General features: G+C 44.4%; 2 protein-coding genes across 2 annotated transcripts; one reads left to right on the forward strand and one right to left on the reverse strand.

Moving 5' to 3' along the window:
- Positions 1 to 17,045: 17,045 nt before the first annotated feature.
- Positions 17,046 to 87,637, forward strand: LOC140458023 (serine/threonine-protein kinase 38-like). The gene is made up of 14 exons (XM_072551985.1): positions 17,046 to 17,290; positions 45,752 to 45,891; positions 57,177 to 57,228; positions 58,354 to 58,476; positions 61,719 to 61,802; positions 63,991 to 64,114; positions 66,943 to 67,097; positions 68,998 to 69,100; positions 69,207 to 69,268; positions 70,508 to 70,625; positions 72,915 to 73,038; positions 75,237 to 75,332; positions 82,161 to 82,252; positions 85,827 to 87,637. Exons 2-14 carry the CDS (start codon positions 45,758 to 45,760, stop codon positions 85,952 to 85,954), a joined length of 1,395 nt encoding a protein of 464 aa, XP_072408086.1. The 5' UTR covers positions 17,046 to 17,290; positions 45,752 to 45,757; the 3' UTR covers positions 85,955 to 87,637.
- Positions 87,638 to 102,658: 15,021 nt separating this feature from the next.
- Positions 102,659 to 123,000, reverse strand: arl1 (ADP-ribosylation factor-like 1). Its single transcript, XM_072551989.1, has 6 exons — positions 122,872 to 123,000; positions 116,772 to 116,909; positions 112,868 to 112,949; positions 111,467 to 111,578; positions 109,711 to 109,889; positions 102,659 to 105,608 (listed from the first exon to the last, which is right to left on the reverse strand). Exons 1-6 carry the CDS (start codon positions 122,873 to 122,875, stop codon positions 105,578 to 105,580), a joined length of 546 nt encoding a protein of 181 aa, XP_072408090.1. The 5' UTR covers positions 122,876 to 123,000; the 3' UTR covers positions 102,659 to 105,577.
- Between the last annotated feature and the right edge of the window lie 21,179 nt (positions 123,001 to 144,179).

The following is a 144,179-nucleotide window of genomic DNA, read 5'->3' on the forward strand; positions in this document are numbered from 1 at the left end:
GATCCCAGATCCAAGGTTAATTAGTTTAATGATACAATATATGCCAGAGTTTGACAGATTGGACATCATTGAGAAGAATGTATAACTGAAAAAGATCAATCACAGACATTTTACTTGACATTTAGGAAAGAGCTATAAACTCTGAAGGTAAGCTGAAATCCACGGCAATTACATTTAACGATAAACCTCAATTTTTTCCCCAAATATTCTGCTGCTTGTTGATTGTGAAAAAATGATTTGATGTTTTTCTAAAATTGTGACATCAGTACCTTTCTGAGACCTACTGCTTCTAATTTTTATTTAGCTATATAAATAAATCTAACCAAGAAATTTAAACTTCTTACCATAACATCACAAGATGTAATTGGCCCATTGAGTCTGCTCCACTATTCGATCATGGCTAATATATTTCTGAACCGCATTCTCCTGCCTTCTCCCCATAATCCTTGATCTGCTTACTAATCAAGAACCTCTTCACCATTGTCTTAAATATACTCTATGACTTGGCCCCCAGAGCCCTCTGCAGCAATGAGTTCCACAGATTCACCACCCTCTGGCTGAAGAAATTCCTCCTCATCTCAATTCAAAAGGAATGTCCCTTTACTGAGGCTGTGCCCTCGATTCCTACTCTCTCCTGTTAGTGGAAACATTTTTACCACGTCCACTCTATCCAGGCTTCTCAAATTCAGTATTTCAATCAGATCCCCATCATCCTTCTAAACTCCATCAAGTACAAACCCAGAGTCCTCAACTGCTCCTCATATGACAAGCCCTTCAATCCTGGGATTATTCTTGTAAACCTTCTCTGGACCCCCTTCAATGGCAGCACACCTTCCCTTGGATACAAGCCTCTTTTTTTTTAGATTAGATTCCCTACAGTGGCTTAGTGACCAGTAACGTTTTTAAAAAGCTCAAACTTTCAGTCACTTGGAATATCAGACAAGTAAATTTGAAGTTCTAAGCATTTTAGTGTAACAAAGGAACTAAAAGTAACATTGAGTAAACACAGTTTAGTTAGTCACTAATACACCAAATTACAAAGAAGATATCCCTCTCCTTTGACTTCTAACTAACAAGTCTGGTAAACCCATGTCACAGTTCTTGATTACATTCTACAATTTCTCAGAATAACAGATTGCACAAGAAAGTCCAGTATCGCTCCCAGGCATTATGGAGGGGTGGCTACAAGGACATAATAGCTGGGAACTAAATATTCAGGGATATGTAGCTTTTTGAAAGGACAGGCAGGAAAGGTTGGGAAGGGTGGAGGGTAGTATTGTTAGTTTGGTGTGAAATAGGTTCAATAGCAAGAAATGGTCTTGGATCAGATTATTTCATAATTTCATAGTAATAAAAGCAGGAGAAGGCCATTTGGCCTGTTGAGCCTGCTCCGCTATTCATTAAGATCATGACTGATCTATCCATCATCTCAGCTCCTCCTACCTGCTTTATCCCTATAACCCTTAATTCCCCATACCATGCAAAAACCATATGCATGAAGAGAAGAAATAACCATGTGAAATCCATATGCATGAAGAGAAAAAAAAACAAGGGGAAGGCGGTGCTAGAGGGAGTAATCTGTAGGCCTAACAGTAGCTGTTCTGTAGGACAGAGGAAAAATATCATGTGAAAATGAGGGCATGTTGTATGTTAAACATGAGTGACTCTTTAATTTTCATTTGGATTGGAAATATCAAATTGGCAAACTAGTCATGATTTGGGATGTTTCCCTAGAAATATATGTTGTGTATGTAACAAAGGGTCAGGCTATTTTAGATCTGGTGATGTGAAATGAGGCAGTTTTTATACATGATCTCAGAGATGGTGATCCCTAGGGAACAGTGACCATAATGTGCTAGAATTTACTATTCAGTTTGCAAGTGAGAAAGTTGGATTGGAAACAACTGTGCCAAACAAATAATAGCGATTACAAAGTGATGAGGCAGAGTAGGCTGTTGTCAGCTGTGAAAGGAGTTTAGCAGAAGAGACAGTTGAGGATCAATGACAGACATTTAAAGCAAAGGGGCAAATTTTTTCACACAGAGGGTGGTGTGAGAATGGAATGAGCTGTCAGAGGAAGTGTTGGAGGTTGGTACAATTAGAGCGTTTAAAAGGCATTTGGATGGGTTTATATATAGGAAAGGTTTAGAGGGGCATGGGCCAAATGCTGGCAAATTGGATTAGGATATCTGCTCGGCGTGAGTGAGATGAACCAAAGGCTCTGTTTCCGTGTTGCACAACCCTCTGACTCTGTGATTCACAGCAAAGGTATGTCCCAGCAAGGAAGCAAGATTTTAGGAAGGGGTTGAACCGACCATGGTTAACCAAGGAACTTTAAGAAAGTATCATATTAAAAGAAGAAGCATACAATGTAGCAAAGATTAGTGGTAAACCAAAGAATTGGCAAAGTTTAAAAGTTAACAAAAGAAAACCAAAAATATTGAGGTAGTATATTAGCCTACTGGAAGGTTGGGATGAGGGGGCTCTTTTCCATGATGGAAACCTGTGGAGTGCCGCAGTGTTCAGTGCTGGAGCAACAATGATTTAAATATGTATTAATGACTTGAATAACCAACATGAATGGGCTATCGCTAAGTTGGTGGATGACAGATATATAAGTGAGAAGGCAAGTGGTAAGGATGATACAGGTTAAGCAGCTGGGCAAAAACTTGATTGATGAAATATAATGTGGGAAAATGTGACATTATGCACTTAGGCAGGAAGAATAGAGGAGTTGACTATTATTTAAATGGAGAAAGACTGCAGAAAACTGCAGCACAGAGGGATTCTGGAGTCCATGTGCATGAATCACAAAAAGATTGCATTGTTTCAATGAGTAATAGGGAAATCAAATGGAACGCAGGCCTTTATTTCAAAGGGAGTGGAGTAGGTAAGTAGGGAGGTCTTGCTCAAACTAAATAAGGCAGTTGTCAGAACACAGCAGTAGTGTTAACAATTTTAGGTCCCTTACCTGTGGAAAGATACACTGGGCATTGGAGGCAGTCCACAGAAGGTCCAGGAATGGAGGGACTGTCTTCTAAGGAGATATCAAATAAGTTGGGCCTGTACTCTTGAGTTTAGAAGAATGAGAGGTGACCTTATTGAAACATACAAGATTCTCAGGATACTTAATAGGGTAGATGCAGAGAGGTTGTTACACTTTGTGGGTGAGTCTAAGATCAAAAGGCATAATCTCAGAATAAGGGGTCACCCATTTAAGACAGAGATAAGGAGGAATTTTGTTTTCCCTTGGAAGATAGTGAATCCGTGGAATTCTTTACTACAGAAGGCTGTCAAGGCTGGGTAATTAAGTATTCATAGCTGAGATAGATTGATCTTTGATTAGTAAGGAATCTAGAGTTATATGGATAAGGCAGAAAAGTGGAGTTGAAGATTAGCATGATCTCATTGATGAGCAGATCAAACTCAGAGGGCTGAATGGCCTTCTGCTGCTTATAGTTTTATGGTCTATTCATTCAAATGCAGTATATGATTAGGATAGTGACCAGAGAACATGATCCATTGCTGAAGGAGTGCTATACTGTCAGAGGTGCCATCCAGGTGAGAGGTCACATCAAACCAGTCCATTGCCTCAGGTGGTTACCGTTTAAAAGAAAAATGGGAAGATTTTCTTGACCAAACATGCTTCTCCCAGGCAGCATCACTAAAATAGGCAATCTGGTTATTTTGACATTGCTGTTTGTCAGAGCTTGCTGTGTTCAAATTGACTGCTGCATTTTGCATGTTTCAGGAATGCTTGCACTTCAGGAAAGCTGGGAAGCACTTTTTGGATATTGTGTGGTTGTGAAAGATTACATTTAAATGCAAATTATGTCTCTTTCTATTATTTCCATGCCAAACCTTCCTCTGGTCCTTATCGCAGCAATCAGACCAAAACTGCGATTCATGGACCATACAGTGAGCATCTTCTGTAGGAGTGGTGAGAGGATTCTCCAACACCAGTGAACCGTATGAAACCATTGTCAGCTTCCAGGATGATCTCTACTCCTGCTGCTTCTTGTACTTATTCTTGGAAAGGTCACTTGACCTGAAACGTAAAATCATATTTATCCCCACAGATGCTGCCAGACCTGCTGAGCTTTTCCAGCAGTTTCTGTTTTTGTTTCTGATTTACAGCACCTTTCAGGGTTTTGTTTGGAGCTATTCTTGCCAGGATTTCTGTTGTCATGGGGTGCTATTCCCATCCATCTTGTGTCATCTACTATAGCTCACCCTCAGCCCTTCAGTGACATCGTCATTCAGCTATGCTGTGGTCAACCTCTCTTTTCACTGCCTCCGCTTTCCCTCCAGAAGAAATCTCCATTGATATTACAACGCTAATCAAATGGCTGAATTACTGACATTTTCTTTTCTGATATCACTTTTTAGAATTATGTTTGTTGTTGCATTTTCAAACACCTCATAATTTGTTCTTATGGCTTGGACATGGAATTTTTAGCATACATTTAAGTGTCCACATCTTAAAGGCCCCTATTTTCTTCCATGGATCTTTAATTAGCATCTAGGTTTTTGGGGCAGGCAGGAAACTGGATGAACATAGCATCTTGATTTTTTTTTTCTTGATACAACCTTGAGGTAACACATCCTCCATCTTCACAATATTACTTCTGGCAGTCTCTATCCTTTGAAGGTCACATCTGCCATCATCTGCTATCATATCTCCTCACCCACTGTTTATTTGTTCATTGAATTTATTGTAGTCACATGTACCTAACTACAGTGAAGAGTTTTATTTTGCTAGCAGCACAGGTAGGTCATAGCAAAAAAGGACATACAAATCATAAGGTGCTTAGACAGAGCGGGGCATACAAGGTTACGCCGGCACACGAGGTGCACAGAGCAAGATCAACATTATTTGAAGATAGAGAGATCAATTTGTCAGTCCAATAATGGCAGTGAAGAAGCTGTTCTTGAACCTGTCGGTGCGTATCTTCTATCTGATGGAAGAGAGCACTATCGGGTCGGAACTGGTCTTTGATGGTGTTGGCAGTCTTTCCGCAGCAACAAGAGTTGTAAATGGAGTCCATGGATGGAAGACTGGCGAGTCCATGGATGGAAGGCTGGCTTCCATGATGGTCTGGGCTCTGCACACGGCTCTCTATAGTTTCTTAGCCCATGTGTTTATCCGAGGGGGTTTTGCAAAAGGCCTGTGTATAATGGATCTAACTTCCGTTTCTAGATAACTCAGTGTGTAATGGTAATCTGTCACCTGAAGGCACTTCTCTTTCCCTATCTCGTCACGAATCTTGCCAAAGTTGATAGAAAATGGGAGCAAGCTTTTGAGGGCTGAATGGCCTTCTCCTGTTCCTTGCATTGCATGCTGAGGGAAATTGAAAGCGGGAAGTAAAATAATTCAGAAGTATCTTCCACACTGCAGGTGAGGGAGATTACCACAACAAATGAAGGATGAAATTGGGGACCCAAATTGTTCCTCATCCAATCCTGAAGGTTTGACTTCAGCCTGAACTGAATGTGGTGTTTTGTCAATAGTCACACCCAATATTGCCTAGGGAGCTGTTGCAATTGTAAGAGCACTTTACTACATAGTTGAGGAACTGCCTTCGTTGTATGTCAAAGAAAAACAAATACTGTTGGAAAGAAAGGGAGAACTTGCATTTATATAGCATTTTTCACTAATGTCATTTAGGGAAGGAAACTGCTGTCCTTATCTAATCTGGCCTACATGTGACTCCAGACCTGTAGCAATGTGGTTGGCTCTTAACTGCCCTCTGAAATAGCCTAGCAAGTCATTCAGCTCAAGGGCAGCTACAGACATCCAGTAAATGCTGAACAGCCAGTGACACCCATGTCACACAAGTGAATAAGAAAAAATCCATGATTGTAGGTCATTCCTCAGCCAATGGAGTGTATTTAAGGCATTATCACAGTTGTAATGCAGGTAACAGTACCTGAATACCCGTACTAATGGTCCTGTTGGATGTTTGATAGGTGAATTATGCACTAACAGTATTTGCAACATATTGCTTTCTTTGATAATCTGTTCTGATGCTTGGGAAATGAACTTACTTCTTAGTGGCAGTTCTTTCTGGTCTTTTCCTTTGAGAAGAGACAAAAGAAAAATAAAGCAGAGAGTAACCACAATTCTTAACATACAGAAGCAAAGGCAGCGTTGGCATTGGTTCATTCACAAAAGTTAGATTGCAGAGCAACTGTTTATCTGCAGAACTAAGTTGCTTGAAGGGATTGGTTCAAAATCTCATGAGACAAGCATCTGATGAAGAAGTGATTTTCCTGTTCTGCCTTACATCATTATGACTCATGAGAAAACTTGGCAAAGGAGCAACGAAATGTTCTATCTGTAATCTGCTACTGGGTTTGTCCAAATTTGTCAAATTTTCAGCTTCTCACAGCAGTGAATCATCTATTCAACGTGATACACCTCACAACATGTTTCCATTGGAACATAGGCAGTGCTAAATTCAAAACCAGCCAAGCTCCCTTTAGGAAAAGGCGATGGCCTGGGTTCGAATCCTGCCATGGCAGATGGTGAAATCTGAATTCAATTAAAAAATCAGGAATTAAGAATCTAAAGATAACCATGAATCCATTGCTGATTGTCGGGAAAATCCCATCTTGCTCACTAATACCCTGTACCATAACCATTCTGGCCGACATGTGACTCCAGACCGTCAGCAATGTGGTTGACTCTTAGCTGCCGTCTGGGCAATAAATGATACCTCATCCCCATGAACAAATAAAGGAAAATAAATAACTCACCACTGACCATCCTGTTGATCCCATGATTCAACAAGTGTGCAGTAACTGGCCAGTTATGATGGTCAGTCTTTATTAGAGAGTCTGTAGCAGACCTAGATATGAGGTGAAGAAAGCCCCCAGTGTTGAACTGCTTTGGGAGAATCACGTATTCTTCTCAAACATACTGCACTCACTACATGCTGTGTTGCAAACTACTGATAGACTGGATCCCATGGTGATATCTTTTCAGAAGAAATCTCTCCGAGCTGTGTCTGAATGAAACAGTAGTAATTGCTTCCATCCTCTCAGTTTCTCTGTTGCCTAGATTTGCCGTTCACTCATTAGAAATATCATCTCCACAGATTAGTTTTGAAACGTGTTAAGGAATGACTGGAAATACTGACAGTCACTCTGGAGAAAGAAACAGAACTACCAATTTTCAGCTCAATGATCTTTCAGCAGAACTCTTAGTGGAGAATTTCTTTTCCAGGCAGTATTTGGGCCAGCACAACATCGAGGGCTGAAGGGTTTGTACCATGCTATACTGTTCTATATTCTATGTTCTGGGTTTGCAGTTCTAAACAAAATGAAACAGCTTAATCTAACCAACATTATTCAGTCCTTTCACTGCTCAGCAATCACAAACCTCGCTTTTTAAAATGAAACACCATCCAATTGATCCCCTTTTGTTTATTCATTCACGACATGTGGACTAGCATTTACTGCCCATCCCTAATTGCCCTTGAGAAAATCAGAGTGAACTACTGAAGTCCTTGGGTGCAGATATATTCATAATGCTGATATGGAGAGAGTTCTATGATTTTGACTTAGTGACACTGAAGGAACAGCAATATATTTCCAAGTTAGGATGGTGGGTGACTTGGAGGAGAACTTGCAGAGGGTGGTGTTTCCATGTATCTGCTTTCTTTGTCCTTTAGATGAAAGTGGTCATGGGTTTGGAAGGTGCAGTCTGAGGATCCTTGATGAAGTTCTGAATGCATCTTTTAGATAGTACACACTGCTGCTACTGAGTGCTTGGGGTGAAGTACCTCACAGGAGTGTTCACACACCTCGAGGATCTCATGTGAATCAAGTACAGATTATTTGGATAGTTGTTCAAAACAATATGTTAGGGAATGATGCTGTAGCTACTCACTGAGAGGAACCTGATCTTTGACCCCTTTCAGAACCACAGATGAGGCTGAAAGAAATTCAAATTTACTTGGATGCGACTCAGTCCTGAAATGTGTTTTCTCCTGTCACTTTCCTCAACATTCAGAAAATCATAAGGTCATAAGACACAGGAGCAGAAGCCTGCCATTCAACCTGAAGAGTCTTGAAGAAGGGTTACAGCTGAAACGTCGACGTCTCCACCTCCTGATGCTGCCTGGCTTGCTGGGTTCTTCCAGCCTCCTGCCTGTCGACTTTGGATTCCAGCATCTGGAGTTTTTCTGTCTCTAATTCAGCCCATCAACCTGCTCCAGCATTCAACGTCAGCTGATCCCCGATTTGATTATTCTCAACTCCAGTTTCCTGCCTTTTCCTCATAATCCTTAACTCCCTTACTGATTAAAAATGTGTCTGTCTCAACCTTGAGTATAGTAATGATCCAGCCTCGACAGCACTCCGTGGTAAAGAATTCCACAGAATCACCACCCTCTGGCTGAACAAATTCCTGCTCATCCCTGTGCCAACTGGGCGACTCCTTATACTGAGATTATTCCCTCTGGTTCTGGTCTCTCTAACAAATGGAAACAATGTCCTCACAGCCACCCTGTCAAATCCCCTAAGCATCTTGTATGTTTCAATAAGGTCTCCTTCTATGTTCCAATAAGTACAGATTCAAACTCTGTACCTCTGGAGTACTTTGGCTCAGAGTATTGCTTTTTTGAATAAAATTGAGGTTGGTTTGTGGGAATGGATCACTATTACAGTGTCTAACTCTGCTGTTCACCTATATCAGGTGATTCCTTTACTGCAGCTTTTTAAAAATTTTTGCTCTTTTGATTTCTTTTCATTCTCCCTGGCCTTTCTTATGTCTTTCTGATGAGATGCTAAACGAAGCCCAATCTATCATATAAGGTGGGCACTTACTTCAAAGAAGAGCAAGGAAGTTCCTGCCTGGTCCCTTGAGCGATATTTCCCACTCGGCCAATCTAGATAAGAAACAAATGATCCAGTCAACATGTGGGAGCTTCTTGACTGATGTGCATCCGAGGAGAAGGTGAGGACTGCAGATGCTGGAGAGTCAGAGTCAAAAACGGTCGCGCTGGAAAAGCACAGTAGGTCAGGCAGCATCCGAGGAGCAGGAGAGTCAACATGCTCCTGACATTACAACAAATAGTTTCGCTTCATAAATGCTCCATTCACTGTGAACTGTATTTGGGACACCTGAAAATAATGAAAGATGCTTTAATAATGCAAGTTCCTAATATTCCCTGTTAGTGTTCCCTGCCCAACATCCCCATCTCAGGCTTGCTGCAGTGCTCCAGTGAAGCTCAGTGCAAGCTGGAGGAACAGCAGCTCATTTTCCACTTGGGGACCCTGCAGCCTTCCGACTCAATATAGAGTTCAATAGCCTGGGACTTGGGCTCTCCCATGTTCTTAACCCAAGCTCCACACACCAGGCCTTGTTATCACATCAAAACCCTAAGAACTATGGATGCTGGGGTTCTCAGGAAGGTTAACTTTGATTTCTCGTGAGAGATGCTACCAGACTTGCTGAGCCTTTCCAGCAACTTGTGTTTGCTTGTTATCACACAGTCTGCTATTACACAGCACTCATTGTCAGCCACTGACAGTCCTCATTAACTGATATTCAATCTCCTAGCCAGATCGTTAACCACTCCTTTCTCTGTTCAACTGCTTTTCTCTCTCTTGGGGCTCTAACCCCACCTATCATTTACTTCTTACGCCCGGTCCCCATCCTATTTTCTGCATATAAACCGACATTTTCCTAGCTTCCATCATTTCTGAGGAAGGGTCACTCAACCCAAAATGTTAACTCTGATTTCTCTCCACAGAGGCTGCTGGACCTGCTTTGCCAGCAGTTTCTAATTTTGTTCTTAATATTGTTTAGAGATGATTAGTCTTGACAAAGCAGAAATGGCCAACATTATTCTTACAAATCTTCCTGATGTTGCTAAACAGGATGTTTCAACAGCTTTGAATGGGTAATTGTTTTGGTCAGCTTACAAGCTGACAAGGAAATCAATTTTCACTCAGCAAAGTGGGAAAATCAGCGAGGGATCATTTCTGATCACCAAGATGGTTAGAGGGAAACCTGCGACAAAGTGGGTAATGTCCCTGCCTCTGGGTCAGAAGTACCAGGTTCAAGTGCCACACCAGGATTTGTTGGCCCAAGAAAGACCATTCACAACAGTTAACAGGCTGATAATCAGCCAGAGAGTCTTTCCACCACATCCGCCCCCTCCCCCAATCCCTATTCCGCTTCTCAAAAAGTGGAAAAAGTATCCAATTGTTGTGAATGGTCCTTCTGTGGCCAACAAATCCTGGTGTGGCACTTGTACCTGGAGCTTCTGGCCCAGAGACAGGGGCACTACCCATTTTGTCACAGGTCCCGTAACCATCTTGGTCATCAAAAATGACTTCTTGCTGCCCTACATCAAAGACATGTCAGAAATGATAGCCAGACTACTCGAATCCCTCGGCATCATGGGAGCCCACAAACCCACCAATGCACTAAAACAGCAGCTAACGAACTTGAAAGACCCTATACAGACAACAAGCAAATATAATGCCATCTACAAAATATCTTGCAAGAACTGTAACAAACACTGCATTGGACCAACAAGCAGAAAACTAGCCGCCAGGATACATGAACATCAATTAGCCACAGAACGACATGACCCACTCTTACTAGTATCTTTACATATGAATGAGGAAGGACACCACTTCGACTGGGACAACACATCCATCCTAGAACAAGCCAAATGAAGACATGCACAAGAATTCCTAGAAGCATGACATTCCTACCGGAACTCTATCAACAAACACATTGACTTGGATCCCATTTACCACCCCCTGAGAATAAGAACAGGAAATGACATCACCAATCCACAGTAACTCAAACATATATTAGAAAGCGGGGTACACAACCAGTGCTTCATTCGGAGGTTCACTGAAGATGTTACCTAGTATGGTGACAAAACATCTGAAAACAAACCTTCCAGCTCAGCGTGCAAACCTACATCCAGAACTGGACTAGTCACCCAGCTCCTGACGATGTAGGTTCGAATCTCACCCTGGTAGGTGGTGAAATTTGAATTCAATTCTGAAAAAAAATGCCATTGGAAAAACAATTGTTGTAAAAATCCATCTGGTTCATTAATTTCCTTTAGGGAAGGAAATCAGCTGTCCTTTCCTGGTCTAGTCTACATGTTACACAGGATCTACAACGGTGTGGTTGACACTCAGCTGCCCTCTGAAATGTCAGAGCTAAGCACTCAGTTCAAGGGCACTTAGGGATGGGCAATAAATGTCGGTCTTATCAGTTCCCATGAGCAAATTTTTTAAAAACCTGAAACAGAAAAGACTGATGCAGTGATAAAGATAAAGAATCATCTAACACTGAACCATTAGCTTGCTCTCTCCATGGATGCTGCCTGACCTGTTGTGATCTCCAGTATTTCTTGTTTTTTTTAGACTGATGCCAATGATGCTTTTAATCAGCGCTGGAAGGGTTAAATGATGAGTACAAAACAAAAGTAGTAGAAGATTCCAGAAACATCCAGAATTCCCTGCAGCATCAGTGGAATGAGAAGCAGGGATTAGTGTTTTGGGTTGATAATGTTTCATCCAAACTGGAAAATTAGCTGTGAATTTTAAACCTGGGATTGATGAATTTTTGTTAGTCAAAGGGGTCAAAGGATATTTGGTTAAAAAAAAGGGAGTAGGTCACATCAGCTGTGATCTACTCAAACAGATGAACAGGTTCAGTGGGTTCAATGGACTCCACCTGTTCTGCTTTGTTGTAGAAATTATGTCTCTGAATGCTAAATAAAATTCTTAATCTCAGGAGAGGGGCAGAATTTTTGAAAAAACATCTAAATTGGTTTCTATTTCCCTGCTTGTGACATGATTTCACACCAGAGTTGGTTAAATATGCTAAACAAACAGCTTGCCCCTTCTGTGCCACTCATACAAGTGTTTTTAATAGTTCGTTCTTTTCACCACAGCTGATGATTTTTGAACTTGAATTATAATGTGTTCCTGCTCCAATCCCTAAACACAGATTGCAGTAATCAATGTTCGATATTTGGAGATTTGTCATATTCATTCATGGCTTGTGGGTCTCCATGGCAAGGCTAGCATTTGCTATCTATCCCAAATGCAACTGAGGTTGCATTTAGTATTTCAATACTGCCTTAGTATTTGAATAGAGCAGTGCTGGAAAAGCACAGCAGGTCAGGCAGCATCCGAGGAGCGGGAAAATCAACGTTTTGGGCAAAAGCTCTTCATCAGGAATAGGCTGTATTCCTGATGAAGGGCTTTTGCTCGAAACGTTGATTTTCCTGCTCCTCGGATGCGGCCTGACGTGCTGTGCTTTTCCAGCAACACTAGTCTAAACTCTGGTTTCGAGCATCTGCAGTCCTCACTTTTGCTTAGTACTTGAATAGACCACTTCAAAGTCAACATTCTTGATGCAGGGCTTACTCCCGAAACGTTAACTCTGCTGCTCCTCGGATGCTGCCTGACCTGCTCTGCTTTTCCAGCACCATACTTTCTGAATCTGACTCTCCAGCATCTGCAAACCTCACTTTCTCAGAGTATAGGCAGACATTCTTTGCGATTAGAAATAACTTTAATCAATCAGATGGGTTTTTACAACAATCCAGTCATTTCATGTCACCATTACTGAGCTTAGCTTTCTTTTCTTATTGACTTTTATTCTTATTTCTTGACTTATTCAATAAATTAAATGCAAATCCCACACTTGCTGTTTTGGCATTTGAACTAATCCCTTAGATCATTCGTTAAACCTGCTGGATTATCAGTCATACTTTTAAAGTGCCGTTCAAAAAATACAGTTCTTCAGAAGGGTGAAGATGTAAACAAGAATTTGCATTTGTATATAACTTAAGGATATCCCAAAGTGCTTGCCAGCCACTCAAGCACTGCTTAGTAGTGTAAATCTGCCTGGAATGGAGAAAAGCAGTAACCAAGCAATCTCCAACAGCCAAATGATAACAACCAGATAATCTGCTTTTATGATATTAGTCAAGACCACAGGAAACCTCCCTTGCTCTTCTTCACCATGGTGGCATGAATCTGTCTCAAGCTGCTGAAGGGACCGCAGTTTTATGCAGACAGACCTGTGACATTGCAGCACTCCCGTAGTACTGCACTAAGTGTGTCAGCTTGGAGTTTGTACTCAGGTTTCTCTAATGGGACTTGAATTGAGAACCTTTGGCACAGAGGTCAGAGTGCAGCACAGTCCCCATTGTTCCATGTGCTCTTCTCTCCTTGCTATCCGACAAGAATCATAAGATATAGCGGGAGGAGGCCATTTGGCCCATTGATCATGCTCTGCTACAAGTCCAATTCCTGTCTGTTCTTTTGTCCATCAAAATCTCTCTCACTCAACTCTGACTACAGTCAATGACCCAGCCAACACTGATCTCTGTGAAAGGGACCAACAATTCTTTGGGGGCTTGATAGGATAGATGTGGGAGAGTCTCTTGTGGGAGAGTCCAGCAAAGAGCATAATCTCAGAATGTGGGTTTGCCCATTTAAGACAGAGATGAGGAGGAATTTCCTCTTTCAGGATAGCGAATCAGTGCAATTCTTTAGCACAGAAGGCTGTACAAGGCAAATCATTATGTATAATATACAGATTTTTAATCAGAACAGGAATTGAGGATTATGGGGACAAGTCAGGAAAGTGGAGTTGAAGATTATCAGATCAGCCATGATCTCGTTGAATGGTGGAGCCATCTTGATGAGCTGAATGGCTTACTACGTCAAGCACCCTGAAAGAAGAAATTCCTAATCTTTTTAATAGAAGATGCTTAGTTTGAACAGTGCTCTTATTCTAGATGCATCCACAAGGTAGAAGTACCTCACAGCATCCACCCATGTCAAGTCCTACCAGGATCTTATGAGTTTTACTAGGTTAACCTCTCATTCTTCTAAACTCCAAATTGTATTGAGCCAACCTGTCGATTTTTCCGCACAAACCAACCTGTTCATCTGAGGAATCAACCAAGTGAGCCTTCTCTGACCTGCCTCCAATGGAAGTCTATCTCTTCTCACATAGAGAGTCCAAAACTGTAACTCAGGTGCAGTCTCACCAATAAACTGGAAAGCTGTCACAAGCCCTCCCTAATGTTATGTTCTATGTCCCATGCAATAAAAGCCAACATGACATTAGGCATCCAAACTGCATGCTAGCCCTTTAAGATTCATGTATATGTTCACATTTGGAGGTCAGTTCAGTTGACTGGATGGCTGGTTTGTCATATGGAGTGATGCCAACAATGTGGGTTTAATTCCAACTGTTTCTAAACTCATTCTGAAGGAAGGCCTCTGGACCTGAAATATTGATTCTATTTCTCTCACCACAGATGTTGTCAGACTTGCTGAGTTTCCCTAGTAATTTCTGTTTTGATTTATTCTGACTATTTTAAGCTATAACCAATTCACAAAATTAAAACAAAAAAAAACAGAATTTACAGCTCCTGAAGTTTAGTGCAACAAGAGGCCAAAGCACAAATGAAACTTACAAAATTAAATCAAAATGTCATTTAGTAGTCCAGACTTGATGGGCTGAAGGGCCTACTTTGTACTGTATGATACGATGATTTTGAGAAGTGCTGTATAAATAAGAAGTTCAAAATTGCACATAGTAATCAGGGTGCTCCTCACCAATACCCTGTAGAGATGTCACAAGACTGTCCTGCTGTTACAGAAATTGCTGGAGAAACTCAGCAGGTCTGGCGCTATATTGGAGAGAAAACAGAGTAACTGTTTGAGGTCCAGTGACCCTTCTTCAGAACAGATGCCAGACAGCATCCTGCTCACATACCCACGTGTCTGTCCTCGGCTTGCTGCAGTGTTTCAGCAAGTCCCAGACTTGAAACGTTAGCTTGCTCTCTCTCCATGGATGTTGCCTGACCTGCTATGATCTCCAGCATTTGTTACTTTCAGTACAGCTGCCTGTTGAGTTTCTTTAGCAATTTCCACTTCTGTTTCAGATTTTCAGTGTCTGCGATTCTTTGGTCCATTTTACCCTACTTTTAAATGTCATTCCCTCGCAGCAAAAGCCAACATAGAACAGTGACAAAAGTGAGGACTCTAGAGATCAGAGTCAAGATTAGAGTGGTGCTGGAAAAGCACAGCAGTCAGGCAGCATCCGAGGAGCAGGAGAATCAATGTTTCGGGCAGGAGCCCTTCATCGGGAATGAGTCATAGAACAGTGCAGGCCATTCAGCCCTCGATGTTGTGCTGACCTTTTATCCTACTCTCAGAATAGACTAACCTATATACCTTCATTGTACTATCTTCTATGTGCCTATCCAAGAGTCGCTTAAATGTCCCTAATGTATCTGACCCGACGATCACTGCTGGCACTGCATTCCATGCACCTTCCACTCTCTGTGTAAAAGCTGGGACCGCAGCTTTTTACAATATATATTAATGATATAGAAGATGGTATTAATAGTAACATTAGCAAATTTGTTAATGATACAAAGCTGGGTGGCAGGGTGAAATGTGAGGAGGATGTTAGGAGATTACAGGGTGACCTGGACAGGTTAGGTGAGTGGACAGATGCATGGCAGATGCAGTTTAATGTGGATAAATGTATGGTTATCCACTTTGGTGGCAAGAACAGGAAGGCAGATTACTACCTAAATGGAGTCAGGTTCGGTAAAGGGACAGTACAAAGAGATCTGGGTGTTTTTGTACACCAGTCAATGAAGGCAAGCATGCAGGTACAACAGGCAGTGAAGACGGCTAATAGCATGCTGGCCTTCATAACAAGAGGGATTGAGTATAGAAGCAAAGAGGTTCTTCTGCAGCTGTACAGGGCCCTGGTGAGACCGCACCTGGAATTTTGTGTGCAGTTCTGGTCTCCAAATTTGTGGAAAGACATTCTAGCTATTGAGGGAGTGCAGCGTAGGATCACAAGGTCAATTCCTGGAATGGCAGGACTATCTTGTGTTGAAAGACTGGAGCGACTGGGCTTGTATACCCTTGAGTTTAGAAGACTGAGAGGGGCTCTGATTGAGACGTATAAGATTATTAAAGGATTGGACACTCTGGAAGCAGGAAACATGTTCCCGCTGATAGGTGAGTCCTGAACCAGAGGACACAGCTTAAAAATAAGGGGTAGGCCATTTAGGACAGAGTTGAGGAGAAACTTCTTCACCCAGAGAGTGGTGGCTGTGTGGAATACTCTGCCCCAGAAGGCAGTGGCGGCCCAGTCTCTGGATTCGTTTAAGAAAGAGTTGGATAGAGCTCTCAAGGATAGTGGAATCAAGGGTTATGGAGATAAGGCAGGAACAGGATACTGATTGAGGATGATCAGCCATGATCATAATGAATGGTGGTGCAGGTTCGAAGGGCAGAATGGCCTACTCCTGCACCTATTATCGATTGTCTATTGTCTATAAAGAACCTACCGCTGACATCTCCCTGAAACCTTCCTCCAATCACCTTAAAATTGTGCCACCTCCATGGTAGACATTTCTGCCATAGAACATTATATTAGTAGTCCTATTAACAGGTTGTTTCTACATGTTAACAATTCATGTTTGGGATGATCATGGTCACTTTGTAACTCTACTCAGATTTGCCTCTTGAAAAACTGGCCGCAAAACTGGGAGATTAAATCCTGTCCCTTCTCACCAACGGCATTTCTATTGGCTGATAGGACTTAGACTTTAGCCAGGGAAGGGAAGCTGGATTAGTGGTGCTGGAAGAGCACTGCAGTTCAGGCAGCATCCGAGGAGTAGTAAAATCGACATTTCGGGCAAAAGCCCTTCATCAGGAATAAAGGTAGACTCCACGCTTCAGTCTCTCTACCTTTATTCCTGATGAAGGTCTTTTGCCTGAAATGTCGATTTTCCTGCTCCTTGGATGCTGCCTGAACTGCTGTACTCTTCCAGCACCACTAATCCAGAATCTGGTTTCCAGCATCTGTAGTCATTGTTTTTACCCAGTGAAGGGAAGCACCAATTCCCTGTGTTAGTTATGCTCTCACGGCTCGGATTGGCTGCGCTGTTGCTAAGTGGGCGGTCCTGTTGCTGATTGGCTATCTCTCCAGGTTTGGTTGAGCCCGGAAGAGTGAGATAATGTTGTCTTGATGTGAAGCGGTAAAGCTAACTGCAAAGTGGGAGCGCTGTGTCTTCCTAACGGCACACTTGACATTGATGTGGAAGTGGTACCTCCAAGGGGGGAGCAGAGTATTGCTCTGTGGCTGAGGTGCCACCCGGAACTTGAGTTTGTCTCAAAGAAGAAGAAGATTGAAACGACGCAACAATAAGCGATCTCATTTGGGGGGTTTAAAGACGAAAGGAAGACTCAACAGGTGGGTGTAACAGGAGTGAACGGGTAAATTGACTGGATCAATTGAACCCAGAGTCTGCAGGAAGTTCCTTGCACTACTGCAGCTCTTTGAATCAGGCTGCTGGGCAAGTTTTATTACAAGTAAATTGCAGATTTTGAGCTCGCCGTTTCAGAGAAAGGACTGTGGTTGTGTCTGTCTGTCTGTCTCTCTCATCGCTTGGATCTTCCTTTTAGCAGAATGCAACGTGTGCAGACTCCCGGGTGACTGAAATCAGTGTCAGGCTCCCTCTAACGTGAGCACCCAGCTCTGTTTTTGTAAAGTTGTGTTCATTCTGTAATTGGGCTGTGGACAAAGAGCACAGCCTCCGCTCCCTCACGCTCACACAAGTGTTGTTCCCCGTGCCTCATTTTTCCAATTCGCTGCTTTGTCTGTAGAATGCAGCAAGGTGATTTATTTGCATTCATTCTAGTTACCGGAGGCGAGACACTCATTATCGAGCTGGAGTTTTCATCCTGATTGGGTGTATTAATATCATTGCAATTCCTAAAATAACTTTACAGCAGGTTGGAACTGATACCATTCCATTCCCACCCCCACGCATCTCTTTAAAGTGACCGCTTTTATCGAAAGTTCCAATTCATGCTTTGGGGGGGCGGGTGGGCAGAGGTTTTGAAATACTGGATGGATTAAATCCCACCACAGCCCGCCTCTGAAAGAGTGTGGGATTATAGTTTGTTAAATACTTCCCGACGTGGTTCAGCGCCAGATTATCGAGGGTTGGGATGGGGGGCGGAAATCAGATTCTGCTCCTGCAAATTGCTGTGGAATTTTTTATTTTGTTGAAAGGGCGTTACGAATGTAGGTGGTTGTTGTACGGTAATAACGGGCGAGAGAAGAGGCTGACGGGTCATTTTAAGAGATTTATAAAATCATGAGGGTCATGGATAGGGTAAATAGACAAGGTATTTTCCCTGGGGTGGGAGAGTCCAGAAGGAGAGGGCATAGGTTTAAGGTGAGAAGGGAAAGATTTAAAAGGGGCCTGAGGGGTAACTTTCTCACACCTGGGGTGATGTGTGTATGGAATGAACTGCCAGAGGAAGTGGTGGAGGCTAGTACAATTACAACACTTAAAAGACATCTGGATGGGTCCATGAATAGAAAGGGTTTAGAGGGATATGGGTCTAATGCTGATAAATGGGACTAAGATTAATTAGCCATCTGGTCAGCATGGACGAGTTGGACCAAAGGGTCTGTTTTTGTACTGTACATCTGTCTCTATGCCAAGGTTTTGGGTCCTGGTTCCAAACAGGCCATTGGAGAGATGCCTCCCTCACCTATCTGTTTACTGATTTGTCCTCTGTGATTCCTGCATTTACTCTTTAATTGTTAGAAATATTGTTTAAAGAATAATGTAAGAGGAGACCATTCAGCCCCTTGAGGTTGTTCTGCCACTCAATTAACTCATGCTTAATTTATATCTTGGCTTGGTCTACCTGCCTCTGCTCTAGATCTTTCTGGAATGACTTTGAACATCAGCCTATATACCGCTGTCCTGGAAGTTTTAAACTGATTTCCTCTCAGTGCCCATGTTGTTCCTGGGATGAGTTATGTTTGGAAACTTGCTTCTTGATTTCTCTCCTGATCGGCCTGACTCTCGGGTTATGGTTCTGTATTCTTGTTCTGAACTCCCTGTGCCAGAGGAAATAGTTTTTCTGTGTCTGTCCTCTCTCATCTTGTTATAATCCTCGATTTACATCAGCCTGCAACCTCCTGGACTCCTATGAATGGTATCATGTTAACTCCACACATTTTTGCATTGAACTAATCTCCCTATTTAGCCCAGAACTGTGACCGAGTTAGACTAGTCTCACAACTCCTTTCCCTACACCTCAATTTATACAATTATCGAGGTCCACAGCACAGAGAGAGACCCTTCAGCCCATTGAGTCTCTGCTGATCGAAAACTATTACCTATTCTAATCCATTTTCCAGCCCTCAGCCTTGTATATCTTGACATCGAAAGTGTACGTCGAAAAGACTTTTGAAATGTGAGGAAGTGAGTTCCAGCTGCCCACCTCCCTCTGGATAAAAGGTTTTTCCTCACATCCTCTCGAATCCTCCTCCTCATCTCAAATGTCCATTAATCATTAATCTCTTCACAAAGGGAAAAGATTTTTCCTGTATACCCAGTCTATGCCTCTCATGACATTGCACACCTTATGATTGATGGTGTTGCATCTTAAGAAATAGGAACAGGAGTATGCCCTTCGAGCATGAAGGGCTTATGCCTGAAACATTGAGTCTTCTGCTTCTCGGATGCTACCTGACCTGTGCTTTTCCAGCACCACATTCTCGACTCTGATCTACAGTACTCACGTTTTCCCCCCATTAAAAACAGTTTAGGTTACTGGGGAGGTCTTTCTCACAGTAGTTAGGGTCTCTGTTTAAAATCTGAACTAAAGACACCACTTTGGACAATGAGGGTGTGCTCTCTGAACCCATGACCTTCTGACTCAGACTTTGTGAGCTGCAAACAGCAGCTCAGAGATTGAGGCGCAGCTTACTAATTCTAGTTTACAGTTGTTTTAAATAGCTTGTACCTTTACTGTAAGCGAAACAATTGCTGTGCTTCACTTTACAATGTCAGCATGTCCATGTCATACCTCTCTGAGTCAGAAGATTGTATGTCCAAGTCTTGCTCTTGCTTGAGTACAAAGTCCAGGCTGATGTTCTCCGTGCGGTATTGCTGGGAGTGCTACCCTTCCGATTAAAACCTCTGTCAGGTGGATCTAAAAAATCCCACTGCCATTCTTCCAAAGAAGATCGGGGAGATGATTTTGGTATCCTGTCCCAATATTTATCCCTCAAAATCTTCTCAAAGCTCGCCATTTATCCCTTAATTGACACCACTAAGACAGGTTATCCGGTTGGAAGGCTTGTTGTTGCCTAGTCTAGATTACAGCAAATCAGAAGCACTTCATTGCTTGAGAAGTGCTTTCTGACATCCCTGAGGTTGTGAATGGTACTATATACATGCATGATCTTTATGTACAGAGCAGCAGCATTATTTTACAGATGGATAACTGAGTCATACAGCACAGAAACAGATCCTTCGGTCCACGCTGACCATGTTCCCAAACTAAACCAGTCCCACCAGCCTGTGCTTGGCCCACATCCCAAACCTTTCCTATTCATGTACTTATCCAAATGTTGTTAAATGTTGTAACTGTACCTGTATCCACTGTTTCATCTGGGAGTTCATTCCACACATGAATCACTCTCTGTGTAAAAATAAAAGTTGCCCCTTAGGTCTTTTTTTAAAAAAAAACAATTTTTCTCCTCTTCCCTTAAACAGATGTCTTTAGGGAAAAGACCCTTGCTTTACCTTATCTATTTCACCTTATCTATTTCCTTCATGATTTTATAAACCTCAATGAGATGACCCCTTAACCTCCTGTGCAAAACGTTCCAGCCTATTTTTTTTTATTATTCATAACCTTTGTTCCCAGCAACATCCTGGTAAATCTTTTCTGAACCTTTTCCAATTTAGAGAATCAAGGCATGTTGGAGATCCCTTCTCCCAAGCTGATTAACTGTGCTTGAAGATATGCAACTTGCCACTTGGCTCAGAATTCAAATTGTTGCCCTGTATAGTATTGGTCTCCTGATCTAAGGAAGGATCTAAATGCATTGGAAACAGTTCAGAGGATTACCAGACTAATCGCTGGAATGGGCAGATCATTTCGGGCAAAGTTTGGACAGACTGGACTCGTGTCTACCAGAATTTAGAAGTGTAAGAGGTGGCTTAGAACAATACAGCGCAGAACAGGTCTTTCCGCCCTCAGTGTTGTGCCGACCTGTGAACTAATCTAAGCTCATCCCACCACTATCCCATCATCATCCATATGCTTATCCAAGGACTGTTTGAATTCCCTTAATGTGGCTGAGTTAACAACACTGGCAGGCAGGGCATTCCACACTCTTGCCACTCTGAGTAAAGAATTTGCCTCTGACACCTGTCTTAAAGCTATCACCTGTCTTAAAGCTATCACCCCTCAATTTTTAGCTATGCCCCCTCGTACAAGCCGACATCATCATCCGTGGAAAAAGGCTCTCATTGTCCACCCTATCTAATCCTCTGATCATCTTGTATGTCTCTATTAAATCCCCTCTTAGCTGCCTTCTCTCCAATGAGAACAGACCCAAGTCTCTCAGCCTTTCCTCATAAGATCTTCCCTCCAGACCAGGCAACATCCTGGTAAATCTCTTCTGCACCTTTTCCAATGCTTCCACATCCTTTCTGTAATGGGGCGGCCAGAACTGTACACAATGTTCTAACTGAGGCCACACCAGCCTTTTGTATAGTTGCAGCATGACATCACGGTTCCAAAACTCAGTCCCTCCACCAATGAAACCTAATACACCGTGTGCCTTCTTAACAGCACTATCACCTGGATGGCAACTTTCAGGGATCTATGTACATGGAACACGAGATCCCTCAGCACATCCACACTACTAAGAATCTTTCCATTGACCCAGTACTCTGCCTTCCTGTTATTCTTCCCAAAGTGAATTACCTCACATTTAGCTGCATTGAACTCCATTTGCCACCTCCCAGCCCAATTCTGGAGTTTATCCAAGTCCCCCTGCAACCTGCAACATTCTTCCACACTGTCCACTGCTCCACTGACTTTAGTATCATCTACAAACTTACTAACTCATCCACTTATGCCTGTGTCCAAGTTGTTTATAAAAATGACAAGCAGATCCTTGTGGCACACCACTCTTAACCGGACTCCAGATTGAATGAATATTTTCCATCAATTGTCACTCGTTGCCTTCTTTATATAAAGCCAGTTTCTAATCCAAACTGCAAAATCACCCTCAGTCCCATACCTCTGCATTGATCCACTGTTTCCTGTTGCGGGAGAATCTAGAATTAGGGGTTACTGTTCAACAAGGGGTTGTCGCGCAGTCCATGTCTTGGGCAGGACAGTGGGCCAAGGGGGCAAAAGGCAATTGGACCAGACAGGAATGTGGAATGATCAGAGCAGCCATAAACGTAGGAAGTTCAAGGGGCAGAATAGCCTACTCCTATTCCAAATGTCTATGTTTGTACTCCAAACGGCTGTGATCCAGCTCCTTGATCAGCTCTGCTCCAGAAAGTGTTTGCCTACATGAGAGGTGATGATTGGATCACTGGTCAGCGTTGCCCCATTGTGTGGATTGTTCAGCAGGAATCTCTGGACAGCCATTGAGAGGAGAAGCCCTGGCCTTTCCAGGTGGTTAGTGGTGTCAGTGCTGCAACAACTGGGCAGCACGGTGGCACAGTGGTTAGCACTGCTGCCTCACAGCGCCAGAGATCCGGTTTCAATTCCCGCCTCAGGCTGTGTGGAGTTTTGCACATTCTCCCCGTGTCTGTGTGGGTTTCCTCCGGGTGCTCAGGTTTCCTCTCTGTCCAAAGATGTGCAGGTTAGGTGAATTGGCCATGCTAAATTGCCCGTAGTGTTAAGTGAAGGGCTAAATGTAGGAGAATGGGTCTGGGTGGGTTGCGCTTCGGTGGGTCGGTGTGGACTTGTTGGGCTGAAGGGCCTGTTTCTACACTGTAAGTAATCTTAAAAAAACTAACTCCACCCTGAGTAAGCACAGTATCCGTGCCCTCTGCAGTCCACAACCGAAACCATGTGGTATAATTAGTGCAAATAATGAATGCGGGGAGGTGCAGTGGGGGTTTGTAAATCAGTTTTGAAATGCTGAGCCTCTTCGCCTTGCTGATATTTGCATATTTCTGACCTGGGATGAGAACTTCAGTTATATACTGAAACCAGGCCTGTTATCTTTATAACAAAGGGGACCAGAAAAGTTTGAATTCAGTCAGCAGAGGGTTAGAAGACACCAACTTCAGATCATTGCTAAAATAAGCGAAGGAGGAGATGAATAAATTTATTTTTTAAACTCAGTGAGTGATTGTGATCTGGAACACACCGACTAAAGGGGCAATGCAAAGCAGATTCAATTGGATGTGGGCATCACTGACTGCGCCTAGCATTTGTTGCCCCTTGAGAAGGTGAGGGTCAGCTGCCTTCTTGAACTGCTGCAGTCTATGTGCTGTAAGTAGGGTCGAGAGTGTGGTGCTGGAAAAGCACAGCAAGTCAGGCAGCATCCGAGGAACAGGAGAGTCGACATTTTGGGCATAAGCCCTTCATCAGGAAAAGGGCTTATGCTCAAAACATCAATTCTCCTGCTCCTTGGATGCTGTCTGACCTGCTGTGCATTTCCAGCACCACACTCTCAACTCTGATCTCCAGCAGGTGCTGTACGTAGACCCACAATGACATTAGGTAGGCAGTTCCAGGATTTTGACTCTATGACAGTGAAGGAGCAGTAATATATTTCCAAGTCGGGATGGTGAGTGGCTTGGAGGGGAACTTGCAGGTGGTGGTGTTTCCATTGTAACTGTTGCATCTGACCTTCTAGATGGAAATGGTCGTGTGTTTAGAAGGAGCTGTCTGAGGATCTTTGGTGAATTTCTGCAGTGCGTCTTGAGTATCAGTGGTGGAGGGAGTGGATGTTTGTGGATGTGGTGACAATCAAGCGGGCTGCTTTGTCTTTGGTGTCAAGCTTATGGTTCAAGTAGCATTTATCCAAATGGGGGGTATTCCATCACATTGCATAGAGGTGCTTTGGGGAGTCAGGAGGTGAGTTGCTCGCTGCAGTTACTCTAACCTCTGACCTGCTCTTGTAGTTACTGTATTTAAATGGTGAGTCCAATTCAGGTTATGGTTAATGGTAACCCCCACGATCTTTGACATTGGTTGGGTTGGGGAGTAGTGTTCAATGATCTTTGCCTGGCACTGTGTGGCTGGTACCCCTTCTTGAATACTTGGTCTATCTTCACAGTGATGACCATCTCGATTGTCATGACTCTACTTTCAGTGGGACACCATCTATTTTGTGAAGGACCGCATTCAGTTTGGGTCCATGGCCTGACAGAATGCCATTCTATCACTTCTCTCGTCCATTGTGTGGTTCCAGGAGTTTCTTTTCGAACAACTCTTGTGTCACAGAACATAGAACAATACAGGCCCTTCGGCCCTCGATGTTGTTCCGACCTTTATCCTACTCTAAGATCAGACTAATCTACATACCCTTCATTGTACTAACTTGTATCCGAGAGTCACTTAAACATCCCTAATGTATCTGACTCTACCACCACAGGCAATGCATTTCATGCACCCACCACTCTCCTACCTCTAACATCTCACCCAAACCTTCCTCCAATCACTTTGAAATTATGCCCCCTCCTGACAGCCATTTCCATCCTGAGAAAAAGTCTCTGGCTATCCACTCTATATGCCTCTCATCATCTTGTACACCTCTATCAAATCACCTCTTATCCTTCTTCGCTCCAATGAGAAAAGCCCTAGCACCCTCAACTTTTCTTCATAAGACATGCCCCCCAGTCCAGGCAGCATCCTGGTAAGTCTCCTCTGCACTTTCTCTCAAGCTTCCACATCCTTCCTGTAATGAGGTGACCAGAACTGAACACAATATTCCAAGTGTGGTCTAACCAAGACTCTGTAGAGATGCAGCATAACCTCGTGGCTCTTAAACTCAATACCCCTGCTAATGAAAGCCAACACACCATATGCCTTCTTGACCACCCTATAAACCTGGGTGACAACTTTGAGGGATCTATGACATGGACCCCAAGGTCCCTCTGTTCCTCCACACTGCCAAGAATCCTGCCTTTAATTCTGTATTCTACATTCAAATTCAACCTTCCGAAGTGAATCACCTCACACTTTTCCAGGTTGAACTCCATCTGTCACTTATCAGCTCAGTTCTGTCCCATTGCAACCTACAAAAACCCTCCACACTATCCACAACTCCACCAACGTTTGTGTCATTAGCAAACTTACTCACCCACCCTTCCACTTCCTCATCCATGTCATTTATAAAAAAAATCACAAAGAGCAGAGGGCCCAGAACCGATCCGTGTGGAACACCACTGGTCACTGAGCTCCAGGCTGAACACTGTCCATCTGCTACCACCCTCTGTCTTCTATGGTGCAGCCAATTCTGTATCCAGACAGACAGGTTTCCCTGTATCCCATACTTCTTTCTGAATGAGCCTACCATGGGGAACCTTCATCAATGTGTTTGTCCCATCCTTGAAGAATTCGATAAGGCTTGTGAGACATGGCCTGCCCCCCTCAAAGCCATGCTGACTAACTCTAATCAAACTATGCTTTTCCAAGTAATTATAAATCCTCCGATTCCCCTCCAATACTTTGCCCACCACAGACTTCAGACTGATTGGTCTGTAATTTCCAGGATTATCCCTATTCCTTTCTTGAACAAGGGAATAACATTTGCCATCCTCCAACCATTTGGACAGTGTGGATGCAAAGATCATTGCCAAAGGTGTAGCAACCTCTTCCCTCAGTTCTTGTAATAACCTTGGGTATTTATCTTCGGGTAGATACCCGAGGGAATTAGCTATCCTTCCTTTTTCAAAATTTTTAGTACATTCTCCTTCTTAATATCGTTACAAATCAGACAACACTAGGTTATAGTCCAACAGGTTTAATTGGAAGCACTAGCTTTCAGAGCGCTGCTCCTTCACAACCACCTGATGAAGGAGCACACTCCGAAAGCTAGTGCTTTCAATTAAACCTGTTGGACTATAACCTGGTGTTGTGTGATTTTTAACTTTGTACACCCCAGTCCAACACCGGCATCTCCAAATCATGACTTTTTAACATCAACCTGTTCGAGCATATCAGCCTGTTTCACACTGTCCTCACAAATTACAAGGTCCCTCTCAGCAGTGAATACTGAAGTAAAGTATTCATTAAGGGCCTCCCCTACTTCCTTCAACTCCACGGACAAGTTCCCTCCACTATCCCTGATCGATCCTACCCTCACTCTGGCCACTCTCTTGTTCCTCACATAAGTGTAGAATATCTTAGGGTTTTCCTTAATCCAACCCACTAAAGCTTTTTCATACCCTCTTCCAGCTCTCCTAAGGCCATTCTTCAGTTCCTTCCTGGCTATGTTGTAACCATCTAGAGCCCTATCTGATCCTTGCCTCCTCAAGTAAATTTCCTTCTTCCTCTTGACTAGGTGTTCCACTATTGCCTTTGCCACCCACGGTTCCTTCACCCTACCATCCTTTCCTTGCCTCAGTGGGAAAAACTGATCCAACTCTATTAGCAAGTGCTTCCTAAACAACCTCCACGTTTCTGTCGTGCTTTTCCCTGAGAACATCTGTTCCCAATTTAGGTGCCCCAGTTCCTGCCTAATAGCATTGTAATTTCCCCTCCCCTAATTAAATACTTTCCCATGCCGTCTGCTCCTATCCCTCACCTTGACTATAGTAAAGGTGAGGGAGTTGTGATCACTATCACCAAGCGATCTGACACTCTGATTTGGATTTGCGTGGCTTTGCCAAGCACCAAATCCAATATAGCCTCCCCTCTGGTTGGCCTTTATATATATATATATATATATATATATATATATATATATATATTGAGCCAGAAATCCTTCCTGGACATACCTGATAAAATCTGCTCCATCCAAACTATTTGAACTAAGGAGGTTCCAATCAATATTAGGGAAGTTAAAGTCACCCATGACACCAACCCTGTTACTTGTGCATCTTTCCAAAATCTGCCTCCCAATCTGCTCCTCCATGTCTCTGTCAATCCTTGTGATCGTGGGAAAGCTGTCAGTTTGACTTTCTTCTGTGGTGTTGCAGTAATATACATTCCCTGAATGAGAAACTGAGCTGGTTTGTACAGATCTGTAAAATATTCTCAGAATTTCACTTTGAAGTGAATCATCATCACTGTCATTCTCAGCAGTCCTCGTGAATGAGGATACTTGGTAAGAGTATGGGACAGGAGGATGTGGTTAAGGTTCGTTTTAAATGATTTTTTCTCAAGCCAAATAGGAACCTGCCTTGTACCAGCCAGATATCAAACTGTGGTGAGACTGCTGTGAACAGTGGTTAGATCAGACGAGGTGGGAGCCCATCAGCCCATTGAGTCTGCTCTGCCTTTCGATGAGATCCCAGCTGATCTGTTCATCCATAACTTCACTTTGCTGCCTTTTCTCCATCACCCTCGCTGATTAAAAAATCTGTCTCCCTCAGCCCCTAATAGCAATTTGGATTGGCTGTGATCTGTCAACAGATCTGAATGTCATTTACCGATTATCTTTAGCCTCCAACTTCCCATACATTGGTGAGAGTGTTAGTGGGGGATTTTTGATCTCCAGCTTGTCACTGAAGTAGATAATGAGGGGAACATGTTCTTCATGTTTCCTTAGAATTTCCTTGCAGAGCCTTTCTAACTTTTTTTTACTATTTATTCATATTGTACAGTGTGTAATGTAGATTGCTAATCACCAGTCCCACCACCCAATCATTTCAAAGTATAACAATAACTGAACTATTCTTCTTAAGTACTGCATGGAGACAGAGTCTTGAAAATGTAAGAGATATGAGTATTTACTATGAATGAGTGATGATGATCTTTAAATGGAGAGTCTAATTTGTGTGTAAACAGTGAAGTCCCAATAGGTTACTTCGATTGAATACTTGACAAACTGTCAATTTCAGCATAAAACAATGTATGAAGAATTATACAGAGGAGAGACATGAAGCACTTGGGCTGCTGATGACTGGAGCAGAGAAGGTTTTAAGAGGAAGATCTCTCATGTTTCATTTTACACATGGATTTGAATGGGGGAAAAACATCTCTGGCTGCGGAGTCAATGATGAGTAATCATCGGCAATAACTTGTATTGCGATATAGCTTGTATTGTCCAATAGTAGCAGCAAAATGTCCCAAGATACATTATCAAACAAAATTTGACATGAGCTGCATTACTGGGTAAAAGAACAGATGGCCAAAAGGGTAATTTTTAAAGAGCGAGAAAGAAGTGAAGAATTTTCAGAGAATTTCAAGGATTAAGGCCGAGATGATTCATGGTCTGACCATCACTGTTGGGACAGTTTAACTCAGGGATGTGCAAGAGACCAGGATTGGAAACATGCTGACTACTGGAAGGGCTGTAGGCTGAAGCAGGTGTTGGGGGGCACAATGGGGTTATGCTGATGAGAAATTTTAAAAAGCAAACTGAGATCTTCGGATTTGAGGTCTTGGTGGACCAGAAGCCATTGTAGGTTGGAAAGTACAGGGACTGGGTGACCAGGAAGCAGTGAAGGTAAGATATAAGCAGTAAAAGATTTGGGGGAGGTGATGACCTCGTGGTATTATCGCTAGACTATTAACCCAGAGTCCCAGGTAATGTCCTGGGGACCCCAGTTGAAATCCCTCTATGGCTGGTGATAGAAATTTGAATTGAATAAAAATCTGGGACTGAATCTAATGATTGTCAGGAAAAATGCATCTGGTTCATTAATGTCCTTTTAGGGAAGGACAAAGTTAAAAATCACACAACACCAAGTTCTAGTCCAACAGGTTTATTTGGAGGCACTAGCTTTCAGAACGCTGCTCCTTCATCAGGTAGTTGTGCTAGGGAAGGTTGGGTTAAGGAAGGAAACTGCCATCCTTACCTGCCTATACGTGCCTCTAGACCTACAGCAATGTGGTTGACACTCAGTTGTCCTCTGAGCAATTAGGGAAGGGCAGTAAGTGCTGGCCCCAGCCAGTGATGTCCGTGGTCTATTTGAAGAAAAGCTTATAGAAGATGGAACAATAGCAAACTATAGTGGTTGAGTCTGGACAGTGGCTGGAGTCAGATCGTGTGGTTGGAGTTTCAGGTTAGCTGCCTCTACAAAGGAGAGGAAATGGTTAGAAGCTCTCTTTGGCTTTTATCAGTAAGTGGAAGTTGTGAATAATCTGGTTCATCTTCCTTGATCAAGGCTGGAATAGAGTTGCTAGGAGAAAGTGAGGACCGCAGATGCTGGAGACCAGAGTTGAAAAGTGTGGTGCTGGAAAAGCGCAGCAGATCAGGCAGCATCCGAGGAGCAGGAGAATAGCTCCTCGGAAGCTGCCTGGCCTGCTGTGCTTTTCCAGCACCACACTTTTCAACTCTGGTCTCCAGCATCTGCAGTCCTCACTTTCTCCTAGTTGATCTTAACCTACTGCGAATCTTCTTGCAAGGACGCCTACCTTGAAGAAGCTCTCCTCCTCCCTCTACTAGGATCTCAGTGAGTCCCTCTCACTGCACCCACCCCCCCCAGGTCATCTGTTCCCAGCACCCCTCCCCCACCTTTTATCTCAGCGCATTTGGCACACCAGCCTCATTCCTGAAGAAGGGCATATATCCGAAACGTTGATTCTCCTGCTCCTCTGATGCTACCTGGCCTGCTGCGCTTTTCCAGCACCACACTTTTCAACTCTGGAATAGAGTTGCTGGCTGGATAACCATTCAAAATGGCCATGAAGTGAGAGAGAGCTTTTGGAGGGGTCATTAATTTTTATTTTATGTTAAAGTCAGGAATTGATGGGGAATGTGTTTCAACCCTTCTGGTACAGCAGAATCCATTATATCCCTTTAACAAAAAAGTGAGTGTTTGAAACTGGGAAAGCTGTAATGTGGTCAGAAGGGTGTAGGGCAGTGGGAATAGCACCAACCAGCCAGAAAGGCTGAGCCTGACTTTAAATCATCTTTGTTGTAAAAGAATGTAGTGTAAGGAGCTCTCATGTCTGTCTTCTCTCTGCCAACATGACATTGGTTGCAAGACCAGTCAAACTGTCCTTGTCTGACTGGTCACTTTGGAAGGCTAACTCCATCACTGTCAATTTGGAGTCATGTGAAGTGAACTGAATGGGTGTTTAGTCCTAGTCATTGAGACTAGCTTTTAAGTCCAAGTGTTCTCAGTGCTGTGGTTGGATTTATTCTGCATTACCATAGCACCATTTTGAGTCTCTAGATTACTAATCCACTGTCATAACCACTCGCCACCCTTACCCCCAATGTTACATCAGATCGTTTTTGTTACTTTGGTGGCTCGGGCTGTTTTCTTGTGTAATGTCTCATTGCTCATCTATCCTGGGTAGAGTAAGCTGCCAGGGATCAATTGATGTTTTTGGGACCTTGCTGTGTACTATTTAGTTGCCATATTTCTGGCATCACAATGATGACTATGTTTCAAAAGTGCTTAATGGACAGGAAAGCATTTGCAGCTTGCACAGGTTGTGAAAGGTGCTGTGTAAATGCAATTGTCCCTTCAGGATTTTGATTGGCATTCTAGTAATCTTTAGCGAAGTTGCTGTTAATAGCGCAGGTACAGAAAAAGCGCTGCTGCCTGAGAGTTTCACACCCGGAGTTTCACATCCTTTTTGCTGATGGCTTGGTGTATTTTTAAATTGGAGAAATTTTGAAACAACAAAGTTATGTGCCTTTCATAGCTGAAGCAGAAAAATGATGTCTCCCTTTTGTCGATTCACTGAGATGGGTTATTATCTTTGGACTAGCAATCCAGAGAACGTGAGTTCCTATCCTGTCACAGCAGTTTGGGAATTTGTAGTTATAGATTAATAGACACTTTACAGTCCGGAGGAGGCCATTCTGCCTAACGTCTCCATGTTGGCTGGCTGTAGAGAAATCTCATCAGTCCTGCTCTATCCTATCAAATGTCCTTATGAATTAGTCAATCATCTCCACTTCTTCTGCTTTCACAGGCTTCGAGTTATAGCTCAGTGGCATAAAACAAATTTCCTTACCTTCCACCAGACAAATCTCCTTTAGAACCTCAGGCCATGCACTCTGGTCCTTGTACCATCACCCAGGACAACAGCTACCTTTGTCTACCTTTTCTAAGCCTGTCATTTTTCCTGTGCATCTCGATCAGAGTCTCCCTTTGCTCCCAGATGATTGATCCCAACTCTTTCAACCTGACCTCTGGCTTGAGTCCCTCATCTGTGGAGCTTTCCTGGGCAACCTCCTCCGTGCCCTCGAGGGCCATCGCATTCTCCCTGAACTGTGGTGTCCAGAAATCTGGGTGTGAGAAATTGATATCATTAAGACCATAAGAAATAGGAATAGGAGCAGGCCATTCAGCCTATTGAGCCTGTTCTGCCATTCTATAGGATCATGACTGATCTGACCTTCCTTGTATCCATTTTCCTGTCCTTTCCCTGTATTTCTTGAATCCCTGACTCATCAAGAATCTACTTACTAGGCAAAAGTGAGGACTTGCAGATGGTGGAGTTCAGAGCCTAGCTCCCCAGCTCCACCTCCCTCCCATGCCTTAATTCCTGCTTTTGCCAGAAACATCGGTTTTCCTGCTCCTCGGATGCTGCCTGACCTGCTGTGCTTTTCCAGCACCATTCTAATCTAGGCCAAGAGTCTATTTACCTCGGCTTTAAATATACACAAGGACTCTGTCCCGCAGCTCTCTGTGACAAGGAGTTCCAAAAACACTCAACCCTCTGAGAGAAGAAATTCCTCCTTATCTCAGTCTTAAATGAGTGCCCCTTTATTCTGAGACTGTGCTCTTTGGTCCTAGGCTGGCCCATGAGGGGAAACATCCTCCCAGTATTTCTCTGTTTACCCTTAAGAATCCAATATGTTTTTCATTCTTCTAAACTCCAGTGAGTAGAGAGCCAGGCTCTTTGCTCATAAGGTGATCTCTCCTTCCCAGGGATTCTTCTAGTGAACCGTCCCTGAACGGCCTGGAATGGAAATAATATCCTTCCTTAAATAAGGGGATCAAAACTGCTCACAATACACCTTATCCAATCGCAGTAAGACTTCCCCACTCTTAAACTCCAAACCCCTTGAAATAAGGACCAGCATTCCATTACCTTCCTGATTACCTGCTACCCCTGGGTGCTGTCTTTGTGCTTCATGTGCAAATAACTCCCATGTCCCTTTGTGGTGCAGCTTTCTGCAGTTTTTGTTTCCATTTTAAACATTCTGTTCTTTTTGTTCTCCCTTCCAAAATGGAAAAACTTCACATTTTGCCCGTATAAAGTGTGTGGTTCGAAGCCATTGGTTTGCCGTAACAATTAAAGTCCTTTCTCCCTTTTTGGGAGGGGAAGTTGATATTGCCTGGCGTGGTCTTCAAATGATTGCAGCGTCCCTTGTCAGGTTGAAGTGGCTGGCTGGTTGTTTCAACAGGGAAAGGGCAAAAGATGCCAACAACGCCCATATCCTGAGAGAAAAGAGCCATAAAACAATGCAGATCAGATCTCCCTGCTGTTCCAATCCAGCCAACCCGGGGCACTTGTGTTATCGACATGGTGATTGATGATAAACTGACTCTGTGTTTGTCTAATGCGTATCCTGTACAAGCAGACCATGACCTCACTGTGGTCTCACGTGGTGTTACACTGTGTTAATAAAGTACTCCCCTGTAGACTCTTGGCACAGTTGCCGGGTCTATTCTCTGGGCTCTGTCTCCTTACATCTGCTATGCCTAAGTTCCCTCCTCCCAAACAGTTTATGATATTACCCCAGAGCAGGTGCCTTGTTGTTTTGAGGAAGAGAATAAATCATTCCTTTCTTGGTTTAATGATTTTCAGCCTGACTTCCAGTAGCCACAGTGGCTCCCTCCCTACCTCCTGTAAGCTCAGTGGTTTTGAAAGAAATTTGGACAGAAATGTGACTTTCACAACTACAGGTAGAGCAGGGGGTTGGGACTGATGGGATTACTCTACAGGCAGCCAGCATGGATATGTTGGGCTGAATGGTCTCCCCTGGACTGCAAAGTGTCTATTAATCTATAAACTCAAATTCCCAAACTGCTGCGGTTGAATTGGAGTTTGAGTTCTCCACATTGGAGAAGAGACAGAATTTCATTGTAAACTGAGACTGATCCTGAGATCCCAGTGCTCCTTTTTATTATTTCTACATGGCATTCTATTCTAAGAACAGGGCGATTGTGTTGGCCTTGCAGAGGGTTTTAGTTAGGTCCCTGCTGGAATACTGTGCGGTTCTGGTCCCAACACGTTAGGAAGGATGGGATTGCACTGCAGAAGGTGAATCTCCTCTGCACCAGGTTGTTGCCTGGGATGGAGCAGTTTACCTGGAATGGAGAGGTTGGTGGGAACCTAATACAGGTAGAGCTGTGCAGGATGGTGAGGGACATGGACAGGGTGGATAGAAAGCAGCTGTTCCCCTTAGTTGAAAGGTCAGTAACAAGGGAGAGGGGGATAACCTTAAGGTGGAAGGCAGCCTAGATTTGAGGAAAAGGAATTCGTTCAGAGGGTGGTGGGGGCCTGGGAGGGTAGTTGAGGCAGGAAACCCACAAGCTGAAGGGCCTCTGCTCAATGATTTCTGTGATTCGAAATGGGCATTGCAAGATAAGCCAGAATTTCTTGCCCTTGAGAAGGTGATGTTGAGCAGTCACTCTGAACTGCTGTAGGAACATCCCTAGTGCTATTAGGGAGTTCTAGGATCGACCCAAAGGCAGGAAAGGATTGATAGAGGTGGGCAAGCTAAGGTGGTGTGTGACTTGGAGGGAATTGGAAGATGGTGTCTGCTTTATTGTTCTGGCTTGTAGGGTCAGAAGTTTGGAAGGTGCTGTCTAAGGAGCACTGGTGAATTTCTGCATCGTGCAGGTAGTAGACACTGAGCGTCGTTGATGGAGGGAGTGGATGTTTGTGGGTGTGGTGCCAATCAAGTGGGCTGCTTTGTCCTGGATGGTGCCAAGCTTCCTGAGTGTTGTTGGAGTTGCACCCATCCAAGCGAGTGGGGAGTATTCCATCGCACTCCTGCCTTGTGCCTTGTAAATGGCAGACAGGCTTTGGGGAGTCAGGAGGTGAGTTACTCATCGTAGTCTTGATAGCCTGTGATCTGCTCTTGTGGCCACTATGTTTTTCTCCAAAATAATACCTGCCTGAAGTTCCTTGCAACATTTGACTGTGTTATAGGTGTGAGAGAAATATCCAAGATTTTGTAGTTGTTAAAGTGAAGTTCTGGCTGTTTGTGGTTGGGAAGTTTGAAAAGCAATGGGAGTGAGGGTGGAGTTTGCAGCCTGGGGGATCAGCAGCAGAAGGGAGTGGAGGAGAGATGGTTTTCCACAGCAGGTTGTTGGGATCTGCAACATAAATGCTGCCCAAAAGGGGCAGTGGGTACCGATTCCACAGGAACTTTGAGAAGTGAAGTGAGTAAATACTGAGAGACTGAAAAGCATTACAAAGGTAATGAGAGAGAGAGAGAGAGAGAGAGCAGGAGAGTGGGACAACTGCAACTTTCACAGAGCTGGTATAACCATGATGGATCAGGACGTGATGTTTTCTCTGAGTCAGAATGCTTTTGTGAATTATTTGTCTGTTGTTAAACACCGTCCTTCCCTTTTGAGGGTGTGAGTGGGGGAGAGGGCACAGAGAGGTTAGGGATAATGTATTTTTCAATCACTTATTTGGATAACAATGAAGAGCATCAGTTAGGAAGCTATACTGTGGTTTTACTGACAGACCGACTGTAACAATCTAATACATAACCACAGGCTGAAATGCCTTGGTACAGAGGGTGATGGAAGCAGGAACAGTTGCATATTTTGCAGGAAGAATTGGGTAAATGTTTAACATCCAGGCCCAGACAGGGACCGAGCAGGGCAGTGGGGTTGTTTTTGGATTGAAGAGTAAGGACAGTGGCAGTGGGAGTTGTTGTAAACCCCTGTCTTACAGGATGGAGCTATAACAACAACTTGGAGAGTGCTTTAATGTAACGAGGCATCTCGAGGTGTGTCACAGAAACTACGATTAAAGTGTAACACTGCATCCCCCAAGAAGATATTTAGGGTAAATGTCCAACACTTGACCAAAGAGAGGAGAGGCTTTAGCAAGTGTCTGAATGGTGGGAAGGGAGATCGGAGAGGGAGAGAATTCCAGAGCTTAGACTCCTGGGCAACAGGAGGCACAGCCGTTGGTGGTGGAGCAGTTAAAATCAGGGGATGTTTGAGTTGTAATTGCAAACACTTTCATAAACGAGGCAGTAACTCCTCCTGACACTGGGTGGTTGTAATTCGTGACTGTCGGGGCATTAGGAATTGCATTGAAAGTTCACAATCTTCAATCTTGCAGCAAAAAAGGAATCCATTCAGCATATTATACCTGTACTAGCTCTCAATCAGTTGCACCTAACCCTGCCCATTCTGCTTTGCTCAGATAAATTCACATCTCATCAAGTACTTATCCAGTTCCCTTCTGGATTACTGCTTCCACTGTACAATCAAGCAGCCTGTTCTGGGTCACGTTTCCTTTAGGTTTTAACTGAGATACACTGCTCAAATCTTCCCAGCTTCAATCTGGCTCGTATTCCCTTGAAAAGTGAAGATTAAGGAAGGGGTTTCTCGTGGCGAGGTGGTAGTGTCCCTACCCCGAGCCAGGAGATTCAGGTTCAAGAACATAAGATGTAGGAACAGAAATTAGGCCATTCAGCCCATTGATCTGTTCCGCCATTCAATCATGGCTGATACGCTTTTCATTCCCATTTTCCCGCTTTCTCCCTGTAACCCTTGATCCGCTCAACAATTAAGAGCCTATCTATCTCTGTCTTAAATACATTCAGTGACCAGGCCTCCACAGCCTCTGTAGTAGTGAATTCCATAGATTCCCCACTCTCTGGCTGAAGAAGTTTCTCCTTCTGTCCATTCTAAAATGTCTTCCCTTTACTCCTGAGGTTGTGCCATCAGGTCCTAGTCTCTCCTACCAATGGGAACATCTTCCCAATGTCCATTCTCTCCAGGCCATTCGGTATTGTCCTGGCCCACAAGCCATTGCTTTCTCAGCTCCCCACCAATTTCCACCCCCCCCACCCCACCATTTATCTGTCAGCCCTGGCCCACAAGCCTCATTCCTGATGAAGGGCTTATGTCCAAAATGTTGATTCTCCTGCTCCTATCAAGGTACACTCAACTCTGATCTCAGCATCTGCAGGTCTCACTGTCTCTATTCAGTATTCTGTATGTTTGAATTTGATTCCCCCCCCCCCCCCCCCCCCCATCCCCCATCCTTAAAAGCTCCATCGCGTATAAACCCTGAGTCCTTATATTAAACATTTCATTCCTGGGACCATTCTTGTGAACCTCCACTGAACGGCACGGTGGCTCAGTGGTTAGCAGGCCAGGGTCCCAGGTTCAATTCCATCCTTGGGTGACTGTCTGTGTGGAGTTTGCACTTTCTCCCCATGTCTGCGTGGGTTTCCTCTGGGTGCTGCGGTTCCTTCCCACAGTCCAATGATGTGCAGGTCAGGTGAATTGGCTGTGCTAAATTGCCCGTAGTGTTAGGTACACTAGTCAGAGGGAAATGAGTCTGCGTGGGTTACTCATCAGAGGGTTGATGAGGACTTGTTGGGCTGAAGGGCCTGTTTCCACACTGTAGGGAATCTAATCTAAACACACTCCAGGGCCAGTGCATCTTTCCTGAGATATGGGGCCCAGAACTGCACACAATACTCCAAATGTGGCCTGACTTGAGCCTTATAGAGCCTAAGAAGTTCATCCCTGCTTTTATATTCAAGTCCTCTCGAAATAAATGCCATCTCAAAATAAGTCCCATCTGTTCCAGAGATCTGTCATAATCAGACTGGTCAGGGATGTTGGGAAAATATCTCTATCTCTAAGATTAAGGAGTGATCTGATAGATGTGTTGAAACTGATTAATGGAGTCAGTAGGTGGATCGTGGGAAAATGGGTTGTGGGTAAAAATATAACATTAAAGCCAGACCATGGCAATGTCCTAGCCTCAGGGATGAAAATTTGGAACTTCCTCCTCACAAATTCTCAGGCTGGTCGTTAACAGTGAACTTTAAACCTGACGTTGATAGATTTTGTAAGGATTATCGAACCATCATTTGTTGGAGTTCAGATACACAACAGCCAATATCCCGTTTCTTTCCCTGAACATTAGTGAACCAGATGGGTTTTTACAACAATCAATAATGGATTCATGGTGATTGTTAGACTCTTAATTCTAGTTTTTTTTATTATTGAATTCAAATTCGACCATCTGCTGTGGTGGGATTCGAACCCAGGTCCTCAGAACATTAGCTGGGTCTCTGAAGAGACTCAACGTTGATTCTCCTGCTCCTCAGATGCTGCCTGACTGGCTGGCTGTGCTTTTCCAGCGCAACACTCTTTGACTCCGATCTGCAGTCCTCATTTTCTCCTGGCACTAAGACTGGCAGAGTTTCCTGATGCCAAACAAGTTCCCCTTTTGGCCACTCACTGTCCTGACTTGGAAATATATCGCCGTTCCTCCACTGTCTCTGGGACAAAATCGTGGAATTCCCTCCCTAGAGGATATTGTGGGTCTACCTACAGCACATTGACTGCCGTGGTTCAAGAAGGCAGCTCACCCCCACCTTTTCAAGGGGAAACGAGGGTCGGGCAAGAAATGCTGGGCCGAGCCAGCAACACCCACGTCTCATGAGTGAATTATAAAAAAGGAAACCGTGGACCAGAGTTTGTGATCAGTGATGCCCTCTTGAGCTGTGTTACCTGGTAGGGGAAGAGAGAAAAGGAGCTGGGGTTCCCTTTACTTTGCAGTGCTGGGCTGTTCTGTGCAGCTGGGAAGTTAGTTTTGGATGCCTGGGTCTTTCGTCGTAGCGCTGGAGCATTTGTCCCCAGAGACTTTGCTGTGTCCAGGGCAGTCTGCCAGTGCTGTAACAATTTGCAGACAGATGACCCATAGGAGAGTGTTCCTAATGCTTCAGTTGAGAGGCAGAATCCCAGTCCCACAGTCTAAGATTAGCTGAGCTGTTCTGGACTGCCAGAGATTTCACTATAACTCCTTAAATAGAAAGGCTGTCTGAAATGGGGGTGGGGAGAGGTTTAGTTTATTCGAGTGAAGAATAGTGCTGCTAACTTGCGTTAATATTTCTGTTTTGGCTTGGGAGAAGTGACAGAATCTAGCTCGCTCCCATGTCCGTATCTCACTTTGTTCTGTCAGTGCATAAACAGAAAAATAACCGCATAAGATGGAGGAGCGGCAGTAGACCATTCAGCCTATCAAGTCTGCTATGCCTTTCAATGAGATCCTGTCTGATCTGACAATCCTCAACCCCACTTTCCTGCTGCTTCCCCTATAACCCTCGACTCCCTTTTGTGATTTAGAATCGTCTCTCTCATCCCCAAATAAAAACTTATTGGACATGATCCCTCAATTTCCTCAAATAATCCCTCTGTTCCCTAAATGCTTAGAAACCTGCCAATCTCACCCTTAAATATACTTAATAGCCCAGCCTCTACTGCACTCGTTGGTAAAGAATTGTACAGATTCACTACCTTCCGAGAGAAGAAATTCCTCCTCATTGGGCGACCCTGATTCAGCGATTCTGCCCTCTGGTCCAAGTCTCTCCCACTGTGAGCTGTTCCATGAGTGTATTTGAGGAAAGTTTGAGATTGATTGATTGATTCAAAGTGTTCACATTTCCTCTGTTACAGAATTCAAACTGAAGTCCATTTCTAGTGTCAATTATGCAATTAAATGTCGGCCACTCTGTCAATCTGATAGAGTCTTGTTTATCATTGCCCAACGAGACAAATCTATATCCCCCTGTGTTTGTATGTTACCCCTCTCTGAGAGGCTTCAAGTCTAATTTGACCAAGTGGGGCTTTTTCCGTCAAAAGACAATGTAAATCACCACCACCTCAATCCCGCAGTAACCCGCTTGATCAGCAGACAGCATTCTTTAGAAACTATTGTTGTTTTATGATCCAATTTTTTGGACCCTGATCAGATTCCAGTCTGTCTGGTGCTCCTTAAGTATAGAATGAAGAACCTGGTGATTTTCACTTGGAGGCGGAGGGAGACCTACACTCCTTTAACAGCCAAATAATGAAGTACTTGGTGTGAACTGGAATTGATTGGGGATGGCATTGTGTTGGAGCTGGGTGGAGTTTCCTCGCTTGGCCTCATGAGTAGTGCAGAGGCCAAAGCTGTCTTAAAATACTTCAAATACTCGGCCAGTTTTTATTCTTCTGTCATCTGCTGTTTTAGTCCTGTCTCACACCCACTGAGCCGAGTTTCTGGTCTGTGGCCTGATGCTGCTGCTGCTCTTTGGGATCTCTCCGTGGTGGGAAAGGGACTTGTGTATGTTTTTCTTTGTTTGGAGCAGTATGGGTGGGAGGGCCGATGGCATGGGCCGAGATAAGAATCGGGCAGCATGGAGGCATTGAGTGGGTTGGCATTCCCATATTATGGCAGGCCAACACATGTTGTGGCTATTTGTTTCCATTCACTCATGGAAAGTGGGTGTCACTGGCTGGGCCAGCATTTATTATCCCATCCCTAGTTGCCCCCTGAGAAGGTAGTGGTGAGCTGCCTTCTTTACTCGCTACAGTCAGTGTGCTGTAGGGAGAATATTGCTGCTGCTGTCACTTTCTCTGCAGTGATGTGGACTGAGGGATAAATATTGGCCAGGACCCCCTGGAGAGATCCCAGGGGCTGCTCTTCAGAACAATGCCTTGGGATCTTTGACACCCCACTGATAGGTTAGTGGGGCCTCCGATTTATTTATGCTTTATCTGACCAATGACACCTCTTGACAGTACAGGCCTGTGTGTCTGAAGTGCAGCTTGAACTTTAACCCTTTCCATGATGTGGAAAAGCTGGTGTTGGACTGGGGTGGACAAAGCTAAAAACCACACAACTCCAGGTTATAGCGCTGCTCCACTAGCTCCCTGATTAAGGAGCAGTGCTGCGAAAGCTAGTGCTTCCAAATAAACCTGTTGGACTATAACCTGGTGTTGTGATTTTTTAACTTAATCCTTTCGACGTGAGAGGCAATAATAGAACATAGAACATTACAGCGCAGTACAGGCCCTTCGGCCCTCTGTTGCGCCGCCCTGTCAGTCATAACTGAGGAAAAAGGATAAGGTTTTCTCTTTGCAAGTGGTTCTGATGCATTTTAAAATCGCATTACTAAGGTCACAGAATCAGAGAATACCCCAGTGTGGAAGCTGGCCATTCGGCCCATCAAGTCTGCACCAACCCTCCGAAGATCATCCCACGCAGACCCAGCTCCCCTACCCTATCCTTGTAACCCTGCATTTCCCATTACTAATCCACCTAACCCACACAACTTGGGTCTGTGGGAGGAAACCAGCGCACCCAGAGGAAACCCACATAGACACAGGGAGAATGTGCAATCGCCTCACAGTTGCCAGAGGGTGGAATCGAACCTGGGTTCCTGGTGCTGTGAGGCAGCAGTGCGAACCACCCTAAGGTGCCTGAATCCAGTGAGGTTTTTAAGTGTTACAGTAATGACTGTGTACTCAGTACAGGTGACTCAGTGCTGGGAGAGGTGGAGTTTACAAACTAACCAAGTGACCCTGGGCAAGTGTCTTGCGCTCTCTCTCTCACAAGGAGTCTAGCACCACATTGTTGGTTGATCTGCAACAAAGTGCAATCACAGCATAGCGCCTGCCTGCACAAACTAAACATTGACATTAGTCCCAGCATTGGGGTTAGTTGGCTCATTGGTTTATACTGTGGTTTAGATTGATGTCAGCAATATAGCTTCTCCCTCTACCCTGGCTGTAGAGGATTGTTGGGGTATGATCGTTGCTGTGTGTTTAATGACAGGGTGGTGCCTGTCCAAGTATAGAACCACTTGTCCATTGCCTATTGTCCTCTGTGTACTGGAACTATTGCCTAGTTAGTTGCAGTGGAAAAACATTTTTATACAAAAGAAGGCGCATCCAAAACTGTGGGTATTGTAATGGAGAAGCTCAAAACGAATGAACTAACATTGTATCATTAACGTTCGTGTTTCTGAATAGGTAACCTCCAGGCCTGGGTTAACAGTGTCCTGATTAGCTCACAAGAATGCAAACTCAGTTTAAAGACAAATGAGAAATAAAGAGCCGGTTGCAGTGAGAAATGAAGTGGTCAGATTTTATTGGCAAACCTTTGTTGGCAATAATTAAGCAGCGATGAATTTTGGGTCTATCCTAAGCATGCAAAGGGTGCTATGTAAATGCACAATCTTTAATTGTTAGGGAGCGGTGTACTATCTTGCAGCGTTTACTTATTGTGCCAACATTAGTTTTTCATCACCTGTGAACTTTAATCTGAAAGCATCTGTTTCCTGTTTTTAAGTTGCCCGCGGGTTGTCAGTACATTTTGTCTTGTTGTTGTAATCTAGTACAGCAAGATTTTCAGTCGGGTGTGTTAGATGTTTGCTTGAGAAGAAAAGGAAAGCAGCAGAATTAAGGCCATCACCAAAGTTCTATTGAAGAATGGAGCTCTGAGTTTTGGGGGAAAATAAAACTCTGCCCAATTTGACCAGGACATCTGAAAACCAGCTGTTCATCCACAATAGCTTCTTTTTGCAATTACTAGACCCTCAAGCCAAATGTTACAAGAATTCCTTCTCTCTGCATATGCTGCCTGACTTCCTGAGATACTCCTGGTGAAATTACATTGTTGGCTGTGAGTCAGTGCGGAATGCTCTGAGTTGAGAAAGTTGTGGGTTCAAGGCCCACTGCAGTAATGTTAGAGCACAACGACTAGCTCATGCAGTACTGAGGGAGCTCTGCACTGTCACAGAGGCACTGTCTTCTGGATGAGCTGTTAAACTAAAACCTGATCAGGGACCCTTTTTCTTTTTTAAAAAAAAGCGACACTGTTTCAAAGAAATAGTGCGAGACCTTGCTCTGCGTAACTGAGTTACTCCGCATCCTGAATTCTAGCAGTCACAACTCAGTGGGTGTAAAATGCTTTCAGAGGCTTGAAGAACTCCTGTTGTTTTCTCTGGAGTGGTGGAGGCTGAGGGGAGATTTGATAGAAGTCTGTTGTGGTTCTGTTCGCCAAGCTGGGAATTTGTGCTGCAGACGTTTCATCCCCTGTCTAGGTGACATCCTCAGTGCTTGGGAGCCTCCTGTGAAGCGCTTCTGTGATCTTTTCTCCGGCATTTATAGTGGTTTGAATCTGCCGCTTCTGGTTGTCCGTTCCAGCTGTCCGCTGCAGTGGGCAGTATATTGGGTCCAGGTCGATGTGCTCATTGAACAACGAGCACCCAAGCTACAAATCTTCACACAAACTTTGATAGAAGTCTCTTAGAATTAATGAGAAGCATTGATGGGGTTGACAGTCAGAATCTTTTTCCCAGAGTTGAAATGTCTAAAACCAGGGGGCATGCATTTAAGGTGAGAGGGGAAAAGTTCAAAGGAGATGTGAGGGGCAAGTTTTTATACACAGAGGGAGGAGTGTGGAAAACATTGCCAGGGTGGTGGTAGAGGCAGCTACGATAGGGGCATTTAAGAGACTTTTAGATAAACACATGAAATGCGAGGGATAGAGGGATATGGATCAAGGATAGACAGAAGGGATTGGTTTAATTTGGCGTCATGTTAAGCATAACATTGTGGGCCGAAGGGCCTGTTCCTGTGCTGTACTGTTCTGTGCCCTGATTCTCTCTGAAAGTCATACCATAGACAATGTGAGTCTTATTTTAAGGGACAGCTAGGTTTGTGTAGATCAGGAGTGTGAAGAATGAGTGACCCAGCCTAAAGGACATTAGTGTGCTGTGTTGGGATTTTGCCAACAAAATCTGACCACTTCACGGTCACTTTAGCTGCGATTGGCTCTTCATTTCTCATTGTCTTTAAACTGAGTTTGCATTCTTGTGAGCTAATTGGGTTACTGTTAACCCAGGCCTGGAGGTTACCTAGTCAGGAGCACAAACGTTAATGATACAATGTTAGTTCATTCTTTTTGGGCTACTCCATTGCAATACCTCAACCAATCAATAGTCAGTTTGGTAGCCAATCGGCACTATCCTCTCGCGAAATTGAAATTTTCCCCTTGAATTGGTATTCTTGCAAAGTGTCCTGATGCGGGCTATGCAAAGATTCCACAAAATGTCTCTTTTTTTTAACTCCTAGGGCAGTGTTAGCCACCAGGTGATCTGTTTTTAGTGAAGTCAGTTGAGGATTACATCTTCCCCAGGATATCGGGGTGAAAATATCCCGAGCTTCTTTGAGGTAGATAGTCCCACAGGATCTCTTGTGATTTTGCGCAGAACTGCTTCAGTGTCCCTTGCAGATTATAAGGCAGGGTAAGATCGAAGTAAAGAATCAATTAGCGGTCCTTTTTTTTTGGTTTTGTTTCGTAATAGCAAACGTTTACAGAAATTGGAAGTGTAGAAATGAAAACTGAAACTGATGGGAACTCTTGTCAGGCAGTAATGACAGAAAAGGAAACAGTAACATTTTGACTCAGATGATCAATTACAGAAGGAAAACGTGGCAGATTTTTTTCATTGGACAGAATTAGGCCATTATTTTTGTATTAAAAATCAGCAATTTTATGCAGTGGGTGCAAATCTGAAGCTTTCATTTTTTAAACTTTTTAAAAAAAAATAATTGGTTGGTTGATTAAGAGAAAGGGTTTTTGAAGAAGTAACAAAGAAGATTGATTGAGGGCAGAGCAGTAGATGTGATCTACATGGACTTCAGTATGGCGTTCGGCAAGGTTCCTCATGGGAGACTGATTAGCAAGGTTAGATCTCATGGAATAAAGGGAAAAACTAGCCATTTGGATACAGAACTGGCTCAAAGGTAGAAGACAGAGGGGGGTGGTGGTGGAGGGTTGTTTTTCAGACTGGAGGCCTGTGACCAGTGGAGTGCCACAAGGATCGGTGCTGGGTCCTCTACTTTTTGTCATTTATATAAATGATTTGGATGCCAGCATAAGAGGTACAGTTAGTAAGTTTGCAGATGACACCAAAATTGGAGGTGTAGTGGACAGCAAAGAAGGTTACCTCAGATTACAACAGGATCTGGACCAGAGAGCCAATGGGCTGAGAAGTGGCAGATGGAGTTTAATTCTGATAAATGCGAGGTGCTGTATTTTGGGAAAGCAAATCTTAGCAGGCCTTATACACTTAATGGGAGTGTTGCTGAACAAAGAGACCTTGGAATGCAGGTTCATAGCTCTTTGAAAGTGGAGTCACAGGTAGATGAGATAGTGAAGATGTTTGGTATGCTTTACTTTATTGGTCACAGTATTGAGTACAGCAGTTGGGAGGTCATGTTGCGATTGTACACGACATTGATTAGGCCACTGTTGGAATATTGCGTGCAATTCTGGTCTCCTTCCGGTCAGAAAGATGCTGTGAAACATGAAAGGATTCAGAAAAGATTTACAAGGATGTTGCCAGGATTGGAGGATTTGAGCTACAGGGGGAGGCTGAACAAGCTGGGGCTGTTTTCCCTGGAGTGTCGGAGGCTGAGGGGTGACCTTATAGAAGTTTACAAAATCATGAGGGGCATGGATAGGATAAATAGACAAAGTCTTTTCCCTGGGGTTGGGGAGTCCAGAACTAGAGGGCATAGGTTTAGGGTGAGAGGGGAAAGATATAAAAGAGACCTAAGGGACAACTTTTTCACGCAGAGGGTGGGACGTGCATGGAATGAGCTGCCAGAAGATGTGGTGGAGGCTGGTACAATTGCAACATTTAAGAGGCATTTGGATGGGTATATGAATATGAAGGGTTTGGAGGGATATGGGCCGGATGCTGGCAGGTGGGACTAGATGGGGTTGGGATATTTTATTGGCATGGGCCGGTTGGACCGAAGGGTCTGTTTCCATGCTGTATATCTCTGACTCTATATGAATATTATTATAAGGCTTTGGGGGAAAGACAGGCTGTGGAATTGCAGGACTTAGAAATACATGCCATTCTTTCAGTGGAGTCAGAGTCTGGATGGTGAATGACCTGGAACTTGCATCCAAGTTGATTGGGAGCATAGTCAAGGTGAATAAATCTACCATGTGATTATAATAAGCTTTTGGAGATTCATTGCTTGTGTAGTTCAGTATGAGGTTATTGATAAGTTTTTAAAAATTATTAAACACAGTAAGTAGATGCTTTATGAATAATAGCCATAGAACATTCCAAAGCCAGATCTTTGATTTGTTTTCTGTTCAATCGCAGGGTGTACCAGAATTGACATCTTTTTCAGAATGCTGGCTGTTTGTCATTGCTAGTCTTTGTTGGTTAAGATCTTGCAAACAGTGAGGCGATACGTTAATCTGTGTGGGTTAGGGGCAGAACATTGACCAGAGGCATTCCTTACTCTTCACACAGCACTGGTGGGATCCACGGGCCTCCACCCGAATAGGCAATGGGGCGTATTTTTTAATCTCACTGACTCCCAGCATCTCTGCCAATGTGGAGCCTAAATTGAAGCTTAAAATAGGGGCATCTGCTCAACAGAGCTGACATTTAATTTGGGTCAGTCGTGATCTTACTGAATGGTGGTTCAGGCTTGAAGGGCCGAATGGCCTATCTTGTTCTTTATCAGTGAATCAGAAGATATAAGCATGAGAATTTTCTCACTGACCTAAATCTGAGAGTATGATTTCTATCTCCAGCTTGTGGTCTAAACAACTTGACAAGTGCTTGAAGCAGAAGCCTGTTGCATCATTGGTTAATTCCTGTCTCCTTTCTGTTGCGTGTCAGTGATAAACCAATCTGTTCCCCTTGAGCAGAGATCAGTAGGAAGCCACTTGATGGTGTTGTTCTTCACTCTTCTGGCAGGTTACCATGGCGATGATTGGAGACTCCACAGCATCCTTTGCAATGAGTAATCACACGAGGGAGAGAGTGACTGTGGCCAAACTGACACTGGAAAATTTCTACAGTAACCTCATCGCACAACATGAAGAGAGGGAAATGAGGTAACCTCCCTTTCAATCTCTGTCAGGAGTATGCTTGGCCCCTCACTCCTGTTCAGTCAGATCATTACTAAGCTGCACTGTTTGTTTGTTTTTCTTTATTCTTTCTTGTGATCTTGGACAAGGCCAGCATTTGCTGACCATTCCTCCTTTTCCCTGGAACTGTTGACCTGCCCAGGCCATTTTTCACCTGATTGAAATGGCACTAGCAAGCTAAAGGCAGAGTAGAGTGAGACTGGAGGGGTCTCACTAGGTTAAAAATGGCAGGTCTCCTTCCCTTTAAATGAACCAGGTGGGACTTTACAACAAAACTGCGGAATTGTTACAGTGCAGAAGGACCATTTGGCCCATCATGTCAGCTCAGGTTCTATCACCGAGTGCAAATCTCCATCATTTTCCCCATCCATAGGGTATCATTTCTATCCAAATAGGCATCCAATGCCGCTCTTGAATACCTCAATTGAACCTGCCTACCCCACATTTCCAGGCTATGCGTTCCAGAGCCTAACAACTCGCTGGGTGACAATGCTTTTTTTTTTCTCATGTCACCCTTGTTTCATTTGCACAACACTTTAAGTCTATGCCCTCTTGATCGTTCTTTTTCCTTTTGAGTCACGGAGATGTACCGCAGGGAAACAGACCCTTTGGTCCAACTCCTCCATGCCGACCAGATATCCTAAATTAATCTAGTCCCATTTGCCAACACTTGGCCCATATCCCTCTAAGTCTTTCCTACTCTTGTACCCGTCCAGATGCCTTTTAAATGTTGCTATTGTACCAGCCTCCACCACTTCCTCTGGCAGCTCATTCTGCATAAAAAGGTTGCCCCTCTGTACCTTTTAAATCTTTCCCCTCTCACTTTAAATGTGTGCTGTCTGGTTGCCCTCCCCACCCCAGGGAAAAGACTTTGCCTATTTACCCTATCCACGCCCCCCGCCCCATGACATTTATAAACCTCTATAAGGTCACCCATCAGCCTCCGACGCTCCAGGGAAAACAGCCCAGCCTGTTCAGCCTCTCCCTGTAGCTCAAACCCTCCAACCCTGGCAACATTCTTTTCTGATCCCTTTCAAGTTTCATAACATCCTGCTGATAGGTGGGAGAGACCAGACCTGCACACAGCTCCCTGCTTTCGACATCCTCCAGCCTGCTTATGGTTTTGAAAACGTCAATCATCTCTCCTCTCAATGGCTTTCTCCCGGAGGAGAACTGTCCCAACTTTGTCAATCTATTCTCATCACTGAGGTTTCTCATTCCTGGAACCATTCTTGTAAACAAAAATCAATAATAATTTCATATTGATACAGGAGTAGGCCATTCAGCCCCTCGAGCCTGTTCCACTACTCATGAGGTAATGACTGATCAGTGGCCTAACTCCACACTCCTACCTTTGGCTGATGTCCCTTAATACCTTTCACATAACAAGAAAATCTCAATTCCAGATTTTAAATCTAACAAGTAATCCTGCATCCATTGCTGTTTGTGGAAAAGAGTTCCAAACCCTTCTCGCTCACTCTCAAGGTGCTGACCAGATGGCAAGTCAACTCTGGCTAAGCTGTTACCATGTAGAATATTCCCTCTTCCGTAAATTTTTCTGATCGTATGACAAGTGGAAGAGGGTCAAAATTTCAAATAAGCACAATACCTTATGCTGCAGAGAAGACACGTTGTTGCAGTAAAATTGTTGTGATTGCAATTTGTCATTCTTGCATTGGTCCTGAGGAGTGAGAGATCAAAATCTTTAACCACAGGCCGCGCCTCCACGATGCACTTTCAAAGGATTTTACCATTTTAACCCATTCTAACCTATTTCATTGTCCATTCTATACTTTGAAATATCTTTTGATGTCCCCACCCTTCATTGTCATCGCTGTCCCCATTATCACCACCAGCACTGCCATTATAATCGTTGTCACCATTGTCAACACTGTCATCACCGTCGCAGCACCATTACTACCACCATCACTGCCATCATGGCTTTGTGCAATGGACATATGGAATTGACCAATGCCATTAGGAGGTAATTCTAAGGCCAGTGGGCAAAGTTGAAAGTGATAAGCTGAGAATGGGCCGATTTTAGCCTGGAGATACTGCAGTGAAACATTGACATGTGCGGAAACTCATTCTCCTGCTTTATCCAACTCCATTTGAGGCTGAGAAGCCCATTCCTGTTTACTTTATGTCCACCCAGTCTGCAGCCCCTCCCTCACAGCAAGAGATGGTAATTCTGCCTGCTTCACTGTTTGGATAGATCAGTACTTGAAACTCATTGAGCCAAGATTTTAATTAATTCAGGGGCTATGGGTGGGGCTGGATCAAGCACCATTTATTTCCCAGCCTTAGTTGTCTTTGAGAAGGTGGTGGTGAGCCTTAGGCCGTGTAGGTTAGGAGCACCCATAATGCTTTTGGGAAGCGAGTTCCAGGATTTTGACCCAGCAACACTGTTGCTTCATAATGTTTTATACCTTTACCCAACAAAAAAAATTGAACTCTAACTTCAGCATGCATTGATTCCAACTGGAGCTGCAGCTTTCCATTATCCTTCCTGATTTCCCTTCTGAAAGGCCTAATGCTAACTTTGTTTCCTTGTTTGGGGTGTTTCCCCCACGAGACAAAATGGTTTCTTCCTGTGGAAGGGCCCAGTCATTGTAAAGTGGTATTTCACCAATTGAAAAGAGGGGTGAAGACTTCAAGAACCCCCTACCGCCAACTCCTCTTACCCCAAAGGAGGGGGACACCCAGTGGAGGAGTTGTAATGTCTTCGGACTCTTAATCCAGAACCCCAGGTTAATGCTCTAGGGGTGTGGGTTCAAATTTCACCATGTCTGATAGATTTATTTTTTAAACGTTAGTCTAATAGTAACCATTAAACTACTGTTGATTGCAGTAAAAACCCTCTGGTTCATTAATGTCCTTTAGGGAAGGAAACTGTCATCCTTGTGACTCAAGACCCGCCACAATGTGGCGGATGCTTAACTGCTCTGGGGTAATTGGGGATGGGCAGTAAACGCTGACCTAGCCAGTCACCCCCACTTCCCTTGAATGAACCTTTTAAAGAAGTGTGTTGCTCGAGATTATTCTGCTGTGAACACAGCAACGAGAACTGAAGGTGTTTGTCGCTTCCCCAGCGGCTGGGACTATGAACATTTCAGTCATGATGAATCCCAGCGTTCTAGGAGATTTCTGCTCCTCTGGGTTTCTAAATAGACTAGATATCTGGAGCCAATGAGACCCAGATGTCAACTTATCATTGTGTTTGATGTCTTCATTTGGCTCCCTCTCCCTCGGCCCTTGTTTCGTTAAGATTTGGGAAGCCAGAAGCTCTGTGTTGGTGCTTCCTGGGCAGCGCTGAGGAGAGATGCTCCTTCAGAGGGGGCTTGTCTTGAGTTGAGATGTTAAGTCCAGGCCCTGTGGATGTCACAGACCCCATTGCACCGCTTTAAAGTGATTCAGAAAAGCTTCCCAGGACTTGATCAATATTTGTCCCTCGACCAAGAGCAGATTATCCGGTCAGGTCTCCCATTTGTGTGGGATCTTGCTGTGTGCGCACAGGGCTAGTTGAACCTGACAAATGCATAGAGTGGATTGCTTGTAAAATGCTTTGGAAGCATTTTCAACAGGAAGCTTGTAAAACCCACAGCACATGGACTGCAGCGGTTCAAGAAGGCAGCTCACCCCCACCTTCTCAAGGGAGTCCAAGATGGCTAATTGCTGTTAGCCCAGCCAGTGATGTCCACATCTCACTAAACATATATTCAAAACCACTGTATACCTGATGTGTCCAGCCTGTTCCCATCCTCCGCAGGCCTACTCTTGCACTGTCTCCTTGCAGACACTGTGAAAGCAGAACCCCATCCCAAAGAATTGCAAAAGAGGAAAGGTTCCTGTTTTTGTGCATGATTGGTTAGTTGCAGGAGAATTCTGAAATGGACCCCTCTCCTGCTTAAATGTAACTCCTTCTCATCTTCTTTTCCCTCTTTTTCTTTTTTTTTGTTTATTTCCCCAACTCATCACCCTGTCTTTGTGCTTCCCTTCAGTCTCTCTCTTTCCTGTGAAAAGGCTTTGCTCAGATTTTCTCTGCTGATGTTCGCCCCAAGTTCTTTACGCCAGGGTGGATCTCAAACCGAGAGTTGGTATCGAGGTGTGTGTATGCGCTACTGTGTTAATCGCCTGTGGTTTGACTCGTTTTGAGGAACAGGAAGTTTGTGGGAGCAGACGTTAGGGAGGGGTTTCTCTCCTGAGGTTTTTAGTTGATGTTAATGACAGTTTGAGGTTTGGAGTGTGTCGTCAGCTGTTTGCCCTGTGCTGAGATACAGATGCAGCCAGAACTGAGCTGCTTCAATCTAGTTCATAACAGTTCCACTGTCTACAAGGAACCAGTCAGGAATGGGATGAATCCACCCCACCTTGCTGGTTGACCACACCTCCAACAACACTCAGAACTTGACACCATCCAGTATTTTGACCCACGACAGTGAAGGAACAGCAATCTATTTCTAAGTCAGGGTGGTGAGTGGCTTGAAGGTGAACTTTGTAGAGGGTGGGGTTCCCATGTATCTGCTGCCCTTGTCTTTCTAGATGAAAGTGGTTGTGGGTTTGGAAGGTGCTGCATGAGGGTCTTTGATGAATTTCTGCAGTGCATCTTGTAGATAGTACAAAACGCTGTTACTGAGTGTTGGTGGTGGAGCGACTGGATGCTTGTGGATGTGATGCCAATCAAGCAGGCTGCTTTGTCTTGGATGGTGTCAAGTTTCTTGATTGTTGTGGGAGGTGCAGTCACCCACCTTCCTAACTTGTTTCTTGTAGACAGTGGAACTGTTTTGGACGAGATTGAAGCAGCTCAGTTCTGGCTGCATCTGTATCTCGGCACTGGGCAAACAGTCAGCATTGCTAACCACGCACTCCAAGAAGTGTGTTGCTTGAGAGTAAACCACTCCGATCACAGCGATGAGAGCTGAAGGTGGTGTTTGTTGCTTCTCCAGCGGCTTGGACTGTGAACATTTCAGTCTGTATGAATCCCAGCATTCCAGAAGATTTCTGCTCCTCCGGGTTTCTAAGTAAGCCAGATGTCTGCAGCCAATGAGACCCAGATGTCAAGTTATCACTGTGTTTGATGTCTTTGTTTGACTCCCTCTGCCCTCACTTCAGAGAGAGGGGTTATGTACCCAGCAGCACATTTGGCAGAAGCTCTGTGTTGGCACTCTCTGGGCAGCGCTGAGGGATAGCTGCTCCCTAATTGACCAAAGACCCTCAGACAGCAAACCCACAACCACTTCCATCTAGAAAGACAAGGGCAGCAGATACATGGAAACACCACCCTCTGCAAGTTCACCTTCATACCACGCACCATTCTGACTTGGAAATATATCGCTGTTCCTGTACTGTCACCTGGGTCAAAATCTTAGAATTCCCTCCCTAAGGACATTGTGGGTCAACCCACAGCACAGGGACTGCAGCGGTTCAAGAAGGCAGCTCACCCCCACCTTCTCAAGGGAGTCCAAGATGGCTAATTGCTGTTAGCCCAGCCAGTGATGTCCACATCTCACTAAACATATATTCAAAACCACTGTATACCTGATGTGTCCAGCCTGTTCCCATCCTCCGCAGGCCTACTCTTGCACTGTCTCCTTGCAGACACTGAAAGCAGAACCCCATCCCGAAGAATTGTAAAAGAGGAAGGGTTCCTGTTTTTGTGCATGATTGGTTAGTTGCAGGAGAAACCAAATACTGGAATCCTGAAATGGAACTGGAGGACAGTGTTCAGGTAGCACCTGCGGAGAGAGAAACAGTTGATAGTTTTGGTCAATGACCTTCCAGAGAATGGAAAACATCATTAGAAATGTATCTGGCTTCCAACACTTCAGGGACAGGGGCCATGTGTGTGAAGGAGAGTTTAAAAGCTACACATGGATGAGGACTCCAAGTTGGACTTTAATTCTGTTACTAGTTCTTCCGACCTCTGCCACTCCAGCCAGTGCAAGCCTGGTAGCTCAAGGTGTCTAGTTACCTCAGCTGGCAAGTATGCATTTGAACTGCACACCCTAATTGACTGGTATCTTTCACAGCTAACTCTGTAACTGTCCGGAGCTAAGATTGTTGTGCGCTCAAATCCTACTCCAGAGATTTGAGCCCCCAATCCACGCTGACCCTTCATTGCAGTACTGAGTTGGTAAAGTGTGGTGCTGGAAAAGGCACAGCAGTTCAGGCAGCATCTGAGGAGCAAGGGAGTTGGTGTTTCAGGCAGGACTCTTCTTCAGGACTGGTGAGGGGTGGGAAGGGGGTAGGGGCTAGGGGAAAGGTAGGAGGTAGGAGGTGATTGTGATAGGTCAGGTGGGAAGGGTGAATCGGAGTCAGAGGGTTGGGTGTGGTATGAGGTAGGCGGAAGGGAGATTTGGAAACTGGTGAATTCAATGTTCGTGTTATGTGGCTGCAGGCTCCCGAGGTGGGAGGTGAGGTGTTCCTCCTCCTGTTTGCGCGTGACCTTGTGTAAATGGTAGAGGAGACCCAGAATGGACATGTCCTCAGGGGAGTGGGAAGAGAAGTTGAAGTGGATGGCCACAGGAAGTTCGGGTTGGTTAGTGCTAAGCAAGGGCTGTGCTCTCCAAAGTGCCTCCTTTTTGGTAGAGTCATCGAGATGTACAGCAGGGAAACAAACCCTTCGGTCCAATGTGCCCATGCCAACCAGATATCCTAAATTAATCCTCTTCCCAATTTGGCCCATATCCCTCTAACCTCCTCCTATTCTTGTACCTGCCTTTTTAAATGTTGTAATTGTACCAGCCTCCACTTCCTCTGGCCGCTCATTCCATACATGCACCACCCTCTGCAGTAAACTCTGTCCCTGTCTGCCCACTTGGGTAGGTGTTAAAGACCTCCACCACTTTTCTCATCTAAGATAAGTTGAAGAGGCAAATCTTTGACCAAGCTTGTCATTATCACCACATGGAGCTCAATGTTTGACTTTTGGGTGTGGCAGATGAAGGTATTTGATCTTTCACAGACAATAGGAGCAGGTCTAGGCCATTTGGCTCCTTGAGCCTGCTCTGCCGTTCAGTGTGATCATGGCTGATCATCCAGCTCAGTACCTTTTTAATCCTGCTCCCTCCCTCCCCCCGATACCCTCTGACCTCTTTATCCACAAGAGCTTTCTGTGGTAATTTATACGACAGGCTCACGGTGGCACAGTGGTTAGCACTGCTGCCTCACAGCGCCAGAGACCTGGGTTCAATTCCCACCTCAGGCGGCTGACTGTGTGGAGTTTGCACATTCTCCCCGTGTCTGCGTGGGTTTCCTTCGGGTGCTCCGGTTTCCTCCCACAGTCCAAAGATGTGCAGGTCAGGTGAATTGGCCATGCTAAATTGCCCCTAGTGTTAGGTTAGGGGTATGGGTGGGTTGCGCTTCGGCGGGGCGGTGTGGACTTGTTGGGCCGAAGGGCCTGTTTCCACACTGTAAGTAATCTAATCTAATCTAATCTAATCACTCACTAACTGGGTGAAGAAACTTCTTTCCTCATCTCAATCCTAAAAGATTTCCTTATCCATAAACTGACTCTGGGTTCTGGACTGCCTGGCTTTTGGGAATTTCGGGCAAAATGCACCAATCTCTTGTCTCTAATCTCCAGCATCTGCAGTCCTCACTTTTGCCTGGATTTTGGGAATGTCCTTCCTGCGTTTACCCAGTCTAACCCTGTTAGAATGTTATAGGCTTCCATGAGAATCACCCCCCTCATTCTAGACTCCAGTGATTATAGGTGCTGGAAGAGCACAGCAGTTCAGGCAGCATCGAAGGACCAGCGAAATCGACGTTTCGGGCAAAAGCTTGATGAAGGGCTTTTGCCCGAAACGTCGATTTCGCTGGTCCTTGGATGCTGCCTGAACTGCTGTGCTCTTCTAGCACCATTAATCCAGTGATTATAGTCCCAACCAATCCCATCTCTCATCACACTTCAGTCCTGCCATCCCAGGAATCAGTCTGGTAAATGTTCATTGCACTCCCTCGATGACCCGAACATGCTTCCTCAGATAAGACAACTAAAACTGTTGACAGTACTCCAGGTGTGGTCTCACGAAGGCCCTGTACAATTGCAGCAAGACATCCCTGCTCCTGTGCTCACATGTTAATTCATAGAATCTGTTGCCTCAAGTTCTAATTCTGATTTTAAAAAATAGTCTCCTTTAACATGTCCTGTGATAGTGAAGTTTTCTTATCAGCTCAATATCCTCCAGGGATGTGGGTGTTTTGAGCAAGTCTTTGTGACCAAGTCCTCAAGTCCCTTGAACTGAATAGCTTTTGGGGTCATTTCAGGGGGTAGTCTATTTACAGCACATGGACTGCAGCAGTTCAAAAAGGCAGCTCAACCACCCCCTTCTCAAGGCATGACTAGGGAAGGGCAATAAATGTTGGTCCAGCAGTGACACCCATGTCCCATGAATGAATACATTTTTTTAAAAATGTTGTCAACCCCATTGCTATGTGTCTGGAGTCACATGCAGGTCTGACCAGGTAAGGATGGCAGATTTCCTTCCCTGAGGGCATTAATGAAATAAATGGCGTTTTAAACAATGGCATTTCATGGTCACTATGATGAAGACTAACTTTATATTCTAAATTAATTGAATTTAAATTCTCCTAGCTGCTGTAGTGGGATTTGAACCCATGGCCCAAGAACATTAGCTAGAATTCTAGACTATGAATCCAGCAGAAAAGCCACAACACCACTTTCTCCCTAAAATACACCTGCATCTGTTTCTGGGAATAAGGTTCAGTTTGGTTTCTTGTTGTCATCTCTCTGGTATTCACTCTGTCCCAGTTTGTCATTTTCTGTAATCTGTGATGTTTGCTGGTTATGTTGTTAATTGCTGTGACAGCATTGCTGGGTTCTGGGACTGTCGAACCATTTTCCTACATGGTGCCATGTTTGGGCTGGTTTGAATTTGTGATGCGGGATCAATTAATTACCTCTGGGTGTTTTGAATGGGATTAGTGGAACAGTTTCCACGATGGAATCATTAGATATGGCCGTGGGGGAGATGGTTCACCAAAAGTTCCTGTGACTCCAGAGATCACGATGTGGTAATTGCTCAATGGGACTGTGCAGCGCTCAGAAACGATCCTTGTTTATTTGAGCAATGTGGAGAATATCAGCATGTCTGAGGTTGAAAGGATTTAGGCATGCAGACCCATCTCAATGGTTGCTGACCTGTTGTAGCTTCTGGTTCAGTGATGCCTTGGTTTCATTTGACAGTTTGCATCTTGTATTTGAATTCCCTGCACAATCTTGCACCTCCCCATCTCTGTGATCTCCTCCAGCTCTTCAATCCCCCATGTTCCCCTTACTTAAGGGGAAGTGGTGAAATATCACTGGACTAGAATCGTGATAATTAAGGCTGATCTTCGGGAGATTTGAGAATCAAATTCAACTTTTTTCAAAAAAAAAGAATTTAAAAGAACACTTTTATATAATGGTGACCATGTAAGCATAAAAAACCCGCTGTAATATGGTTGACCTGTAACTGTCCTCTGGATGATTTAGGGATGTGCAATAACCAGTGATGGCCAAGAGTCATGAAGGAATATTTTGAAGAATTCTGGCCTCTTCACTCCCTGTACTCAATGAACAGTTTTTTGTCTTCAGTTGCCATTTTGACACCAGGTCAGGAATTTCCCCTCAAAGCCCCACTACTTCTCTCCACCTGTTTTTAACGTCCATCTCTCTCTCATTCTTTTCTTCTTTCTTTTTTTCTTTCCCTGTCTCTCCCGTTCCCCCTCTGGCCCGTACCCCCCCTCCCTGGCCCGTTTGCCCCCCTCCCTTTCGCTCGCCCGTTGCCACCCCTCCCCCTCGCTCGCCCGTTACTCTTCCCGCTCTCGCCCTCACCCCCTCTCGCCCTTTCTCGCTCTCGCCCCCGACCCCTCTCGCCCTTTCTCGCTCTCGCCCCCCGCCCCCCCCCCTTGTCCTTTCTCCCTCTCTCGCTCTCGCCCCCTCTCTCGCTCTCGCCCCCCTCTCTCGCCCTTTCTCGCTCTCGCCCTTTCTCGCGCTCGCCCCCTCTCTCGCCCTTTCTCGCGCTCGCCCCCTCTCTCGCCCTTTCTCGCGCTCGCCCCCGTTCTCGCCCCGCCCCCTCTCTCCCCCTCCCTCATGAAGACAGGGTGTGTAGAAAAGCCCACAGTAACTGCCAGTGTGGTTTAACCATTTCTTTGTATCACTGAAACATGATTCCTGTTACCTTCAAATTCTAGCCCTTTTGGATATCACATTTAACATCCCATTTCTCCTTGTTGCTGATTTTCTGTATCTGTTCCTGACTTCTTAACGACTTATCCACTTGGAGCCCCACCCGCATTCTTCCTGGATTTTACCTGCTTTCTAGTTTGTCACGATTCAGAGAGGCCCTTGATCTGTCATGTCTTGGATCTCAAGTTGATGTTGACTTCACACGTGCCTACACATGTCTCCGATATGCCTGTTCATTTAATCAACAGATATCTCCTTGTAAATTTTCTTCTAAAAATGAATTTCTGGGATGTGGGGGTCACTGGCTGAGCCAGTATTTATTTACCATCCCTAATTGCCCTTGAGAAGGTGGGGGTGAGCTGCTGCTGTCCATCTGCTGTAGGTATACCCGTAATATCCTTAGGGAGTTGGAGAGTCACATTTCTGTCTACAGTGATGACAAAGCTACTTAGTTTTGTCAGCAGCAATATGTGGCTATGTTCTATTAACTAAGTAGTTAGTAAATACAATAAATAATTGGAGGATCCCACCAGTTTCATCCTGCTAATCAGTGGACAGTGGTTGCAAAATCTCCCTACTATGTTTTCTGCCACGCAGCCATTTTCTAGATGATTGGTGCAAAACTAAAATTATTTCAACTTTAGTTCCATCATTTTAAAAACTCTCTACACGTTAGGAAAGGTATGTTGGCATGATCAGAAATAAAGGACTATCAGCACTTCAATACAAAACGCAAGCCTGACCCATCGTGTGGGAATGAAGGAGTGCTGCACTGTCTGAGGTGCTGTCCTCTGGGTGAGGCTTTAAGCCAGTCCACATTATTCTGTGTCCTCTTTGTCTGTGGTCACACTCATCCCATACATCCTAGCCTGTTCCGAATTTCGTCCCTTTCCATTAACTGCCCGATTAAACTGATTCTTAAATGTAGCTGTGATCTCTGCTACATTGTAGTTTGTGCATTCTGTAGCCTCCTGAACCATTCCCCCTCTCACCAGACTTTTCAAACTTTATTTATTCGTTCATGATTTTTAATGCAATATCTTCCTTGTTTCTCTTCCAGACAAGTACAACTAGAAAAAGCCATGGAGCAGGAAGGATTAGCTGATGAAGATGTAAGTCCCACCTCAGTGAGCTGATGACTTTGCCAATAATTCTCATTGATGTTAAAACTTGGCGGTAAATTTTCATTGTCTTCTCTCAGGACTCTGTGTTTAATCAGTCAGACAGTCCACCCAGTCCATGCTGCTCTTCATCCCAAATAAAACCAGTCCCACCTGCCTGCTCCTGGTCCATATCCCTCCGGACTTCTCCTATTCATGTACTTTATCCAAATGTCTTTTCTGTTTACTCGTGGACTTGAGGTCAATTAATAGCCTCATTTCTAGCAAAAGCTGTAAAAAAAAGCTTTAAATTGTTGACTCCTTGTGGGGCAAACTAAAAATAAACAGAAGGCTTTCATTAAATTGTGTACTTCCTGATTTCTAAATCCCAAAATGTTTTAAAGCTGTTGAAATAATGTTCAAGTGGAGTCTGTTAGAATGTAGGAAGCACAATAACAAAATCATGGGAGTTCTCAGAACGGTGAGATCATCTATTTTTAATGAGGGATAAACATTGACCAGGACACGAAGGAGAACAGTTCTGCTTTTATTCAAAATAATGGCTGTGGGATCTTGCAAATTCACTGGAGGTGGCAGATAGGAGTCCCATTAAACTAACTTGATTGATTGGCACCTAATCCACCACGTTAATCATTCACTTCCTTCACCACTGACGCTCAGTAGTAGCAACCTGTACCATCCACAAAATGCACTGCAGAAATTTACCAAAGGTCTTCAGACAGCACCTTCCAAACCCATGATTGCTTCCATCTCGAAGGACAAGGGCAGCACATATATGGGAACACCACCCCCTGCAATTTCCCCTCCAAGCCACTTGTCATCTTGACTTGGAAACATATCACCATTCCTTCATTGTCATTGAAATCCTGAAATTCACACTCTCTCCCACTACTCCCCTCCACCACTGCCCCCCCCCCCCCCAAAAAAAAGGGACATTGTGGGTGTATCTCCAAAGGTTAGGCGGTCAAATGGGACATGATTATTGATGTCACTCGGGAATGTTTTGAGTGGTTTACTGTGTGCCCTTTCCACAGGTTAAACCAGCAACAGTATGCAGAGTTCATATGAATTGTGATGGCCTTTATTGATGTGTTCTTTGTGTTGTGTTTGCAACAGAAACAAATGCGAAGAACACAACACGCTCAGAAAGAAACAGAATTTCTTCGTCTCAAGAGGACGAGGTTGGGTCTGGATGACTTTGAATCTCTGAAGGTTATAGGAAGAGGTGCATTTGGGGAGGTGAGTCCAGTTTCAGTGTTTGGTTTATAAGCTTCTTGGAACCTGATGTTTCACAACAAGTCCCCTGAGAAATTGGGTCAGCAGTTTTAAGTGTAGACAAACCGCCTGCTTTAACTTTCAATCTGCCTTGGGGAGCAATGTTGCATTGGTGCAAGTTCCTGTTTCTAGAAATGGCTTCATTTTATTTTGAGTGAATTCTTTTATGCCAGGTTTAACAAAACTGTATGTAATGCCATATTACTTTTTAATGTTGGGCTGGAAGGCACTAGGTAGTGCAGGATTGAACACCACCAGCCGCCACACAACAGGCCGTGTCTGGGAGTATATCGCCATTCCTTCAGTGTTACAGGAACAAACTTCTGGAATTCTTTCCTGAGTACAGGAGCAGGGATGTCTTGCTGCAAATTGTGCAGGTTCAAGGTGAGGCCAGAGCTGGAGTGTTGTGTGTGGTTTTGGTCTTCCTTCCAGAGGAAGGATGTTCAAGCAATGGAGGGAGTACAACAGAGGTTTTGATGAATTGTACATGAGGAGATCCAAACCCTCCCAGCCCTAAAGTTCTGTAACCTTTTCTATTTAAATGGTTTATTTCTTTTCTAGAATTGCTGCCAAAATCGACAATTTAACATTCTCCCGCATTATACTCCATCTGCTGAATTTTTGCCCACTCCCTTAACATATTTATATCTGTATAGCTGAAAGAAACAGGACATTATTGGAACTTCTTCTGTCTTGAACTGATCAGGGACAGACAAAACATTTGAAATGGAGCAACAATTTGTACTGTTTTGAGAAAAAGATGTTGATTGGTTGGCTGGCAGGTCAACTGTGATTGGTGGGGTGTTGCTATGAATAATGCACTAAGGAGTTATTGTCTTTCATGGCTTAGCTTCGTTTAAAAAAATCCATATCTGTTTGCAAGTGTTCTCGCAATTAGTGTCTGAGCTATATTAGGCAGAGTTCCATCTCTGAAGGACGTCACTTGGGGTTCTGATAACGATCTGACACCTTTTTTCACATGCTAACCTGTAACTTGATAAAATCCAGCTGAATCCATTTCCCGACTCTGTCATTGTAACCTTTCAGTCTTTCACTGCATTACTGAACTCATGGAGGGAAAACCTTCTTAATTGAGGACACAGTACAGAGGTTCATCCCCAAGAAAAGAAAGATTATCCAGGGAGGGATTAGACAGCCATGGCTGACAAAGGAAGTCAGGAAATGTATCAAAGAAAAAGAGAGATCCTATAAAGTGGCCACGAGCAGTGGGAAATCAGAAGATTGGGAAGGCTACAAAAACAAACAGAGGATAACAAAGAGAGTAATAAGAAAGGAGAGGATCAAATATGAAGGTAGGCTAGCCAGTAATATTAGAAATGATAGTAAAAGTTTCTTTCAATACATAAGAAACAAACAACAGGCAAAAGTAGACATTGGGCCACTTCAAGCTGATGCTGGAAGGCTAGTGATGGGAGATAAGGAAATAGCAGGAGAATTTAATAAGTACTTTGCGTCAGTCTTTACAGTGGAAGACATGAGTAATATTCCAACAATTAAAGGGAGTCAGGGCGCTGAGTTGAGTATGGTTGCCATTACAAAAAAGAAAGTGCTAGAAAAGCTAAAAGGTCTTAAAATTGACAAATCTCCTGGCCCCGAGGGCTACATCCTAGAGTTCTGCGGGAGGTGGCTGAGGAAATAGTGGAGGCGTTGGTTGAGATCTTTCAAAAGTCACTGGAGTCAAGGAAAGTCCCAGACGATTGGAAGATCGCTATTGTAACCCTGTTCAAGAAAGGATCAGGACAAAAGATGGAAAATTATAGGCTAATTAGCCTAACCTCGGTTGTAGGTAAAATTCTAGAATCCATCGTTAAGGATGAGGTTTCTAAATCCTTGGAAGAGCAGGGTCGGATTAGAACAAGTCAACATGGATTTAGTAAGGGGAGGTCATGCCTGACAAACCTGTTGGAATTCTTTGAAGAGGTGACAAGTAGGTCAGACCAGGGAAACCCAGTGGATGTGGTTTATCTAGACTTCCAAAAGGCCTTTGATAAGGTGCCACATGGGAGGCTGCTGAGTAAGGTGAGGGCCCATGGTGTTTGAGGTGAGCTACTGGCATGGATTGAGGATTGGCTGTCTGACAGAAAGCAGAGAGTTGGGATAAGAGGTTCTTTTTCAGAATGGCAGCCAGTGACAAGCAGTGTCCCACAGATTTCAGTGTTGGGGCCGCAGCTGTTCACGTTATATATTAATGATCTAGATGAAGGGACTGGGGGCATTCTAGCGAAGTTTGCCGATGATGCAAAGTTAGGTGGACAGGCAGGAAGTACTGAGGAAGTGGGGAGGCTGCAGAAGGATTTAGACCGTTTGGGAGAGTGGTCCAGGAAATGGCTGATGGAATTCCATGTGAGCAAATGCGAGGTCTTGCACTTTGGAAAAAAAGAATACAAGCATGGACTACTTTATAAACGGTGAGAAAATTCATAAAGCCAAAGTGCAAAGGGATCTGGGAGTGCTAGTCGAGGATTCTCTAAAGGTAAACATGCAGGTTGAATCTGTGATTAAGAAAGCGAATGCAATGTTGTCACTTATCTCAAGAGGGTTGGAATATAACAGCACTGTTGTGCTACTGAGACTTTATAAAGCTCTGGTTAGGCTCCATTTGGAGTACTGTGTCCAGTTTTGGTCCCCACACCTCAGGAAGGACATCCTGGCACTGGAGCGTGTCCAGCAGAGATTCACACGGATGATCCCTGGAATGGTAGGTCTAACATATGAGGAACGGCTGAGGATCCTGGGATTGTATTCATTGGAGTTTAGAAGATTAAGGGGAGATTTAATAGAAACGTACAAGATAATACATGGCTTGGAAAGGATGGATGCTAGGAAATTGTTTCCGTTAAGTGCAGAGACTAGGACCCGTGGACACCCTTAGAATTAGAGGGGGTCAATTCAGAACAGAAATGCGGAGACATTTCTTCAGCCAGAGAGTGGTGGGCCTGTGGAATTCATTGCCGTGGAGGCTGGGACACTAAATGTCTTCAAGGCAGAGATTGATAATTCCTTGTGACATCAAGAATTTAAGGGCTACGGGGAGAATGCGGGTAAGTGGAGTTGAAATGCCCATCAGCCAGGATTGAATGGCGGAGTGGACTCGATAGGCCGAATGGCCTTACATCCACTCCTAGGTCTTATGGTCTTAAAAAAAAATTCTGTTTCTCTGTAGTCCTTTTTCTTCCCCCCCCCAGGTACGCCTTGTACAGAAGAAGGACACTGGTCACATCTACGCTATGAAGATCCTTCGAAAGTCGGATATGTTGGAAAAAGAACAGGTAGGAAGTTTGGCTAAACAGTAAAATTGGTTTAAACTTGGTGCCGATTATAGTACCACAGTGGTGTGAACATCTGATTGGTCTCCAGGATTTCAGGTGGTGTACAAGGACCGTGTGAGAACATCAGAGAGATGTTGATGTTGATCATTCTGTTCGGTCATGATTCATTTGGCAGTTAGGAAGGTAAATGCAATAGTAGCATTCATTTCAAGAGGTCTAGAATACAACAGCAGAAAAGTACTGCTGATGCTGTGTAAGGCTCTGGTCAGACCACATTTGGAATATTGAAAGTAGTTTTGGGCCCTTTATCTAGGGAAGGATGTGCTGGCATTGGAGGGGTTCCAGAGGATGTTCGAGAATGATGTTGGGGATGAAGGGCTTGTCTTATGAGGAGCAGTTGAGTACTCTGGGTCTGTACTGGTGGAGTTTAGAAGGATGAGAAGGATCTGATTGAAGTTTACAGGATATTGAGAGGCCTGGACAGAGTGGAAGTGGAAAAGATACTTCCACTAGAAGGAGAGACTAGGGCCTGAGGACGTAGCCTCAGAATGAAGGGAAGATCCTTTAGAACTGAGATGAGGAGGAATTTGTTCAATCAGAGGGTGGGGACTCTGTGGAACTCATTGCTGCAGAGGGCTGTGGAGGCCCAGTCAGTGAGTAAATTGAAGACAGAGTTAGATAGGTTTCTCAACCCCATTCTCCTGCTTAATCCTTTTACTAATCAAGAACCTATTGGCCATGATCGAATGGTGGAGTAGACTTGATGGGCTGAATAGCCTAATTCTGCTCCCTATATCCTATAGCCCGATCTGATATCCTTTAGTCCTGTTAATGCCCAAAACTCTAGTGAGTTCTGTCTTTAATATACTCAGTGACTGAGGATCTACAGCTCTGTGTCGGGGTAGACAAATCCAGAAATGCATGACCCCTTGAGTGAATAAACTGTTACACCTCTCAGCCATCTGAGGCTGACTGTTAAAGTTGTGGCCTCGTGATTCCCAAACCAGATGAAACATTGTCTCTATATGTAGGGCTGTCAAACCCATGTAAGAAATTACTGTTTCAATGAGATCACCCCTCATTTGTCCAAACCCAGGGAATGGAGACCTAATCTATGGAATCTCTCCTCATTTGACAGGCCTGTCATCCATTTTCCCTCCCAGCTCATGCTGAATAAATTGGTGTTCCTCTTTTGCTTCTGGCCTCCTGGATCCAATGAGTGCAAACCAAAATGTTCAGCCACTTGTTTCCAATTTAGCAATGTTTTATTGTGTTTTCTTTCACATCTGTGTCTCTTGTATTGGGTAAGGAGAAACAAGCTCCATGAAGTACTCTCCTTTGCAGTAACTACATTGTCATTTGTCCCTTTTCAGTGTTGTCTCTGAGTTGGGCACAGTGCTGAGTGGGGCGGTAAAAGTGGACAGTGGATTCCAATTGGAGATACTTTAATTGAGATGATTATGCCAGCTTATACAGTCAGAGAGTCATAGAGATCTACAGCATGGAAACAGACCCTTCGCTCCAACCCGTCCATGCCGACCAGATATCCCAACCCAATCTAGTCCCACCTGCTAGCGCCCAGCCCATATCCCTCCAAACCCTTCCTATTCATATACACATCCAAATGCCTCTTAAATGTTGCAATTGTACCAGCCTCCACCACATCCTCTGGCAGCTCATTCCATACACATACCACTCTCTCTGCGTGAAAAAGTTGCCCCTTAGGTCCCTTTTATATCTTTCCCCTCTTACCTTAAACCTATGCCCTCTAGTTCTGGACTCCCCGACCCCAGGGAAAAGACCTTGTCTATTTATTCTATCCATGCCCCTCATAATTTTGTAAACCTCTATAAGGTCACCCCTCAGCCTTCGATGCTCCAGGGAAAACAGCCCCAGCCTGTTCGGCCTCTCCCTATAGCTCAAATCCTCCAACCCTGGCAACATCCTTGTAAATCTTGTCTGAACCCTTTCAAGTTTCACAACATCTTTCCGATAGGAAGGAGACCAGAATTCCACCCAATATTCCAACAGTGGCCTGACCAATGTCCAGTACAGCTGCAACATGACCTCCCAACTCCTGTACTTATGTTCACTATTGTGCCACAGGAGGCTACAAAGATGGGAGAAGATTCCTTGTCCTGTGATTCCAGTGATCCATGTTTTCATCTAAGTTTTTCTTCAACCCCAGGTGGCACACATTCGGGCAGAGCGGGATATCCTTGTGGAAGCAGATGGTGCGTGGGTGGTGAAGATGTTCTACAGTTTTCAGGACAAGAGAAACCTCTACTTAATTATGGAGTTTCTGCCCGGGGGTGAGTGACAGCAGCAGGAACTCCTTTCGTTCTCCAGTATTGCCCCTGGTTTACCCCTTTGCAATGAAGGCAAACATACCATTTGCCTCTTTACTGCCTGCTGCACATGCACATTCACCAGATGATCGGTGTCAACACAACCACCTGATGTGGTTTTAAACATTTTGGCCCTGTTTGGTGCCTCAGGTGGTCATTAGAAAGATCCCATTGCGCTGCGGTAAAAGAATGCAGAGAGGATTTCTTCAGTGTCTTGAGCAATATTCATCTGTCTACCATCATCACTTCAATCAATCAACCTGGTCGCTGTCACATTGCTTTGAGTTCACGCACAGCAAGATCCCACAGTCAGCGATGTTCCAGATTAGCACTCCCCTTCTCTGTGTGAAGAATTGTTTCTGATAGTATCACTGAATTGTGTAGCTGTGATTTCCTGGGATGAATTCGTCCTCACCAGTAGATTGTCAACTTTATCACATCCCCTAATTATCCGAAATGCCTAAATTAGTTTATCACTTTGTCGTCTGTGTTGGCAGGAACACAAGTTGGGTCTCAGGGGCCTGTCTTCATACATTCAACTCTTTTGAGCCCAGTATCATTCTGGTGAACATCCTTTGTAAACTCCACAATTCATCCCCATTGTTCCTGGATAGAGCAGAACAGTGTCCTCAAAGTGGGGTCTACCTTTAACCCTTTACCAAATGACATCCTGTTGGAAATCTGAAAAGCAAACCAAAGATGCTGGAAACAAAATTCAGCAGATGTGGCAGAATCTGTGGGGAGAGAGAGAGAGAGAAGCAGAATCAATGTTTCAGGATGATCACCTTTTATTGGAACTGTTGGGTGTATTGGGGAATGATTGTGTAGCTCTGTCTCTGAATGGAGATGATTGTGGGCGGCACGGTGGTTAGCACTGCTGCCTCACAGCGCCAGAGACCCGGGTTCAATTCCCACCTCAGGCGACTGACTGTGTGTGGAGTTTGCACATTCTCCCCATGTCTGCGTGGGTTTCCTCTGGGTGCTCCGGTTTCCTCCCACAATCCAAAAATGTGCAGGTTAGGTGAATTGGCCACGCTAAATTGCCCGTAGTGATAGATGTAGGGGTAAATGTAGGGGAAGGGGTATGGGTGGGTGCGCTTCGGCGGGTCGGTGTGGACTTGTTGGGCCGAAGGGCCTGTTTCCACACTGTAAGTAATCTAATCTAATCTAATCTAATCTAAAAAAAATGATGATCCAAGGCTCCGTTTGCCCCCTGTAGTGGATTTTTTTTAAAAAACCCCACAGCCAGTAGCTCCAGAGAGCAGATGGGTTCACCAGTTATACTGGTCAGCAGGCATCCATCAACCAGCAGTGAGAGAAAGGTTCTCTCTCTGTCTCCAAAGTTCTCTTGCAGCACATTTCACCCAGCATCATAACTTTCAGATTTGATTTAATTTGTCAAATTTCCTTGGCTACAATAGTGGAATTTGAACTCATTAACCGCTCGATTTGCTGCTGTGCTATCGTCCCTTGTTCTTTGATCTTTGCTCAGCTATTGAGGAAACGTGAAAAGGGCGTGTTGCAATCCAAGCTCTGCATTAAATATCTTCTCAATTGGGAGCTTTGAAGAGTCTGCTCTTGCAGTCACAAAAGGATGAGATTTTATAAGACACCATTTTAGCCTGAGCTGGGGTTTTGCCCATAGTTCTGGGAACTAATCTTGAAGGAGGTTAGAGGATTTGAGAGAGTGCACAAGAGGGCCCCAAGATTGATTCCAGGGCTCGGGGTTTTCCCTTCGATTGGAGATGCGGCTACTCTCTTTAGAGGAGAAGGCTGTGAGGAGATCTGCTCAATATATTCCCAATTAGCTCTGTCGGGATAAATACTCCCCCTTCTCAAAGTATTGAGAATGAAAGTCTTTTCCCTGGGATCGGGGAGTCCAGAACTAGAGGGCATAGGTTTAGGGTGAGAAGGGAAAGATATAAAAGAGACCTAAGGAGCAACTTTTTCACGCAGAGGGTGGTATGTGTATAGAATGAGCTACCAGAGGATGTGGTGGAGGCTGGTACAATTGCAACATTTAAGAGGCGTCTGGATGGGTATATGAATAGGAAGGGTTTGGAGGGATATGGGCCAGGCGCTGGCAGGTGAGACTAGATTGGGTTGGGATATCTGGTCGGCACGGACGGGTTGGACTGAAGGGTCTGTTTCCATGCTGTACATCTCTGACTCTGAGGGCACAGAATTACAAAATCTAGTAAAAGGTGGGAAAAACAGACATGATGAAAAACGCAGTGAGTGGTTAGGATCTAGAGCTTTGCTGTCTAAGAGTGTGGTGGAGCCAGGCACAATCAAGGCTTTATAGAATCAGAGGACCACAGTAGCCCATTCAGCCCATCCTCTCAGCCCCTTGTTTTGAAACTGCACCACGTGATTCTAGACTTGCCGATTCATCTCGACTGAATCTGCCCTGTCTATCCCTTTTAAGTACTTTGGAGATGTCTGAGAGATCTCCTCTTGTTCTGTGAAAGTCTGACCAATACAGGCCCAGTTTGCCCAGATCTTCTCATTTGTGGACTCAAATGGGAGTTATGTGGTTTTTCAGAAAGAAAGCATGTGCAGGGTTATGGAGTCAAGGTGGGAGAGTGGCATTGAGTAAGGAGCTCCTCCAAAGAGCTGGTGCAGACCCGATGGGCTGAATGGCCAGCTTATGCACTGTGACACTACACGCTGAGGCCATTCAGCCCATTGTGCCTATGCTGTGAGCCCAGGAGCTTGGTCTCCTTGCCCCAAAGTAACTATGTCTGGGAGGTGACTGCCCTCTACTGACTGTCTGTCTGTGCATTCCCCAGGTGATATGATGACCTTACTCATGAAGAAAGACACCCTGTCTGAGGAAGAGGCCCAGTTCTACATTGCAGAGACTGTCTTGGCCATTGACTGCATCCATCAGTTGGGTTTCATTCACCGAGACATTAAACCAGATAACCTCCTGTTAGATAGCAGGGTAAGTCCTCTCTGTCATGAGTGAAAGCTTAGCTTTGGAATTGACCTTGCAAATTCATAAAGTTAACAGTAACTGACTCGATGGGCAGAATGGCCTCCTGTGCTTGAAGATTTCATATTTCATTCTGTTATTCTGTCTGTCAAATGTCATACTAAACTGCTGATGGGATTGCATTTTTTAACACAAACCAGTTTTATAAGACACCATTTGACTGAACCGTACTGTACTGGTCTTTATGCTCCACACAATCATTTTCCCTTGCTGCCTCGTGTCTCCCTCACAGCCCTGCTGCATCATCTCATCCACATCAAACCATCCTGTTCTTGTGTTGTATAAAGATATTCAAGGTGTGAGGAACATTGTGGGGTGCTCTGGGCACAAGAATGAACCTTTTTTAACAGAGACCCTCATTCTCTTGTTCCTTTGGTCCTAACCCTTTCTGAGCTGCTTCCCTATTCCGCTGTGGGGGGGGTCTCTTTTCTTGGGACCTATGGGTAATTGTTGATAATTGATATTCAGACCCTCACCTGCCTGGTAAAATGTGCAAGAGTCTTGTCAGTAACATTGCTTCCCACAACAACATAACTGTAACTTAGTTGCGTGCAGAATGGGCATATATATCTCGCAGCTATGTCTGTATGTGTGTATATATATCCATGTGTGTCCAACACTTTGGAAATCTGAAGCACAAAGGGACTTGGGAATCCTAATTCAGGATTCTCTTGAGGTTGACGTGCAGGTTCAGTTGGCAGTTAGAAAGGTAAAAGCAATGTTAGCATTCATTTCAAGAGGGCTAGAATACAAGAGCAGGGGTATACTGCTGAGGCTGTACAAGGCTTTGGTCAGACTGCATTTGGAATATTGAGAGTAGTTTTGGGTCCCGTATCTAAGGAAGGATGTGCAGGTGTTGGAGGGGGGGTCCATAGGAGTTTACAGGAACATTCACTGGGATGAAGGGCTTGAAATATGAGGAGCAGTTGAGCACTGGAGTTTTGAAGGATGAGGGAGATCTGATTGAAACTTACAGAATACTGAGAGGCCCGGGTGGAGTGGACACGGAGATATTTCCAAAAGTAGAAGAGACTAAGACCCGAGGGCACAGCCTCCGAGTGAAGGGAAGCTCTTTTAGAACTGAGATTAGGAGAATTTGTTCAGCCAGAGGGAATTCATTGCTGCAGAGGGCTGTGGCGGCCAAATCATTGAGTGTCTTTAAGACAGAGACAGATTCTTGATTTAGTAAGGGGATCAAGGATGATGGAGAGAAGGCAGTTTTGAGAAGATTTGTAGCTCTGGTTGAGGTTCTGGATGTAAGTTTGCTCGCTGAGCTAGAAGGTTCCAACTGGAACTCTATCAACAAACACATTTGATTTGGATCCCATTAACCATCCCTGAGAAAAAGAACAGGAAATTGCATTACCACAAGAAATGACATCACCAACCCAAGGAAACCTAAACACATAAATAATAAGCGGGTCACTAACACTAGTGCTTCACCAGAGGCTCACTGATGTTACCTAGTATGGTGACAAAATGTCTGAAAACGAACCTTCCAGCTCAGTGAGCAAACTTGCATCCAGAAGGCAGGAGAATAGAGTTGAGAAACATATCAGCCATTAGTGGTGAACTAATTCAGCTCCCACATCTTATGGCCCCATCCCCTTTATCTGTGAGTATGTGAGAGAGTGTCTCTGTGTCGCTCTGTGTATCTTTCCAGCTATCGCTGCCTTCCTGTTCATAGAACGTTCCAGTTTTAAAACGTGTAGCTGAGGTAATCGTTTAGTTTTTGTTCAATACTGTGTGACAGATATTTCACCGATGTGGTTTTGAGGAAGGAGGTGATTTGTCTTTGTGTCCGTTCTGTGTGTTTTGTCACAGTACTGATATCTGCTGTTTTTGATAGGGACATGTGAAACTATCGGATTTTGGGCTGTGCACAGGATTAAAGAAAGCTCATAGGACGGAGTTCTACCGAAACCTCACCTGTAGCCCTCCCAGTGATTTCAGTAAGTCAATCTATAACTGACATATTGGGTTAGACTGTTGGGGGCTCTCTCCCCCAGGGAAGAGAGAGTTACTTTTTAATTCATTGCCTTTTGCTTTCATTGCCAGCGTTTCAGAATATGAACTCAAAACGAAAAGCAGAAACGTGGAAGAAAAACAGACGGCAGTTGGTGAGATATATCCCATTCCTTCCGTCTTTAATTGTTGTGCTATTGAAACACTGTCTATATCAGGCCTTCCCTTTGCTCACTGTTTCAGCGCGTGGTTCTCTCCTCTGTGAATTAGAAGTCACGCAACACCAAGTTACAGCCCAACAGGTTGATTTGAAATCACAAGCTTTCAGAGCGCTGCCCCTTTGTCAAGTGCACAGCGCTTCGAAAGCTTATGATTTCAAATAAACCTGTTCAACTATAACCTGGTGTCGTGTGACTTCTGTCCACCACAGTCCAACACTGGCACCTCCCTATCATGTGAATTAGAAAGTTAGGGGTTCAAGTCCCAAGTGTAAATTGAGACTTGAACAGGTAATCTGGTTTCTTACTCACGGTGCAGTGCTGAGGGAGTGCCGCACTGTTGGAGGTGACATGAGAGATTCTGGCGAAGTCCCAGCTGCCGCCTCTGATACAGGCCCAAGATCCTGGGGTCACTCTCTTTTTGAATGACCTTCCTGGGGGGTCCTGGCCAGGTTTTGTCCCTCAATTGATTTTGCCAAAACAGATTATCTGGTTGTTGCCTCATTGCTGTCAGCAGGAGCTGGAACTTAGCAAACTGTCCGCTGCTTTCCCTACATTACAGAAAGGTAGCACTACAGAAACACAAGTGTTTGTTAGTGTAAAGGGAGGCAATGGCCAAACGGTTTTATCACTGGACTGTTAACCCAGAAGTCCAGGTAATGTTCTGGGGACCTGGATTCAAGTCCCACCATGGCAGATGGTGGAATTTGAATTCAATTTGAAAAAAATCTGGAATTAAGAGTCCATGATGACCATGAATCCACTGTCAATTGTCAGAAAAATCCATGGTTTGCTAATGAACCTTAGGAAAGGAAACTGCCATCCCTACCTGGTTTGGTCTACATATGACTCCAGACCTAGAGCAATGTGGGTAACTCTTATACTGCCCTCTGGGTAATTAGGGATGGGCAATAAACGCTACCCTAACCAGCGATACCCTCATCCCGTGACTGAATTTTTAAAAAGTCACTAAAATAGTTAGCGGTCGCTTTGATGCCAGGGAAATGTTGGGTTATCCCCCTCCCCGGTCTCTGGGAATCTCGAGTGATCAGAAACTGGGATGTGAGCTGGGAATCAGTGATCCCTGCTCCCACCTACCCCCAGGGTTGGTTTTTGGACCTTGGGCGATTTTGTTTTCTGAGAGAAAGTGTTTTTATTTGAAGTTCTGCTTTTCAGGCTTACTCCACAGTCGGCACTCCTGATTACATTGCCCCAGAAGTGTTCATGCAGAATGGATACAACAAGCTGTGTGATTGGTGGTCTCTGGGGGTCATCATGTATGAAATGCTGATAGGTAGGTGTGGGACCCTTTGCAAAGTTCTTGGTGTAGAGATTGTTTGTCCAGCAGTGAAACACCGTCTTCCTAAACTCTGATAACGGAGAAAATGCCCCTGGTAAATGTAGCAGAAAATGTGTCACTGGAAAACCGCAGCAGGTCAGGCAGCATCTAAGGAACAGGAGAATTGACATTTCGGGCATGAGCCCTTCTTCAGGAATCCCGAAACGTCGATTCTCCTGCTCCTTGGATGCTGCTGCGCTTTTCCAGCAACACATTTTCGGTTCTGATCTCCAGCATCTGCAGTCCTCACTTTCCCCTGGTAAATGTAGACAGGGTTGGTGTGGTGCAGTGCAACATGCCTGCATTACTCTATCACCTAGTACCAATCTTCTTCCTTTTCCCTGCCCACCATTTCTATCCAAATAATCATCTGACACCTTTCTTTGTTATGACCTGAAAATAGAAGTGGCACCATGTAAATGCAAAACTCTTTTTTGTTTTTAAATGTCTGGTATTAGAATCACGGAATTTTATGATGCAGGAGGAGGCTACTCAGCCCATTGTGCCTGTTCCAACTCTTCAAACAAATGTCCTTACATTATGCCAATCTCCAGTTTTTCCCCATTTCCCCTGCATGCCATTCCGATCCAGAGAATTACCCTGCGCCTCCATTCTCCACCCCCCTCCTTCCAACCCCCCCCCCCACCTTCCAGGCTGTGCATTCCAGATTCTAACCTCTCGCTGGGCGAGAGTCTTTTTTCCCTCTCACTTCACTCTTGTTAGTTTGCACGTGACTTTAAACAAGTTCAGAAAGAAGAACTTTATTCCCCAAGTCATGAGTCTTTGGAGCTCTCCTCCATGATAGATTGTGAACCTTGATCTCAGCAGCCTAACAGGACCATGTAACTGCTGTCTCTAATCATAAAACCCATCTGGTTCACTCTTGTCCTGCAAGGAAGGAAATCTGCAATCTTTACCTGGTCTGGCCTACACGTGACTCTAGACCCACAGCAATGGGGTTGACTCTCAACTGGGGACTCTTAATTTAGGGGTGGGCAATATTTGCTGGCCTCAACTGTGAGCCAATATGAATGAATTTTCTAAAACGTTGAATTTTAATGCATAAAATTCTGCCATTTTCAAAACTCCCAGGAATTATAGGGATTTTTATGAGGGGATTTTAGTTTGTCTACAAACAAGACATTAACTTACTTTCTAAACAACACCTGAGGGTGTCTCCTCGTGAGTATTGACCTGTTCCTAGGCCCAGAGGCCTTCCTGATAATTAGGCCAAGTTGATCTTTGCTTCGCTCGCCCTGTTTGGTGCTGGGATGCCCGTGCATTGGGAATCCGTGGCATTATGGTTGTTCCTGGTGTTGCTCAGCCACTCACAGTACACCAAACCCCACAGTGATTCATCAAATGTAGACGATGACGAATTGGGCCATAGTCATTGGCTCTCTCGCCTCAGAATCTGAAGATCATTGGTTCAAGCCCCATTCCTGAGATTTGAATCCCGCAGAACAGGCACACCAGTGCAAAACCTGAGGGATCAGTGAGTCGCTGTGGTTCTGATCATGCCGTGTCTGGATTTGAGGAAGTTCTCTCTGGTTCTCCGGCCAGTATTCATCCCTCAACCAATATCACCAAAACCAGACGATTTGCTCATGGTCACCTTGCTGTTTGCTGGGGCTTGCTGTGTGTGAATTTGCCACAGCATTTCCTACAGGACAACGGCAGCTACATTTCACAAGTACTTCAAAGCCTGGAAAGCGCTTTGGGCGTTCACAGGTCAGGAACGGTGCTATAGCAATGCAAATCTCTTGCATAAAGATGTTATAGTTGAGACTGTTCTACTGCTGCATGTGTTTGTTGTCACAGGAGAACCGTGTACTACCTGTCCCTGTGACCTGTTTGATGGCACTTTTATATGGCCTTTACAGCACTAAGTTGTGACCTAATGAAATGGGTGGAACAGACTTGATAGGTTGAATGGCCTCCTGCTCTTGCATTAGCGGAGTCAGATGTGAACTCTGACTTGCAGCACCATGCCCCCTCCCCTCATCCCTACCCCACCCAACCCCCAGTTGCAGCCATTTGTAAGTGATTTTTGATTTTTAAAACTTGTGTTTTGAAATCATAGATGCATGAGGTATTACAGTACATCAAGTCTGTCCTGCTAAGTCTTTAAAGAAGCCCTTAAAATCATCTTTAGTTTTCTTTTACCTATAGTGGAGACTCTTCCCCGTCCTGAGTGTGTTTATTTGTTTGGTTGCTTCTGAAGTAATGTTATGACATTTGCAGGATACCCTCCGTTCTGCTCAGAAACCCCCCAGGAGACGTATCGCAAAGTGATGAACTGGAAGGAAACTTTGGTTTTCCCTCCGGAAGTCCCGATTTCCGAGAAATCAAAGAGCCTAATTCTCAGGTACTCCCCTTCCTACTAATGGGTAACAAGCCCAGTGACTTGGTTATTGTTGGTAAAGGGAGGGGGTGATGGTGGTAAACATTGTCACCCTCATGGGTTATTTGTCAGCTAGAGACTGCAGCAATGTGAGATGGTAATTGAATAGAAGGCGGAGTCCCTGAAAGGGCTAGTATCGGTTTATGTGATGAACTGAATGGCTGCCGCCTGTGGCACTCTGTAATTTCACAGCATTCCCATCATTGTTCGTGCTTTCCTGTTGGCTCCTTGATGACCTCCAGTATATTGATTTCAGGTTTCTGTGAAGAAACCCTATATTGGGCAGTCTGTGGAATTATATGAACTTGTGATGTTGGACAAGGAAGAATAGAAAAACAGCAAATTATTGTAATGGAGAGACTTTGTTGACCCTCAGTACAGAGGGTCGTGGATCTACTGGTGCATGAACCACAAAAAGCTTAACATTTAACCTTTTAAAATTTTTGTTTTGGGAGATTGTTCAGTCTGCATATTTTTCTTTCTATTCGTTAACTGATGGGATGTGAACATTTCTGGCTGGCTAGCATTTATTGCCCTTGAGAAGGTGGGGGTGAGCTGCCTTCTGGAACCACTGCAGTCCATGTGCTGTAGGTAGACTCACAATGTCCTGAGGGAGGGAATTCCAGGATTCTGACCCAACAACACTAAAGGAATAGCAATATTTTCCAAATTGGGAAGGTGGGTGGCTTGGAGGGGAACTTGCAGGGGGTGGTGTTCCCATGTATCTGCTGTCCTGCTCCCTCTAGAGGCTAGAGCTCGTGGGTTTGGAAGGTGCTGTTGGAAGGTCTTTGAGGTTTTGAGACCACATCCTTTTTTAAAAAAAATTCACTCATCAGCTATGGGTGTCACTGCTGGGTCAGTGTTTATTGCCCATTCCTAGTTGCCCCTTGAGAAGGTGGGGGTGTGCTGTCTTCTTGAACCACTGCAGTACATATGCTGTAGGTAGATCCACGATGCCCTGAAGGAGGGAATTCCGGGATTTTGACCCAGAGACAGTGAGAAGGGTATGTGGCTCTGAAAGCTTTCCTCTTGGTAAACCCACAGTTCGTAATTTACAACCCTCCTGCTTTAACAACCACATTTACATTGTTTCATTAATGGATTCCTGTCAGACAGAACCATTCCCTTGCAGATTTCTCATTGACTGAGTCTTTGCTGCACCGTTCTGAATGAAATCAACTTGATGTCATTTACTCCAAAACTTTAAATCACAGGATGGCAGAAAACGGAAACATAGAACTTCTTAGAGTTTCGATGGAGCAAAACACTTCCCTCTGGTGGGGAGGGGACTGGCAGTGGGGAGGGGGTCGGGTAAGCCCAGAACAAGGGGCAAAACGTTCAAACAAGAGCCAGCCTGTCCACTGTGAAGTCTAAGTCCACTTCATCCCACAGAGGGGAGGGCAAATGGGGATCTCTCTCTCTCTCTCTCTCTCTCTCTCTCTTCTTTCCCCCAAGTAGGGGATCAGTTTGACATTTAAAAGCTGGGTTTGGTGGCATTTTTCCTTTTCTCGCTTGGGATTTGGAACGCAGGTGGGTGAATGGGGTATAGATTTTGATCAGCAATAATGTGACTGAATGACAAAAGGGCAGCACGGTGGCTCAGTGGTTAGCACCGCTGCCTCTCAGCACCAGGTTCGATTCCACCCTTTGTCTGTGTGGGGTTTGCACAGTCGCCATTCTCCCCATGTCTGCGTGGGTTTCCTCTGGGAGCTCCGGTTTCCTCCCACGGTCCAAAGATGTTAGGTGGTTTAGCCGTGGGAAGTGCAGGCTTATAGGGTAGGGACTTGGATCTGGGTGGGATGCCCTTTGGAGGGTCAGTATGGACTCTATGGGCCGAATGATCTGTTTTCACACTGTAGGGATTTTATGAAAGAGGTTCTGATGATATTGAGGAAGGGGAAAGGCAAGGGATTGAAATTTCTGTGCACACAGTGTATCTGTCTCTTTTTTTGCATTGAAGTGGCTTTGTTGTATTGGACAGATTTTTTAATTGATAATGGATTGAAGTGTTACAGAGAGTAGGCAGCAACATGGAATTGAGGCTGAGATGAATTCAGCCATGATTGTATTGAAGGGCAGAGCAGGCCCCGAGAGGCTGAATGGCCTCCTGCTCCTATTTCCTATGTTGTTATGACGGACTCTCCTGTGTTGTGTGTTTTCAGGTTTTGCTGTGCAGCTGACAATCGGATCGGAGCTGGAGGGGTAGAAGAAATTAAAAACCACCCCTTTTTCGAGGGGGTGGACTGGGAACACACCAGGTAAACAGTGGGCGGGGGGATAAAGCTGGTGAATGAGGACACCTCTACCACCTCCCCCCACCCCCACCCCCACCCGGCTCAAACTCAGAGACCAGTGGAACTTGGCGAGGGATCAGAGGAGGTGGGGAGGTGAGAGGGGGCGACCCATTTGCTGTTACGGGTCATGTACTTCACCCGAGAGTGATTTTTCACCATCAGCCGACCAACTGTGGAAAGGCTCATTCTGTGTCGGTCACAGCTCCGGAGATGGCATGCCTCCCTCCACCAAATGACCAGTCTCTGCCTCCAACTTTCCCTCCGAGCTGGAGTGTAAATTCTGATGGCGACCGTTTTACTACCGTACTGAGAGGGAGCCTTCCTGTCCAAGGTACTCCCTCTGAAATAAGGCACTGCACTGAGGCCCCATCTCCAGCCCAAACCCCACCCTAGCTGGTCCTAGACGTCCACAGCACAGGAGGAGGCCATTCAGTCCATTGTGTCTGTGCCAGTCAACAAAGACCTGACTACCCCAATCCTGGTTCCAGCTGTTAGCCCATTGCCTTGGAGACTATGATGGTGCCAGCGAATCTCTAAATGCTGCTCTGATATTTCGTGTTTCTGACTCCATCGCCCCCTTTCAGGAAGTGAGTTCCAGACTCCTCCAGCCACTGACTGAAAGCATTTCGCATCTCATCTTGGCCTTCTGCCTCTGACCCTCCATCTATGCCCTTGGGTTACTGATCTCCTTCCTGTCCACACTATCTCTGTCCCTCACAATCCTGTACGCCTGTGACACGTCCCTGTGTAACCACCGCCTGCTCCAAGGCACAGGCTTCAGTGGTGCTTTGTCATTCCCTTTCCCCATGGGAGTGGGTAAAGACAGGAACCGAACTCTCGCTGCTGGCTCTTGCTCTCAGCCGTTTAGCTGACGGAGCTAACTGAGGCAGCCTTTGTGGTGGACACTAGTCAGTGATGACCGTTCTGTCAAAATAAATACTGAAGGAACTGTGGATGCTGCAGATCAGAAACAAAGAGAGATTGCTGGAAAAAGAACAAGAACAAATAAAATTTACAGCCCACAAACATGCCCTTTGGCCCTCCAAGCCTGAGCTGATCCTGTCGCCCAATTTCTAAGCATCTGTATCCCTCTGCTCCCCACCTACTCATGCATTTGTCCAGACACATCTTAAATGAATCTACCGTGCCTGCCTCTTCCACCTCTGCTGGCAACGCGTTCCAGACGCCCACCACCCTCTGTGTGAAGTACTTGCCGCATGTATCCCCCTTAAACTTTCCACCTCTCACCTTGAAAGCATGACCTCTCGTTATTGAATCCCTCACCCGGGGAAAAAGCTGGTCTCTATCCACCGTGTCTATACCCTTCATGATTTTGTAAACCTTAGTCAGGTCCTCCCTCAATCTCCTTTCTTTCTAATGAAAACAATCCTAACCTACTCAACCTCTCTTCATAGTTAGCACCTTCCATACCAGGCAACATCCTCGTAAACCTTCTCTGCATCCTCTCCAAAGCGTCCACATCCTTTTGGTAATGTGGCGACCAGAACTGTACACAGTATTCTAAATGCAGCCGAACCAATGTCTTGTACAATTTTAACATGACTTGCCAGCTCTTGTACTCAATACCCCGTCCAATGAGGGCAAGTATACCATATGCCTTCTTGACCACTCTATGCACCTGTGCAACAATCTTCAGGGTACAATGGACCCGCACTCTCAGATCTCTCTGCCCATCAACTTTCCCCAAGGATCTTCCATTCATTGTACATTTCGCTCTAGAATTAGTCTTGTCTAAATGCATCACCTCACATTTGTCTGGATTGAACTCCAGCTGCCACTTTTCTGCCCAACTCTCCAGTCTATCTATATTCTCCTGTATTCTTTGACAGTTCCCTATGCATTCTGCTACTCCACCAATCTTCATGTCATCTGCAAACTTACTGATCAGACCAACTGTGTCTCTTCCAGATCATTTATGTATATTACAAACAACAGTGGTCCCAGCACTGACCCCTGTGGGACACCACTGGTCACCTTTTTCAATTTCGAGAAACTCCCTTCAACTACTACTCTCTGTCTCCTGTTGCTCAACCAGTTCTTTATCCACCTAGCTAGAACACCCTGCACACCATGTGACTTCACTTTCTCCATTAGTCTACCATGGGGAACCTTATCAAACGCCTTACTAATTTCCATGTATGTGACATCTACAGCCCTTCCTTCATCTAACAACTTGGTTGCTTCCTCGAAGAACTCTATAAAGTTGGTAAGGCACGATCTCCCCCGCACAAAACCATATTGCCTGTCACTGATAAGCCCATTATTTTCTAAATATAAATAGATCCTATCCCTCAGTATCCTCTTCAGCAACTTTCCCACCACTGACATGAGGCTCACTGGTCTGTAGTTACCCAGAATATCCCTACTACCCTTCTTGTACAGGGGGATGACATGAGCAACCTTCCAGTCCTCCAGCACTTCACCTGTATTTAAGGATGCCATGAAGGTATCTGTCAGGGCCGCAGCTATTTCCTCTCTTGCCTCCCTCAGCAACCTGGGATAGATTCCATCTTGTCCTGGGGATTTGTCCATCTTAACCTCGAGCCTACCTAACACATCTTCCCTACTTATGCCAACGTGTTTCAGACTAATTAAACTTCTGTCTCTAATCTCAGTGAACACTGATGCAAAGTAATCATTCAGAATCTCACCCATTCTCTCAGGTTCGACACTCAGCCTTCCTTCCTTATTCTTTAGTGGACCAATCCTTTCTTTAGTTACCCAGTTGCTTCTTATGTAATAACAAAATGCTTTGGGATTCTCCATAATTCTGCTCGCTAGAGCTATTTCATGACCCCCTTTAGCCCGCTTGATTCCTCGTTTAAGACTTGTCCTACTCTTCCGATATTCCCCCAGGCATCATTCTGTTCTTACTGCCTGGACCTTATGTACACTTCCCTTTTCCTCTTGGCTAGTCGTACAATTTCTCCTGTCATCCATGGTTCACGAACCTTGCCCTTCCTGTCCTTCTCCTTCAACGGGACATGCCTATCCTTTACTATCTTTAACCTCCCTTTCAAAGCCTCCCACGTCTCAAATGTGGACTTCCCTTCAAGTAGCTGTGTCCAATCCACATTTCCCAGCTCCTGCCTAATTTTGATATAATTGGTCTTGGCCTAATTTAATGCACTTCCCTTCGGACCACTCTCATCTTTGTCTACGATTATTCTAAACCTTACAGAATTGTGGTCACTACTCCCAAAGAAATCCCCCACCGCAACTTCTACCACCTGTCCTGGCTCGTTCCCCAACACCAAGTCCAATATGGCCCCTTCCCTTGTCGGACTATTGACATACTGCTCTGAAAAACTCTCCTGGACACTGTACAAATTCTACCCCATCCAGACCTCTGACACTAAGTGTATCCCAGTCAATGTTGGGAAGATTAAAATCTCCCATCACCACTACCCTATTGCCTCTTCATCTTTCCATAATCTGTTTACCTGTTTGTTCTTCTACCTCACGCTCACTGTTGGGAGGTCTGTAATACAGCCCCAACAATGTAACTGCACCCTTCTTATTTCTCAGCTCCACCCATAATGCTTCACTGCTCTAGATTCAGCAGGTCTGGCAGCATTGGCGGAGAGAAATCAGTCACTGATTACACGACACCAGGTTGCCTGCTCCAAAGGCTTGTGATTTCTCACAAACATATTGGGCTTTAACCTGGGGTCATGTGATTTTTCATTTTGTCCACCCCGCCCCCATCCAACTGCAGTACCTCCACATCAAGAGATATCGGTTAATGTTTCTGGTCGAGTGACCCTCCCTCTAAGCTTGTAAGAGTTTTTGAATTGACTGTTCTGTCAATCGCCTCAAACTGAGCTCCAGACTCACTGGGTTCTTTTTCACGAAATAAATGGTGAGGGAGTCTGCTAGCTGGACAGAACAATGACCACAGCACAGGTTCAATTCCCACACCAGGCGAGGTTCCTATTACAGATCCTCCTCCTCTGCCTCTCCCCTCCTCCCCTGAGGCATGATGACCCTCTGGTTAAACCATCAAGATCTCTCTGGTGAGAGTCCCTTCTGATCCTCTGGGGCTATGGTGACATCCTTTAGGATGAGTACAGGGGGAGAGAGAGGTCTGTTTAAATTGTTAAAATAATGATTTGCTTGACTACATTTTAAAAATATTAAACATAGGTACTAGGTTAGCCTGTGTTTTTTAAGCAACATTTTCACGCAGAGGGTGATGTGTGTATGGAATGAGCTGCCAGAGGAAGTGGTGGGGGCTGGCACAATTTAAAAGGCATCTGGGTGGGTATACGAATAGGAATGGTTTAAGAGGGATATGGGCCAAGTGCTGGCCAATGGGACTAGATTACATTAGGATAGCTGGTCAGCATGGATGAGTTGGGCTGAAGGGTCTGTTTCTGTGCTGTACATTTGACTCTGAAAGTGTAGATGTGGAAAAGGTTCCCTCTGGTGGAGGAGATGCAAAAAGGCACCAATGTCATGAACTGTGTAAGATCAAGGGGATCTACACACAGACAGACATGCTAATGGAAATCTGGGGTTCTCTCTCCTCCTGGAGGCGGAGACAGGTTCAGATGAGGGTGATTGAGAGGTCATTGTTACTACTTATTTAATCATACAAGGTGCAGGGTTACAGGGCAAAGGAGATTGGCATTACGTTAAAGTGCTCAGAGAGTCAGTGAGGGGCGTGATGGGCTGAATGGTCTCCCTCTGCACCGTAATAATTCCCAGATCAGGGATGTGGAGCATCTGGACAGCATTGCTGGAGCTGAGGTTTGGAGTTTTTGGTGTGGGGTGTGGTGGTGGCGGTATTGGGTGAAGGGGGTTGTGGGTTGTGAGGGAGGGGCAGGAGCTGAGAGAGAGACCCGAGGACGAATGGTTTAGAAATATTCAAAGCACCCTGGCAGCGCTCCTAACTATAAATCTCCTCCGTGCCACTGCCTCAGAGAAGAGCTTGGAAAAGTTGAAAGTTGTGCGCAAGAGAAGTGAAGCTGTAGTGAGGAACATCTCCCTTTCACCCGGTGAGTAGTTCAGGTCTGGAATGGGCGGATTGGAAGTGTGGGGGAGGCAGATTCGATTGAGGAATTAAAGAGAGGCATTGGCTGGTTATTTGGATAGAAGGGAATGGGAAAAACACAGGAAATTGGCTCTAAGTGATGAAGCTTGTTTGAAGGGTCAGAGCAGGCACGATGAGCTGAATGGCCTCTTTCTGCACCATAACAGAAACCGTGGGGGCGGCACAGTGGTTAGCACTGCTGCCTCACAGCGCCAGAGACCCGGATTCAATTCCCGCCTCAGGTGACTGACTGTGTGGAGTTTGCACATTCTCCCCGTGTCTGCGTGGGTTTCCTCCGGGTGCTCCGGTTTCCTCCCACACTCCAAAGATGTGCAGGTTAGGGTGGATTGGCCATGCTAAATTACCCATAGTGTTAGGCAAGGGGTAAATGTAGGGGTATGGGTGGGTTGCGCTTCGGCGGGGCGGTGTGGACTTGTTGGGCCGAAGGGCCTGTTTCCATACTGTAAGTAATCTAATCTTAAAAAAAAACAATGGAGAGATCTCTGAACTGCTCCTATTCCAAACTCTTGCTCATCACCAACTCCAGCACCTGGCAGCTGATTGGAGCGCGAAGATCTGGCATTCCCTCCTGAAACCCCTCCTCCTTTTATCATTCCTTTGACTGAGCTGCCTCAAGAGTAATATTTCCCCGTGTGGCTGTTACCCATTGTCCGATAACTGCACCCGGAGGCATTTAACTACCTTTACAGCTGCTATACACCTGCAACCAAAGCAGAAGGTGCTGGAAAAGCTCAGCAGGTCTGGCAGCATCTGTGAAGAGAAGTCAGAGTTAATATTTCAGGTCCAGTGCCCCTTCCTCAGAATGGGGGGAAAAGTTGTTTTTTGCAGAAGATAAGGAGGGGGAGTTCTGGTTTCTCTCCACAGATGCTGCCAGACCTGCTGAACTTAGAGTCATAGAGATGTACAGCATGGAAACAGACCCTTCGGTCCAACCCATCCATGCCGACCAGATATCCCAACCCAATTTAGTCGCACCTGCCAGCGCCCAGCCCATATCCCTCCAAACCCTTCCTATTCAGATACCCATCCAAATGCCTTTTAAATGTTGCAATTGTACCAGCCTCCACCACTTCCTCTGACAGTTCATTCCATACATGTACCTCCCTCTGTATGAAAAAGTTGCCCCTTAGGTCTCTTTTATATCTTTTCCCTCTCACCCTAAACCTATGCCCTCTAGTTCTAGCCTCTCCCACCCCAGGGAAAAAACTTTGTCTCTTTACCCTATCCATGCCCCTCATAATTTTGTAAACCTCTATAAGGTCACCCCTCAGCCTTGGACCTAACCAATATCCTGTACAGCTGCAACATGACCTTCCAACTCCTGTACTCCATACTCTGACCAAAAAAGGAAAGCATACCTTCACTATCCTATCTACCTGCGACTCCGTTTTCAAGGAGCTATGTACCTGCACTCCACAGTCTTTGTTCAGCCACACTTCTTAGGACCTTACTATTAAGTGTATAAGTCCTGCTAAGATTTGCTTTCCCAAAATGTAGCGCCTCATATTTATCTGAATTAAACTCCATCTGCCACTTCTTGGCCCGTTGGCCCATTTGATCAAGATCCTGTTCAGCAATTTCTGTTTCCCTTTGATTTCCAACATCGGCAGTTCTTTTGGTTTCTATATAAATGCAAGTTACTTTTGTTGCAGGTGTTTGAGGAAGCAGTTTGAATTGAAAGTTTGTGAACCTGAGTTGTGTGTAATTTGTAACAGGGAGAGACCAGCAGCGATTCCAATTGAAATCCGAAGTATTGATGACACTTCGAATTTTGACGAATTTCCTGAGTCAGACATCTTGCAGCCAGGTATGAAGCAGTTACATTTGCTGCATGTTAACCCTTTAAGCCCTTCACTCAGGGATTTGAAACACGCCATGTTTAAAGTTTTAAAGGCTAAACGTTTTAAAACCACGAAGGAATCTCCAGCTCAATTGTTGAGGCTTGTACGGTGGATAATTGTACAGCCTGTTGTAGCTTTTTTAAAGACAGGAAATGGTTTACCTGGTTTATGCCTCTGACCCAGAGAAATAGAGGTTTTACAGCATTGAAAGAGGCTCTTCGGCCCATGTTCGTGCAGGTCATTAAATATCCATGTGCTCTAATCCCATTTTCCAGCGCATGACCTTGTATACTGTGGTGTGTCAAATGTTCACCTAAATACTACTACAACATCCTGTGGGTGTGTGTCCCTACCACACTGCTCAACATAGTCACCACCTTCAAGGATGCAAACAATTTCCCTCCAGTCCCCTCTAAACCTCCTGACCCACCTGGTTATTGACCCCCCCCCCCCCCCCCCCCCCCCACAAAGGGGAAAGGTTTCCCCATATCTCCCCTGTCAATGCCCCCTTAACTCTGTACACTTCAGCCTTCGCTGCTCGAGGGAAAACAACTCTAACCTATACAGGTCTCTCTCCATCGATCTAGCCCAGCCCAGTCAGCATTCTGGTGATTTGTCCTCTGCCCCCCCTCTAGTGCAGTCCCATCCTTCCTGTCGTGTGGGGACCAGAACTGCACACAGTACTCCTTCTGGCCTGATGAATGTTACATGTAGCTCCGTTATAACCTCCCTGGCTGTTGTAATGAAGGCCTCGATTAATAAAGGCCAGTATCCTGTATGTCTCCTTAACCACCTTGTCGACCTGTCCTATTGCCTTCAAGGTTCTCTGGTCATCCACACCAAGGTCCCTCAGATCCTCTGTACTTCCTAGAATCCTTGCAATCAATGTATATTCTCTTGTTAGTCCTCCCAAAATATATCACCTCCACATTTTAAGGATTAAATTCCATTTGACACTGTTCAATCCACCTTGCAGTCTAAATCATATTGATGCTGCAAGGGGGCAGGTACAGAGGGTGAGAACTTAACTCACTCCGAGTATGTTCACTTAGAGAGAGTTAAATCAGTCATGTAACCATGACCCTTCTGTTTGACTCCTGTCTTGATTTTGAGCGTATTTGGGATTTCCGCCCTAAATGAAAGGAGCACTCTTTGGGATAATGTTGTCACTGTCTGCAGGGAGTCAGCAACTCTGACACATTCAGTAACGATCTGGAACAAAAGGTTGGCCTACCTCTGACCATTAGACTTTGCCATTTTGACCCGGCTGCTTCAGTAATTTCCCCCAGGGAGGGAAATCTGCCGTCTTTACCTGGTCTGGCCTACATGTGACTCGTGACCCACAGCAATGGGGTTCGCTCTCAGGCACTGGCCTAGTCTGAAGGGTTTTATCAGAAGGCTAAGCAGCTGTAGGGTATTCCGGTCAGACAGACTCCCTGAGAGTCTGTTCAGGGCGATGTAAACCAGCTGGGGTCTGTTCACTCCTTGTGGCCAATACTTACCTTTCAGGGTAAAAGCAAGGGCTGCAGATGCTGGAAACCAGAGTCTAGATAAGAGTGGTGCTGGAAAAGCACAGCAGGAAAAGCACAGCTTGTGAGGAGCAGGAAAATCGACGTTTCGGGCAAAAGCCCTTCATCAGGAATAGAGGCAGAGAGCCTGCAGAGTGGAGAGATAAATGAGAGGAGGGTGGGGGTGAGGAGAAAGTAGCATAGAGTACAATAAGTGAGTGGGGGTGGGGATGGAGGTGATGGGTCAGAAAGGAGGGCGGAGTGAGTAGGTGGAAAGGAAGATAGGCAGGTAGGACAGGTCATGGGGACAGTGCTGAGCTGGAAGGTTGGAGCTGGGGTGAGGTGGGGGAAGGGGAAATGAGGAAACTGGTGAAATCCACATTGATGCCATGAGGTTGCACTGAGAAAACAAATGTGGCTGTGGTTAGTGAGTCTGTTTCAGGACATGGTTGAAGGGCTTCAGGGCAGAGGAGATGACCTGGGGGTTGCAGTGAGAGAGAGACTCACTGCAATTCTTGTCGAGAGAGGAGGAAAACTTCTTCAAGGCATGATGTGGAGATGCTGGTGTTGGACCGGGGTGTACAAAGTTAAAAATCACACAACACCAGGTTATAGTCCAACAGGTTTAATTGGAAGCACTAGCTTTCGGAGCGACACTCCTTCATCAGGTGGTAGTGGAGGGTTCAATCCTAACACAGAATTTATAGCAAAAATTTACAGTGTGATGTAACTGAAATTATACATTGAAAAATTAATTGTCTGTTAAGCCTTTCATCTGTTAGAATACAGTGATAGTTTCACTTCTTTCATGTGCACTCACCACACACACACACACACACATTCTCACACTCACAACCCCCACCCCAGACAGACAAAGACCCACATGCACACATATATGTTTGTGGTTTGAATTTGTACTTGCAGAGTTACATTGCACTTTGCTCAAAAACTGCATGCATTCATGTAGAACTCCATTATCTCACTTTTTAGATTAGAATCAATCTAAACATCATGGCATAGACAGAGAACACAGGGGGCTAACACCTTCAACATATTGTCTAGATATCACCCATTGTTAACAGCTAACCTGAGAATGCAACTTTTAAAAAAAATGGTTTTGTGATTTACACATGAAAGAAGTGAAACTATCACTGTATTCTAACAGATGAAAGGCTTAACAGACAATTAATTTTTCAATGTATAATTTCAGTTACATCACACTGTAAATTTTTGCTATAAATTCTGTGTTAGGATTGAACCCTCCACTACCACCTGATGAAGGAGTGTCGCTCCAAAAGCTAGTGTGCTTCCAATTAAACCTGTTGGACTATAACCTGGTGTTGTGTGATTTTTATCTTCAAGGCAGGCATCCTTGCAAGAGGATTCGCAGTAGGGTCAAAATCAACAAGGTAAAAACAATGACTGCAGATGCTGGAAACCAGAGTCTAGATTAGAGTGGTGCTGGAAAAACACAGCAGGTCAGGCAATACTTACCATTCAGCCAATCCAGCCGCTGCTGTACGTGTTTGTGAAATCACGGACTGCACTACTTCAGCTGGACGCTGATCAGAGTTTGTGATGCTGTCATAACTGGCTGGCAGTTGTTGCTGGATCAGTAATTAAAAATCTCAGCCCAATCGTGTGTTTTTTTTTAAGTAAAAGTTGAACGTGTGGAACTAGTATCTCAGTGACCATTGGTGCTCTGGCTCCAGGCACTAAGTAACTTACTCCTCTGCCTGTTGTTCATTGGCTGTGCAGCCTCTTGGAGTGTCCCAAGGCTGTGCCAGGTGCCATTTCAATGCACGTTTGTTCATTTCGTTATCTCTAACTCATTAGACCTGCTATTGGGCACATGAATGTCAGGCAGGAGGGGGAATGGGATAAGCTGCTGAGATCTTGCAAAGAGCCGGAACTGGTATAATGGGTCGAATGGCCTGCATTAGTGCTACCACCGTTCGGTCATTCAGTGCTGTGTTGGTGCCGAGTCTTTCAGTTGTGGCTAAACACGTCTCATTCTTTTGTTTGTTCTCAGCGCCCAACATGACTGACACTGATTATAAATCAAAGGACTGGGTCTTCATTAACTACACCTACAAGAGGTTCGAGGGCCTGACTGCTCGGGGAACGATCCCATCATACATGAAGGTGGGCAAGTCATGAGGACTGCTGTGGTTACTGCGGCCTGTGTGCGTGTGTGTGTCTCTCTCTCTCACCACTCTGAGGACTCACTGTTACACACCCCCAAACGCCAGGTCACCCAGAGTTCTGCTGGATTAGAATTCCCTGCAGCTCAATACCTACTTTTTATTGGAACTTGTTCGTAGAACAAAGGATGCCGCATACTTGCTTGGGATCGCTTCCTAGCCGGAGAATTAAAACCAGCGGCCACTGATGGATGTTTTAATTTAATATGTGTGTGTGTTGTAGTTGGGATTCATTGTTCCAATATGTGGCTATGTTTAAGCTGCACGTGTGAGTGAATGTGGTTGGAGTATTTGCAGCTTGTTCTGAGAGATCTGAAATCTGGTGGAGTGTAGTATCAAGAGCGTGCATTGCGAGATTGTGACTGGCTTGAAGCTGTGCAGCAGGTGTCAGGAATAGAGTCCTACCCCCCACCCCCAGTCCGACTGATTTGAAATTCCCTGTCTGCTTTCGATTCTCACGGTCCTGGTATTGAGTCCAGAGCCTTGAACCCCTGACCCAGATGGACATTCCTTTTTGCAGCTCTGAGGGAGTGCTGGATGAGATGTTAACCAGAGGATCCAGTCTGGCCTCTGGGCTAAGCCAGGAAAGGGCCTGTGCTGCTACACTGAGGAAGAGCAGTGGGTGCTCCCCCGCTGAAGTCCTGCATCAATATATTATCTCTCAGTTGACATGACTGAAAGAAAAGCTGGTCGTTCACCGCATTGCTGTTTGTGGGAGCTGCTTATGTACAAATTGGTTGGCATGTTTCCTACATTACTACAATACCCCCATCCTTCATTGATTGAGTCTTCCTGGAGTGGTGAAAGGTGCTATATAAAGGCAAGACCATTTTCCTCTTTCAGTTCCCCTCCACGCTGCCAGTTCCCTCCCCCAAGGAATTTACTCCTTTGTGACTCTTTCTTTCTGTGGGGGGAGAGCAGAGAGTTCAATGTCCCCCTCAAACACGAAACTTATTATCTTCTACATTTGTGTAATTGCATCAGGGAAGCTGCTGTTTGCAGGTCAGCCTGGACTCTCGTAATATTATCTCCCAGTCTAGTTAAACAACCAGAGTCAAGTTAAAACTACAAAGAAGTACTCGCTGTGTGTTTGTGTGTGTGTGTTTGTGTGTGTGTGTTTGTGTGTGTGTGTTTGTGTGTGTGTGTTTGTGTGTGTGTGTTTGTGTGTGTGTGTTTGTGTGTGTGTGTTTGTGTGTGTGTGTTTGTGTGTGTGTGTGTGTGTGTTTGTGTGTGTGTGTTTGTGTGTGTGTGTTTGTGTGTGTGTGTTTGTGTGTGTGTGTTTGTGTGTGTGTGTTTGTGTGTGTGTGTTTGTGTGTGTGTGTGTGTTTGTGTGTGTGTGTCTATGCATGTGTGTAAAACCTATAGAAGTCTTGTTGCCAGGCCCTTTAGATTGAGACAGTATCTTCTGTTACTCTGTGTGACATTGTGCCACTTTCGCGTGTAGCAGACTTCCATTTCTTTTCTTATTTTATTTTTAAAGAAAACCAAAGATCTTGATGTTGAACATGAAGTTTTGTTTCTGCAGATGACTTTATTCTTGGGATCCTACAGATCCATGTTGGGAATGTTCTTGACTGAAATGTTGTACATTTTTTTTTAAGTTGAATAATAAAGCTGATTTCTGACCGTTCCTTTTTAATTATTGGGAGTAATGTGATAAATGATAGCTCTTGTTTTCTGCTGCATTTCCCCACTTACTTTACCCTTTTTCCAATTCCTTCCCTTATTTCCTACTCTCCCATCTCTTCCCCACCCCCTCATTTATTCTTCCTGCACTCCTTATAAATACCATGGATAAATGAGTGGCTCAGAGCCTGGACTACTTCACTGTCGCTGGGTCAAAATCCTGCAATTCTCTCCCTAAGGACATTGTGGGTCTGCCTACAGCACATGGACTGCAGCGGTTCAAGAAGGCAGCTCACCTCCACATTCTCAAGGGGGCAACTAGGGACGGGCAATAAATGCTGGGCCCAGCCAGTGATGTCCATGTCCCAGAAATAAATAAACAACTGTTTCCCCACACTGCCTGGATTTTTATTACTGGGTTGTGTGCATCACTTGGTGTAACTGTCCCTGGAGAAGGTGGGGGTGAACTGCCGCCTTGAACCACTGCAGACTATAGATGCACAACGCCCTTTAGGGAGGGAATTGCAGGATTTTGACCCAGCGACAGTGAAGGAACAGTGATATATTTCAGGATGGTGAGTGGCTTGGAGGGGAACTTGCAGGGAGTAGTGTTCCCATGTATCTGGTGCTCTTGTCCTCCTAGGTGGAAGTGGTTGTGGGTTTGGAAGGTGCTGCCTGAGGATCTTTGGTGAATTTCTGCAGGGCATCTTGTAGATGGTACACACTGCTGCTACTGAGTGATGGTGGAGGGAGTGCCACTCAAATGGGCTGCTTGTCAGTATTTCATTTTCTGTAGAAACGTCAATAAGGACAATAAAGCCCTTGACAAATGGTCCTGGAGCACTCCGGAAAATTGCAGTATTCCTTGAAACCAGCAGGGGGCAATGCTGGTCTGGTTTTGAAACAAATGGAGAATTATCAAAAGATCCCAGAATTATACAGGCTAGGAAGATGCACCAGCTCATTAATGAATATCATTCCCTATTACCAATCTCCCACTTTCCCCAGTACCCCCTCACATCAGATAATTACTTGGATAGAAATAATTCTTCAATGCCCTCTTGAATGCCTTGGGTGAAGGCTGTGAACTCCCAGGTGGAGTACTGGAAAAAGGAGGGTCATTTTTAAAAAAAAATCTTGAAGATTTGTTCTCTGTGTAGATCAGTGGTCCATTTGTTGAAAATGTTTGATTTCTCAGATGTAGTGTCATTTTCAGGGAGATGTATTTCTCTCATTATACACACAGCCCTCAGTTACCAACACAAGCAGGCCATTCAGCCTGACTGATTTGTGGTGATATCCCTCTCCCCTGGAGACTCCTCCCAATGACCAGCATTTCTTAATTGCCCCCCACCCCCTTCCCTCCCTTGTGTTTATTGAGCTCCATGATTTTTTTATCCATTTCCTGGTCCTATTGTTAAATTCTGTGGTAACCCTCTGCCTCCTCTCATCCACCAGATATTTATAATAAAAGATAAAAATGAAACCAGGAACACTATTGAATAAAGGGATGTTTTTCATTAAATTTCAGAGCAAAATTCTGGCGTAATTCTCAAAACAATATGTGCATTTCACAGACTTTGTGAAGGGCATTTGGGGGATCATGGCCATAGAATCAGCAAGCAAAGAGACCCTTTGGCCCATTGAGTCTGTACTGTCTCCTGCCACTTACATTAGGCCCACAGCCTTGAATGGTATGGCATATTGTGCTCAGCCAACGTTTTAAAGGTTATGAGGTTTCCTTCCTGAACTCTCCTCCCAGGCAGTGCATTCCAAACCCGCACCACACTTGGGATAGAAATGTTTCCCCCTCGTCCCGTCTAAACCTCCTGCCCTTCACCTTAAGGGTATCCACTCCCTTGTTATTAACCCTTAAACTAAGGGGAACAGCTGCTTTCTCTTATCCCATCCATGTCCCTCTTAATCTTACACCCCTCCATCAGGACCCCCCACTCAACCTTCTCTGATGCAAAGAAAGTTAAAAGTCACACAACACCAGGTTATTGTCCAACAGGTTTATTTGGGAGCACTGTGCTCCAAAGAAAACGACCTGAGTTTGTCCGGTCTCTCTCCATCAGTGAAACTCTCCGTCCCAGGCACCATCCTGGTGAATCTCCTCTGCACCCTCTCGCAGTGTAATCACATCCTTTCTTTAGTGCAGTGACCAGGGCAGTACCCCAGCTGTGGCCTCACCAAAGTTCTGTACAGCTCCAACATAACCTCTTCTAATCTCTGTCACAACTGTACTGAATGCTGCTTTAACTGCCCTATTAACTTGTCCTGCTTCCTTTGGAGATCTGTGGACAAACCCCACAAGATCCCACCATTCCTCTGCACGTTCACAAGAAATAGGGACAGGAGTAGGCCATTCGGCCCCTCGGCCTGCTCTGCTATTCGATAGGATCATGGCTGATCCACTTCTCTCCCTTTCCCTGTAACCCTCGCTTTCCTGACTGATTAAGAATCTATTGACCTCAGCCTTAAGTATCCACAAGGGCACTACCCCACAGTCAATAGGTGTGGAGCTGGAAAAACACAGCATGTCCGACAGCATCGGAGGAGCAGGAGAGTTGATGTTTTGGGCTGGGACCCTTCGTCAGGACTGAAGCAGCTTGAAACATCGACTTCCCTGCTCCTCCGATGCTGCCTGACCCGCTCTGCTTTGCCAGCTCCACATCTGTCGACTCTGGCTTCCAGCATCTGCAGTCCCCTCTGTCTCTGACCCCACCCCCACTGCTCTCTGTGGTAATGAATGCCAAAGACTCAGTGCTCTGAGGAAATTCATCATCATCTCAGTCCGAAGTTGTGCCCCTTTTATCCTGAGACTCTGCTATTTGCTCCTGGACTCTCCCATGAGAGGGAGCATCCTCTCAGCGTTGACCCGGTCAAGTCCCTTCAGAATCTGATGTGTCTCACTGAGGTCACCTCCCATTCCTCTAAACTCCAGAGAGTCGAGTCCCAACCTGTTTAACCTTTGCTCCTAAGACAATCCCTCCATATCTGGGATCATCCTCGTGAACCTTCCTGGACTGTCTCCAATGTAATGATATCTTTCCTTAAATAAGGGGACCAAAACTACTGCTAGGACCCTGGATGTGCAGTTGTAGTAAGGCTTCCCTACTCTTTCACTCCAACCCCCTTGGAATAAGGGGCAACATTCCATTCACCTTCTTGATCCCCTTGCTCATTGGATGCCTCAAAGGCAGGACAACTGTATAATGATATTGTCACTAACTCAGTAATCCAGAGACACTGATAATATTCTCAGGCTGTGGATTCATATCCCACCATGACAGATGGTGGAACTTGAATTCAAGTAAAATCTGGTGTTAAGAATTGAATTATTGTGAAATGATTGTCACAAAGTTCTATCTGGTTCCCTACTGCCCTTTAATGCAACAGTCTACCCTTTACTATTTCCAAACACCACCACCACCATATTGTCATGTCCCACAGACCCTGCAGACATTGTACAGAGTCACGAGGGAGTTGTCTTGGTCGTTCTCAATATTGACTCTGGACCCCTCAACAGCAGGCCTCTGACTAATTACTACGTACCATTCTCCCTCGGCTGATGAATCACTGCTCCTCTGTGTTAAACAACACCTGGAGGAAGCATCGAGAGTAGGGGTTTTAGTGTCCATCACCAAGAGTGGCTCGACTGCAGTACTACTGATCGAGCTGGTCGGGTCCTAAAGGACATAGCTCCTGGACTGGGTCTGCGGCAGGTGCTGAGGGAACCAACAAGAGAGAAAAACATACTTGACCTCATCCTTACCAATCTGCTAGCTGCAGGGGCCACCGCACAGTCCCAGTGGAGATGAAGTCCCTCCCTCACGTTGGTTGTGCCACACAACATGATGGAAGTTATTATCTCTGTGCTAAAAGGGACATACTTCAAACAGATCCATCAACTCAAGACTTTGGCATTCACCTAGTACTGTGGGCTCTAGACAGCAGCAAAATTGGAATTGCATCTGGCACACAGGAAGGAGGTCATGGTTGTTGAAGGTCAATTGTCTTCGCTCCAGGAGCTCCTCGGTAAATATTTTCTGAAGAACCTATTCAGAGATGTTATTACACAGCTCTGGAGCAGGTCGGACTTGTTCAAATGTAGGGACACTACCAGTTCACCACAAGAACTCTAGTTTTAGTTTTAAATCCAATCAATCTGAATTTTTTTATTGAAAATAAAGATCTTTAAAACCTTTTACAAAATTACAAAAATAATACAGACTAGTATATTCCACTTTACAATATAATGACAACACCAGTATGAAATTTTACAAAAAACTACTAATCTATTCTACAAACAACCAAAACATAAAATAGGGTATCGAACATTACTGACAATAAACAAATAGGTAAATGAATAACTAAATACACACTCAAAATGGATTTATATCAAGTCATGACAAAACCCGTATTTATACAGGATTCCTCCTCCCAGGGCCCTCCGAACCAGCCAGAGCCATTACCACAGCTAAACAAAGGCCCTGAACAACATGGCCAAAATATCTATGTCAGTATAGTTCAAAAAGGGCTGCCATGTTCAATAAAATAATTCCGTTTTTTGGTGCACCATATTCATGAGGAAGTCAAGGGGGATATATTCTGTGACTATCCTGTACCAGTTTGAAAGGCCTGGGGGACCTCGGATACTCAATTCACTAAAATATTTTTCCTCGCGCAAAAGGAAAGGATAGTGAATAACTTCCTCCTGTGTACATCCAAAGAGGGGAAATTTGGGGAGCCTAGGAGTAGAGCCACTGGGTCCAATTCAATCTCCGTACCCAAAGTCTTTGTCAAGGCATTCGCTACTCTGTCCCAGTACCTGCGGATCTTACAGCATGTCCACAGACAATGCATGAGATACCAACTTCGATTTTGCATTTAGAACACGTTGGAGTTGCTCCTGCCTTTGCAAGTCGTTCAGGTGCCATATGAGCCCTGTGGAGTATCTTCAATTGAGTGGCCTGAGTTCTGTTACAAATAGAGATCCTCCTAGCATTCTCCCAGACATCCTCCCACGTTTCTAAGGAAATTTCCAACCCTAATTCTTGCCTCTAGGTTTTATATAACTGTTCCAAGTCCTTCGAGACCTTATTGCGTTAAGTCGGTGATAGAGAGTACTGACCAAGGGCGGAGCCATCAGCCAGACCACTCTCCTTTCCCTATCCGATTTGTAAGGATTGATTATCAGTGTCGTCTTCTTTTGTATAAAGTCTCAATAGACAATAGACAATAGATGCAGGAGTAAGCCATTCAGCCCTTCGAGCCTGCACCGCCATTCAATATGATCATGGCTGATCATTCCCAATCAGTATCCTGTTCCAGCCTTATCTCCATAACCCTTGACTCCACTATCTTTAAGAGCTCTATCCAATTCTTTCTTAAATGAATCCAGAGACTGGGCCTCCACTGCCCTCTGGGGCAGAGCATTCCACACAGCCACCACTCTCTGGGTGAAGTAGTTTCTCCTCATCTCTGTCCTAAATGGTCTACCCCGTATTTTTAAGTTGTGTCCTCTGGTTCGGCACTCCCCCATCAGCGGAAATATGTTTCCTCCTGCCAGAGTGTCCAATCCTTTAATAATCTTATATGTCTCAATCAGATCCCCTCTCAGTCTTCTAAACGCAAGGGTATACAAGCCCAGTCACTTCAGTCTTTCCGTGTAAGGCAATCCTGCCATTCCAGGAATTGACCTCGTGAACCTATGCTGCACTCCCTCAATAGCCAGAATGTCTTTCCTCAAATTTGGAGACCAGAACTGCACACAGTACTCCAGGTGTGGTCTCACCAGCGCCCTGTACAGCTGCAGAAGCACCTCTTTGCTTCTATACTCAATTCCTCTTGTTATGAAGGCCAGCATGCTATTAGCCTTCTTCACGACCTGCTGCACCTGCATGCTTGCCTTCATTGACTGGTGGACAAGAACACCCAGATCTCTCTGAACAGCCCCTTTACCTAATTTGATACCATTGAGGTAGTAATCTGCCTTCCTGTTCTTGCCACAAAAGTGGATAACCAGATATTTATCCACATTAAACTGCATCTGCCATGCATCTGCCCACTCACCTAACTTGTCCAGGTCACCCTGTAATCTCCTAACATCCTCATCGCATTTCACCCTACCACCCAGCTTTGTATCATCAGCAAATTTGCTAATGTTATTGCTGATACCATCTTCTATATCATTTACATATATTGTAAAAAGCTGCGGTCCCAGCACGGATCCCTGCGGTACCCCACTGGTCACTGCCTGCCATTCCGAAATGGAGCCGTTAATCACTACCCTTTGTTTCCTATTAGCCAACCAATTCTCTATCCAATCTAGTACTTTGCCCCCAATACCGTGCGCCCTAATTTTAATCACTAACCTCTTGTGTGGGACTTTATCAAAAGCTTTCTGAAAGTCCAGGTACACTACATCCACTGGATCTCCCTCGTCCATCTTCCGAGTTACATCCTCAAAAAATTCAAGAAGATTAGTCAAGCATGATTTCCCCTTCATAAATCCATGCTGACTCTGTCCTATCCTGTTACTATTATCCAGATGTGCCGTAATTTCATCCTTTATAATAGACTCCAGCATCTTTCCCACCACTGAGGTCACACTAACTGGTCTATAATTTCCTGCTTTCTCCCGCCCACCCTTCTTAAAAAGTGGCACAACATTAGCCGCCCTCCAATCCTCAGGAACCGACCCCGATTCTATTGAACTCTGGAAAATAATCACCAGCGCATCCACGATTTCCCGAGCCACCTCCTTCAGTACCCTGGGATGCAGACCATCAGGTCCCGGAGACTTATCAACCTTCAGACCTAACAGTCTCTCCAACACCAAATCCTGGCAAATATAAATTCCCTTAAGTTCAGGTCCTTCAGCCACTGTTACCTCAGGGAGATTGCTTGTGTCTTCCCCAGTGAACACAGATCTGAAGTACCCATTTAATTCCTCTGCCATTTCTTTGTTCCCAGTAATATATTCCCCTGTTTCTGTCTTCAAGGGCCCAATTTTTGTCCTAACCATTTTTTTGCCTTGGACATACCTAAAAAAGCTTTTACTATCCTCCTTTATATTCTTGGCCAGTTTATCTTCGTACCTCATTTTTTCTCTGCGTATTTCCTTCTTACTAATCCTCTGTTGTTCTTTAAAAGCTTCCCAGTCCTCAGTTTTCCCACTTATCTTTGCTAAGTTATACTTTTTCTCTTTTAACTTTATATGTTTCTTTACTTCCCTCGTCAGCCATGGCCGCCCATGTCTCCTCCTGGGATCTTTCTTCCTTTTAGGAATGAACTGATCTTGCAACTTCTGCATTATACACAGAAATATCCGCCGTTGTTCCTCCACGGTCTTCCCTGTTAAGGTATTGCACCATTGAACTTTGGCCTCGTATTTGAAAATACCGAAAGAGATCCCTGCTGGGCAGCATCAAGGGGAGCATTCTCATAGGGTATAAGAAACTAGGTAAAATATTCATCTTAACTAAGGCTACTCTACCTAGCCAAGATGTTGGAAGATCTTCCCAGCGTTGAAGGTCCTGTCTTATTTTCTCTAATATGTGTTTATTATTGGCTTTATATAGCTGACCAAATGTCAGAGTAATGAAAATACCTAAGTACAGAAAACCTTCTAGTGACCCCCCCGAAAGGGAAAACAGGATCCGTCCAGTAAATTGGATATACTGGCAAGGTCCCCCAATGGCATGGCCTCCGATTTCACAAAATTGATTTTGTAGCCTGAGAACATACCAAATAAATTGACCACTTGAATTAGGCAGAGCACAGATGTCAAAGGATCGCTCAAGAAAAGGAGGCCATCATCTGCATAGAGAGTGATTTTGTGCTTGCCTGATCCAAACTCCGGAGCCGTTATATTAGGGTCAGTTTGTATAGCTTCCGCCGGCGGCTCAATCACTAGAGTAAATAATAATGGTGAGAGAGGACATCCCTGACGACAGCCTCTGCCAATGCTAAAGCCATCTGAACTTAAATCGTTGGTGATTACTGCTGCTTTGGGATCACTATATAATACTGTAACCCATTTAGTAAAGAACTGTTCCAGCATACAAAAGAGATATGGCCATTCTACCCGATCGAATGCCTTCTCTGCATCTAGGGAGACAACTAAACCTGGTATCGGTCCCTGCTGGCAGCCATGTACCATGTTTAACACTCTTTTAATGTTATTAGTTGACCTGCGACTCTTTATAAACCCTGTCTGATTCTCTTTTATAATGAATGGCAAGACCGTCTCCAGTCTTAATGCTAACATTTTTGAGAGAATTTTAAAATCCACATTTAACAAGGATATGGATCTATATGAAGAGCAGTCTTCTGGGGCCTTTCCCTTCTTAAGAATGAGAGAAATATTTGCTTCTCTCAACGAAGGCGGGAGGCAGCCCTGACTATGTGAGTAATTGTACATGTTTATGAGTGGCCCGGCCAGTTCCCCTATAAATTCTTTATAAAACTCAGCCTGGAGTCTGTCTGGTCCAGGTGCTTTGCCACTCTGAAGCTGCCTCACCACCTCCTGTACTTCCTGGGTTGCCAAGCACGACACCTGCTCCGAGGTTAGGCCCGGGATGGCCAGATGTTTTAAAGAAAGACTCCATCTTCCTCGTTCTGTACTCACAGTCCTGCGACTTATACTTCCTAAAGGCTGCATTGATCTTTTTACGATTATAAGTCAGGGTACTGGTACTCTCTCTAATAGATGTAATGGCTTGAGGAGCCTTTTTCTTTCTGGCAAGGTATGCTAGATACCTGCCAGGCTTGTCGCCATATTCAAATAATATCTGCTTTGCGAATAATATTTCCCTCTTTGCTGTTTGGGTAAGTACGGTATTCAAGGCTGCCCTAAGGGCTGTGATCCGCTGTAGTTTAGTAATGGAAGGCCTATCAACTTACGATGTTGCTCTCGAGCAGACCCTGTTGCTCTCCCTTTTGTCACTTCCGTGTTGCAGAATATGAGATGACCAGGCCTCGCACGTATGCCTTAGCAGTCTCCCACATCACCGAAGGGTTACCGGCCATGCCTGAGTTAATATCCCAGAAGATTTTAAATTCCTGCAAGAAATATTTTATGAACTTGCTGTCCTTCAATAAAGAAGGGTTCATATGCTAATGTCAGGGACCTAACCCATCATCACTAGGCTTAATCTCCATATATACTGCGGCGTGGTCAGAAATAGTTATATTACCTATTTTACACAACAATATCGAATTCAAAAGGGTCGAGGGGACAAAAAAAAATCAATTCTGGTATGGCACTTGTGTGGGTTAGAGTAGAAAGTCTTTACCCTGGGGGTGAAGGCAACCCCCATAATCTATCAGCCCCGGCTCCCTGTTCAGATCCGTCAGTTGCCTAGATCTCAGAGATATGCCTGCAGAGCTCCTCGGTATCCTGTTCGTCTCTGGGTCAATAATACAATTAAAATCTTCTCCTATAATTGTATGGCAGACCCCAAGAGCCATCAACTTAGAGAACACTTCATTACAAATTTAAAAGGGTGAGCCAGGAGGCAATAAAGATTCAAAATCCCGTATTCCTCTCCATATATTAGGGCTTAAATCAATATATACTGTCCAGACTCATCTTTTATCTGGCTTAGCATGTGGAAGGGAAGACTCTTCTGACTAAGAATGGCTACTCCCCAACTTTTTGAGCTGAAAGATGAAAAGAACACCTGGTCAAACCCACCCTGTTGCAGCTTTGAGTGCGCCTTATCAAGTAGATGTGTCTCCTGTAAGAGAGCTACATCAACCTTTTCTTTTTTAAGACTTGATAATATCTTTTTCCTTTTGATTGGTGAGTGGCTCCCCTTGACATTCCAGGTGCACCACCTAAACGAATGGCCAGCCATGATTGTCCAGGCAGGCCGGAGACCCCCCAGGAGGAAGAACCCAATGCAAAAGACATTGAATATAGACCATAAAAAGTTCACATATTAAAAAATCTCTTTAAAACAGTTAAATCAAAACAACTAAGAACTACTCCTAAATAAAAATAACATAAAATATATTTAGAGGGAGATTTGTCCCCTTACTCACAGGGGGCACTACTACCTTCCATTAACCTCACCATAACCTCTCCCAGCTAGGGCCCTGCCCTCGGCCCAGGCATTACACAATAAAATCCAGTATCTTATAAAACAGAAGTTAACAGTGTGTGACCCACCCACCCCTCCACACTATCACCTAGATATACTTAACAAAACAGCACAAGTTAAAAATATATAAGATTGCAAAATTACAATCCCAGCAAGTATTAAGTGACTAAATAATAAAAGAAAACCCAGAGACATCCCCCAATGATCAGATAAACCACACGAGCTACAGATAAGAAACCTAAGAGAGAATAAGGAACGAACCCCCCTGCCCCCCCACCACCACCAAAAGGGAAAACGGAGAAAAGAAAAAGGAAGAAAGAAAGACAATGTGGGGGGGGGGGTGCAAAATAAAGTAATTGCCCATATAGTTCAAGTCCTGCAGTCTATTTAAGAGCGTCCAGGAATTCTTTTACTTTTTCCAGTGATCCAAAGTTACATCTGGATCCTCCACGACTGAAGCACAGCATTGCTGGATATCACATGGAATATTGAATAATTAAGTCTCAAACGCTTCTTTGCCTCATCGAATGCCCTCCTCTTGCAGACCATGGCTGGAGAGAAGTCCTGAAACAACATTATCTTGGAGCCCTTGTACATCATGGCCTGGGGATCCTTCCCCAAGACTCTGGAGGCCTCCAGCAACATTTGTTTTTCTCTATAATGTTGAAGTCAAACTAGGATCAGATGGGGGCGCTGGTCCAACCCAGGCCTGTGTACAGCGACCTGGTGGGCCTGCTCCACCCATACCCAGCCCAGCTCCGACTCCAGTTTCAGCAGCTGTGGGAGCCATTGCTCCAGGAAATCCACGAGCTGGCCTTCCTCCTGCCATTCGGGAAGGCCCAGCAACCAAATATTTTTCCGACGACCTTCCGAGGTTGTCAGTAAGCTCCTCCAGTGTCCGGACTTGCCGCTCCAGAGCCCGGACCTGACCTACGGATGACTCAGCAGCAGTCTCCAAGGCTGCGGCTCGTTGCTCTGCCCCTCCGACACTGCCGAAGTTTCTCGATCTCTCGGTCATGCTTCTGTAGCATGACTGAGATCAAGTCCCACCTGGACCGGGTCTCCTCGATGGACGCATCAATCTTCTCTCAGAGTTTAACAAACTCCGCGCTCAGGCTCACCGCCGCAGGTAAGTCCCCCCGGGGCAGCCGCGGACATCTCTGCTGCTGCTGTAGGAGGGGGTGGGGGAGGGGTCCCTGCCTGTTGTGGACTACGGGAGCTCTTGTCCTTAATCATTTTTTAAAAAGCACCAAACTGTTAAAGTTTGATGCAAAATGGCTAAGGGTGATGGGCAGAAACTATTTTAAGTGAATTAACAGGTGAAGGTAGGCACCCCATTCTGCCTGAGTCTTGGGCAGAGCTCTGCAGACTCAGACCTGCTGGGTTGCTGCCCTCTTGGATCTCCCAATCAACCTGCTATTGCACACCTCCGGAGCAGTTAGGACTTGAACCCAGGCCTCCCAGTACAAGGGTAGTGACACACCACAACAACCCTAATTCCTCAGAGTAGTGTTCTAGGCCCAAACACCTTCAGCTAAGTTATGACCTTCTCTCTGAATTGTTGTAAAAGCCCATCTGGTTCACTATTGTTCTCAAGTTGAAGAATTCTGTCATTTCCACTTGGTCTGGCCTACATGTGGCTCCAGGTGGTGTTTGGAGTTTGAGCAATTGGGGCTGGGCAACAAATGAGCAATTCCCACGTCACATGTAAGACTACAAAAACAAAATGCTTTTTCAAGTCTTATTTGCTGACTAAGCTTTGAATGATTTATGTTAATGTCTGCTAATGTGGTGCCAACATTTATCTTATAACTGCCCACTAAAGTAACTTGGGACATTACTTACTCTTTTCTAAACTAACTGTATTGTAAATATCGATTGTTCAGGTTAATGGATTGAATTTGCTATTGATTACATTGTGCTCCATCATTAACATTTCCCTGAACAGCCTCAGCTGCGGTTTTTATATTTATCTCTAGAACTTACTGAACTGAAAAAAGAATTGAAGGTTGACACATTCTTTGAGAATCACAAAATACAGATTTAAACTTCCCCTTTCACCCTGGCAAAGTGACACTTCAGCGGCCTGGAAATTGTTGTTAGTTTCTGGATATGCCACTTCATTTAATGAAAGGGCAGTGCTCCAAAAGTTTCAAATAATTTCAAATAAACCTGTTGGGACTATAAGCTGGTGTCGTGTGACTTTGGACTTCATCCACCCCAGTCCAACACCAGCATCTCCACATCACTGTATATCCCTCAGTCTGCTGCCTGGTCAAACAAATGTGGAGGAGATATCCATGATGGAGGAGAAAGCATCTATTGCAGATGTTGGAGATCAGGGTCAAGAGGGTGGTGCTGGAAAAGCATAGCAGGTCAGGCAGCATCCAAGGAGCAGGAGAATCGATGTTTTGGGCATAAGCCCTTCTTCAGGGATGGTTCTCCTGCTCCTCGGATGCTGCCCGACTTGCTGTGCTTTTCCAGCACCACACTCGACCCCAATATCATAATGGAGTCAGGCTCAGTCAATACAAGTACAGCAAGATCCCTTAAATATCAAATGAACCATAACATTGTTGAGCTGTGTTTTTTTTATTGTAGACTTTGGGTCTAGAACAGGCAATTGTGATCACACTTTACCACCTCACTTTGAGACATATAGAGATGTACAGCACGGAAAAAGACCCTTCGGTCCAACTTGTCCGTGCCGACCAGATATCCCACCTCAATCTAGTCTCACCTGCCAGCACCTGGCCCATATTCCTCCAAACCCTTCCTATTCATATACCCATCCAACCACCTTTTAAATGTTACAATTATACCAACCTCCACCACTTCCTCGGGAAGCTCATTCCATACACGTACCACCTTCTGCGTGAAAAAGTTGCCCCGTTGGTCTCACACAGGCAGGGTGAAACAGGAAGAGTCCGCACAAGGATACCGACAAATTAAGCGAGCAAGCAGAAGCTCATCAAATGGAATACAATGTGGGGAAATTGGCAGGAAGAAGAGAGAAGCTACACAGGATTTAAATGGAGAAAGATTGTAGGGAGCTACAGTAGAGGGATTTTGGAATTCTCAATCGACAAAAAATGCCAGCACCTAAGTTTAACAACTCAGGGAAGTCAAATGGAACGCTGGCTTTTATTTCAAACGGAATGGAGTATAAAAATAAGGTGGCTTTGCTAAAATTACACAAGGCGCTGGTCAGACCACAACTGGAATACTGTGACCACAGTTTTAGGACTTTTAAAGAGTACAGAACAGTACAGGCCCTTTGGCCCTCTATGTTGTGTCAACCTTTTATCCTACTCGAAGATCAAACTAACCCTCCTACACTACATTTTACTATCAGTCTATCTTTCTTTAGATAAAATGTCAATGGAGACAGTGCAGAGAATGTTCACTAAGCTGATCTCAGGTAAGAAGGGAGTGTCTTAGGAGGAGAGGTCGAGTAGATTGGGCCTGAACTCACTGGAATTTAGGATAATAATAAACAAACAAACAAACTTAACTTCCATGGTTCATCGCTCCTTTCTTCCTCACTGGAATAATTCTTTGGAACATGGGCTATTTTTGTAATATCTGCTATTGACCTTTAACCATTCTTGCTGCTAAACTCCTTCACTAGTCCATTCCAACCAGCACTGCCCTCACTTCTTTGTAATTAGCCTCATTCAATTTTAGTCCAGGTGTTTCTAACCCAGATTCCTCCCTCTCAATGAATGAGATTCTACCATGTTATGGTCACAATTTCCACAGGGTTTACACTGACATTTATTAAACCAGTAGGCAGCTGTGTAAACACTGCTTCCAACATGTGGAGTTGCTCACTTTCAAAAACATGCAGTAATCCTTGGTTTTTAAAACGGTCCTTTCCTTATTTCAGTCCATGATACTAAAATTCAAAGTTACTTACAGCTGTTACTTGTCAGTCAGTGATTTTTATTTAAAACTCAGGTCCAATTCTACTCTGACCCTGTAGTATCTAACTGATAGCTAGTGCAAAAAAAAAGTTGGTGTTGGGTGTAAAGGTCCAAAACATTTGTGCTATCTCCTTTGATTGATAGAAAACTCCTTTACAAGTCTGTTAGTAATGCTAGAAACATAGAACTCCAACACAGTAGGGCTCTTGTAGTGCAGTGGAAGTGTCCTTATGTTTAAACCAGGAGACCTGGGTTCAGATCCCACCTGCTCCTGAGGTGTGAAATAATACCTGAACAGCTTGTTTGGAAATTATCTAGAACTCTAACATTGCTGACAGGAGTTGGAGTTGCCAGATTGGTCAGCTGTCCATCCCAAATGACAGAAAGACCATATCAAACATGTCCCAGTGACCATTCACAACACATCAATGGTGTACAACCAGCCCAGGCTCAATGCAGTCTGCCCATGATCAAATGAGATTTTATTGGACAGCAGTTAGACAATAAGCCAGACTGTGCTAACCAGCACACTGGAAGACAATTGATGATCACTCAGTTTTGCAAGGTACATTTGTGTTTAGATCTTTTATATTAATACACAGGATCCTCTTACATAGGCAACTGGCATTCATACATACAAAACACTTATCAAAAAGGAAGAATGGGGTTATGGAGATCGCCAAACTGTACCACATTCCCATAGCAACACTGACTAAATTTTACACGTCTGTTTGGGGAACTAAGAATGACACTGTTTTTGCTGCATCTCTAAGGTTGGGACATCATTACCTTCTCTCACACTGAAGAGACACCAGTTTTAGTCAATTTGGTTTCGGGTCTCCTAGTTCTGCTGAGTGCAAGGCAGAAAGTCTCAACTTCTCTTTTAAGCAAGACTTCAGTCTTTAAAGTGCAGTTTTACCCAGTTCTTCAGTTATAGACAAAACAAGAAATGTCAGAGCAAAGACAGGCTCCAAAAGCCAAGAAAACTCAAAGAAGAGTAAAAATCAGCTTTTATTATTATGAACATCACTTAAATCAAACAATAAAATGATTTTTTTTTAAAAAGGTAAAGTCAGGTGAAACCAGAACCCACAATTATTTACAGAGGTCACAACAAGCACATTTACATATGGTAGCTCTCACCAGACTCAAATAGTTTTCATTCATTTTAAAAAAGTAAAATTGAAAAATAATGTTGATGGACAGAATTATGGAATAAAAAATGGTTGGGAAATTACAATGTTTTTAGTAACCATGTCTAGAATTAGTGCCTGCAACATTCCCAGGTGGTTTAGAAGAGTAGCAAGTTAAAAGATTGGAGAGCATTCTAGAAAGGAGTTATTTAGCCAGGGATACAACCTTTTGGCCCAGATACAAACTTCGGAATTGTCTGGAAGGAAAGAGGCCTGGAGATTTCAGACAGGGTTTTCCAGAGTTAGAGGCCCGGACAGCTGGTGTTAGGGTAACCAAATAGCAGGGGGAAAAATTGGATGTGTATTATTGAGGTAAGATGGAGGTAAAAATTGGGTGTGTGCAAAGCAGGGTAGCACAGAGATCTCAGGAGGTTGAGGAATTAGAGGAAGTTAGAGATTGTGTTGGGAGAGATTTGAAAACAAGGTGAATTTTAAAATGGAAGCAATATTGGACAGGAGTCAAAGTCAATGAGTTCCTGAGTTAGTTTGGGTGATCAGTATATTAACAGGCAGTGTCCTATCATTCTTACTTGATCTGTTGGACTGGGACTGGTAACTAGATTTAAAAAGGCCTCCTTAGAGCAGGATCCAAAGGATGATCCTCTTCATTCCAGCCCCTTGAAAAAAATCCTTGGTTTCTTTCAAGTTGTAGCTAAGAGTGAGTGAACTGAAAAAGCTTGTGACAAGGACCAAAATCATGGATGAATAAAAGTGAATAAAAGCTCAGGAATCTGTTTCTTTTCAGTAATTAAAATGACAGGGTGCTTTGGCTTGAACTTGGGACCAGGAGGACAGTGCCACCTTTCCATGGGATCAGGGCTGGTCTGGGTTATGACTGCTGTGTCACCCCCCCCCCCCCCCCATCTGACCCCTCCCAGAACCCATGGCAATACAAATCTTAACTCACTCAGTCTTGAACAAACTGATCAATCCAACTTCCACTAATGCCTGGAGGTAGAGAATGGCACAGGGTAGTGACCCTTACCAGAAAAAAAATTAAGTCTGTCTTAAAAAGAGACCTCTTTCTTAAACTTGGGGACCCTTCTCTCCACCCCCCACCCCCCACCTTAGTCTCTCTCTCTACCCTGCCTGCCCCATTCCCTCAGGGAATTTCATGGCACAGTAAAATCAGCTCTTATCCTGAGCTCTAATAGGTATAGACCTAATTGGCTCAACCTTCCCTGGTAAGGAAAAGCGTAGAGAGAACCGAATACCTTTGAAACTCTTCCTCCCTGGCAGTGAAAATGGGGAATAATTGGTGAAAGATTATCAGAGGGAGGTGACAATGTGGAACGATCAAATCAACTATGATCTTATTGAATGGTGGAACAGTCCCAAGGAGTGAGCAGCCATGCTCCTAATTCATTAGGTTAGTCTAAGAAACACCTTTAATCCCAACATGGACTCCCTCAAAAATCAAAAGCCAGGAATTAACTAGAAAGAAAAAAATACTAAACTCTCTAATGAAGGCTGGATGTGGTGAATAATTTTTTAATGTGGATATAGATGTAGTACAGAACCCCTTAGTTAATTTTATCTTACTAAATCACAGAAACAAGATCATTAGGTAAAAGAACTGGAGGGGAGAAGAGGAGACTTTCTCTACTCAGGGGCGTGTAGTGATTTAAAGCTGACAGCATATTCACTGGTAATTGACTTTTCTTTTCAAGTGAATAGTTGACAGATTGGGAACTGAGCAGGGCCATGGAGAAAGAACAAGAGGAGGTTGATTTTCAATGGGGTGTGACATGGCCATCACTTGTTGTCCATTCCAAACTGCTCCAATGGAGTGACCTACCCTAGCCATTTGAAAGGCAGTGAAAACTGTCCCCAAAATGGCCAGAGCAGGTGGGAAAGGCAGATTTCCTTCAGTGAAGGAGACAGGGTTTTGTAACAATGATAGCTTCACAGTCAGCTTTACGAGATTAGCTTTTTAGCTCTAATTAAAAGTAAATTCCAGCAGCCGCCACAATGAGATAGAATCCCTGCCTCCAGGGCTGACCCTAGGACTGTGGATTACAAGTTCACCAATATTACCTGGGTATGCCACCCATCTTCTTGACTGTCTCAAAGAGCCATCACAGACACAATGGGACAAATGGACTCTTCTTCCATACAGAGTCACGCATTCTTGACTTGTGCTTCCCAGAATTCAGTTCCTAAACCTTTACCACAAGTTCCTGAACAGAATGACCAGTGAATCAGTGGGTTTGTACAAAGACAAAATATATACAGAATGAACTCAAACCACTTTTTTTTTGAAGGGAAAATATCCAAGAATTTCTTACCCAGTTTCAAATCAATTTTAAATACAATTAGCTCAAAAGCTAAGAATCTAACAGCCCACTTTTATATATGAAGCTGGATTCAAAACCTTAAAAGGCATTACTTAGCCAAAGCATCGTCATATCCAAGAATATAGCTCCATGTGAAGAAAGGAATGTTTTATTAGTGTTTGTATGATCAAAGTCAAATGAAAGCAACTAAAAGATAACTTCACTTTCCTGATGCAATAACCCTTAACTGTTAAGCTAATCTCTTCATTGAAAGTGTTAATTTATTGCCAAAAAACAAAAAACACCCACATAAATAAGATAATGCAAAAAAAAAACAAACTGGAGTCAATGCAGCACGCCATCGAACAAGTGGCTCTTGTGTAAGACCTCAGGTGGTGGTGGGAAACGTGGCTCTTGCAGTAGATTGAAAAACTCAACTGTTTTTACTGTCTACACTTCAAGGCTTCAACCAACCTGAAAGACAGGAAAAAAAGTGCCAACTCAGTCTATTAAGAAAAATATCTCCACAGGCCCCACAGTTGCCTCAGTTTATTTCCATGAGCTTACACTCACCGACACTAACACCCAGCAAGCCCATGCAGCAACACGAGCTGAAACACGCAGCGTTTCCAATAGCTTTCTGTAAACTTTATTCCTAGGTCATGGACATCACTGGTTGGACCACTATTTATTGCCCACACTCAGATGCCGGCTAGGTGGGGGTGAGTTGCCTTCTTGAACCGCTGCAGTCCGGGTGCTGTAGGTAGACCCACAATGCCCTTAGGGACAGAATTCCAGAGTTCTGACCAAGTTACAGTGAAGAAACAGTGATATATATTTCCAAGTCAGGGTGTTGAGGGGCTTGGAGGGCAACATACGGTGGGTTACATTCCCATGTATCTGCTGCCCTTGTCCTTCTACATGGAAGCAATCATAGATTTAGAAGGTGCTGTCTAAGGATCTTTGAATTTCTGCAGTACTTCTTGTAGATAGTACATGGTTGCAACTGAGTATCAGTGGAGGGGGGCTAGATGCTTGTGGATGCGGTGCTAATTAAGTGCAATACTTGTCTTGGATGGTGACAAGCCTCCAAGGTTGTTGGAGCTGCACCCATCCAGGAACGTGGTAAGTACTTGACCACAATCCTGACTGTGCCTTGGGGATGCTGGACAGAGTTTGAGAAATCAGGGGAGTTACTTCCTGCAGTACTCCTAGTCTCAGACCTGCTTATAGGCCCTGTGTTTATGTGGTGGGTCCAGTGGAGTTTCTGGTCAATGTCAACCTCCCCACAGGATGTTGATAGTGGGTGATTCAGGATTGGTAACACCACTGAATGTCAAGGGGCAATGGTTGGATGGTCTCTGATCAGAGATGGTCATAGTCTGGTTTGTGCCATCATAGCCAGGGACTTATGGTGAGGATCTAGAGCTAGTTCTTAAGTGGCAAACATTGCCTGCAAACTCTGCCCACATGATCCGTTTTATCTGAAGATGAGGCAAGAACAAACAGCCGCTCAAGCTGCTCTGCATTCACTAATTCATGTGGGAACCCTTCCATCAGCACCACCTTCTCTCCCTCTCTCAACTCCCTTAACATACTAATTGGAGTCTTGAATACATTCAATGACTAAACATTCAAGTTCTTTGCAGTGGAGAAGTCCAAAGATTCACAGCCTGTTGGTAACCTCCAGGTTGTTAGGCCCCAGTTAACACCAGTACACATTCAATAATGAAAAACATTTACTCATTGGTTCTGTATGGTTCATTCAAAACTTGAATGAAAAAGCTCCTGCAAGCTACAGGCTGGTGGAGAGTACACAATGTAGTTACAGGAGGAAGCATTGCATTCAGGATGCTGGCTGTGTTTGTGAAGGCAGCATTTATTCTCCATGCTTCTCAAAGTGTTGTTGCAAGGTTACATTTCAGACTGCTGTAATCCACACCAGAAGGCTGCTCCACAGATAGCGCCGCTAGGAAGGAATTATAACTCCAAGTTTAGAGATGGGGATTTTCACTGATCAGTGCATTACGTTCAGTACCATTTATAACTCCTCAAATCTATCTCCAAATAGAGCAAGACAACAGTACCCAGGTTTGCAATGAAAAGTGGCAAGTTTCATTTGTTCTACACACAAGTACCAGGCAATGACTGTCTCAAACAAGATAAAACCTTATTTTTATCCCTTGATTATTCAAGGTCAGTATACCCACCATCAACATCCTGAGGGTTATCATTGACCAGTAATTGAATTGGACTAGCCATATAAATACTGGGGTTGCAGCAGCTAAACAACTGCTCAGACTAGAAATACGGTCAGAGGCTGAGAATTCTGTGGAGTGTAACTCAACTCCTAACCCCCATCCAAAATCTGTCCATGTCTGTAAGGCTCAAGTCAGAAGTGAGATGGAATACTCACCATTTGCCTGCATGAGTGCAGTTCCACAACGCAAGAAGCTTGAAAACATCTTGGACAAAGCAGTACTCGATTGATATCAGAGCCACCACCTTCATTCAGTCCCTCCATTCTGATAGAGGCAGCAGTCTGTACCAGCTACAAGATGGACTGCAGATGCTGGAGATTAGAGTTGACAGTGTGGTGCTGGAAAAGCACAGCAGGTCGGGAGCATCCAAGGAACAGGAGAATTGGCATTTTGAGCATACGCCCTTCATCAAGGGCCGGGGGTGGGAAGGTGTCGTTCAGAAAGCAATAGGTACATGAACATGGGCTGCAGCAACTAAATAAGGTTCCTGAGATAGCACCTTCCAAACCCACAAATATCTAAAAAGGACAAGGGCAATTGAGAAATGGGGCTACCACATACAAGTTCCCATTCAAGCTACACACCACTGAGTCAGAACTCTATCACTATTCCTTCAGTTGCTGGGAAGTATCCTGGTCCAACCTCTGAACAGCACAGAGGGACCTGCCCCTGACCTCTAGACTACAGCAGTTCACTATAACATTTTCAAGGACAGTAATCGATGGACAATAAATGCTGACTAAATTAGTGATACCAACATACCAGAAGTTAATAAAAATACACACACGGCTGATTGATGCAATCTAACAAGCACTTGCTTGCCTGTACCTTGGAGAGAACTGGCCGAACCAGCCTTAACTGTGTTCAATGACCCAGTCTTCACAGCTCTCTAGGGAAGGGACATACAAAGAACTGATGACAGTGAAAGTGTTCTCACTCATCTCCCTCCTCAGCAGATGTACGGAAAGTGGCTATCGAGTCCAGGGAACTGGTCAGCATTTAGTCCCATCAGCTTTGCCAGTGATTTGTCACCTCCCCCTCTCATGGTTGTTTGAAGTTGCTCCCCTCACCCCCACATGCGAACCTTGGCATGCTTTTTGCACCTACTGTGAAGACAAACCTCCGGTGTCTGTTTCACATTCTAACTCACCAGTTTGCCTCTAAAATCAATACACACTTTAGCTACAAATTTAAGTTTTGTACTAATTTTACACTTTACTTTCTTCCTCTTCACCTCACACTCCCCAACCCTCAAATTCTAATACACCTCTATTAAGTGTTCATCATCCTTTGGTTTTCAAAATTTCATAATCTTCCAGGCTGCCATTAATCTTCACAGCACCTGTCTTTTCTTTCAGATACCATTCTTAACCTTTACTAAGCCACAGAAGGTGCACAGGCCTTAACTCTCAAAGATCTAAAAGTGACGAAATATCTTCAACACCTACCATTGCTTTCCCACCACCTTACTTTAAACTAATTGTCCAGGGCCTTTTTAGCCAACTGGCTTCGTGTACTTGCCTTTAGATCTATATTCTCAAACTGAAGAGGAAATTCTATGTTATGATCACTCTTATGATCACAGGATGCTTTACTTTATAAAATCATTAATTAAACAAACATTACCAGATCTAAGACAGTCAGTTCTGTTTGGTTCTAAAACCGGTCACGAAACTGACTGGAACACACTCTGAACTTTTTCGAGTTCCCTCTGCTAACCCGATTTTTCTGATTGAAGATTAAGATCTTTGATTATGACATTACCTCTGTTCAACCATTATTTTTCCTGCATACTCAATCTTGGCAAATAGTTAATATGAGGGTCCTATAACCCACTCCCAGCAATGACTTGTTACTTTGCATTTTAAAAAAGGAAAAACTCAACCCAAAATGTTATATCCAGATCCTTCAAACTAAGACCATTTCCCATTACTGCATCATCGCACTGCAAAATCTTTACCACTCCCTTGTCTTTTTGACCCATCTTCTGAATTGTCAAACTGCACTGAATATTTCAGACACAACCCCGGTTACTTTGAAAGCATGCCTCAAACTCAGATTGCCCAGATCCTATTACAAACTCTACATACATTTCACTCAAGAATCAACTAATAGCAAGCCAAAACCTCAGCTAAACATTTCATCTAAAAGACAGCAGTTCAGACAGTGCAGCACTCCCTCACTACAGCTGTACTGTATACTGTAAATCCTACATTGGAATTTGAACATCTCATCTTCCGAATTAGGCAGCAAGAGTTCTACCTGCTTAGCCAGCATTATTGTAAGGTTGTCCTATTTATCAGTGCAGTAATTACCAGTCCATTGCCTCGTTCAGTCCAGACCCTTTGGTTGCAGAGGTCTTGAATATCTGCCATTTCCGATCCTTCAGTGCTGGCAAACCAAGTGAGTTGGCCACCTCTGTGGGAGTCATAGCTTGCTCCATATCCTGCTTATTTGCAAAAACAACTAAAACAGCCTTCTTCAGTTCCTCCTCCTGCAAGCAAACAGACACTGTGACCACGTGGCTGTGGGTTTGTAAGAGATAAAAAGGTAATTACATGAAGCAGATTAAAACTCGTTAAAATTTCATCGCGGCGATTGTAAAACAAGGCCAAGTATTTCTCGACTACTTCAGGGAGTGATGACCCGGACACTGGGAAGAGTGCCCTGATCTCCTTTATGATATTACCATTGGATATATTGTGCACGGAGAGGGCATTGAATTTAACATCTCATCCCAAAGGCAGCTCCTCCGATACTGGAGTGTCTCCACAACATGCCAATGCAGATTATATTAAATAAAAGCAAAGCTAATGGGAATCATTATTAGCTGACAATGTTGTTTGTTGTAACAGCCCGTGTGATGACCGGACCTGGGGTGTGGAGGTTGGGGTAAGGTCTTGGGAGAAGGCGCTCAAGGCCCTCAAGTTCTTCAGCTCAATGCAGAGGCCTAACCTACCCTTCCCCAGCGACAAATCCATTCTAAAAAAGGGTCACTCGACCCAAAAAGGTAACCCTGCTTTCTCTCCACCGATGGTACCAGACCTATTGAGTTGAGTTTTCCCAACAATTTGTTTTTGCTGCATAATCAACTTAGATTATGCAATCAAGTCTCTGAAGTAGGTAGAGACTTGAACTCATGACCTTCTGGCTGCCAGGTAAGCAAGCTGCCCACTGAAATCCCTCAAGCTTGCTATCATTCACAGAAAATCTAGCGGCACCCTCTTGAACACCCTTCCTTAAGGGAGGCAAGGATCTCGCAGGATGGCAGACAGCTGGAGATCTCTAACAAAGAGTTGGCAGAGTCATTAATGTTAATCTGCCGTCATCAGACCTACTGAAAGGATGATCTTATTTTCTGAGAATTAAAGATGATGGGTTGGGGATTATCAGACCCACATTGAGGCTGGGGTGACTTCACTACAGGGAAATAATGTGAACATCAATTTGATGCAAGTAACAATTTCAATAATGCAATAATACATGGCTTGATTGGAAGGACCAATATGCTCAAGAAAGCGAGCCCAGTGCTTAAATAGCTTCTGTAAAAATTAATTACACTTTTTTCCTGAAAATGACACCTTTGGAAGTGCAGCTGAACATACATAGTTCTACAAATGATTTTCTTGCTATCAGGAGGTCAAAGCTCCTTGTTAAACCCATCATGGTAATGATGCAATGCTCACACAGCGTTGGAATCTCTCAATGTCTTAAGTGAAGATTTACTGGTCTCTCCCCCTCCAAAAATAGGGATAATTATAATTAACAGACAACTAACACTACGGTGGCATTCTTTTTGATCACCCCACTGAAAACCAAGAAGCAGGTCAACTCACATCTGTGAAAGCATCAGAAACATTATTGTAAAACTTTCCCATTATAGCTTTTGATGGCCTTTGCTGTGTACTTGGAGCGATGAAGATTTTCTTTAGGGATTTTACAACTCTGCTCTTTATTTTTCACATATATGATCACTAGGCCCTTCTACAGATTTGCCTCAAATGTTTAAAGACCATCATTAAATAATTCACATATTTTTTTTTTAAAAAAAGAGGATATTTTCTTTCTTACCTCCAACATTGCAACAAGTTCAGACTTGGAGATTCCCATCCTGTCCCTGTCACAACTGTCCACGACATAGATGACAGCATCTGTGTTGGAGTAATAACATCGCCAGTAAGGCCTGAAAAGAGAGAGAGTAAATATATAAATACACAGAAATATTGTTTTAATAGAAACCACCTTGCATTCAAAAATTAAAGTACTGTGCAGGCCCGGAAAATAAATTATTACATTCAAGTAAAATGCAAACAATACAAGCTGCCAGGGAGCATGAAAAAGGATGAGACAGAGTCAAGAACATAATTACAAAAGAGAGCTTGCATTTGTTTAACAGCTTTCAAATCTCAGGACATCCCAAAGTGTTTGGTCTTTTCTACAGAGAAAGATATCCCAGCTCATTCAATCTCTCCGGATAGATAACTTGTACCCTTGCATTCGGTTCTTTTTTAAGAAAACCATCTCCAGTGCCTCACTCATTTTTGAGAGAGAGACAGAGACCACAGGATGTTTACGACATTGCAGTTATGGTCAAAATAAGCTTTCATACATGGTTTCAAATTACCTAATTCCCTCAACTTTATCCATCTAGAAATGAATACAAAGTGTTCTGTTTTCAAGCATACCTATTTAACCTCATTCTCTCGTGAATTGTGTCACTGTACTCCCAGAGCTCCATTCTTCTTCCCTGATCAAGACTTATTTGCAGAGTGCATGACCTTCCCATTAAGAGGAAAAACAGGGACATGAGAGAGCTGTTCAGCCCCTCAAGCCTGCACCACCATTCAACAGGATAACCAATCCAACACTCCTCACATCCACTTTCCCGCATTTTCCCCGTAACCCTAGATACCCCGACTGATCAAAATCAAATCTCTCACTTCCCTACACTGAAGTTTATTTGCTAGTGTCCATGTCCATTTAGCAAATTCATGGTCACCTTCTTGCATCATTGGACTCCACTGCCATTTTAACTTCACCTTGGTTTCACCTGCAATTTCTGAAAAACATCAAGTCTTACCTAACTATCTAGACAAATGGTGTCTAGTGGTCTCAGCAGCAATCCTAGTGGAACACCACTTGTCACACTGCGTCACTACCTTTAAGTTCAGCAAGCTTTTTCCTTTTACTCATGGATGGGAATCAAGTGGCACTGACAAGGCCAGCAGTTATTCTCTGTCTTTAACTTCCTGTAGTGGTGGTGATGGCAGCTGCCAAGACACTTATTTCCAATCCCTTCTGCTACTTGCTGCCTGAAACCACATGCTCTGACTGCAGTCATGAAGATTGTGGTAACGTACTGACAAAAACAAATTTGTGTCATCAGATCAAAGCTCTCCTTTTTAAAAATCAGGTTTTATTTGCAGACAGAGGGTAAAAATGTTGATAACAGAAAAGTGAGCATTTTCATACCGAATGCTGGTCTGTCCACCCAAATCCCACACTTGAAACTTAAGGTTCTTGTAGGTTACCGTTTCAACATTGAAGCCAATTGCTGTAAAATAAAAACATTTACACCATTTCAGACACTAATTGCAAAAATAAAAAGACAATAGTAGTTCTTTTCCAGTAGAACATATTTTCTTTCAACAGATTTCATTGCTAACATCGAATGCTAAACAGCTGTGGGACAAATATAACAGCAAGATATTGACGACACTGGAAATTTGAAATACTAACAAAATTAGAGCTGGGCTGTTCAGTGGTGAAATCCAGTAGCATTTCTCACCACAGTAACAGGAGTAGGCTATTCAGCACCAAGCCTGTTCCTTTATTTAATGGCTGATCAGTGGTCCAACTCTATATACCAGCACTTGGCTCACCTCCCTTACATAGTTTTGCTGAAGAGAATTTCAGATTTGAGCTGAACAACTGATTCAGCATCCACTGCTGTTTGTGGAAAGAGTTCTAAACCATCTCACCCTGTATAGAAGAGTTCTTAACATCCTTCCTGAACAGTCAGTCAATCCCTAATTTTTAGGCTACATTCTCCTAAATCTAGAATTCCTAACCAGTTGAAACACTGTACCCCTCCACAACCAAGGGTTGTTGTTTCAAAACAAAAAAAACAAAAGAGTTGTCCATTTAAAGCAAAGGGAATGTTAAGACTACCAGTCCAGGAGGAGTACACTGGAAGTAAAGCCCTATTAGTCTACAAGCTACACAATAAGAAAGCACAATGCCTTAGTCAAAATTTATTCTATTTGACCGAATATCAGCTGGAAGAAATTAGCCTTTCACCAGGCTTTACAATAAATTCAACAATAACAGTCATTAGAAGCAACCTATTCTTCAAACAAATAGCAAACTGGTTATCATTTAAGCTACTGCACAAATTAACCAAATTACCTTAATCCATTACAAACTATATACACAAACAGGATATGACCCAAACACAGCTCTGCAGAGCAATTAATAATGGAAAATGGGGAAAACAAGAGTTTAAACTAAAAGGACTCATTTCTCAATTCCTATGATTCCTTGAACATAAAACATTACAGCGCAGTACAGGCCCTCCGCCCTCGATGGTTTCACAGGTCGGTGCAACAATCTGAAGCCCATCTAACCTACACTATCTCATTCTCATCCATATGCCTATCCCAACAACCATTTAAATGCCCTTAAAGTTGGCAAGTCTACTACTGTTGCAGGTAGTGTGCTCCACACCCCTACTGCGGAGTAAAGAAACTAGCTCTGACATTTGTCCTATATCTAGTTAAAGCTATGTCCCGTCGTGCTAGCCATCGCCATCTGATGAAAAAAAGGCTCTCACTGTCCACTATATCTAAACATCTGATTCCTGATATGCCTCAATTAAAATCACCTTCTCTTTAACAAAAAAAAAACAGCCTCAAGTCCCTCAGCCTTACCTCATAAGGCCTTCCCTCCATTCCAGGCAACATCCTAGTAAATCTCCTCTGCATCCTTTCCAAAGCTTCCACATCCTTCCTATAAAACAGTGACCAGAACTGTACACAATACTCCAAGTGTGGCCAAAACTCAATCCCTCGACCAACAAAAACTAACACCGTATGCCTTCTTAACAGCCCTATCAACCTGAGTTGAAAAATGTGGTGCTAGAAAAACACAGCAGACCAGGCAGCATCTGAGGAGCAGGAGAATCGACGTTTCAGACACAAGCCCTTTTTCAGGAAGCCTCGATTCCAAAACGTTGATTCTCCTGCTCCTCAGATGCTGCCTAGCCTGCTGTGTTTTTCCAGCACCACATTTTTCAACTCTGGTACTCCAGTCCTCACTTTCTCCTATCAACCTGGGTGGCAACTTTCAAGATCTATGTACATGGAGAGATGTCTCTGCTCATCTACACTGCTAAGAATGTTACCATTCGCCCAATACTCTGTATTCCTGTTCCTCCATTCAAAGTGAAACACCGCTCACTTTTCTGCATTAAACTTGTCACTATCCACAACTGTAGTGATCTTAGTGGCATCCGGAAATTTACTAACCTATCCTTCTAAATGGCCTCATCCAGGACATTTATAATAAAATGGCCAACAGCAGTGGACCCAAAACAGATCCTTGCAGCACACCACTAGTAACTGAACTCCAGGATGAACATTTCCCATTAACCACCACCATTTTCTTACAGCTGGCCAATTTCTGATCCAAACTGCTAAATCACCCTCAATCCTGTACCTCTGTATTTTAAGCAATAGCCTATCAAACACCTTACTGAAATCCATATACACCACATCAACTGCTATACCCTCATCAACCTGTTTAGTCACCTTCTCAGTAAGGTTTGTGAGGCACAACCTACCCTTCACAAAACTGTGTTGACTATCCCTAATCAACATATTCCTTTCTAGATGATTATAAGTCCTATTTCTTATAGGACACAGAACAGGTTGACAATAGGTTTATGTCACTGTAGGCAGCAGAATGATGGGAAACTGCCAGAACTAGATTGCTGATTTAGATGACAAAAGATTAGGACTCCTGATTCTTGAAGCTCTCCAGTTCTTTTTAAACTATTGCTAACATATTTCTAGCACAGGCTGCTTTCAGCTCCTTGCAAACTTCTCTGCAAGTTCCCACTGCTTCTACGTGTAGACTGAAAAAAATCTGTTGCCTCAGTGCAGAGTCTATTGCTAGGCAATGGCAGCATCAGTCCATAAGGGCATTTCAGATCTGATTGCTCAAGAATTTTTTAAAAACTATAGAACGCCACCTTTATCCCTTTAGAACTCTGCTTTTCCAAAGGCACTTCTTAAAAAAACAGCACATTGACAACCCAGTGCTCTAAAGTAATCACTGATAAATCTTTGCTTAAAAATGTGTTGCTGGAAAAGCGCAGGTCAGGCAGCATCAAAGGAGCAGGAGAATCGACATTTCGGGCATAAGCCCTTCTTCAGGAATGAAGAGGGTGTGCCAAGCAGGCTAAGATAAAAGGTAGGGAGGAGGGACTTGGGGGAGGGGCATTGGGAATATGATAGGTGGCAGGAGGTTAAGGTGAGGGTGATAGGTCGGAGAGGAGGTAGGGGCAGAGAGGTCGGGAAGATGATTGCAGGTCAAGAAGGCGGTGCTAAGTCTGAGGGTTGGGACTGAGAAAAGGCTGGGGGGGGGGGGGGGGGGGGGAAGGGAGGGGAAGTGAGAAAACTGGAGAAATCTGCATTCATCCCTTGTGGTTAGAGGTTTCCTAGGCTGAAGATGGCCTCCACCCAGGAGGACCAATTCCAATACCAAGCAACTCAGATGGCCTCCATAACCTACTGATAAATCCTTTCCAACCCCAAAATATCCAAATGTTGCTTTACTAATTTGATAATCCACAAATACGTTCCCAACAATAAGGAGAAGCATGTTTTCTCAAATGGTTGAGTGTCTTCAGAAATCTCAAAAAGTAGTGGAAGTGGAGTTCTTGAAATTAAAGGCAGAGACAGATAGATACTTGACTATCAAGAGGGTGTAAGATTATTGATGGTAAATGGTTCAGATCAGCCATCATCAAATGAATGATTAGGACAGGCTTGAGAGGCTGTGCACTATTCCTGCTTCTAATTCACATGCTTTTATGTCAAATTATAGAACTGCTACTGCCAGTTGACCAACCTCATCCATGCTGGTCCACTCAAGTAGCAACTTATATATTGCAGTATTTGTGCACTAAATGCAAGAGTGAGGAAATAAACACAATGCATTATTACATAATGGATTCAGATTTATCCAGAGTTTTTCAACATTACAAACTCTAGAAACTGTCAAACATCAACTCTTACTGAAAGCCAGTTAAATGTTCACTTTCTTTTTGGAGAACATTGCTAATTAAAATATAGAATCAGGACATCATACTCACTGGGAATGGTGGTGACAACTTCACCAACTTGTAGTTGGTAGAGTATCGTGGTCTTGCCTGCTCCATCCAGACCCAGGATTAATATTCTCATTTCCCGTGACCCGATCAAGCCGGAAAACCAAGTGGAAAGCCACCCACCTGCAGTAAACAGAAAGCAATATCAGCATGAGGTGATCGAACATGATATTTACAATAGGACAATAGCTATTCATTTAAATTTGGACCTAACTTCTATCACCAAATTTAATGTATTGTATCAACTGCTTTCATTTATTCTGAGTAGTGACTGCTGGTCTCATTTCCACTGCTGCTATTTACAGTTACCTCAGATACATCATCTCTTCTTCCGTTAACTGTTCTCCCACCATCTCCTTTTACCTTGCACTATCATCCCTTTGCCACTCATCATCCTGACCTTCCACCTTTCATCACAACTCAACCCTTTTATTTTCATCATCCCCCGCCCTGTCCTTTACCTGCCCCGGTTCTGGCAGAGAACATTTTCTCCCTGTCCTTATGATAAAGATCACTGACCAAAAGCATAACAACATTTTTTGTCTGTCTCCAGAGATTACTTGACTCAATGAATATTTATAGCATTCAGTGATAACAGTTATTAAACAGACTGCTTTAATGTCAATTAACAAAGATTATTATGGATGCTGAATATTCAAAATAATAAGAAAAATCACTGGAGAAACTCAACAGGTCTGGTGGTATCTGTAGACAGATGTGGAGGTGCCAGTGTTGGATTGGGGTGGACATGGTCAGAAGTCACATGACACCAGATTAAAGTCCAACAGGTTTGTTTGAAACCACAAGCTTTCAGAGCACTGCTCCTTTTGTCAGGTAAAGTCGGACTTCCTAGTAAATGATATTTCTCTCCCTGATGCCAACCGTTAAACCAAACTCTTTGCAGGTGCAAGTGTCTATCCATTTCCTTAACCTGGCTGTTCTGTGTATGGAATGCCAGTGCAGCAGCATCAGCTCACAGCAACTCTTAGGACTGTCCTGGATTGGACGGGAGCAAAACTGATCAGCCCTGGTCAGGTCTCATACGTAAGATGACACCCTCACGGATGGGCTGAAGGAATATGGCAAAAGCAAAGAGAATATGATAGTGTGATGGCGCCAGAACATAATCCCATGTGACCCCACTGGGGAATCTCAAAAGGTGCCCATATGGCTTAGTCATTGCTAACATTACCCATCCTTTTATCTTGGAAAGAGATAATACGGTTAAGCTTCATTTTCTTCTGCTGCTCACATGGTCAAGCATCTTGGTTAGCTCAATTACAGGCCTTTCTCTCACCAAGAGAAGTTATAATTGTAGATCTGACAGTTCTGAAAGCACACTGGGATTTGGTGTAATATGTTCAGCCATGAGCTACTGTCTCACAATAACAACCTGGTCAAACTTTCCCAACATTGCTCAGTAAGGAGATGCCTTTCTAGCAGCTTCAATTGCTGTGTCTGCCTTGAAGAGAGTCAATCTTTATATCTACATATCCAAGGCACTGCCCCATCCTTCAGTGGACCTGACAGAAGTTTATAAAATAATGAGAAAAATAAAGAGTTAATGGGAGTTTCTTTTCCCTAGGATGGGGTTTGCAAGACTAGACGAGAGGAGAGAGATTTAAAAAGACATGTGGGGGAATTTTTGATTGAAACAGAGGGTGGTTCATGTGTGGAACAAACTTCCTGAATTGGAGGATGTGGGTACAATTACAACATATAGACATTTGGATAAGTACATGAATAGGAAAGGTTTGGAGGAATATGGGCCAGAAGCAGACAGGTGGGACTAATTTAGTTTGGGATTATGTTTGGCATGGACTGGTTGGACTGAAGGGGCTGTTTCCATGCTGTGTGACTATGACTTTAAGTCTCCATAAAGTTTCCACCAAGGATCACATGCCTTTCTATTTAAAAGGAGAACAGAGAAAAAGGGCAGTATCCTTTTAAGGAAATCTTGTGCTTACCTGGTTTATCTTACATATGAGTTCAGACCCACAGTATTGTGGTTGACTTGTAACTGTTCTCTGAAATGGCTGAGCAAGCCACAATTAAAAGCACAGTTAGGGATGCAACAGATACTAGCCTTGCCAGTCATGTCTACATCTGATGAAAGAGTAAAACTTCACCCACTCTATACACCAGAACATTACATTTGTGCTTCACAAACTAAAAATATTGTACAGGCCATAACAGCACACATACACCTATGGCCTTCCTAGGCTAGCACTCCTGAACTAAGTTAATTTTGTTTAATTATCCCTTGCTCAAGTATGATTTTAAGGACAAATTAGTTCAGTGCAAGCCTTCTTAATCTGGAATAACTTCAAGGATCCAGCAATAACATTAAGTAACACTAGTCTGCTGCTTGGCACTTGCATAAGACTGAAGGAAGTATCAATTTACAAATGTTTACATGATTCCCAGGTGAAAGAATACATCACGAGCCAGAGGTAAAGACACAGTCACATTTTAAAAAAAAACAAATCAAGAACAGTGCAAAACTGAAAGTCCCCAAACCTTCAACCTCTAACAAATAGAGAGCGGGGAGCAGTAGATACATAGGACTATCATCTCCAAATCTCCAAACATCTGTTTCAAATCACAAACTGTACTGACTTGGAACTATGTCACCACTCCTTCACTGTCACTGGATCATAATCCTAGAACTCCAACAGCTTGCCTGGGATGTCCACATAAAAATATGCAGTTTTTGGAAAAAAAAATTGTTATGTTGTATTTCTGAAGGAAGACGACAATCTCTCTCAACTTCTCTCCAGCCTTTCACTCACATCACTCTCCCTCCCTCAGTCTCTCCCTCTCCCACCACCAGCCCTCCCACCCAGTTGTCTGACTTGGGACCCCCATGCTTCCCCTTTACTCCCCACGCACCCCTCATTACTACAAGGGGAGCAGAATATTTCAAATAACTATTCCTCTCCCCATCTCTCCAACTGTACTTGCCTCTACCACTTTCTCTGGCAGCTCAGTTCACATACACACCCTAAAAAAGTTATCCCTTTTAAAATCTTTTCCCCTCTCACCTTAAATCTACATTGTCTAGTTGTGGACAACCCTACCTTGGGAAAATACCTTGGCTTACCACCTTATCTATGCCCATCAGGCTTTTATAATCCTCTGTAAGGTCATCCCTCAGCCTCCAGGGAGGAAAGTCCCAGCCTCTTCCTGTGAACTCAAACCTTCCAATCTCAGTAATGTCCTTGCAAGTCCTTTTTGCACCTTTCCAGTTTAATAAAGTCCATCCTATAGCAGGTTGACCAATTGTACATAATACTTCATATGTGACCTCTCTTGTAATGTGACATCGCAACTCCTGAACTCAATGCTTTGACCAATGAAGGTTAAGTGTGCCCAACACCTTCATCACCCTGTCTGCCTGTTATGCTACTCAAGGAACTATGTTTTGGCTTGAAGGTAGGAGACAGAGGGTGGTGGAGGAGTGCTGTTTTTCAGACTGGAGACCTGTGACCAGCGGTGTGCCACAAGAATTGGTACTGGGCCCACTGCTTTTTGTCATTTATATAAAATGATTTGGATGTGAATATAGGTGGTGTGATAAGTATGCAGGTGACGCCAAAATTGGTAGTGTAGTGGGCAGTGAAGGTGATTATGTCGGAGTATGACAGGACCTTGGCCAGACGGGCTGATGGGCAGCAGACAGACTTTAGATAAATAGGAGAGGTTGTATTTTGGTAAGACAAATCAGGGCAGGGCTTAGAACAAAGAACAGTACAGCACAGGTACAGGCCCATCAGCCCTCCAAACCGGCACTGACACTTAAGTTTTAATACAGAAAAATATAATCTTCAGGAAGATTCCCTTCCTATTCATGTATTCATCCAGGTGCTTCTTGAATACTGCTACTTATACACTTAATGAAAAGATCCTGTGGACTGTTGCTGAACAAAGACCTTGGGGTGCAGGTTCATAGCTCCTTGAAGGTGGAGTCACAGGTAGACAGGGCAATGAAGGCAGCATTTGGCAAATGGGACTAGATTAGAGTATGTGAGCAGCACAGACAAGTTGGACCAATTGGTCTGTTTCTATGCTGTACAAATCTGCCACCAATGTTGTAAGTTGGATGACACCAACTTTTTCCTCACTGACCCACGCCCCTCTCTCTTTGTTTCCTGACTGTTATACACACACCTATAGATCCAAACTTACTAACCATGCTTCTTGTATTCTCATCCAAATTACTTATATAAATTATGAACAACAGTCAACCCAGCATCAATCCTTGGGGCAGAACATTGTTCAGGCTGGAGGCCTGTGACCAACAACCCTCTTTATACTGAATAATTTATTTAAGTCTCTCACTGACATTTCCCCCCCTCTATCCCCTGTATATTATTCCCACTGTATATATTGTACATTTAAAAATTTTATCACTGACCCATTTCTCTACACTCTGTATTACATATATTCTCTACTCTCTGTATATTGTATATTTTATACAGATATCACTCACTGACCCATTTCTCTCTATCCCCTATTATAGGCACACATCCCTATACATTGTATATAACCTGTATATTTTGAATAAGTCACTCACTGATCTTATTCCTCTCTGTATCCCCTGTATATTATACATACATTCTTATATTGTATACTTTACATAAATCTCACTGATCCATTCCTCATCTATCCCCTGTATATTATAAACCCATTCAAAGTTTGTGCGAAGATTTGTAGCTCGGGTGCTCGTTGTTGTGGTTCTGTTCGCCGAGCTGGGAATTTGAGTTGCAAACATTTCATCCCCTGTCTAGGTGACATCCTCAGTGCTTGGGAGCCTCCTGTGAAGCACTTTTGTGATCTTTCCTCCGGCATTTGTAGTGGTTTGAATCTGCCATGCCACTCATCCACTGATTCAATCAACAAGCACGTAGACCTGGACCCAATATACCGACCACTGCAGCGGACAGCTGGAACTGACAACCAGAAGCAGCAGATTCAAACCACTACAAATGCCGGAGGAAAGATCACAGAAGCGCTTCACAGGAGGTTCCCAAGCACTGAGGATGTCACCAAGACAGGGGACGAAACATCTGCAATACAAATTCCCAGCTCGGTGAACAGAACCACAACATTATAAACCCATCCCTATATATTGTGTATTTTATATAATTAACTCATTGAGCAACTCCCCCTCTCCTCAGATATTATGGACACATCCCTAAAGGTATAGGGAACATTTATACAATTCTCATAGACCCACTCCCTCATCCAATGGTGACCAGTGATGTTCCACAGGGGTCAGTATTGGGACCACTGTTATTTGTAATGTACATAAATGATCTGGAAGAGGGCACTGTTGGTATGATCAGCAAGTTTGCAGATGACACAAAGCAGAAAGCAAAAGGGACTGTCAGAGAATATAGGAGGATATGGATAGACTGGAGAGTTGGGCAGAAAAGTGGCAGATGGCTTTCAATTCAGACAAATGAGGTGACACACTTAGGCAAGTCTAATTCTAGAGTGAATTATACAATGAATGGAAGAGCCTTGGGAAAAGTTGATGGGCAGAGAGATCTGGGAGTACAGGTCCATTGTGCCCTGAAGGTTGCTGCACAGGTGGATAGAGTGGTCAAGAAGGCATACAGTATGCTTGCCTTCATTGGACAGGGTATTGAGTATAAGAGCTGGCCAGTCATGTTAACATTGTACAAGACATTGGTTAGGCCACATTTAGAATACAGTGTACAGTTCTGTTAGCCACATTCTCAAAAGGATGTGGACACTTTGGAGAGGGTCTCTATTCTGTATAGATTACACACACGCACCCATATAACATATATATAGTATTCTATATAATTTTCTCACTGGCATACACACAGCTATAAATATTTAAAAGTCTCTTACTGACGCACTCCCCCTCTATCCCCCATACATTATACACACACCCTATATAATGCATATGTTCTATAATTTTCTCACAGACCCCTGTATCCCTATATATTACACACATACAACTATATTATGTATATATTTTATATAAATCTCTTGCTGACTCACTCCCCCACCCCTATATAACGTATATATTCTATATTATTCTCTCACTGACCCATTTCTCTTTTTGCTCCGACGTGGCCGTCGACTCCAGGCTGCGCGCGCACCTCCCGGCAGAGCCTGCGGCCTATCCCCGTTTCCTTCCGCCGCAGATTCGCGTCCCGAAACCTCCGAGAAATAAACGGCCTTTTCCCGCCTGAACTCCACTTAAATACCCGGCATTTACCCCTCACCCTTCTCGCCTCGCCCAACACCAGCGGAAAGCCAGCCGGGCGTCTTCATTTATTCCCGATCAGCCGATTCGTCACGGCTCCGTGCCATGTGATCGGTATAGGCGTCCTCCAGCCGAAGAGGGCGCTGCTTCACCGCCATCGACCGAACAAGCTGAACCCCAACGGCGTTGCTCCAGTTCCAAGTGATTGTGGTTTAATTTAAAGTGGGTGCTAAAGGAAATACTTAGTCCACTTTAATTGCAAATGCAAAGATTAATTCTTATTGATGCATTGCGGTGGTGCCTGTGCTTCCTTCCAGCCCCATTCATTCCTGGAGTTCTGTTGCATTTGAAATATCAGCTGTTTCTCTTTCCAAACCCACTGCCAAGTGTGCTAAGTATCTCTAGCATTTTCTATTTTTATTTCAGACCTCCAACATCTGCAATAATTTCATATTTTGTTCATCATTGTGCCATCCCTGACCATTAATCTGTATGAAAGTATTGTTTCTCCTTCAATTTCTTTTGAATGTGCTTAGTAATTCTTACGCTAATATGATGTTTCAATATTTAACATTTCTCTCACTGTTTTTAGTCTGCAGCACTTTAAACTTGTATTCTTGTTGACATCAATGCTGACTGTGCAATTTCTTTGAGTGTCACTCTTCTAAAGCTTCATATTGCAGTAGCCCACTGCAACTGTATTCTCAGCTTCCTGACCCACAGACTGCATTAAGTGAAGATGGACAACTGCACCTCCCCCATGATAACACTCAACGCTGGCACTCCCCAAGGTAAACTTGCAGATTGAGTTGATAAATAGGGAGGCAAATACAATGTTGTCATTCATCTCGAGAGGGCTAGAAATGATTAGATTAGATTCCCTACAGTATGGAAACATGCCCTTTGGCCCAACAAGTCCACACCCACTCTCCAAAGAGCTACCTACCCAGACCCATTCCCCTACCTTATATTTACCCCCGACTAATGCACCTAACACTGTGGGCAATTTAACATGGCCAATTCACCAGCCATGCAAATCTTTGGATTGTGGGAGGAAACTGGAGCACCAGAGGAAACCCATGCAGACATGGGAGAATGTGCAAACTTCACACAGATAGTTGCCTGAGGTAGGAATTGGTCCCTGGTGCTGTGAGGCAGCAGTGCTAACCACTGAGCCACTATGTTGCCCATATAAAGGCGTGAAGGTTCTGAGGTTTTATAAGGCCTGGTCAGACCACATTTGAAGTATTGTGCTCAATTTTGGGCCCCATTTCTCAGGAAGGATGTATTGGCCCTGGAGCAGGTCCAGGGAGGTTCACAAGGATGAGCCCAGGATTGAAATGCTTAGCATATGATGAACATTCAAGAACACTGACGCTATACTCACTGGAGTTTAGAAGGATGAGGGAGGTTCTAATTGAAACTTACAGAATACAGAACAGCATGGACAGAGTGGATGTTGGGAAGATGTTTCCATTGGTAGGAGAGACTAGGACCTGAGGACACAGCCTTAGAATAAAGGGAAGACCCTTTAGAACGGAGATAAGGAGTAACTTCTTCAGCCAGAGAGTGGGGAATCTATGGAATTCAGTGCCACAGAAGGCTGTGGAGGCTGGGTCATTGTGTACCTTATGAGGAGAAAGCAAGAGGATGGGGTTGAAAAACCTATGAGCGATGATTGAATGGCAGAGCAAAGCCGATGGGCTGACTGACCTAATTTCTGCTCCTATGTTTTATGGTCTATGGTCTTAGGCACTCTCAGCCCCCTACTGTACTCCTGTACGGTGTTACCAAATTCTGATTGAATGCTTTCGACCAGTTTGCTGAGGACACCAACCATGGTAGGACAGACATCAAACAATGATGTGTCAAAATATAGAAGGGAGATACAGGACTTGGTGGCCTGGTGCAATGAGAACAACCTCTCTCTCAACTTCAGCAAAACTAAAGAACTGATTGTGGACTTCAGAAAGGAAGGAGGAGAATACATCCTCATCCACCTCAACGGAGCGGAGGTTGAGAGGGTGGAGACCGTCAAGTTCCTCAGAGTGATGATAACTGACAACCTGACCTGGACCTCCCATGTGGATTTGATGGTCAAGGAGGCACAACAGTGCCTCTTCTTCCTCAGGCAGCTCAGGAAATTTGGCACTTCCACAAGGACCCTCACCAACTCCTACAGATGCCCCATTGAGAGCATACTGTCCGGGTGTAAAAACAGCCTGGTACGGCAACTGCTCTGCCCAGGACTGTAAGAAACTACAGAAGGTGGTGTGCACAGCCCAGATCATCACGGAAACCAACCTCCCATCCATGACCTCCATTTACACAGCTCACTGCTGCGGAAAGGCTGCCAACATCATCAAAGAGTCCTCCCACCCCAGTAATGATCTCCTAAAACCTCTTCCATCAGGCAGGAGATACAGAAGCTTGAACACGTGCATCAACAGGTTCATGAACAGCTCCATCCTGGCTGTTATTAGACTGATGAATGGATTAACTTCAAATAATGCTGATCTTGTTAATGTTGACCTTGCTTTGCACACATCCTGTGCAGTGTAACCTATGCCTCACTCTGTCCAAGGTTTGTTCACCCTATGATCTGTACGACCTTGCTATGATCTCTCTGTATTGCTCGCAAACAAAGCTTTTCACTGTACCTAGGTACATGTGACAACCAATCAATCAAATTCTTCAATAAAGTATTAGATTCTCTTAACTGTTCATTCTGTGATGTCATGTCCTGCTTTTAAGTTTTCATGTTCTGTTTCATTTCAGTATGTCTATCCATACTGTAACACAATGATAGCACACATTGAAGTTGTAGAATCATTGAGATGTGCAACACAGCAACAAACTTTCAGTCCAACTCATCCATGCCGACCAGATATCCTAATTAATCTAGTCCCATTTGCCAGCATTTGGCCCACATTTCTCTAAATCCCTCCTATTCATATACCCATCCAGATGCCTTTTAAATGTTGCAATTGTACCAGCCTCCACCACTTCCTCTGGTAGCTCATTCCATATGCGCACCACCCTCTGCATGAAAAAATTTGCCTATTAGGTCCTTTTAAAATGTTTCCCCTCTCACCTTAAACCTACGCCCTCCGGTCCTTGGAGCAGCACATTCTGGAACTAGCCAGGGAGCAGTTCATTTTAGACTTGGTCCTGTGTGATGTGACGGGGTAACTTAATGACCTCAGAGTAAAGGCATCCTGAGGTAGCAGCCACCACAAGTGATTTACTTTTATGTTCAGTTTGAAAAGGAGAAAACTGGGTGTGAGACTAGTATTTTTTAACTTAAGGCAACTGCATGGGCATCAAAGTGAACTGGGATACTAAATTAGGGGAAATATCAAGAGAGGAGCAATGGCAGCCATTAGATTACTTACAGTGTGGAAACAGGCCCTTTGGCCCAACAAGTCCACACCAACGCACAACCCACCAAGACCCATTCCCTTACATTTACCCCTGCCCCTAACATTACGGGCACTTTAGCATGGTCAATTCACCTAACCTGCACATTTTTGGACTGTGGAAGGAAACCTGAGCACCCGGAGGAAACCCACGCAGACACAGGGAGAATGTGCAAACTCAACACAGTCAGTCGCCTGAGGCAGGAATTGAACGCGAGTCTCTTGCACTGTGAGGCAGCAGTGCCAACCACTGTGCCACCGTGCCGCCCATTGAAGGGGATATTTGAGAATACACACCAGATGTGGTCTCCCCAGCACCTTGTACAGTTGCAGTAAGACTTTCCTACTCTTAAACTCTAAACTCCATGAAATAAGGGCCAACATTTCAATAGCCTTCCTGATTACCTGCTGTCCCTGTGTGCTAGCTTTCTGTGTTTTGTGCACAAGTCACCCCCAAGTCCCTTGTGTCACAGCATTTTGCAATTTCTTTCTCCATTTAAATAATATTCTGTTCTTTTGGTCTTTCCAAAATGAACAACTTCACGTTTTCTCATGTTATATTCCATTTGCCACCTCATGCACACTCACTCAATATCAGTATCTCTCTCTAAACTGATTTGGAGATGCCGGTGTTGGACTGGGGTGTACAAAGTTAAAAATCACACAACACCAGGTTATAGTCCAACAGGTTTATTTGGAAGCACTAGCTTTCGGAGCTCTGCTCCTTCATCAGGTGGTTGTGGAGTATAAGGTTGTAAGATACAGAATTTATAGCAAACGTTTACAGTGTGATGTAGAAACTTGATGTCTGTGTCCAGATATGAGATTTTCTTGGAGATCCTCTCATGCCTTTCCAACTATTTTTGTGTCATCTGCAAATTTGGCCCCAGTACATGCAAGTCATTAATGTATATTGTAAACAGTTGCAGTCCCAGCACAGATACCTGTGGAGCTCTAATGGTTACATGTCGCCACCCTTATCCTCACTCACTATTTCCCTGCCCGTGAGATAATTCTTTATCGATACCAGTATACTACTCCAACAGCATGGGCTCTTATCCTATGACTTCACCTTCCGTGAAGAACTAGTCAAATGTCTTCTGCAACTCCAAATACAACACATCGACCAGCTCTCCTCTGTCTGTTCTAGTTGAGATCCTCGAAAAACTCCGATATATTGATCAGACACGACCTCTGTTTCATGAAGCCATGCTAACTCTGTTTGATTAGATTATGGTTTTTTTGCAAATGTTACTTTCTTAATAATTAATTACAAGATTTTAGCAGGATATATTAGTTTGAAATATAATACACAGTTAATAAAGTATCTTAGAAGGAACAGAGGGAGTAAAATGAACATACAGACATATGAACAAGTAGGTAATTTGACACATGAATCAGTTCCATCTTCAAATAAGATTGTGGATGAAGTGATTGTGACCTCAGTGCCATATTCCTGCCTAACCCTGATAACACCTCACTGTCTTGTTTAACAAGAATCTATCTACCTCTGTCTGGGGACTTTGCTTCCACCAACTTTTCAGGAACAGAATACTAAAGTCTCAACATGCACTGAGGGAAAACATTGGGGCCTGTACTGTTCTGTGCTGTAATGTTCTATGTTCTATTTCTCCTAATCTCTGTTTTAAATAGAGTCCTGGAGTCATATAACATCCAAACAGGCCCTTTGGCCCACCATGCCTGTGCTGACCAACAAACACTAATCCCATTGACCTGCACTTTGTCCATAGCCTATCGTGCCCTGGTATTTTAATTGCTCATCCAGAAGCTTCTGGAATGTTGTGAGAGTCCCTGCCTCCATCACCCTGTCAGGCAGCACAGTCTATATTTCTACCGCCCTCTAGGTGGAAAAGCTTTTTCTCAGATCTCCTCTAAACCATTTGCTCCTCACCTGAAAGTTATACCCATAGGTATTAGATTAGATTACTTGCAGTGTGGAAACAGGCCCTTCGGCCCACACCGCCCCGCCGAAGCGTAACCCACCCATACCCCTACATCTACATCTACCCCTTACCTAACACTACGGGCAATTTAGCATGGCCAATTCACCTGACCTGCACATCTTTGGACTGTGGGAGGAAACTGGAGGAAACCCACACAGACACGGGGAGAATGTGCAAACTCCACACAGTCAGTCGCCTGAAGCGGGAATTGAACCCGGGTCTCTGGCGCTGTGAGGCAGCAGTGCTAACCACTGTGCCACCTGCTGCCCACAATCTGCCATTGGGAAAAGACTCTCACAATCTACTCTCATAATTTTGTATCCCCAGTCAGATCCTTCCTCTGCTCCAGGGAAAACAGACCCAGCCAATCCAACCTCTCTTCATAACTGAGCCTTTCCATCCCAGGCACCATCCTGGTGAATCTCCTCTGCACCCTCTCCATGCAATCACATCCTTCCGATAGTGCGGCGACCAGAACTGCACACAGTATTCCATCTGTGCTCGAATCGATGTTGTAGAAAGTTTTAATGAGACTTCCATGCTCTGATATTCTAAGTCCTGGGTAATGAAGGCAAGCCCCCTGTATCTCTCCTTCCCCACCCTGCCTACCCATGCTGACACCTTCGGGGATCTACGGACATGTACATCAAGGTCCTTTTGTTCCTCAGTACTCTCTAGGGACTTACCATTCATTGTGTATATCTTTCCCTTATCAAACCTCCCAAAGTGCATCACCTCCCACTTACCAGAATTAAATTCCATCTGTCATTGCTTTGTCCAGTTTACCAGCTGATCAATATTAGACTGTAGCCTGGTCCTCCACATTATCAGCAATACCACTAATTTTCATGTCATCTGCAAACTTACTAAATGAACCTTCTACATTCATACCCAAGTTGTTACTGTATATAATAAACAGCAAGGGTCCCAGCACTGATCCCTGTGGTACACCACTGGACAGCAGCTTCCAATCACAGAAACAGTGCTTCACCATCACCCTCTGCCTCCTATTTGGAAGCCACTTTTGCTCCCAGCCTTGGATCCCATGGGTCCTTTTGGACCAGCCTTCCACATGGGACCTTGTCAAAGGCCTTACTGAACTCCATGTAAACCATATCAACTGATGAAGGAGCAGCGCTCCGAAAGCTTGTGATTTCAAATAAGCCTATTTGACTATAACCTGGTGTCATGTGACTTCTGACTGTGTCCATCCCAGTCCAACACCAGCTCCTCCACATCGTGGTTTCCAAGTATTGATTAATCCTGTCCTTCAGAATATTTTCCAATAATGTCCCTCCCCCTGCTGTGGGACTATCTGCTCTGTAATTACCTGGCCTGTTCCTACTGCCCTTCTTGAACAAAGGAGCCACATTAGCTATCCTCCAGTCATCTGGCATTTCGCCTGTGGCCAGTGAAGTATTAAATATCACCATCAGGGCCCCAGCAATCTCCCTTACCTCCAATAACAGACTGGGATACATCCCATCAGGCCCTGGGGATTTATATACCTGTCTGTCCATTAAAGCATCTAATATCTCCTCCTTATTAATCTTAATGTGTTCTAGAACCTCACCACCCCAACTGAAATTCCCAGCTACAGTGAATATGGATGAGAAATTTAAGATCCTCACCCACCTCCTCTGGCTCCGTGCACAGGCTGCCCCTTTGGTCTCTAATTGGCCCCACTCTTTCTCCAGTAACCCTCTAACACTTTACATAGTTATAAAATGCCTGGGGTTTTCCTTGTTCCTATCTGCCAAAGATATTTCCTGACACCTCATTTCCTTCAGAAGCAACCCCCCCTACACGCTCCATCCTCTCAAAGGGTCTCCCCTCTATTTAATGCGCTGTTCCTGACATGCACTTCCTTCTTTATCTTTATGAAATTCTCAATATCCCTTGACACCCAAGGATCCCTGGACTTGCTGCCTTCACTCTTAGAGGAACACACTGGTCTGAAATCTCAGTACACTACCTTTAAAGGACTCCCACTTGCCAAAGTTAAAAATCACACAACACTAGGTTACAGTCCAACAGGTTTAATTGGAAGCACTAGCTTTCGGAGTGACGCTCCTTCATCAGGTGGTAGTGGAGGGCTCAATCCTAACACAGAATTTATAGCAAAGAGTTACAGCGTTGGCTGAGTCACATGAGTACCTGCCAGAGTGTGGACATAGGTACCACCATTACATGTGGAGACACCTCCCACCCTGTACATGGCAGGTACTCATGTGAATCAGCCAACGTTGTCTATCTTAAACATTGCAGGCAAGGATGCCCGGAGGCATGGCACATTGAGGAAACTGAGCAAAGGCTACAACAACGGATGAATGGGCACTGCACAACAATCAACAGGCAGGACGGTTCCCTCTCAGTTGGGGAACACTTCAGTGGTCCAGGACATTCAGCCTCGGACCTTTGGGTGACCATCCTCCAAGGTGGACTTCAGGACAAGCAGCAGAAAAAAGTGGCCAAGAAGAGGCTGATAGCTAAGTTCGGGACCCATGGGGGGAGGGCCTCAGCCGGGACCTTGGGTTCATGTCACATTACAGGTGACCACCATTGCACTACACACACACACACTGATACTCCTACACACACACACTCTTTCACACACACAGAGGCACTCCTATACACACATACACACGGACACACGGACACACGTACACACAGATGCACACACAGACACCCACATACACCCTTACAGACACACACACTCCCACACCCACACTCACACATGCACCCCCTCACAGACTTAAGACACTCTGCACTCACTACACACACACATACACTTTCTCACACTCACAACCCCCAACCCAGACAGACACACATACAGACAAAGACCCACATGCACACATATATTTTGTGGGGTGAATTTGTACTTTGCTCAAAAACTGCATGCATTCGTGTAGAACTCTGAGCTCAAAAACTGCATGAATTTATGTAAAACTCCGTTATCTTACTTTTTAGATTACAATCAATCTAAACATCAGGTCATAGACAGAGAACACAGGGGGCCAGCACCTTCAACATATTGTCTAGCGATCACCATTGTTAACAACTAACCCGAGAATGCAACTTTTAAAAAAAATGGTTTTGTGATTTACACATGAAAGAAGTGAAACTATCACTGTATTCTAACAGATGAAAGGCTTAACAGACAATTAATTTTTCAATGTATAATTTCAGTTACATCACACTGTAAATTTTTGCTATAAATTCTGTTAGGATTGAGCCCTCCACTACTACCTGATGAAGGGGCAGTGCTCCAAAAGCTAGTGCTTCCAATTAAACCTGTTGGACTATAACCTGGTGTTGTGTGATTTTTAACTTTGTACACTCCAGTCCAACACCGGCATCTCCAAATCATCACTTGCCAAATGCAGACTTACTTGCCAGTAGCTGCTCCCAGTCTATATTTCCCAAATCCTGTCAGATGATATTGAAACCAGCCTTCCCCCAGCTTAGACACTTACCTTCTGCACTACCTTTATTGCTTTCCAAAATGACTTTGAAACTCACAGAGTTATGCTCACTGTCCCCAGAACACTCACCCACTCAAACGTTTAGCACTTCACCAGCTTCACCCCTGAGGGTTCAGTCCATCATGGCCCCATTTGTGGTCAGACTATCTATGTACTGATACAAAAACCTGTCCTAGTCTAATCATTACACGTTAAGGTGATCTCAGTTAATGTTCGAAAAGTTGAAGTCTCCTCCAACTATAATCCTGTTCCTCTCACACCTTTCTGTGAATTGCCTCCATATCAGCCCCTCCACCTCCCTCTGACTGTTGGGGAGCCTGTAGGGTAATCCCAACAATGCCTCTTTTTTTTATTATTTCTAAGCTCTACTCAGACAGTCTCATTTGAAGACCCTTCGGGGACATCTCTTGTTAGTGCAGTGATGGATTCTTTTATCAATAATGCAATGTCCCCACCTCTCTGACATCCCCCCGCCCCATCGTGCCTGAGACTTCTACATCGTGGAATGTTGAGCTGCCAGTCCTGTCCTTCCATCACCCATGTCTCAGTTATTGTAACAATATCATATTCCCACATGGGCTGATCAATGCTCTAAGTTCATTCGCTTGAACATTTAAGCTCCTTGCATTAAAACAGATATATTTAAGCTCTCCGGTTCTCCCATGTGCCTTATCCTGCCTATGTGTCTTCTTCATCTGCTGGTCTGTCCTCGCATTCCTTCGACATCTGATTGGACCTTGCCTCTGACTTTACATTTAGTCTGCACCCAGTTCTCCTGCTGGATCAGTTAAAAACCTCTCTGGCAGCATGAGGAGACTTCCCAGCAAGGATAGGGGACTCAATCCAGATGAGGACAACACTTGTACAGATCTCACTATTCCAGAAACTGTCCCAATGATCCAAAAATCTAAAGACCTTCCTTTCACACCATCCCTTTAGCAATATGTTCATCTGACCTACCTGCAGTGTGGAAAGAGGCCATTTGGCCCAACAAGTCCACACCAACCCTCTAAAGAGTGCCCCACCCAGATCCATTCCTCTATCCTATTACTTTACATTTCCCCTGACTAATGCACCTAGCCTACACTGCCCTGAACACAATGGGCAACTTAGCATGGCCAATTCATTCCAACCCACAGTTCTTTGGACTGTGGGAGGAAATCCATGCAGACATGGGGAGAATGTGCAAACTACACACAGACAGTCGCCTGAGGCTGGAATCAAACCCAGGTCACTGGCACTGTGAGGCAGCAGTGCTAACCTCTGAGTCACCATGCCACCTTATATTCCTATATTCAGTAACACTCAAAGTAATCTGGAGATCACACGCTTCATAGATTTCCTCTTTAATTTACTACCTAACTCTCTCAATTCCTGTTGCAGGATCTCATTCCTTCTGTTATCCATGTCTATGAGACTGACACGTACCATGACTGCTGACTGCTCACCTTCCCCCTTCAGAATTCCCTGCAGCCTATGTGTGACATCCCTGACCCTGGCACCAGGGAGGCAACATACTATTTGAGGGTCTCGTTTGCTGCAACAAAGCTGCCTGTCAGTTCCCCTTTTGAGTGAGCCTGTTATGGACCAGACCAAACCCCCTTCAAACATATCAAGGAGACTTCCCAAACCCTAACCTTTATCTTATCTAAAGGCAAGAGTGAGGTGCTGTGTTCCAGATATAATAGATTGGTTTCATTACTCAACTTTAAATAAACACACTTTATTCTTACCCTGGAGTTAAAAACAAATGAAAGAAAGAAGCATTGGTATAACTACCAAATTTTCTATCAGAAAACTTAACAAAATAATAGATTATTTAATAACTAAACATCAATTGTTCAGATATAGTAACATCCCATAAACACACACTTGGTACTGCCAATTCTTGTACTCAATATCACGTCCAATAAAGGAAAGCATGTCATATGCCTTCTTGACCACTTTATCGACCTACGTTGCTACCTTCAGCGTACAATGGACCTGAACAGCCAGATCTCTCTGTACATCAATTTTCCCTGGGGCTTTTCCATTTATTGTATAGTTTGCTCTTGAATTGGATCTTCAAAAATGCATCACCTCATATTTACCCAGATTGAACTCCATCTGCCATTTCTCTGCCCAACTCTCCAGTCTATCTATATTCTGCCGCATCCTGTGACAGTTCCCTTCGCTATCTGCTACTCTGCCAATCTTAGTGTCATCTGCAAACTTGCAAATCAGGCCACCTACACCTCCTTCCAGATAATTTATGTATATCACAAACAACAGTGGTCCCAACACAGATCCCTGTGGAACACCACTGGTCACAGGTCTCAATTTTAAGAAACTTCCTTCCACTACTACTCTCTGTCTCCTGTTACCCAGCCAGTTCTCTATCTATCCAGTTAGTATCCCCTGGACCCCATGCAATTTCATTTTCTCCATCAGCCTATGATGGAGACCCTTATCAAATGCTTTGCTGAAGTTCATGTATATGACATATACAGCCCTTCCCTGATCAATCAACTTTGTCACTTCCTCAAGGCACTTCCTCAAAGAATTCTATAAAGTTGGCAAAACATGACCTTCCCTGCACAAAACCATGCTGCCTATCACTGATAAGCCTATTTTCTTCCAAATGTAAATAGATCCTATCTTTCAGTATCTTCTCCAGCAGCTTCCCTACCTCTAACATCAGGCTCACGGTCTATAATTACCTGGAGTATCCCTGTTACCCTTCTTAAACTGGGGACAACATTAGCAATTCTCCAGCCCTCTGGGATCTCACCCATGTTCAAGGATGCTGCAAAGGTATCTGTTAAGGCTCCAACTATTTCTTCTCTCACTTCCCTCAGTAACCTGGGATAGATCCCATCTGGACCTGGGGACTTGTCCACCTTAATGTCTTTTAGAATACACAACACTTCCTCCATCCTTATGCCAACTTGACCTAGAGTGCTCAATGATCTATCCCTAACCTCACCATCTGCCATAACCCTCTCCCTGGAGAATACCGATGTAAAGTGCTCATTAAGAATCTCGCCCATTTTCTCTGACTCCACTCAACACTGTCCTCCAGGCAGAATACTTCCCATCTACAACTACTCTCTGCCTTCTGTCAGCCAGCCAATTCTGAACCCAGATAGCCAAATCTCCCTGTATCCCATACTCCCTGACTTTATGAATGTGCCTACCATGGGGAACCTTATTAAAATCCACTAGGGCTTCTGAAAATCTAGTACACACATCCATTACAATCAAGAAATATTGATCCCCACTTCTTGTTTTGAGGAGGTATCCTACGTAGTTAATTAAGACTCTTCTAAACATTTCCTCAAATGTGGGAATAGGTTATAATGATGCTGGTTTTATCACTGCCTGAGGTTTTCCTAAATTCAACCACATCTCTATGTGGTCTGGTCAGGCAGCATCCAAGGAGCAGGAGAATCGACGTTTCGGGCATCAGCACCTGAAGAAGGGCTGATGCCCGAAACGTCGATTCTCCTGCTCCTTGGATGCTGCCTGACCTGCTGCGCTTTTCCAGCAACACATTTTCGGCTCTGATCTCCAGCATCTGCAGACCTCACTTTCTCCTCTATGTGGTCTGGGCCAATAAAAATGTTTTTGTATTTTGGCTTGAGCTTTCCTTACTCCCAAATGACCTCATATTGGTAACTCATGTGCTACCTGCAACACCTCATTTCTGTAACCCATCAGTGATAGCTTGATGAGCTTCTGCCAATTTTTCATTTGCCTGAATATGTGATGGTCTCCATTTCCTCATCAAGACTTCATTTTTAAGGTAACTACCTTCTGGGACGCACTCAGACTATTTTTCTGTCTATGCGTTTTAGTACAACTGCATTTTCTTTTCATCTTTCTGTTGTAATTCAGCTCATCTCACTAAATATTCATTTTGTCTTCCACCTGGACTCATATTTTCTCAACCATTTGATCAAACATAGTTTTTGAACATTAAATTTCAACCTCCTTATGTTTATTCTTTAATTTCTCTACCTGTTTCACCTGGAGGTTTTGTGACTTTGTTACCACACAGTCAGGATAAGCCCCAGGATCTCCTTCCTGATTTTCCACTGGTTTTTCAACTACAGTAAGCATCGCTCCCACCTGTGATCCAGCTGTATCAGTCCAGAGGATAAGCTGTATTTCCAGAACAGAGAATTTCTTTTTAACTTCTACTACCACTTCACTTTTTAGCAGACTCTCCAACCTAACCTTATGCAATGGGTCACTACTCTCCTCATCATGGATTCCACATTTTACCACCTTTTCTGGCAAAGAATGATTTGCTCCTGTATCTCTTCAACTTTTAATTTCTTTACCTACTCCTCCTGGAACGCATGAGTAAACTTTACCCACACAGGTAAATTCTTTAAACAGATTAGATTAGATTAAGATTAGATTAGATTAGATTAATTACAGTGTGGAAACAGGCCCTTCGGCCCAACAAGTCCATACCGACCCATAACCCACCCAGACCCATTTGCCTACATTTACTCCTTCACCTAACACTACGGGCAATTTAGCATGGCCAATTCACCTGACCTGCACATTTTTGGACAGTGGGAGGAAACCAGAGCACCTGGAGGAAACCCACGCAGACACGGGGAGAATGTGCAAACTCCACACAGAGAGTCCCCTGAGGCGGCTGAGTCGCCTGAGATCTGGTACAATAGTGCCTTGACATATGAACGACCCCGTTCACGAACAAATAGGTTTATGAACAGGTTTGTACGTAAAATTTTGCTTCAACGTATGTACAAAATTCAAGGTATGAACGCAAAAAGCCAGTGTGCGACCACCTGGTTTCATTGTTCTGCTTTGCTATGAGCTTGTTGAACACAAAAGCTCTCGGGCCCCACGTGATCTCATTCAGTTCATCTTTGGTGCGTGCACTGTGAACAGCATTCGTTGCTACGTCCAAGCATTCTTACGCCATCCGAACAATGGGAAAAATTGATTCAGTTTGCAAACTTTTCGGTTCGCGAACCGGGTCCCGGAACAGATTAAGTTCGTAAATCGAGGCGCTACTGTATTTTCTTATTTACTCTGCCTGACCAGGCTGTACATTCTTTTGCAGCTGTTTAGCTTCCACTGGGATCTCCTTTACCACTTTTATAAACCCCACTAACTTATCCTGTTTTACTACATCCATCTTGATTAGATTACTTACAGTGTGGAAACAGGCCCTTCGGCCCAACAAGTCCATACCGCCCCGCCGAAGCGCAACCCACCCATACCCCTACATTTACCCCTTACTTAACACTACGGGCAATTTAGCATGGCCAATTCACCTGACCTGCACATCTTTGGACTGTGGGAGGAAACCGGAGCACCCGGAGGAAACCCACGCAGACACGGGGAGAATGTGCAAACTCCACACAGTCAGTCGCCTGAGGCGGGAATTGAACCCGGGTCTCTGGTGCTGTGAGGCAGCAGTGCTAACCACTGTGCCACCGTGCCGCCCAAATGCTTTTTCTTAAACTACCAACACTGTGACTGCATGTGTGCTAGTTTATTATAGTGAAAACAAGTAAAGTTTTTTACTTCTCTTGCTCCCTCATGAGTTTCCTTTTTAACCCATAGTAAACTATCTTTACTATCTTCAACGAGATCTCCTTTTCCTTTACTACCCTGAGAATTTCTCTTTTCCCCAATTTCTATCCCCCACAGATTGAAATTGATGTTGGAAGCTAAATTTTGGTTTGTGAACTAACTCATAATCATTGACCATTTCTGCTGCTAATCTTCTACTGTTAACTCTCTGCTCTTTCACATGAGTTCTCATTACTTCAAAAACACCTCCAAAATGATTGTCTCTAAGAGCCTCATATGTCTGATGTATTTTTACTGCCCTTGTCCACCTATCAAAGTTACTTTGTTGAATCCTTTCCAACTCAATATATATTTGACCAGGTTCCCTCCTTAGATTCCTGAAACATTGTCTGTAGGCATCTGGCACAAACTGATTCAGAACAGAGACTCGTATGTATTTGTGTATTAACCTACTGAAGGTGAAAGTGAGGACCCCAGATGCTGGAGATCAGAGTCAAAAAGTGATACCACATGGAGTCATCCAGCACAGAAACAGACCCTTTGGTCCAACTAGTCCATGCCAACCATAATCCCCAAACTAAACTGGTCCCAACTGTCTGAGCCTGGCCCACATCCCTCCAAACATTTCCTATTCATATACTTACCTAAATGTCTTTTAAATGTTGTAACTGCATCCGCATCCACCACTTCCTCAGGAAGTTCACTCCACACACAAACCACTCTTTATGTAAAATTTGTCCCTCATGTCTTTTTAAAATCTCTCTCCTCGTGTCTTTTTAAAATAGGAGGCTAATGATTATCTAAATAAATGTCACAGGTGATGGAAACTATTTGAATCACGAATATCTCTTTGTGGAAGAAAACTATTGGTCTACATGTGGCTCCAGACCCACAGCAATGCCCTCTAGGCAACACATACTGGGTTAGCCCACATCCTGTGAATGAATGAGAAAAGTACTCAACAGGATCTTATTGAAATGGTGTGGCCCTTAATCAGATGGATTTTCCTCATTTTTGAAAAAGTTCACGAGTGATGATAAATTGGGTGGAACGGTGGCTCAGTGGTTAGCACTGCAGCCTCACAGCGCCAGGGACCCAGGTTCAATTCCAGCCTCAGGCGACTGTCTGTGTGGAGTTTGCACATTCTCCCCGGGTCTGCGTGGGTTTGCTCTGGATGCTCTGGTTTGTTCCCACAGTCCAAAGATGTGCAGGTTAGTGTGGATTGGCCGTGGGAGATGCAGGGTTACTGAGACAGAGTAGGGAGTGGGTATGGGTGGGATGCCCTTCGGAAGGTCATTGTGAACTCAATGGGCTGAATAGCCTGCTTTCCACAGTGTAGGGATTCTATGGCAGCATCACTAACCAGGCCAGTACTTTTTGCCCACCCCTCTCAGCTGCTTTCCTGCCTATTCCTGATAATCAACGATTACCTTCTTAATCAAGAACCCATCAACCCAGCCGTAAAAACATCCACAGCGTATCCAAAAAAAATTCAATTGCTTCCCTCAGAGTGTCGTGAACCTATGGAATTCTCTTTCCCAAGGGGTGGTGGATTGTGTAACATTGGGGATAATTGTTGGATGTTTGGCCTTGATGATGTGAAATAGCAGAGCAAGCTGGAGGGCCAAGTGGTCTGTTTGCGCTCCTTCTTCTAATGTTCTCATCTCAGCCAAAGTTGCTCTATTCTGATCATTGCACCAAATCTTCTATACATTGCACGCCTTTGATATTTTTCATTTGCCCCCTCCGGGAGGCAAACATTCCTGCACAAGAAATGTACCTACGTTAGCAAAGGGCTGGAAATCTGAAATAAAAAAAAGGAATTGCTGGTGAAACTCAGCCATGTCTGCAGAGAGAGAAACTGAGTTAACGTTTTGAGTCCAATCTGAATCTTCTTGTCTTGCATCTTCCCACACTCTTTATTAATGTCTTTATCTATATTAATTTTGCTTAATTGACTTGCTATGTTTTAGAGTCAAGAATGTATGCGCCAGCAATGTTGCTTTCTCTCGCAAACTGACCAAAACATTGATCATTAGGGGATTTATTTACTAAAATTAGCGCATGTAAGTCTTCCTGAGGAAGAGCAAAGTACCCCTTTACTATAAAACAACTTCCCCACCTAAGAATTACTTGTGTACATGTTTTTCCCCTTACTACAGCTATAGAACTACATTTGCTAAAACAATTGAGTTCAGTTTTTGTGACTCCAACCAGCAGTGAACTGGGCCACAAATCTGTTCACCACCAGCCCTGGGCGATTGAGATTATCTTTCACTCTGAAACTCAGCTTTCCAACAGATGGAGGAGCCAATCATTTGGTAAGGAAACATTGTTTGTGAGTGATGTACTACATAAACAAAGTTGTGGAGTTTTAAATGGACTGGGGTTCATCTCAGAATAAAAGGTTCCACATTTAAGACAGAGATGAGGAGGAATGTCTTCTCTCGGAGGGGAGTGAGTCTGTGGAATTCTTCACCACGCAGGGCTCTCGAGGCCGGGTCATTTGCATGTATTCAAAACTGAGATAAACATTTCTAATCTGTAAGGGAGTCAAGAGTTATAGGGAAAGGGCAGGTAAGTGGAGCTATCATATCAGTCAACTTGAAAGGGTTCAGAAAAGATTGACAAGGATGTTGCCAGGGTTGGCGGATTTGAGCTATAGGGAGAGGCTGAACAGGCTGGGGCTGTTTTCCCTGGAACGTTGGAGGCTGAGGGGTGACCTTATAGAGGTTTACAAAATTATGAGGGGCATGGATAGGATAAATAGACATAGTCTTTTCCCTGGGGTGGGGGAGTCCAGAACTAGAGGGCATAGGTTTAGGGTGAGAGGGGAAAGATATAAAAGGGACCCAAAGGGCAACATTTTCACACAGAGGGTGGTATGGGTATGGAATGAGCTGCCAGAGGAAGTGGTGGATTCTGGTACAATTGCAACATTTAAAAGGCATTTGGATGGGTATATGAATAGGAATTTGGAGGGATATGGGCCAGGTGCTGGCAGGTGGGACTAGATTGGGTTGGGATATCTGGTCGGTATGGACAGGTTGGACCGAAGGGCCTGTTTCCATGCTGTACATTTCTATGACTCTATGATCACATTGAATGGCAGTGCAGAATTGATGGGCTGAATGGCCTGCTTCTGTTCCTACATCTTATAGGCCATAGGACAGTACAGGGAGGCTATCATAAAAAGACATAGGATCTTTGATCTTGTCAGTAGAGTAAGCAAGGATGTTATATTGCCCCAAGTGAAGGTATGACCAACTCAGGACACCCCTGCTTTCTAAAGGAAGGTCAAGCTCTTGAAGGAGGCTGCGCAGGAGAGTGACCAGGATGGCACAGGAAGTGAGAGATTCCAGTGCCGCGGGATAGCCAACTGGAAGGGCCGGCATTGCTTTCCTTAGAGCAGTGAAGGTTAAGAGGGGGATTTCATTGAGATATTCAAAACCATCCTGGATGTTAATGGACTAAACCTGGAGAAACCAGTGGCTGAGGGCTCAGTAATCAGAGAGACGCAGAGATTGGCAAAATAAATCGGAGATGAACACAAGGCAATCAAAAATGCATCGAGCTGCTATGATGTGGAATGTGGGGCCTCAAAGGACAGTGAGAACAGATTCAATAGCAACTTCTCAGAGAGAGTTATTTAAGAGGAGAAAATGTACAAGGTTATGGGCAAAGTGCAGGGGGTGTGGGATAAATCAGAGAGAGCTCTTTGCAAGAGCCATCATGGGCAAGATGGCTGAATGGCCTCCTTCTGTGCTGAATTTATAGTTCCTCTGGGACAGATTAATGAAGTGATCTTGCCTAAATATAGATCCTCATTTAAAACTCATCACAGTACAGAGAAAATTGTTTGCAACCACTAGAACTATTTAATGATGTTGTGATATAAGTTGCTTTATTGAATGTGTGAAAAATTACACAAACTGATTTCTTAGTATGTTTTCATGGTTTATGATGGATGGGTTAGTGAGGAGAGCCCTTGAGATGGTCAAGTTTCTTTATCAGTTGTTGGAAAGACAGTGTGGTTGGAATGGCTCTTGCATTGAGAGCGGGGGGGTGGGGGGGGGGGGTGGGTGAGAACCAACAACTCTGTTTATGTGTCTCGGAGAAAGTGAGGACTGACGAAGGGCCTAATGCCCAAAACATCGACTCTCCTGCTCCTCAGATGCTGCCCCTGACCTGCTGTGCTTTTCCAGCGCCACACTTCTCAGCTCTGGTTATGGCCCTGTGACAGATAACAATGAAAACACCAAACGGCAGATTTGTCATTACTACATTGGCAGTGGCCCCATCCACAATGAGAAGGATTTCACCCACTACCCTTTCGCAGGGTCTGCCATTGGTCTCGCTTACATCATGACCATCAAAACTTGACCTTCCTGATTCAAAGGTGTCCTTAACTACAATCGCTGTAGACAGATTTGGGTAAATTGGCCACTTTCTAATCAACCACCTCTGGAGCAAGTGGGACAAGAACCTCCAAGCTCAGAGGTAGGGACACTACTACCACTGCACTACGTGAGGCTTTGGGTTGGTTATTACCTTCAGTATTACCAAATGCAGAGCCAACAACCAATTGATTGATAAAACCTGTTCTCACCCACAGTCTGGGAATACGGTGATGTTGTTGTAGAAATTGTGTTTCTGATGGCTTTATAAGCGATGGAATTTCATTGAGAAAACTGTGACTTGGTGCTGAGACACTTGTGGAAGAATCCGGAAACCTTTGATGGCTTGGTGGGTAAATGGCAACAGGCCGTTAACTTTGGCTATGGAGTCTTGTAGGAAGAGTTATATGTGTCAGTCATTTGGGACTAAGCTTAGGGGAAAACCTTCACTCCAATGGTTGGGAATGTTTGGAATTCTCTAACATAGAGGCTTCACTGTTCAGTCTCTTAAAGACAGGGATCAATAGATTTTTGGGCACAAGGAAGTGGTGGGGATGTGGACATACAGCAGGAATGTGGGGTGTTTTTACAAGGTGATCCATCATTGTACCTAATGGCAGGACATACAGACTAGGAGCAGATCCAGGCCATTTGGCCCCTCTAAACTGTGCTACATTCCATAAATCCTTCTCTAGCCTGTTTGCATTTTGAATTCTGCATTCCCATCAACTCCCCCTTCATTCAACCACCTCTCCTCTGCCATCTTCCAAGTTAGAGCTTTCTAGTGTTAGACGGCGGACCGAAGGAGAGGAGTTCTCCACATCTCCATCCTAAAAGGATGACCATTAACTTTAACATGAATCATTCCTGAAGAAGGGCTTATACCCGAAACGTCGATTCTCCTGCTCCTCGGATGCTGCCTGACCTGCTGCGCTTTTCCAGCAACACATTTTCAGCTCTGATCTCCAGCATCTGCAGTCCTCACTTTCTCCACATTAACTTTCTAACAGATTATGTCACTTTCATTTGCATCAAAATCTCAATATCTGATAAGCCATAAAGTTAACATGAGAATTTTGGTGATTATTTTATGCATTTACACTTGATAAATGTCATACAGCACGGGGCTCAGTCATACTGAGTTATTCAAGGCACTGGTGTCCTCTGCTGTTTCCTCAATGTAACTGCAGCCTGGCTAACCAGTCCCGGTAATCCCTCAGCCTGCCCACTCTCCTCCACTCTCACACAACAACTGCTGAACCCATGGAGTAATCCATGGGGATATTATAGGAACCTTTTCCAACACCCCGCACAACATTCCAAACACACTGCCAGGGTCAGAGGGCAGTGGGAGTGAGGGATAGCATCAGAGGGCAGTGGAAGTGTGGGAAAGAGGTCAGTGAGAGTGAGGGTCAGAGGGTAGTGGGAGTGAGGATTGGGGTCAAAGGTCAGTGGGAGTGAGGTCAGAGGGCAATGGGAGTGAGGGATGGGGTCAGAGGACAGTGGGAGTGTGGGTCAGAGAGGAGTGGGAGTGAGGGACAGGGTCACAGGTCAGTGGGAGTGAGGGACTGAAGTCAGTAGGAGTGAGGGTCAGAGGGCACCGGGAGTGAGGGACAGAGTCAGAGGTCAGTGGGAGTGAGGTCAGAGGGCAATGGGAGTGAGGGATGGGGTCAGAGGACAGTGGGAGTGAGGGTCAGAGAGGAGTGGGAGTGAGGGACAGGGTCACAGGTCAGTGGGAGTGAGGGTCAGAGGGCAGTGGGAGTGAGGGACAGTAAAAGTGAGGGATGGGGTCAGAGGTCAGTGGTTGTGAGGGATATGATCAAAGAGCAGTTTGATTGAGGTTTGGGGTCAGAGGGCAATGGGAATGAGTGACAGGATCTGAGTGCAGTGGGAATGAGGGTCAGGGTCAGAGGGCATGGCCTATTCCTTGATGCCCAGGGAAGGTGGTGGTGACCTTTGTGTTTACTACAGAAGTTTGCAAATATCTGAGCCACTCCAGAGGGCAGTTAAGAGTCAGTGACATTGCTGTGGGTCTGAAATACAGAGGAATGTGAGATGATCGCAGTGAAACAGGGAAGTTCTGAAACAGGAGTCACATCGGATTCAAAACTTTAACTGTTTCACTTCACAGCTGCTACCAGACCTGCTGAGTTTCTCCAGCAATTCCTGAAAGGATTTGATAGGGTAATCCCTGGGAGTGTGGTAACCCCTGGCTGGGCAATCAGGAGAAGGTAGGATGGAGAGATAATTACTTCGGACTGGGATGAAGCGACGTTCCTCAGATGGTTGGGAAGCTTTAGCTTTTTCTACTTGTTCAAGGAAGAC

The sequence above is a fragment of the Chiloscyllium punctatum genome, chromosome 32, assembly GCF_047496795.1.
Source record: "Chiloscyllium punctatum isolate Juve2018m chromosome 32, sChiPun1.3, whole genome shotgun sequence".
NCBI lineage: Eukaryota > Metazoa > Chordata > Chondrichthyes > Orectolobiformes > Hemiscylliidae > Chiloscyllium > Chiloscyllium punctatum.

What these genes read in the sequence shown, in the direction of transcription:
- LOC140458023 (XM_072551985.1), top strand. Translation starts at nt 45,758, where the DNA reads ATGGCGATGATTGGAGACTCCACAGCATCCTTTGCAATGAGTAATCAC. An exon ending in CATGAAGAGAGGGAAATGAG is followed by an intron (nt 45,892 to 57,176) that starts GTAACCTCCCTT and finishes TTTCTCTTCCAG; the next exon opens with ACAAGTACAACTAGAAAAAG. An exon ending in GTCAGACATCTTGCAGCCAG is followed by an intron (nt 82,253 to 85,826) that starts GTATGAAGCAGT and finishes GTTTGTTCTCAG; the next exon opens with CGCCCAACATGACTGACACT.
- arl1 (XM_072551989.1), bottom strand. An exon ending in GGTGGACAGACCAGCATTCG is followed by an intron (nt 111,579 to 112,867) that starts GTATGAAAATGC and finishes CTCTCTTTTCAG; the next exon opens with GCCTTACTGGCGATGTTATT. An exon ending in AACTTGTTGCAATGTTGGAG is followed by an intron (nt 109,890 to 111,466) that starts GTAAGAAAGAAA and finishes GTTTGCTTGCAG; the next exon opens with GAGGAGGAACTGAAGAAGGC.